General features: G+C 47.6%; 3 protein-coding genes across 9 annotated transcripts; 1 reads left to right on the top strand and 2 right to left on the bottom strand.

Moving 5' to 3' along the window:
• Positions 1–711: 711 nt before the first annotated feature.
• etv2 (ETS variant transcription factor 2) lies at positions 712–6,737 on the bottom strand. Of its 3 annotated transcripts, none has more exons than XM_031904812.1 (7): positions 6,562–6,737; positions 4,515–4,587; positions 4,085–4,270; positions 2,927–3,298; positions 2,630–2,767; positions 2,182–2,303; positions 712–1,468 (listed from the first exon to the last, which is right to left on the bottom strand). In XM_031904812.1, the coding sequence occupies exons 1-7, from the start codon at positions 6,712–6,714 to the stop codon at positions 1,253–1,255; spliced, it is 1,260 nt and encodes a 419-aa protein (XP_031760672.1). In that variant the 5' UTR covers positions 6,715–6,737; the 3' UTR covers positions 712–1,252.
• Positions 6,738–45,329: 38,592 nt separating this feature from the next.
• Positions 45,330–87,694, top strand: LOC100495385 (Friend leukemia integration 1 transcription factor-like). 4 transcript variants are annotated; one of them, XM_031906090.1, is made up of 9 exons: positions 45,330–45,489; positions 66,671–66,855; positions 70,518–70,678; positions 70,765–70,968; positions 71,189–71,266; positions 72,580–72,642; positions 75,880–75,939; positions 76,022–76,069; positions 86,201–87,694. In XM_031906090.1, the coding sequence occupies exons 1-9, from the start codon at positions 45,472–45,474 to the stop codon at positions 86,704–86,706; spliced, it is 1,323 nt and encodes a 440-aa protein (XP_031761950.1). In that variant the 5' UTR covers positions 45,330–45,471; the 3' UTR covers positions 86,707–87,694. The 4 variants fall into 4 exon arrangements, with proteins under 4 accessions (XP_031761950.1, XP_031761952.1, XP_031761951.1 ...); XM_031906089.1 differs by lacking the exon at positions 45,330–45,489 and adding an exon at positions 45,634–45,879; XM_031906092.1 differs by lacking the exons at positions 45,330–45,489; positions 72,580–72,642 and adding an exon at positions 45,631–45,879.
• Positions 87,695–89,871: 2,177 nt separating this feature from the next.
• On the bottom strand, positions 89,872–102,408 carry rbm42 (RNA binding motif protein 42). Of its 2 annotated transcripts, none has more exons than XM_012966458.3 (10): positions 101,598–102,408; positions 99,550–99,667; positions 99,323–99,410; positions 98,428–98,559; positions 96,212–96,336; positions 95,386–95,511; positions 95,195–95,302; positions 94,990–95,110; positions 90,539–90,733; positions 89,872–90,404 (listed from the first exon to the last, which is right to left on the bottom strand). In XM_012966458.3, exons 1-10 carry the CDS (start codon positions 101,651–101,653, stop codon positions 90,292–90,294), a joined length of 1,182 nt encoding a protein of 393 aa, XP_012821912.1. In that variant the 5' UTR covers positions 101,654–102,408; the 3' UTR covers positions 89,872–90,291. The 2 variants fall into 2 exon arrangements, with proteins under 2 accessions (XP_012821912.1, NP_001007900.1); NM_001007899.1 differs by having other exon boundaries at positions 89,894–90,404; positions 98,428–98,556; positions 101,598–101,706.
• Positions 102,409–106,102: the final 3,694 nt, after the last annotated feature.

Raw genomic sequence — 106,102 nt, 5'->3', positions numbered from 1 at the left:
ACTTATAATATCCCTATATGTTACAATAGGGGGTACTTTATTCACTATATATTATAAGCAACTCCTCTGGGGCTTATAATATCCCTATATGTTACAATAGGGGGCACTTTATTCACTATATATTATAAGGAACTCCTCGGGGACTTATAATATCCCTATATGTTACAATAGGGGGCACTTTATTCACTATATATTATAAGGAACTCCTCGGGGGCTTATAATATCCCTATATGTTACAATAGGGGGCACTTTATTCACTATATATTATAAGGAACTCCTCGGGGACTTATAATATCCCTATATGTTACAATAGGGGGTACTTTATTCACTATATATTATAAGGAACTCCTCGGGGGCTTATAATATCCCTATATGTTACAATAGGGGGCACTTTATTCACTATATATTATAAGGAACTCCTCGGGGGCTTATAATATCCCTATATGTTACAATAGGGGGCACTTTATTCACTATATATTATAAGGAACTCCTTGGGGGCTTATAATATCCCTATATGTTACAATAGGGGGCACTTTATTCACTATGTACAGAAACACCTTTTTATTTCCCATCATCCTTCACATCTTACCATTTTTACCCCCTGTTTTAAAACATAAGGATATTAGAAATCACCTCGGAATTCCGTGAACTGTATAAAATACGGAGGTTCTGAGCTTTTTTTCCCCCTTTATCATAATAAAGACTTGGACATTTCTCAGTAAATAAAAATATTTATTAATAGGAAAATACAAATATAAGAATACATCTGTCTATTTACAAAACACAAAATCACCGGGTAGATTTGTACCTGAGAAAGAGCATCTTATAAAGACAAGGCGGGGGCTGTAACGGGCTCTTCGGCCAGTGTGCCCCACCCACTTCCTTAGGGCTGGACCAATGGGCGGGCACAGAACCTAGAAAAGGAAGCCAATCACTATGTTTCTACTCAGTGCTTTATCAGGCAGCCTCCAGTTGTTGCTGAATTCTAACCCCCTGTTCTCATTGATGCTGGAGAATATACAAGGGGCTCAATAGTGTCCAACTGCTGTAGAGTGGGCGGGGCCTATTGCGGTCAGTCTGCTTGTACCCCTGTCCCCAGTAGTCTAAGGCTATAGTTCAGCAGCAGATATTCCCATATAGTGCATAACTGATTTAAGACTCCATTTACCCCCCATATATTGTGCAGAGCCCTGGGCTCCATTTACAGAAGTCCATAATGGGGCATTAGCCCGGCTGCAGGTCCGTTGCACGGTTATTGGATCCTCGCTCTGTGGGTTTTGCTGGGCGGCTGTGATGCCTGTGTGGGTCGGGAAAGCAGGTCCTGCAAGTCGCACACGAATCTGTACACGTATCGCTGCCCTCCAGTCTTATGTATGATGTTCTTGTGGTAATAGTAGCGCAGCCCCCGGCTCAGCTTCTCGTAGTTCATCCGCGGCTTGTTCTTCCGTCTGCCCCATCGCCTGGCCACCTGCCCAAACCAAAGGGACACAAACTTAGGGGGCTGTTCCTGCTGAATTGCACTTAGTACAGGGGAATCCCTATGCTGCCATAGTTTTATGGTATCTCTCTGTACAGGCTATGAGCAAACTTAGGGGGCTGTTCCTGCTGAATTGTGCTTAGTACAGGGGAATCCCTATGTGCCATAGTTTTATGGTATCTCTCTGTACAGGCTATGAGCAAACTTAGGGGGCTGTTCCTGCTGAATTGTGCTTAGTACAGGGGAATCCCTATGTGCCATAGTTTTATGGTATCTCTCTGTACAGGCTATGGGCAAACTTAGGGGGCTGTTCCTGCTGAATTGTGCTTAGTACAGGGGAATCCCTATGTGCCATAGTTTTATGGTATCTCTCTGTACAGGCTATGAGCAAACTTAGGGGGCTGTTCCTGCTGAATTGTGCTTAGTACAGGGGAATCCCTATGTGCCATAGTTTTATGGTATCTCTCTGTACAGGCTATGGGCAAACTTAGGGGGCTGTTCCTGCTGAATTGTGCTTAGTACAGGGGAATCCCTATGTGCCATAGTTTTATGGTATCTCTCTGTACAGGCTATGGGCAAACTTAGGGGGCTGTTCCTGCTGAATTGTGCTTAGTACAGGGGAATCCCTTTGTGCCATAGTTTTATGGTATCTCTCTGTTTGTTTGCCCCTCGGTGGGGTTCAGAGAAATAAGGATTTTCCTTACCTCGTTGGGGTCAGATAGTTTAAACTCCCAGCCGTTCCCCGTCCAACTGATAAGCTTCTGACAGGAGGAATCTTGCAGTAATTCCAGGAGGAACTGCCAGAGTTGAATCGGGCCAGAACTTGCTGTTGGGCAGAAATGAAACAAACAACAGGATTAGTGAGGGTGAGATAATGGGACGAGACCTCATTGGGCGCCCCCTTATGTTTCATTAGAATTCCTTGCATTTATAGAGGTGGCAGGGAGCTGCCATACTGGTGGTCATTTATCAACAGTGGACAAAGTTGCCCATGGGCAGTAACCTATGGCAGCCAATCAAATTGTTGCATTCATTGTTCTACCTGCAGCTGGCTGAAAAAAGCAAATCACCAATTGGTTGCTATGGGTTACTGCCCGGGGCAAATTTGCCCCGTGTTGATAAATGGTGCAGAGAAACCCCTCCCTGACTCACCTGTTGGGGGTGGCTTCTTGTCCTTATTCCGGGCAGGGCTCTGACTGTAGGGGTGATGGTATCTTTCATTTTCTGTACCGGATCGGTGACGGCCCAGGCTGAGGGCTTCGTAGTGAGTAGAGTCATTTAGGGGAAAAGCTGCAAGAAAAAGGCAAAGTCAGACATAGGCTTCCACAGGCAGCAGTGCTGTAACCATAAAGCACCCTATGAGAGAGAGTAGAACTAGAATTACTGCCGTAAAGCAAAGCAAGGCTGCTGGAATTTGCCAGAAAAGGAAGGAAGGAGGGGATTACTGACCTGCAGGGGGAGCTCTGTTTGCGGCGGAACATTGGCTTCCTGGATTCACATTGGAGGAGGGGGGAACCGGGGTCTCAAAGGAGTTGCAGCCCATCCAGGCAGCTTCGTCCCAGCTGTGCCATTCCTGCGATGCCCACGAGAAACTCTGGTCGCCGACCGTGCCGGCACCCGCGCCCTGCGAGTAGCTTTCTTCCATTGCCTCAAAGGGAGAGGGGTGCTGGGTGTGGTACAGCAAGTCCCCAGTAGGGGGCGTCATGTCCTGCTGCCCTGGCTGGCTCTGCATTTGCTCTGTGAGCGCCGGGAGCAACGTCTGGAAAGAGGGCAGGTATTCACAGGGCAGGGAGTTCCCGGGAGTCGGCAGGCCGCTTGCACCTTGAGAGGGAAAAAATGGCAATTATTAAAAATCTTTCTGCTTTATTTCAGGTACCTCCCAACTGTTGTTGCTACGGAAAGTCTGTCAGGTTATATTCACTGCTGGCTCTGACTCCTGAGGCAATGTAGTAATAACAGAAGAGGAGAGCTGACTTCTGCTACATTGTGTCATGAGTCGGAACCAGAGGAACACAAAAGGGACACACAGACGCTGCTTTTAGTCGAACTGTTTTGATGCAATTGCTACAAAAAGTCTGTCAGGTTATATCCATTGCACTGCTGGCTCTGACTCCTGAAGCAATGTAGTAGAAGCTGATTAACAGACCAGAAGGAGAGCCAAATTCTGCTACATTGTGTCAGGAGTCGGAACCAGAGGAACAGAAAAGGGACCAGCAGACACTGCTTTTAGTCCAACTGTTTTGATGCAATGGCTATGGAAAGTCAGGTTATATTCGCTGCACTGCTGGCTCTGACTCCTGAAGCAATGTAGTAGAAGCTGATCAACAGACCAGGAGGAGAGCCAACTTCTGCTACATTGTGTCAGAAGTCGGAACCAGAGGAACAGAAAAGGGACACACATATATGCTGCTTTTAGTCCAACTGTTTAGATGCATTTGCTATGGAAAGTTAGTCAGGTTATATTCATTGCACGGCTGGCTCTGACTCCTGAAGCAATATAGTAGAAGCCAGCTGATTAACAGACCTGGAGAAGAGCTGACTTCCGCTACATTGTGTCAGGAGTCGGAACCAGAGGAACAGTAAAGGGACAGGCAGAGAGGCCCCTACCTGTGGCGTAGTGCTCCCAGTAATACAGAGATGGTTCTGGGAAGGGCTCGGAGGAGGGGGTGCTGCTGTTCGGACCCCCGGCGGGTCTCAGGCTCTCTGGGTTGGGGTACAGTCCCTTCCCTGCACTCAGCTGAAAGCCACTCAGGTCAGAGTCAGGGAGAAAGCCAGTGTCGTCATACAATAAATCTGCAAAAAAACAGCCTGGTTATCCTTAATGCACCCCCTCCTCCTGCCCGGGGTACCCCCTAATGCCCCTCATCTCCCTGGGATACTCTGTATCACTCTATAGCGCAAAGGAATGTAGGGTAACTTCCAACAGAATTGTAAGTTTACTTCCCCTTTAATATATCCTCTTATAACACTACAGGTTGCAGTCAGGTGACCCCCCCCCCCCCATATGGGGTACGGCAAGCAGGAGAGAGACAATTACCTTCTGATCTCCCCTCCAGGCTTGGGACCTCCTGCGGGGCAAGCTCTGGGCAGTAGTAGATGCTGGGATCCATCTGCAGGGGGGGGGGAGACAGGAAGATAAACATTGTCATCTGGCACTTTGCACATTCAGCACTCACTTCACTTATCATTCAGCCCCTCTACTGGCTTATCTGCCCCTCCGTCTGGGGCGGGGGGGGGGGGGGGGGTCAGGCACACAGCACTTTGCTTTGACATATACAAACTGCCCCCCCATAATAGTCTGTTGCCTACATGTGTTCTGCCACCTCCAGGGCAGATCAATCCCCCCCACCTGTGCAAATGAGAATCTCTATGGCAACACTGTAAAATGATTTTCCCCACTTAGATTGTAAGCTCTGCAGGCACTAACAGGGCTGGGAGTGAATAGATTGCTATAGGAATGGGTATATAGGTGCTGGGCAGTTAGAGAGGGGGGTAGTTATTTACTTGGGGGGCGGGGTCTGAATAGAGTATAAAGATATAGGGGATACTCCCTTGAATCTAAGTGGGGTATAAGGATCCTGGGCTTAGTTAATCAGGCCTGGCTGGGGTTTTAGGTTATCTGGGAAGGGTATAAGTATGGGGTGGTTAGTTAATGGGGTCTGGTTAGGCTTTTAGGGTATCTGGGAAGGGTATAAGTATGGGGTGGTTAGTTAATGGGGTCTGGTTAGGCTTTTAGAGTATCTGGGAAGGGTATAAGTATGGGGTGGGTAGTTAATGGGGTCTGGTTAGGCTTTTAGAGTATCTGGGAAGGGTATAAGTATGGGGTGGGTAGTTAATGGGGTCTGGTTAGGCTTTTAGGGTATCTGGGAAGGGTATAAGTATGGGGTGGGTAGTTAATGGGGTCTGGTTGGGGTTTTAGGGTATCTGGGAAGGGTATAAGTATGGGGTGGGTAGTTAATGGGGTCTGGTTAGGCTTTTAGGGTATCTGGGAAGGGTATAAGTATGGGGTGGGTAGTTAATGGGGTCTGGTTAGGCTTTTAGAGTATCTGGGAAGGGTATAAGTATGGGGTGGGTAGTTAATGGGGTCTGGTTAGGCTTTTAGGGTATCTGGGAAGGGTATAAGTATGGGGTGGGTAGTTAATGGGGTCTGGTTGGGGTTTTAGGGTATCTGGGAAGGGTATAAGTATGGGGTGGGTAGGTAATGGGGTCTGGTTAGGCTTTTAGGGTATCTGGGAAGGGTATAAGTATGGGGTGGGTAGTTAATGGGGTCTGGTTGGGGTTTTAGGGTATCTGGGAAGGGTATAAGTATGGGGTGGTTAGTTAATGGGGTCTGGTTAGGCTTTTAGGGTATCTGGGATGGGTATAAGTATGGGGTGGGTAGTTAATGGGATCTGGTTGGGGTTTTAGGGTATTTGGGAAGGGTGTAAGTATGGGGTGGGTAGTTAATGGGATCTGGTTGGGGTTTTAGGGTATCTGGGAAGGGTATAAGTATGGGGTGGGTAGTTAATGGGGTCTGGTTGGGGTTTATAGGTGCTAATTGTAGTTTTAGTGGGGTGTAAGGACAATGGGTGTAGCCAAGAGGAATGGGGAGTAGTGGGGTTTAGTCAGATTTAGTACTGGGCTTATAGGGGTAGGTAGGTATTGGGGGGTTAGCTGGGGGCAGTTATATTGAGGTTACTGGGTAGTAAAGGGGTTGAAATTAACTTTTAGCATGATGTAGACATTGAAAATCTGAGACAATTTGCAATTGGTCTTTCAGTTCTATGGTCTGTGGGTTTGCAGTTATTTAGCATTTTGTTCAGCAGCTCTCTAGTTGCTAGGGTCTTGTTTACACTAGCAACAAGGCAGTGATTTGAATGAGAGACAGCAATATGAATAGAAGAGGGACAAAATAAAAAAGATATAGGATAAAAAGTAACAATAAAAATAAAATTGTAGCATCAAAGGGAATATTATTTTTCGCTGCTGGGGTCAGTGACCCCCATTTGAAAAGCTGAAAAAGAAGGCAAATAAATCAAAAACTATAAATAATGAAGACAAATTGCAAAGTTGCTAGGAGTAGCCTTGGGGAATGGGTGACTTACCTCACTGAATGCTGGGGCACCAAATCTCAGATCTCTTCTCCCTTTAGGTGCCTGTGAATCCCTACACAGAACAATCTGATTGCTGCTCCATCCCAATCCCCTGCCCCTTATATACACACAGCTCCCGCCTGATTGGCTGCCGGCCTGTGACATCCTTAGGGACTCAGGGGAGTGAGTTTCCGTGACATCACACAGGGGGGGGTCAAATCAGAGCAGCCCACTGCAGCAGCCACCTGGGGGGGGCAAACGGCTTGAAATCCATCACTCAGGAGGGAGGAAGAAGGGATCAGGGACAAAAATAGCCCCCGACCCTCATTACCGGCTAAAAATATCACTTGTGAGATTCCATTTCTAAATATTTATGGTAAAACTGATAGTGGGGTTATTAGCCAGGTACCTGCCCCCCCCCCCCCCCCCCCCACCATAAATCCCTGTTCTGTTTGTATCACTGTGCCCCCCCAAGCCTAAACTCACATACAGTAGTGTGTATAGCTTTATATATATATATATAATATATATACAGTATATATACTCAGGGCTCTCAGTATCACTAATAGTGCAGATAGGGGGAACTGACAGTGCAGCCAGGAAACTATTCAATGTTTCGGAACCAGCATCAGCGATTGGGTTCCAAGGAGCATTGTCACTGTGTCCCCAGGTATCAGGCTGTCTGTCCCTTTCCCTTCCCTGCACTGCTGGTTCTGACTCCTGATACAACTCCCCAATATCCATTCATTCCTCATTCTCACTGGGTTTATAGTTATGTGTAACTGTCACTGTGTCTGTCCCTTTCCCTTCCCTGCACTGCTGGTTCTGACTCCTGATACAACTCCCCAATATCCATTCATCCCTCATTCTCACTGGGTTTATAGTTATGTGTAACTGTCACTGTCTGTCCCTTTCCCTTCCCTGCACTGCTGGTTCTGACTCCTGATACAACTCCCCAATATCCATTCATCCCTCATTCTCACTGGGTTTATAGTTATGTGTAACTGTCACTGTGTCTGTCCCTTTCCCTTCCCTGCACTGCTGGTTCTGACTCCTGATACAACTCCCCAATACCCATTCATTCCTCATTCTCACTGGGTTTATAGTTATGTGTAACTGTCACTGTGTCTGTCCCTTTCCCTTCCCTGCACTGCTGGTTCTGACTCCTGATACACCTCCCCAATACCCATTCATTCCTCATTCTCACTGGGTTTATAGTTATGTGTAACTGTCACTGTGTCTGTCCCTTTCCCTTCTCTGCACTGCTGGTTCTGACTCCTGATACAACTCCCCAATATCCATTCATCCCTCATTCTCACTGGGTTTATAGTTATGTGTAACTGTCACTGTGTCTGTCCCTTTTCCTTCCCTGCACTGCTGGTTCTGACTCCTGATACAACTCCCCAATATCCATTCATTCCTCATTCTCACTGGGTTTATAGTTATGTGTAACTGTCACTGTGTCTGTCCCTTTCCCTTCTCTGCACTGCTGGTTCTGACTCCTGATACAACTCCCCAATATCCATTCATTCCTCATTCTCACTGGGTTTATAGTTATGTGTAACTGTCACTGTGTCTGTCCCTTTCCCTTCTCTGCACTGCTGGTTCTGACTCCTGATACAACTCCCCAATATCCATTCATTCCTCATTCTCACTGGGTTTATAGTTATGTGTAACTGTCACTGTGTCTGTCCCTTTCCCTTCCCTGCACTGCTGGTTCTGACAGTAATTTTGGGTGGAGTTCCCCTTAGAGTGCAGAAGCTTGGAGGACAGATTGCAAGCAGTGCAGCCAAAGCCCAGTGGCCAATAAGCAGGCAGGTGGGGAGAACTTGGCCGGGGAATCTCTTCCCTGAGTAGCGGAATGAGATTAAAGGCAGTTAAATCTGTCCCTTATCAGCGAGTCTCCTGGGCTCAGACATGATGAAGATCCAATTAGCAGAGATAAGAAAGTGCTGATCCCATCCCTGGCCGGGCAGATAAGCTACTGGAGTCTATGGGGATCTCTCCGGGGTAGGAGGGAGGCAATTTAACTGCCCCAGATTGAATAAATCTCAATTCCTCCAGTCTGAGGCCCATACACCCCATTATGTATTTACACTGCAACTGCAGCAGGGCTACAAATTGAATTTATTGTGTTCTATGGTACCAGCCAAACAGAGCGCAGGGATGGGAGCCACTGTCCTATTATATGGTATATACTGTATATATATATATATATATATATATATATATATATATATATATATAGCCCAGTATATGCGTTGGACCTGCCAGTGTCACGCACCACTGAACCCCACAATCTGCTCCCCCCAATTAGCTGTGTAACGGAGCTGCCTGTTACCCCACCCTGGAAAGTTTGGGGATTTTGTCAGTGATTATATTAGAGGTAATTCGTGTACATAGTGATTATTTCTTGGCATCAAATAGCAATGCCAATATGGCTTCAGCCCCCGACACAGGGGCCCTGGGGGCCACACATCCCCAGGCAGCAAAGTCTCAATGCCCTGCTGTGATTGGCCCAATACCCGCCCAGCCTGAGCTAATACAAGGGCAATTGATTTGCTGTGTGGCCCCTAAGCAGTCTTAAAGGGGCGGTTCACCTTTCAGCTAACTTATAGTATGGGCAATTCTAAGCAACATTTCAATTGGTCTTCATTATTTATTTTGTATGTTTTTTAAATGATTTGCCTTCATCTTCTGACTCTTTGCAGCTTTCAAATGGGGGTCACTGACCCCGGCAGCCAAAACCTATTGCTCTGTGAGGCTCCAGTTTTATTGTTATTGTCACTTTTTATTACTTATCTTTCTGTTCTCCTATATATATATATATATATATATATACAGTATATATACAGTATATATATATATATATATATATATATCAGCCTCTCATTCAAACCAATGCCTGGTCCCTAAGGTCATTTGGACCCTAGCAACCAGATAATGGCTGAAATTCCAAACTGGAGAGTTGCTGAACAAAAAGTGAAATAACTACAAAACTACAAAAAGACCAATTGCAAATTGTCTCAGAATATTACTCTCTACATCATACTAATAGTTAACTCCAAGTAACCAAGTTAACCCCTTCAAACCTGGTGCACAGTCTCAGGGGGATGCAGCACCCTGTATTTATTGTGTCCCAAGGTTAATCCTTATTGGTTGCATCGTTACACAGCAGTGCTCCGCCTTTGGGTGCCTGCACCCTGATGACACCCACATATTGAGAGAAGTGCTGCTCGGCGGCACCCACGCCCTAACAATCTGCAAACCACATCTATATGAAAAGCAGAAAACACTCCCTGGGGGCCCCTGAGGCGCTCGCTAGTTCTACCTGTCCTGGGTCCCTGCCTTTCTCACTATCAGTGGGGCCGAAATGTGTCATTTTTTCAACCTTAGCTACTACCCTATTCTCTATTGCTACATATAAATGTATATACTGTATTAACACTGTTTTGTTTTGTTTTTTTAGGTGAAGTTCCCCTTTACCCCCTGCCAGTACCTTGTGTGTGCGGATGTGCAGCCCACCGTAAGGCCACCTGGGACCCATTGTGGTGTCACTAAATCTCTCAGCAGCCCCCCTGGCACACGTTCGGGCCCCCTCCCTCTCCCCGCCCCATCTGACCCCGCAACCCCAGGAACTGCTGCTAAAAGGACCTGTGTTTAGATAAGGTTTTTCCACCATTTAGTGCAGTAAAAGAGCAGTTTTGATGGATATTTCCAGCCGACGCGAGACTGATGTTTTATTTTGGAACATTTCTCCCTGACTAATGATGTGGAAGTGGTTTCAAGTGATGCTACTAAGTTACATGGGGGGGGGTGCCACTGGTTAATCAGTGAAAGTTACCCCCCCCCACTCCCCCAGGGATTAAATTTCAACACATTTTATTTGATTTAAATTAACGTTACACAGGCCATCCATTAGCATATTTAATTATTTGCCATAGTTTTATGGTATCTCTCTGTACAGGCTATGGGCAACCTTAGGGGGCTGTTCCTGCTGAATTGTGCTTAGTACAGGGGAATCCCTATGTGCCATAGTTTTATAGTATCTCTCTGTACAGGCTATGGGCAAACTTAGGGGGCTGTTCCTGCTGAATTGTTCTTAGTACAGGGGAATCCCTATGTGCCATAGTTTTATTGTACAGGCTATGAGCAAACTTAGGGGGCTGTTCCTGCTGAATTGTGCTTAGTACAGGGGAATCCCTATGTGCCATAGTTTTATGGTATCTCTCTGTACAGGCTATGGGCAAACTTAGGGGGCTGTTCCTGCTGAATTGTGCTTAGTACAGGGGAATCCCTATGTGCCATAGTTTTATTGTACAGGCTATGAGCAAACTTAGGGGGCTGTTCCTGCTGAATTGTGCTTAGTACAGGGGAATCCCTATGTGCCATAGTTTTATGGTATCTCTCTGTACAGGCTATGAGCAAACTTAGGGGGCTGTTCCTGCTGAATTGTGCGTAGTACAGGGGAATCCCTATGTGCCATAGTTTTATGGTATCTCTCTGTACAGGCTATGAGCAAACTTAGGGGGCTGTTCCTGCTGAATTGTGCTTAGTACAGGGGAATCCTTATGCTGCCATATTTTATGCTGTTTCTCGAAGGCCTCACCCTGCCTTTTGGGTGAGGAACACCCAAAGCAAGATGGTAATTATATACCCACTTCATAATATTATTATTTACCATCAGACAAATAATCATGGAGCTCATAATGGCTCTTGAAACCACACAGAGCTGTTTATATCATAGGGCCGGCAGTAGTGACTGTCAAAGCAAATGGGATATATAAATCATAATTGAGTCTGTCGGACTTGCTAGGGCTCCCATGGGAGTCAGGCCCGGACTGGCAATCTGGGTTCTGGCCAATGCCAGGGGGGCTGCTGTAAGATGCCATAGACAGTCACTATTTATTGGTTTGCTGGGGGGCTGTTTATGCCTCTGGGTACTCTCCCCTATACAAGCGAGCCATATGGCAGCTCCTCTCATCATGTAAAAGGCTGCCTGATGCATTGCACTGCTACTGTACAGCTTCCTATATGAGCCGCTTCCCTGTAATCTGGCAGTTAGTACAGAGATTCTGCAGAAGCCGCCAGTGGGTAAGAACTGCTCTCTCTTATACGCTACTGATATTTTAGCACAAAGGGGGTGCATTAATAAATATCAGGGCACCAATCATATAAGAACCTAAATGGGGAAGTGATATCACAATCAGTGTTCTAAGAATTCTTCTGTACGGTAATTTTTAATTAAAAACGCGTCACTTATTATGAAGAAAATTACAGAATTAATCAATTTTGTCATTATATGTATAAATACAAATATAAAGAGAAGGAATGTTCTGGGCACACAATAAGCTGTACCCCCATACTGTACTGTCTAAGGGAAACACTATGGCACCCCCTACCCATATATATAAATACAAATATACAGAGAAGGAATGTTCTGGGCACACAATAATCTGTACCCCCATACTGTACTGTCTAAGGGAAACACTATGGCACCTCCTACCCATATGTATAAATACAAATATACAGAGAAGGAATGTTCTGGGCACACAATAAGCTGTACCCCCATACTGTACTGTCTAAGGGAAACACTATGGCACCCCCTACCCATATGTATAAATACAAATATACAGAGAGGGAATGTTCTGGGCACACAATAAGCTGTACCCCCATACTGTACTGTCTATGGGAAACACTATGGCACCCCCTACCCATATGTATAAATACAAATATAAAGAGAAGGAATGTTCTGGGCACACAATAAGCTGTACCCCCATACTGTACTGTCTAAGGGAAACACTATGGCACCCCCTACCCATATGTATAAATACAAATATACAGAGAAGGAATGTTCTGGGCACACAATAAGCTGTACCCCCATACTGTACTGTCTAAGGGAAACACTATGGCACCCCCTACCCATATGTATAAATACAAATATACAGAGAGGGAATGTTCTGGGCACACAATAAGCTGTACCCCCATACTGTACTGTCTAAGGGAAACACTATGGCACCCCCTACCCATATGTATAAATACAAATATACAGAGAGGGAATGTTCTGGGCACACAATAAGCTGTACCCCCATACTGTACTGTCTAAGGGAAACACTATGGCACCCCCTACCCATATGTATTAATACAAATATACAGAGAGGGAATGTTCTGGGCACACAATAAGCTGTACCCCCATACTGTACTGTCTAAGGGAAACACTATGGCACCCCCTACCCATATGTATAAATACAAATATACAGAGAAGGAATGTTCTGGGCACACAATAAGCTGTACCCTCATACTGTACTGTCTAAGGGAAACACTATGGCACCCCCTACCCATATGTATAAATACAAATATACAGAGAAGGAATGTTCTGGGCACACAATAAGCTGTACCCCCATACTGTACTGTCTAAGGGAAACACTATGGCACCCCCTACCCATATGTATAAATACAAATATACAGAGAAGGAATGTTCTGGGCACACAATAAGCTGTACCCTCATACTGTACTGTCTAAGGGAAACACTATGGCACCCCCTACCCATATGTATAAATACAAATATACAGAGAGGGAATGTTCTGTGGCCCATAATATACTTAGCGTTTCACCCTTGATGTTGTTTCCATGCAGGGCACCCTAGAGACACCCAGACTGCCCTTTCACTGCTGCAGCCCCAGTTCTCTCAGTAGGACGTCATTAACTAGATCAGCCGCAGACACAACAGCCAAATAGGCTTTTATCTTGGGAGACTGCCGCCCTGTGAGGCTGTATCAGGGGGGAGACTGCCATGGACCTATTCATTAGCACATTCCCTATTAGTGAAATCCACAGTGCAACGCTGGTAGCCAAAAAGGCCACAGACCTGGTCAAGCTCGTAGCCCCCTGGTGAGTTTGGGAGACAAAACAACTTAGGAAAGCCTATACCCCAGGATCCTGACACAGTGTAATAGTGACCGGGCACCATTATTTATATATACCTGAACCATTCCCATCTCTGCCTGGGGTTCTGCACCTTATCCCAATGGACACCTGGCCCCATTGCCCCCCTATTGAACAGGACACAGGCAGTGTCGCTACACTCCAATGGCTGAATTAAGCAACAGGAAACATAACGATAACATAATAACAGCTAAACTCAAAGGCTGCCTTTCCTTCTCCCTCACACACTCCTCCATTTTGTTTCATCCCTAATCTTTTCCTCACAGCATTATGCTCCGCCCCCTACAGGGAAGCCATGTGAATTTAATGCAGGAATCACCACAGAGTAAAGGCCCAGATCTGTGGTTAAATTAGGGGTGTTTTGTTGTCTAAATTGGGGCTAATGTTGTGGAAGTTCAGCCCCCCGGCCTTCAATAGAATCTGCCAATTTCATATCTGCCTCAGTGGCTTCATTTGGGAGGGAAACAGCTCTCACAGTGCTTCCTGGTTCTGTGGCCCTATGTTTCTCCCAGGTTAGTGCCTAAAGGGACTAGTTGGTGGCAATTTACTCCTGGTTGAAAAAAATACAATTTAAGGTAAAAAAAAATATCACAGCAATCTGAGGAGTGTATTTATTAACATTGGAAATTGATATCACCGGTGATATTGCCCATAGCAACCAGATCTGATTGGTTGTTTTGGGCAACATCGCCGGTGTTGTATGTCTCCAATGTTAATAAATACACCCTTTAGTCTTTGTGTGCCTCTGGCCTGGGACCTGAGCCATAAATCTGCACTGACGGGCACCACAACAGAAGGGAAGGTTGGGGTTTAGCCCCTCAAAACAAAGATATCCCACCTCCGCCCATAGTATGCCATGAATAGTCCCTGCCAGGCAGCAAAATGACCTGTGGGTCATAGTTACTGCCTATTCCAATTATAATATATTTACACACTCAGAATTATATAAAGTCTTCAGCAGGGTAAAATCAAGTTGCCCCCACACAGTACAATGTGGTTGTGCCATCCCCAATTGAAGTGGATTAGAGCCAGGTGTAGAGGAATCAGACTGGGCCAGTAGTGGCCAAACCTGCTTGCCCGGCTCAGTGCAAATTGGCCACTCTCATCCAATCACGGGAATAGCAGCCAGTGTGGGAAAATGGGTTTTCATGTCAACGTTGTGAGAAAAAAACCCTTGCATCTGATTAAACTGTGGTGATTTACCCTTTAAACAAACTGTACATTTTAGAGGATAAGGGACACCACGATGACTTCCATTTTCAAGCAATAATCCCCGGGCAGTGCCATTCTAGCCACAGAAGCCAGGAAATATTACTGTAAAAGTGGAAACCCTCTAATATCCTTCCTTCCCTTCAATTCTGACTGGGGTGGGGGGGTGATGGGAAAAGTTATTTATCACTTTTATAACCACAGAGGCAGATGAAAGGGATTCCTATAGGGGAATCCTCTTCTGTTATTTATCACTGTGTAACCTAATATACATGCATGTTAGATATAATGAGAGATAGATAGATGATAGATAGATGATAGGCAGATAGATAGATAGATTAGATGATAGGCAGATAGATAGATAGATTAGATCAGGGGTAGGGAACCTATGGCTCGGGAGCCAGATGTGGCTCTTTTGATGGCTGCATCTGGCTCGCTGCCAAATCTTTAAAAAAAAAAAATAAGGGGGGGGGGCGTGGTCTGCGCTCCACGGATAGCAGACATGTTCTAAGCCTTAGAACACGTTTTCTATTCGCTGAGCGCAGGCCACGCCTTCCTCCGCATCGCATCTGGCATTCTTGGGACCCACCCTACCTTGCCCCTGCGCTCGGCGGATAGAAGACGTGTTCTAAGCGCAGGCCACGCCCTCCTCTGCATCGCATCTCACGGAATTACATTTTAAAATATGTGGTGTTTATGGCTCTCTCAGCCAAAAAGGTTCCCGACCCCTGGATTAGATGATAGGTAGATAGATGATAGGTAGATAGATAGATGATAGATAGATAGATAGATGATAGATAGATAGATAGACAGACAGATAGATTAGATGGTAGGTAGATAGATAGATAGATAGATAGATGATAGGTAGATAGATAGATAGATGATAGCTAGCTAGATAGATGATGGATAGATGGATAGATGGATAGATAGATGGATAGATAGATAGATAGATAGATAGATGGATTAGATGATTGACAGATAGATAGATCCGACCACTAACAAAAATATAGGCAAAAGCAAAAAGTACAGCACCTGTAGAATAATCCACTGGAAATTTAGGAAATTTCTCTCATTATTCTTTCATACTAAACACAAAATGATCCCAGTCACAAAGACCAATCACAATCATTGGGTTTATCCCCAAGGTGGCTCTGTAGTTGTTATGGATACCCCATTGTCTAACAGCAAATTACTAACAGGAACTACACTTTATTTCAGAGATATTGGAGATTTTATAAAGGGTACAGCCATGGGTTCCAATATTGCCCTTTTTTATGCAAACATCACCTGGGGCACATCTATGGGGCAAATTAAGAGAAAATTAAGTTTGAAAGGAAAAAAAGGTGAATGCCAAAGAAATGCAGTAGCACACTGATTCATTACTGTGATTTATTGGTTCTATTAGTAGGCACCAATTCTGGCAAGGTTTAGGGCCACTCTGGGACCTTTATTAAGCTTGAAGAGGTTTGCCCAGAAACATTGCCCGAAACGTTGCCAGAATGGAGGCTTGATAAAGGGCTCAGAGTGGCCCGAAACGTTGCCAGAATTGAGGCTTGATAAAGGGCTCAGAGTGACCTGAAACGTTGCCAGAATTGAGGCTTGATAAAGGGCCTAGAGTGGCCTGAAACGTTGCCAGAATTGAGGCTTGATAAAGGTCTTAGAGTGTCCCGAAACGTTGCCAGAATTGAGGCTTGATAAAGGTCTTAGAGTGTCCCGAAACGTTGCCAGAATTGAGGCTTGATAAAGGGCTCAGAGTGACCCGAAACGTTGCCAGAATTGAGGCTTGATAAAGGGCTCAGAGTGGGCCGAAACGTTGCCAGAATTGAGGCTTGATAAAGGGCCTAGAGTGGCCCGAAATGTTGCCAGAATGGAGGCTTGATAAAGGGCCTAGAGTGGCCCGAAACGTTGCCAGAATTGAGGCTTGATAAAGGGCTCAGAGTGGGCCGAAACGTTGCCAGAATTGAGGCTTGATAAAGGGCCTAGAGTGGCCCGAAATGTTGCCAGAATGGAGGCTTGATAAAGGGCCTAGAGTGGCCCGAAACGTTGCCAGAATTGAGGCTTGATAAAGGGCCTAGAGTGGCCCGAAACGTTGCCAGAATTGAGGCTTGATAAAGGGCCTAGAGTGGCCCGAAACGTTGCCAGAATTGAGGCTTGATAAAGGGCCTAGAGTGGCCCGAAACGTTGCCAGAATTGAGGCTTGATAAAGGGCCTAGAGTGGCCCGAAACGTTGCCAGAATTGAGGCTTGATAAAGGGCTTAGAGTGGCCCGAAACGTTGCCAGAATGGAGGCTTGATAAAGGGCCTAGAGTGGCCCAAAACGTTGCCAGAATTGAGGCTTGATAAAGGGCTCAGAGTGGCCCAAAATGTTGCCAGAATTTGTGGCTACAAATTGAGCCAATAAATCACTTTATGCAATCACAGTAACGAATCAGTGTGCTACCGCAGGGGTGGGTTTACCTTTATGTTAACTTTTAGTATGGTATAGAATGGCCTATTCAGCCCCTCTCCTTTAAACATTCCAGTGCTTGGTTGCTAGGGTAAATAAAAAGAGACCATAGCAACCAGATAGCTGCAGAAATACCAAACTGCATAACCCCTCACAACCAGCAGTGCCTTTTCTGCCTTAGGGGTACATATAATAAATATTTCATTTATTTCACAAGTTCAATCAGCGACTCTTCTACATTTAATGCTGAAGCATTGGCGCAGGTTACCTAAGCCCCACCATATTAAAGGGGCAGTCACCCTGTTAAAGGTGTAGTTCACCTTTATATTAACTTGAAATATAATGTAGAAAATAATGAGACAATTTGAAATTGTTTTTTTATCTTTATATATTTTTTTTTCAATTTGCTTTTTGTTCAGCAGCAGCTATCTGGTTGCTAGGGTCTTGTTTACCTGGCAACCTGGCAGTGGTTAAAATAAATAGGAGAGGGCCTGAATAGAAAGATAAGGAATAAACAGTTATAATAAAATTGTACGCTCACAGAGCAATAGGTTTATAGCGGACGGGGTCAGTCAAAGCTGGAAACATGTAGGCAAATAATTCAAAAACTATAAAAAGAATAAATAATGAAGACCAATTGCAAAGTTGCTAAGAGTAGGGCATGCTATGACATATGAACCACCCCTTTAACCAGGGCACTTGACTTGACTGGGACAATGTGTTTATGTGTTTCACACTCAAAGTACTTGCTGCCCAACTTTGCTGCATAATATTCCTTCATGCCCCCTCTTAGTACCTATAAACCAGCAGTGTACCCATAAAACTGGGCCCCCTAGGGCTCTGTTTCTTTAAGAGATGGTGTTGTTGCCCATATCCATAAACTGACATGACTGGGCCCATATCAGCAAATCATTGCCCTGGCACAGAGTAAGATTTAATGGAAGAGGCAGTGCCGTTGGCATTGGGCAGAGATGGGCCAAGAGCCATTAAAACAGAACAACAAGAAACAAGTGGATGGGGGTCCCGGGGGTAGAGCACCAGGAAATGCTATTAAGTTGCAGGGAAAGACAACAAAGTCGGGTAAAGATGATCCTTTTATTGGCTGAGGAACGAGCCAGGGCTGCCATGCCGGAAAAGCCCATAAACAGCACCGGGGCCCATAAAGCTTCTCTTATAATATCAGCTTGTAAAGAAATAAGTAGTGGGGCAGCGAGGGGGGCAGCAGGGGGTGATGTTTATGGGCACTGAGCAGTCTGTTTATGGAGAGGAGCTCTTGTTTGTTCTAGGCGATCCCCTTGTTCCTGGGGTCATTCAGCAACAGTTTCCTGACTGGCCGACCCGTGTCAGCACTCTCGGCCGAGACTGCATCGGGGGGGACACTAAGCTTATATATATATATATATATAGCTTTCATTATATCAGCTTCCCAATGTACATTCATTTTCACTGGTTGTACAGTTATGCTGGAATGTCACTGTGTTTGCATTGCTGGTTCTGACTCCTGAAACAACATAGCAAAAGCCGGCTGATTAACAGACCTGGGGGAGAACTGACGTCTGTTCATTTCAAGACTCAGAACCAGGGAACAGAAAGGGACAGATAGACAATTTTTAATTGGTCAATGACCCACCCATATATTTGGCAAACTTTTTCAGGGTCCCACGTACACCGACCTCCATTCAGCCGAAAAGGAATGGGACGGAGTGAGAAATCTGTGCGTGTGTGGCCCAAGCCAGAGATTTGACTGGGATACGGGGATAAACATGAAAGATCTATAAATGATAGGGCCGGTCTGTCGGAGAGAATTGTGAAATAATGAGTTATCAGTGCAGCCCAGTCCCTCAGGCCCTTATCAATATCACACACAGTGCTGAGCTAAGGCTTTCATGGGGCAGATAAACCGGGGCCCTGTCTCTCTGCCTGATTGGAGCTCTTAGCCCAGATCCCACCTATGCATTGGGGTATTTGGAGATTGTCTCTCTGCTGCAGGCAGTCATAGAAAAAGATGAACGGGTTGGGGGTAATTAGGAATAAAAGTACTGGGCTACTGACCTCTAAAAGACAAAAGGTGTCATTTCCCTACAGAAATAGGGGTTGGTAGCACTAGGTAGGTACCTAATATATAGGGGCAGAGACAGGGGAAAGTGTTGGAAGGGTTACTGCCTGCCCTGCTCTCATTTCCCTACAGAAATAGGGGCAAGTCAGGAATTCAAAAATAACTCCCTGGTTTGGGGATATTGAGAGCAACATCCAAGGGGTCGGGGATCACTGATCTAGAGGAGAGGCCCAATCTTTGTTGTTTTCTTATTCCAGATGTGCTGAGCCTGTGCTGAGAAGGAAGGGTTAAACAAGGCCACTGTAGAAGTTAATGCCCCCCTGCGGGGCTGGTAGCTGTAATGTTACATCTTGTTTAACAAGTTAGGGATCCAGTTACTGAGGGGCAGTGGGGACAGGTCTGTAGTCACATCAATCAGCGTTACTTTATAGAATAACAGCAAAGTGAAGGGATTTAACCTGTTTCCTCCGCCCCCCCCCTTGGACCATCCGTCTGTGGCTATTTTAGGCCCGGCTGTTTGAACTTCCAGACCCCAGAGGCCGGGCCCAGAGGCCAGAGTGTGGCTGCCGCTCGCAGATAAGGGACTCTGATTTGGAAACTTTCGGCTGAAATAACAAAAAGCCAAGAGGCTGGAAAATCAGCCATAAAGCCGCCCCCTCCTCCTCCATCACTTGTACAGACACCTTATACCCCATCACTAATAGTGCCCCCCTAACTGTGACCCCCCCAACTGCGACCCCCCTCACCCCTCACCTCCCTCCTATGGCCTCTCATGGTGTCTGTGAGGGACAAGCGTGATGTGAGGAGGCCAAACAAACTGCTGAAGGGGAAAATTATTCCGGGGGGAGAGAGAAGGGTGACAGCGGGGAGAGACTGGGGCTCTGGGGGCTTTAAGGGCTCTGGCACACGGGGAGATTAGTCGCCCGCGACAAAACTCCCTGTTCGCGGGCGACTAATCTCCCCAAGTTGCCTTCACCCGCCATCCCACCGGCGACAATGTAAGTCGCCGGTGAGATGGCACACGCGGCGGCGCGGTTTCGCGCAAATCGCCGAAAAAGCCTTTGCGAGTCTTTTTTGGCGATTTCCCGAAATCGCGCCGCTGCATGTGCCATCTCACCGGCGACTTACATTGTCGCCGGTGGGATGGCAGGTGAAGGCAACTCGGGGAGATTAGTCGCCCGCGAACAGGGAGTTTTGTCGCGGGCGACTAATCTCCCCATGTGCCAGAGCCCTAATGGGTAAATGGAATAAATGTGCAAAAATCACTGCCATATTGTCTCCTCTCTATGGTGTCGCCTATTTCCCTGCCATATTGTCTCCTCTCTATGATGTTGCCTATTTCCCTGCCATATTGTCTCCTCTCTATGGTGTCGCCTATTTCCCTGCCATATTGTCTCCTCTCTATGATGTTGCCTATTTCACTGCCATATTGTCTCCTCTCTATGGTGTCGCCTATTTCCCTGCCATATTGTCTCCTCTCTATGGTGTCGCCTATTTCCCTGCCATTTTGTCTCCTCTCTATGATGTTGCCTATTTCCCTGCCATATTGTCTCCTCTCTATGATGTTGCCTATTTCCCTGCCATTTTGTCTCCTCTCTATGATGTTGCCTATTTCCCTGCCATATTGTCTCCTCTCTATGGTGTCGCCTATTTCCCTGCAATATTGTCTCCTCTCTATGGTGTCGCCTATTTCCCTGCCATATTGTCTCCTCTCTATGGTGTCGCCTATTTCCCTGCCATTTTGTCTCCTCTCTATGATGTTGCCTATTTCCCTGCTATATTGTCTCCTCTCTATGATGTTGCCTATTTCCCTGCCATATTGTCTCCTCTCTATGGTGTTGCCTATTTCCCTGCCATATTGTCTCCTCTCTATGGTGTCGCCTATTTCCCTGCCATTTTGTCTCCTCTCTATAGTGTCGCCTATTTCCCTGCCATATTATCTCCTCTCTATGGTGTCGCCTATTTCCCTGTCATATTGTCTCCTCTCTATGGTGTCGCCTGTTTCCCTGCCATATTATCTCCTCTCTATGGTGTCGCCTATTTCCCTGTCATATTGTCTCCTCTCTATGGTGTCGCCTGTTTCCCTGCTATATTATCTCCTCTCTATGGTGTCACCTATTTCCCTGCCATATTATCTCCTCTCTATGGTGTCGCCTGTTTCCCTGCCATATTGTCTCCTCTCTATGGTGTCGCCTATTTCCCTGTCATATTATCTCCTCTCTATGGTGTCGCCTATTTCCCTGCCATATTGTCTCCTCTCTATAGTGTCGCCTATTTCCCTGCCATATTGTCTCCTCTCTATGGTGTCGCCTATTTCCCTTCCATATTGTCTCCTCTCTATGGTGTCGCCTATTTCCCTGCCATATTATCTCCTCTCTATGGTGTCGCCTATTTCCCTGCCATATTATCTCCTCTCTATGGTGTCGCCTATTTCCCTGTTATATTATCTCCTCTCTATGGTGTCGCCTATTTCCCTGCCATATTGTCTCCTCTCTATGGTGTCGCCTATTTCCCTGCCATATTGTCTCCTCTCTATAGTGCCGCCTATTTCCCTGCCATATTGTCTCCTCTCTATAGTGTCGCCTATTTCCCTGCCATATTGTCTCCTCTCTATGGTGTCGCCTATTTCCCTGCCATATTGTCTCCTCTCTATAGTGTCGCCTATTTCCCTGCCATATTGTCTCCTCTCTATAGTGTCGCCTATTTCCCTGCCATATTGTCTCCTCTCTATAGTGTCGCCTATTTCCCTGCCATATTGTCCCCTCTCTATGGTGTGGCTATTTCCCTGCCATATTGTCTCCTCTCTATGGTGTCGCCTATTTCCCTGTCATATTGTCTCCTCTCTATAGTGTCGCCTATTTCCCTGCCATATTGTCTCCTCTCTATAGTGTCGCCTATTTCCCTGCCATATTGTCTCCTCTCTATAGTGTCGCCTATTTCCCTGCCATATTGTCTCCTCTCTATGGTGTGGCTATTTCCCTGCCATATTGTCTCCTCTCTATGGTGTCGCCTATTTCCCTGTCATATTGTCTCCTCTCTATAGTGTCGCCTATTTCCCTGCCATATTGTCTCCTCTCTATAGTGTCGCCTATTTCCCTGTCATATTGTCTCCTCTCTATGGTGTCGCCTATTTCCCTGCCATATTGTCTCCTCTCTATGGTGTCGCCTATTTCCCTGCCATATTGTCTCCTCTCTATGGTGTCGCCTATTTCCCTGCCATATTGTCTCCTCTCTATAGTGTCGCCTATTTCCCTGCCATATTGTCTCCTCTCTATAGTGTCGCCTATTTCCCTGTCATTTTGTCTCCTCTCTATGGTGTGGCTATTTCCCTGCCATATTGTCTCCTCTCTATAGTGTCGCCTATTTCCCTGTCATATTGTCTCCTCTCTATGGTGTGGCTATTTCCCTGCCATATTGTCTCCTCTCTATGGTGTCGCCTATTTCCCTGTCATATTGTCTCCTCTCTATAGTGTCGCCTATTTCCCTGCCATATTGTCTCCTCTCTATAGTGTCGCCTATTTCCCTGCCATATTGTCTCCTCTCTATAGTGTCGCCTATTTCCCTGTCATATTGTCTCCTCTCTATGGTGTCGCCTATTTCCCTGCCATATTGTCTCCTCTCTATAGTGTCGCCTATTTCCCTGCCATATTGTCTCCTCTCTATAGTGTCGCCTATTTCCCTGCCATATTGTCTCCTCTCTATAGTGTCGCCTATTTCCCTGTCATATTGTCTCCTCTCTATGGTGTGGCTATTTCCCTGCCATATTGTCTCCTCTCTATAGTGTCGCCTATTTCCCTGCCATATTATCTCCTCTCTATGGTGTCGCCTATTTCCCTGCCATATTGTCTCCTCTCTATAGTGTCGCCTATTTCCCTGCCATATTGTCTCCTCTCTATAGTGTTGCCTATTTCCCTGCTATATTGTCTCCTCTCTATAGTGTCGCCTATTTCCCTGCCATATTGTCTCCTCTCTATAGTGTCGCCTATTTCCCTGCCATATTGTCTCCTCTCTATAGTGTTGCCTATTTCCCTGCTATATTGTCTCCTCTCTATGGTGTCGCCTATTTCCCTGCCATATTGTCTCCTCTCTATAGTGTCGCCTATTTCCCTGCCATATTGTCTCCTCTCTATGGTGTCGCCTATTTCCCTGCCATATTGTCCCCTCTCTATAGTGTCGCCTATTTCCCTGCCATATTGTCTCCTCTCTATAGTGTCGCCTATTTCCCTGTCATATTGTCTCCTCTCTATAGTGTCGCCTATTTCCCTGTCATATTGTCTCCTCTCTATGGTGTGGCTATTTCCCTGCCATATTGTCTCCTCTCTATAGTGTCGCCTATTTCCCTGCCATATTATCTCCTCTCTATGGTGTCGCCTATTTCCCTGCCATATTGTCCCCTCTCTATAGTGTCGCCTATTTCCCTGCCATATTGTCTCCTCTCTATGGTGTCGCCTATTTCCCTGCCATATTGTCCCCTCTCTATAGTGTCGCCTATTTCCCTGCCATATTGTCTCCTCTCTATGGTGTCGCCTATTTCCCTGCCATATTGTCTCCTCTCTATGGTGTCGCCTATTTCCCTGCCATATTGTCTCCTTTCTATAGTGTCACCTATTTCACTGCCATATGTCCTATATAAATACATTTTATAATATATATGTTATTTTTTTTCTCTTTTGTTTTTATTGAGGCCTCACCAGTTCTATGCAAGCAGTATTCCAGCAGTGGAGATGGTCATGGAGTCTCGCCAAGCAGTAGCTATACGGGAAGCGGCCATGGACCTCCCTCTGTTCTGTATGGTACTTCCTTTATAAGTAATTTCAGATTAAGCTTTTGGAATCTTTGGAATATTTTAGAAATCATTACTTGCAGTACCACTTTTCACCAGCGCCATTAGCAGTATTTCCCAAAGGGCTGCATTAGAACAGCGCCACCCTCTGATCTGTGCTGCCGATCAAAGACTCAAGTTTGAATCTGAGTAATTTAATGTATAGGGGCTTTAATAATTAAATGCATTTTAAATGTAATAAATGTACAAAAAATTTGGGATTTTTTTGCTTATGAGCTATTTACTTTTTTCTGTTATTCCCCTCTCCATTTTTCAAACTGTAAATGCCAGTTTGTATATATATATATATTTTACTTCCTTTACTACCCTCCAGGGTATCATTTATAAAATAATTCAGATAAGAAAAGACCAATTCTAATGACTTTGATTAATCTGAGTTCCAATAATCTGTATATCATTTATATTATCATTTATATTAGGAAATGCTCTGATTCCTACCACTGGGATGTGGCACCATATTACACAATTGATCGTTTTGTACAATCAAATATAGCAAGTTATAACCATCTCCAAGTAAGAAGACTAATACAGGTATAGGACCCATTATCCGGAACACTCGGGACCTGGGGTATTTAGTATAGGTATTCCGTAATTTTGACCTCCACACCTTACGTCTGCTAAAAAATCATTTAAAGGTTAAATAAACCCAATAGGATTGCTTTGCCCCCAATAAGGGGTAATTATATCTTAGTTGGGATCAAGTACAGGTACTGTTTTATTATTACAGAGAAAAAGGAATCATTTAACCATTAAATAAACCCAATAGGGCTGTTCTGCCCCAATAAGGGGTAATTATATCTTAGTTGGGATCAAGTACAGGTACTGTTTTATTATTACAGAGAAAAGGGAATCATTTAACCATTAAATAAACCCAATAGGGCTGTTCTGCCCCAATAAGGGGTAATTATATCTTAGTTGGGATCAAGTACAGGTACTGTTTTATTATTACAGAGAAAAGGGAATCATTTAACCATTAAATAAACCCAATAGGGCTGTTCTGCCCCCAATAAGGGGTAATTATATCTTAGTTGGGATCAAGTACAGGTACTGTTTTATTATTACAGAGAAAAGGGAATCATTTAACCATTAAATAAACCCAATAGGGCTGTTCTGCCCCAATAAGGGGTAATTATATCTTAGTTGGGATCAAGTACAGGTACTGTTTTATTATTACAGAGAAAAGGGAATCATTTAACCATTAACCCTTTAAGTGCCAAGGGACGTAGATTCTACGTCCCAGGTACCAAGGGACCAAAGTGCCATGGGACGTAGAATCTACGTCCAATGGCACTGTCGGGTTTACAAGCGCTGCGCTCGCTTTTAAAGCAGCGCAGCGCTTGTAAACCCCTCAGATCCCCCTAGGCAACGAGCAGAGTAAGACATACTCACCGATCCGGGTCCCCGAGCCGCACCGATCGCGTCGCCAGCCAATGACAGCAGTGGACACGCGTTGATGACGTGTCCACTGCTGTCCCTTTAAATAGCGCCGCCTACTGTCGGCTCCCTCACTCCTGCTGCGCACTTCGGACGAGATGGAGCTCCCCTGCTGCCTTCCTGCTGGATTGATCGCCCCTGATCGCCCCTGATCGTCTGCCTGCCTTGGGTAAGCTGAACTACAACTCTCTAACCACTGTTTATTTTGCTTATTTCTATCTCAACTGTCTAAAAAATTTTTTTTTTTTTTTTTTGCATTTTTTCTTCTATCTTTGTCATTATTACACTTTTGTACACATACACACTGATTTACAACTTTCCCAAGCACACACAGACACTTACACACACACTTACACTTACACTTTTTTTTTTTTTTTTTTTTTTTTTTTCTTTCTTTCTTTTCTTTTCTTTCTGTCTTTGCTTTCTTTGGCAGTCTTTTTTTTTACTAAAACTTTATTTCTGATCTTGCTCTATAATTATCTGATTTATTTGGTTGCATTTTAGTGTTTTTTTGGCATTTTCATAATTGATTTCTGTTTTTGAATTATTCTATTGCACTGTAACTTTTTGTATTGCTATTGGGTGCTGAATTTGCAGTGACGTTGGTGGATCCAGGGCTCTGACCACCGATTTCATTGCAATTATTGTTCTTCTGTTGGTTTAGGTGGTTTTATTGGATTTTACGGTGTTTTATCTTTGCATTGTTCTTTATTGTGTGTTTAGTGCCCCCAAAAAGGTTGCTTTTGCAGTGACATTGGTGGATCCAGGGCTCTTACCGATTTCATTGCAACTATTGTTCTTTGATTGCTTTTAGTGGTTTTATTCCATTTGATTTCAGTTGTTCTAGAAAGGTCCAGAGGTGCTAAGATTGTTCTGGTAGTTTCTATTGCCAAGGGTTAGGCTGATGCCACACGAGGCGTAGGGCTGATTTTTTCAGCAAGTGGAAAAAAGCTTGCCGAAAATTCAGCCCTACGCCTGCTACTTGTTCCTGCACCCGAATGAATGGGATACGCTCGGGTGCAGGCACGTGTAGCCGATATACGCATGAAAACGCGAGACTTTGCATTCTCACGCGTTTTCATGCGTATATCGGCTACATGTGCCTGCACCCGAGCGTATCCCATTCATTCGGGTGCAGGCAAAAAAAAAGGGGTGCATAGAGTGCAGCCCCAATATTATGCATTTTCAGGTTTGGCGGCCATGTACTTATGTGCAACCAGACATAGGTATCGTTTTATTCAGGGGAACTTGCAGATTGATGGTTAGTAAGTTTTTGGTAGTTGCCATGGAGATTTTGGGGAGAAATCTAGGTTTTTATCTGGTTTTTCCTTGATTTCTGACCAAAATCTAGGTTTGTATCTGGTTTTTCCTTGATTTCTGACCAAAGCACTGACTTCTGCAAGGGACTGCGGCCACAATTTTCCATGTAGAAAGAGAAGAGTGGCGTCTCTGAATAGCTGAAGGTGTGCACTTTTCGTAAATATATAGATTGTGGGGGTTATCTCACAGGTAGGGGGGGTTAACAGTGAAAAACTGCAGGTAGTGCACATAGAGCGCAGCCCCCAAAATTTCAACTGAAATTGCCCTTATGCATTGCCCCTGTTTTGGGGCATTTGGTGGCCACGTCTTTATGTGCACCCATACATATGGGGTATCGTTTTATTCAGGGGAACTTGCAGATTGATGGTTAGTAAGTTTTTGGTAGTTGCCATGGAGATTTTGGGGAGAAATCTAGGTTTGTATCTGGTTTTTCCTTGATTTCTGACCAAAGCGCTAACTTCTGCAAGGGACTGCGGCCACAATTTTCCATGTAGAAAGAGGAGAGTGGCGTCTCTGAATAGCTGAAGGTGTGCACTTTTCAGAAATATATAGTTTGCGGGGGTTATTTCACAGGTATGGGGGTGTTTAGACTAAATAACTGCAGATAGAGCACAGCCCCCCCTTATGCATTGCCCCTGTTTGGGGGCATTTGGTGGCCACGTCTTTATGTGCACCCATACATATGGGGTATCGTTTTATTCAGGGGAACTTGCAAATTGAGGTTTAGTAAGTTTTTGGTAGTTGCCATGGAGATTTTGGGGAGAAATCTAGGTTTTTATCTGGTTTTTCCTTGATTTCTGACCAAAATCTAGGGTTGTATCTGGTTTTTCCTTGATTTCTGACCAAAGCGCTGACTTCTGCAAGGGACTGCGGCCACAATTTTCCATGTAGAAAGAGAAGAGTGGTGTCTCTGAATAGCTGAAGGTGTGCACTTTTCGTAAATATATAGATTGTGGGGGGTATCTCACAGGTAGGGGGGGTTATCACTGAAAAACTGCAGGTAGTGCACATAGAGCGCAGCCCCCAAAATTTCAACTGAAATTGCCCTTATGCATTGCCCCTGTTTTGGGGCATTTGGTGGCCACGTCTTTATGTGCACCCATACATATGGGGTATCGTTTTATTCAGGGGAACTTGCAGATTGATGGTTAGTAAGTTTTTGGTAGTTGCCATGGAGATTTTGGGGAGAAATCTAGGTTTGTATCTGGTTTTTCCTTGATTTCTGACCAAAGCGCTAACTTCTGCAAGGGACTGCGGCCACAATTTTCCATGTAGAAAGAGGAGAGTGGCGTCTCTGAATAGCTGAAGGTGTGCACTTTTCAGAAATATATAGTTTGCGGGGGTTATTTCACAGGTATGGGGGTGTTTAGACTAAATAACTGCAGATAGAGCACAGCCCCCCCTTATGCATTGCCCCTGTTTGGGGGCATTTGGTGGCCACGTCTTTATGTGCACCCATACATATGGGGTATCGTTTTATTCAGGGGAACTTGCAAATTGAGGTTTAGTAAGTTTTTGGTAGTTGCCATGGAGATTTTGGGGAGAAATCTAGGTTTTTATCTGGTTTTTCCTTGATTTCTGACCAAAATCTAGTGTTGTATCTGGTTTTTCCTTGATTTCTGACCAAAGCGCTGACTTCTGCAAGGGACTGCGGCCACAATTTTCCATGTAGAAAGAGAAGAGTGGTGTCTCTGAATAGCTGAAGGTGTGCACTTTTCGTAAATATATAGATTGTGGGGGTATCTCACAGGTAGGGGGGGTTATCACTGAAAAACTGCAGGTAGTGCACATAGAGCACAGCCCCCAAAATTTCAACTGAAATTGCCCTTATGCATTGCCCCTGTTTTGGGGCATTTGGTGGCCACGTCTTTATGTGCACCCATACATATGGGGTATCGTTTTATTCAGGGGAACTTGCAGATTGATGGTTAGTAAGTTTTTGGTAGTTGCCATGGAGATTTTGGGGAGAAATCTAGGTTTGTATCTGGTTTTTCCTTGATTTCTGACCAAAGCGCTGACTTCTGCAAGGGACTGCGGCCACAATTTTCCATGTAGAAAGAGAAGAGTGGTGTCTCTGAATAGCTGAAGGTTTGCACTTTTCGTAAATATATAGATTGTGGGGGTTATCTCACAGGTAGGGGGGGTTAACACTGAAAAACTGCAGGTAGTGCACATAGAGCGCAGCCCCCAAAATTTCAACTGAAATTGCCCTTATGCATTGCCCCTGTTTTGGGGCATTTGGTGGCCACGTCTTTATGTGCACCCATACATATGGGGTATCGTTTTATTCAGGGGAACTTGCAGATTGATGGTTAGTAAGTTTTTGGTAGTTGCCATGGAGATTTTGGGGAGAAATCTAGGTTTTTTATCTGGTTTTTCCTTGATTTCTGACCAAAATCTAGTGTTGTATCTGGTTTTTCCTTGATTTCTGACCAAAGCGCTGACTTCTGCAAGGGACTGCGGCCACAATTTTCCATGTAGAAAGAGAAGAGTGGTGTCTCTGAATAGCTGAAGGTGTGCACTTTTCGTAAATATATAGATTGTGGGGGTATCTCACAGGTAGGGGGGTTAACACTGAAAAACTGCAGGTAGTGCACATAGAGCGCAGCCCCCAAAATTTCAACTGAAATTGCCCTTATGCATTGCCCCTGTTTTGGGGCATTTGGTGGCCACGTCTTTATGTGCACCCATACATATGGGGTATCGTTTATTCAGGGGAACTTGCAGATTGATGGTTAGTAAGTTTTTGGTAGTTGCCATGGAGATTTTGGGGAGAAATCTAGGTTTTTTATCTGGTTTTTCCTTGATTTCTGACCAAAGCGCTGACTTCTGCAAGGGACTGCGGCCTCAATTTTCCATGTAGAAAGAAAAGAGTGGTGTCTCTGAATAGCTGAAGGTGTGCACTTTTCAGAAATATATAGTTTGTGGGGGTTATTTCACAGGTAGGGGGGTTAACACTGAAAAACTGCAGGAAGTGCACATAGAGCGCAGCCCCCACATTTTTAGCTGTAATTGCCCTTGTGCATTGCCCCTGCTTTGGAGTGTTTGGTGCCCATGTCTTTATGTGCACCCATACATATGGGGCATCATTTTATTCAGGAGAAGTTTGTCTTTCAAATATGCCTTTGTTAGAAAATTTTTATGAGATTTTTTTTTGTCAAATCCACATTTGATCATGCGTCCAAGTTTACGTTTTAGAAAAAAAAAAAAAATGTCATAAAAAGTTCCAAATTTCACAATGCACTGACAAAAGGTATTTGGCTTTTGAGTGAAAACTACATTGCACCTAGAAACCTGAAGGTCTGTAGTTTCTAAAGATACCAAACATGAGGGGATATTTTAGATTTACATATAAGTTATGCTGCATTAACTGTTACAAGCGCTTTTCTGCTTTGTTCTGGTGTGATATTGTACTAAGTATTGCCTTAGTTTGGGGGTTACTTCTGGACAGGAACTGTGGGGTACCACCACATATTTGGTATCGTTGGACTTGGGAGTATCAGGGCTTTTACAAACAATAAAAAAAAGTGAGTAAAATTAACTTTTCTATGGAAAAAAACCTCAAAATATACAGAAATTTTTCATAATTTTATTTTTTTTTTACATATTTCACCCAAAATACACATCATATCTCCAGAAAAGTTATAAAATTTGGTATGTATGTCGAAGCCCAATTAGTGACGAAAAAAACGATATATAATTTCCCTAGTTTCGTGGAGGTTTTCCTACCAAAAAACATTGTTAAAGTGAATGAGTACAAAATGCTTAAAAAACGTCTGGCACTGGGGGGAACCGAAATGACGAATTCGGCTGGCACTTAAAGGGTTAAATAAACCCAATAGGGCTGTTCTGCCCCCAATAAGGGGTAATTATATCTTAGTTGGGATCAAGTACAGGTACTGTTTTATTATTACAGAGAAAAGGGAATCATTTAACCATGAAATAAACCCAATAGGGCTGTTCTGCCCCAATAAGGGGTAATTATATCTTAGTTGGGATCAAGTACAGGTACTGTTTTATTATTACAGAGAAAAGGGAATCATTTAACCATGAAATAAACCCAATAGGGCTGTTCTGCCCCCAATAAGGGGTAATTATATCTTAGTTGGGATGAAAATCAATGGGTTTCTGACTCTTTCAGATTATATTTATTTGTAATTAAATCCCAAGGCTACAAATCACCTGTATCTAGGTCTATGATGTATTTATTCTCGGATATGCCTTGATTTTTTGATTTTTTTTGCCTTGATTATGTTATAGTATGGTCTTTTCTTAGCAAGTTTTCAATTGGTCTTCATTATTTATTTGTTAAAGTTTTTAAATTATTTGCCTTCTTCTAAATCTTTGCAGCTTTCAAATGGGGGTCACTGACCCCGGCAGCCAAACCCTATTGCTCTGTGAGGCTCCAGTTTTATTGTTATTGTTACTTTTTATTTCTTATGTTTCTCTTTAGGTCCTCCTCTGTTTATATTCCTGTCTCTCTTTCAAACCACTGCCTAGTTGCTAGGTTAAATGTGGACCCTAGTAACCAAACAGCTGCTGAAATTCCAAAATGGAGAGCTTTTGAGCAAAAACCTAAATGATTGAAGAACCGCAAATAATAAAAATGAAGACCAATTGCAAATTGTCTCAGAATAGCACTGTCTGCATCATACTAAAAGGTGAACAACCCCTTTAAAAGGGGAAGAAATGGTGATGTCTGAAGAAGTGGTTTCATTTGTTTTGCATAATACTTTTCAAGTAATGATCATATCTCTATATACAGGATTTCTTTTAATGTCTGCGGATTGTTTTGCCCATTTTCTATGTAGAAGGAATAAAAGATGGTTCCGAAAATCAATGAATTGATTTAGGATTTTGTTTTTTTTTTTTTAAAAAAGTTGCAGAGAAAAAAAAGCATTTTTTTAGTAAATATTAGACATTCGGAAGTTTAATCAAATGTAAAAATGAAAAAAATGATAAATAAGTTCTTGTAAATCTGCCCCTTAGACGTACTATTCTGATTCCAGATGGCACAATAATAACAGTTATGCTATGTATATTCATATATACTGTATATAAAGCCAAGAACTATCAGTAATAGAAAACTGGAGAGAATTTCTCATATCTAAAATTGCAAATTGGGGGCTCCATTGTTTCAAAATTTATCTACAAGAGCAAGTAGTATAAATTTGTCCTAAATGCTCCCAACATAATATAGATATTTTTCATTCTTTATGGTCGACTCCAAAAATACAAAAGATGTTGGCGAATCGGAAAAATTTAGACAAATATTAAACCCTGAATTTGTAATTTTAGATTGAATTAGAAATTCTCTCCAGTTTTCTATTCCTGATATTTCTCTCTCTCTCTCTCTCTCTCTCTCTCTCTATATATATATATATATATATATATATATGAATACACATAGCTCAACTTTTATTATTCTGCCCTATAATCTGAAATGGAATGGGAATATTATGTCTAAATGTTACACTGTGGGATAAGTTGCTGTTTATTTTGGAAAGGAATAAAAACATTTGTTGACACTTATGTATGTGAGTGGCATGACCGGCGGGCAGTGCATAACAAGGGGGGGTACTTTGTTTGTACAAAGGGCAAGTAGGAGATAAACAGCCCGACTAATAGGGTTATCCCTGGTGGGACGAGGGACGCACATTTTTGGGAGTTAATGAGGCCTGACATTGTCACTTTGTCAAGAGTTCAGTTGCTCGGAACTGAGAGACACACAAGTGCCATGTTATAAGGGCAAGTAAAGGCTGTGCCAGGCTCACCCATTGGTGCAGCATTGTATCCTTAGGGCTATGGATCAAGAGGCGTAATTATAGGGGAGCAAACCATGTGATTGGGGGGGTGGATATTGTTCATAGGTGTTGATGGGACCCTTGGGTGTTGTTGACAGGAGGGGCCCAGAAATCCCAAGTCTTGCCCCGCGCCAGGGCCATCATCAAATGGGTACAGGAAGTACTCCAGTCAGGGGCCCCTGTTTTGTGGGTAAAGGGGTAATGTTTGCAGGGAGTAGGTGGGATTGGGTGGGTCGTGGGCAGGGTTTAGTCATAATTTGGGTGACCAGGGCAGATTGGGGGAGATCATGCTTATTTGTTTTCCATTGGGGACCCATTCTACTTGTTGAAAGGGCCCACTGGCCAGGGGACCTGGGTGGCCCAATTGACCAATGCATTGAGTAACGAGGAGGGCCCTGCTGATTAATTAGTATGGGGTCCCCATGATTACTGACCCTAACACTCAAAATCCATGCCCGTAAATGCAACATGACCAGGGGCAAACAATGCCATTGCCATTTTCATTGCCCCCATAAGGAGAGGGGATCAGAGCGGCTTGTGTGCGAGTCCTTAGGGCAGAATAGATCAATCTCCCAGGGTGCTGAATTAGCAGTAGCTCTGCCCAAAGCACCCAAGCAAATGCCCTGAAATTAGAAGAAAGGAGACTATGGAATTCTCCATTGGCAAATTGTGGGGGGGGGGGGGGGGGGTTGGTCTGCCCATTTGAACATAGCAACCAATCAGCCAACAGCATTTCCTGATCCCCTGTTTGCAAACAAAGACACGATAAGGGTAATGGAATAGTCCCTGGTTCTAGTAACCCATAGCAACCAATCAGCCAACAGCATTTCCTGATCCCCAGTTTACAAACAAAGATCTGATTGGTTACTATGGGTTACTAGACCTGGAGCTAACTTTACAACTTTTATTATATAAAGACTTTAGCACATTGGTCCCCCTCAGCTCTGTTCATTCTGTTGTTTTGGTTGCCAGGGTCTGTGACCCCCCCAAATATCGGACAGCATGTTTAGTTACATGTTTAGTTCCCCTTTAATGTTTTATTTTTTAATTGCAATAAACCCCACTGGGCTTTACAAAACTTTGCCATCAATTCTTCAGAAAGCAGAAGCGCCGAGCGTCTTTTACCTTTTTGATAAAAAAAGCAGAAGAATTTGATTCCGGAGAATAAAAGATAAAAATATAAAGTGTCAAATAAAGGCAACAGAATACTTATTTATAGCGCTGGTTACAATGGGCCTTATGGGAATATTGACATTATATAGTTATTATATATATATACACTGATCAATACACTGGAGCTTGGCAATAAGGCTTCATCGTGGGCGGAGTTTGTATGTGGGGGTGGGGCACCTGCTCACATGAGTGATGTCACAAGTGTAAGTGGTGATGTCACAGTTACAAAGTGACTGAAATTAACCCTTACTACAAAGCTTATTTCCAGCTTCAGGTGGTGGGGTTGGCCTTTCTTCGGACTAACTAGCAGTTGCAGGTTTGACTTGGGCCAAAAGGTTGACCCTGATGGAATTGTGTCTTTCTTCAATCCCACTTACTATGTTACTATCATAAAAAGGTGTGTATATACAGTGGTGTGAAAAACTATTTGCCCCCTTCCTGATTTCTTATTCTTTTGCATGTTTGTCACACAAAATGTTTCTGATCATCAAACACATTTAACTATTAGTCAAAGATAACACAAGTAAACACAAAATGCAGTTTTTAAATGAGGGTTTTTATTATTTAGGGAGAAAAAAAATCCAAACCTACATGGCCCTGTGTGAAAAAGTAATTGCCCCCTGAACCTAATAACTGGTTGGGCCACCCTTAGCAGCAATAACTGCAATCAAGCGTTTGCGATAACTTGCAACGAGTCTTTTACAGCGCTCTGGAGGAATTTTGACCCACTCATCTTTGCAGATTTGTTGTAATTCAGCTTTATTTGAGGGTTTTCTAGCATGAACCGCCTTTTTAAGGTCATGCCACAACATCTCAATAGGATTCAGGTCAGGACTTTGACTAGGCCACTCCAAAGTCTTCATTTTGTTTTTCTTCAGCCATTCAGAGGTGGATTTGCTGGTTTGTTTTGGGTCATTGTCCTGCTGCAGCACCCAAGATCGCTTCAGCTTGAGTTGACGAACAGATGGCCGGACATTCTCCTTCAGGATTTTTTGGTAGACAGTAGAATTCATGGTTCCATCTATCACAGCAAGCCTTCCAGGTCCTGAAGCAGCAAAACAACCCCAGACCATCACACTACCACCACCATATTTTACTGTTGGTATGATGTTCTTTTTTCTGAAATGCTGTGTTACTTTTACGCCAGATGTAACGGGACACGCACCTTCCAAAAAGTTCAACTTTTGTCTCGTCGGTCCACAAGGTATTTTCCCAAAAGTCTTGGCAATCCTTGAGATGTTTTTTAGCAAAATTGAGATGAGCCATAATGTTCTTTTTGCTTAAAAGTGGTTTGCGCCTTGGAAATCTGCCATGCAGGCCGTTTTTGCCCAGTCTCTTTCTTATGGTGGAGTCGTGAACACTGACCTTAATTGAGGCAAGTGAGGCCTGCAGTTCTTTAGATGTTGTCCTGGGGTCTTTTGTGGCCTCTCGGATGAGTTGTCTCTGCGCTCTTGGGGTAATTTTGGTCGGCCGGCCACTCCTGGGAAGGTTCACCACTGTTCCATGTTTTTGCCATTTGTGGATAATGGCTCTCACTGTGGTTCGCTGGAGTCCCAAAGCTTTAGAGATGGCTTTATAACCTTTACCAGACTGATAGATCTCAATTACTTTTGTTCTCATTTGTTCCTGAATTTCTTTGGATCTTGGCATGATGTCTAGCTTTTGAGGTGCTTTTGGGCTACTTCTCTGTGTCAGGTAGCTCCTATTTAAGTGATTTCTTGATTGAAACAGGTGTGGCAGTAATCAGGCCTGGGGGTGACTACAGAAATTGATATTGAAATTGAAAATTGAAATTGATAAACCACAGTTAAGTTATTTTTTAACAAGGGGGGCAATCACTTTTTCACACAGGGCCATGTAGATTTGGAGTTTTTTTTCTCCCTTAATAACGTAAACCTTCATTTAAAAACTGCATTTTGTGTTCAATTATGTTATCTTTGACTAACAGTTAACGGTTTTTGATGAGCAGAAACATTTAAGTGTGACAAACATGCAAAAGAATAAGAAATCAGGAAGGGGGCAAATAGTTTTTCACACCACTGTATTTATACAAAGAGAATTTGGCTAAATCTGTAAATACGTGGAACATAGCAGTCCCTGAATGGCACTAAGGAGCTGGGGGAATGCGGGGATCATGTCACTGTCACCTGGGGAGGAAGTGGAAGGCAGAATCCTGCAGAGATTTAATGGCCTGACAGGATGGGGGACACAATCTCTAATAATTAGATAGGGAGAGTGTTCAAACAAAGCTGGAACATTGAGCTGATCTCTCAGGCCGCTGCCCCATTGTGTGAGGGCAGCCATTTGAAGGCAGGACGTGGGGGCAGGGGGCAAGCAGGAAGTTGGCCTCACAGGGCCGTGTTATGACAGAGAGGAGGAAGTGGTGATGCCACTTTAAAGATTGTGAGATTAGGCAGCTCTGAGCCCAACTCTGTGACCCCCTGTTCCCCTAAGCACGGGGGGTGCTACATAGCAATGTTATGCTCAATGGCTTCATATCATGGAGGAACAGAGATGTTTTCATGGGGTGTAAACAGGGGGAATCTGCAGAGTATCCACTATAGGTAGGAAGATTGGGATTTATTAGGGTAAAATGGAGACAGTGGGGCAAGATGGAGACAGTAGGGCAAGATGGAGACAGTAGGGCAAGATGGAGACAGTAGGACAAGATGGAGACAGTAGGGCAAGATGGAGTCAGTAGGACAAGATGGAGACAGTAGGGCAAGATGGTGACAGTAGGGCAAGATGGAGTCAGTAGGACATGATGAAGACAGTAGGGCAAGATGGAGACAGTAGGGCAAGATGGAGTCAGTAGGACATGATGAAGACAGTAGGGCAAGATGGAGACAGTAGGACAAGATGGAGACAGTAGGGCAAGATGGTGACAGTGGGGCAAGAAGGAGAAAGTAGGGCAAGATGGTGACAGTAGGGCAAGATGGAGACAGTAGGACAAGATGGTGACAGTAGGGCAAGATGGAGTCAGTAGGACATGATGAAGACAGTAGGGCAAGATGGAGACAGTAGGACAAGATGGAGACAGTAGGGCAAGATGGTGACAGTGGGGCAAGAAGGAGAAAGTAGGGCAAGATGGTGACAGTAGGGCAAGATGGTGACAGTGGGGCAAGAAGGAGAAAGTAGGGCAAGATGGTGACAGTAGGGCAAGATGGAGACAGTAGGACAAGATGGTGACAGTAGGGCAAGATGGAGTCAGTAGGACATGATGAAGACAGTAGGGCAAGATGGAGACAGTAGGACAAGATGGAGACAGTAGGGCAAGATGGTGACAGTGGGGCAAGAAGGAGAAAAGTAGGGCAAGATGGTGACAGTAGGGCAAGATGGAGACAGTAGGGCAAGATGGAGACAGTAGGGCAAGATGCAGACAGTAAGGCAAGATGGAGACAGTAGGGCAAGATGGAGGAAGCAGGGCAAGATGGAGACAGTAGGGCAAGATGGAGACAGTAGGGCAAGATGCAGACAGTAGGGCAAGATGGTGACAGTAGGGCAAGATGGAGACAGTAAGACAAGATGGCGACAGTAGGGCAAGATGGAGACAGTAGGGCAAGATGGAGAAAGTAGGGCAAGATGGATACAGTAGGGCAAGATGGATACAGTAGGGCAAGATGGAGTCAGTACGGCAAGATGGAGACAGTAGGACAAGATGGAGACAGTAGGGCAAGATGCAGGAAGCAGGGCAAGATGGAGACAGTAGGGCAAGATGGAGACAGTAGGGCAAGATGGAGACAGTAGGGCAAGATGGAGACAGTAGGGCAAGATGCAGACAGTAGGCCAAGATGGTGACAGTAGGGCAAGATGGAGACAGTAAGACAAGATGGTGACTGTAGGGCAAGATGGAGTCAGTAGGACATGATGAAGACAGTAGGGCAAGATGGAGACAGTAGGGCAAGATGGTGACAGTGGGGCAAGAAGGAGAAAGTAGGGCAAGATGGTGACAGTAGGGCAAGATGGTGACAGTAGGGCAAGATGGAGACAGTAGGGCAAGATGGAGACAGTAGGGCAAGATGGAGACAGTAGGGCAAGATGGATACAGTAGGGCAAGATGCAGACAGTAAGACAAGATGGTGACAGTAGGGCAAGATGGAGACAGTAGGGCAAGATGGAGACAGTAGGGCAAGATGCAGAAAGTAGGGCAAGATGGTGACAGTAGGGCAAGATGGAGACAGTAAGACAAGATGGTGACAGTAGGGCAAGATGGAGACAGTGGGGCAAGATGTAGGAAGCAGGGCAAGATGGAGACAGTAGGGCAAGATGGAGACAGTAGGGCAAGATGGATACAGTAGGGCAAGATGGAGTCAGTAGGGCAAGATGGAGACAGTAGGGCAAGATGGAGACAGTAGGGCAAGATGGAGGAAGCAGGGCAAGATGGAGACAGTAGGGCAAGATGGAGACAGTAGGGCAAGATGGAGACAGTAGGGCAAGATGGAGACAGTAGGGCAAGATGCAGACAGTAGGCCAAGATGGTGACAGTAGGGCAAGATGGAGACAGTAAGACAAGATGGTGACAGTAGGGCAAGATGGAGACAGTAGGGCAAGATGGAGGAAACAGGGCAAGATGGAGAAAGTAGGGCAAGATGGAGACAGTAGGGCAAAATGGAGACAGTAGGGCAAGAAGGAGAAAGTAGGGCAAGATGGTGACAGTAGGGCAAGATGGAGACAGTAGGGCAAGATGGAGGAAGCAAGGCAAGATGGAGACAGTAGGGCAAGATGGAGACAGTAGGGCAAGATGGAGAACAGTAGGGCAAGATGGAGTCAGTAGGGCAAGATGGAGACAGTAGGGCAAGATGGAGACAGTAGGGCAAGATGCAGACAGTAGGGCAAGATGGAGACAGTAAGACAAGATGGAGACAGTAAGACAAGATGGTGACAGTAGGGCAAGATGGAGACAGTAGGGCAAGATGGAGACAGTAAGACAAGATGGAGACAGTAGGGCAAGATGGTGACAGTAGGGCAAGATGGAGACAGTAAGACAAGATGGTGACAGTAGGGCAAGATGGAGACAGTAGGGCAAGATGGAGGAAGCAGGGCAAGATGGAGACAGTAGAGCAAGATGGAGACAGTAGGGCAAGAAGGAGAAAGTAGGGCAAGATGGTGACAGTAGGGCAAGATGGAGACAGTAGGGCAAGATGGAGTCAGTAGGGCAAGATGGAGACAGTAGGGCAAGATGGAGACAGTAGGGCAAGATGGAGTCAGTAGGGCAAGATGGAGACAGTAGGGCAAGATGGAGACAGTAGGACAAGATGGAGACAGTAGGGCAAGATGGAGACAGTGGGGCAAGATGGAGACCGTAGGGCAAGATGGAGACAGTAGGGCAAGATGGAGACAGTAGGGCAAGATGGAGACCGTAGGGCAAGATGGAGACAGTAGGACAAGATGGAGACAGTAGGGCAAGATGGAGACCGTAGGGCAAGATGGAGACAGTAGGGCAAGATGGAGACAGTAGAACAAGAGGGAGACAGTAGGGCAAGATGGTAAGACAGTAGGACAAGATGGAGACAGTAGGGCAAGATGGAGACAGTAGAACAAGATGGAGACAGTAGGGCAAGATGGAGACAGTAGGGCAAGATGGAGACAGTAGGGCAAGATGGAGACAGTAGGGCAAGATGGAGACAGTAGGGCAAGATGGAGACAGTAGGGCAAGATGGAGACAGTAGGGCAAGATGGAGACCGTAGGGCAAGATGGGGACAGTAAGGCAAGATGGAGACAGTAGGACAAGATGGAGACAGTAGGGCAAGATGGAGACCGTAGGGCAAGATGGAGACAGTAGGGCAAGATGGAGACAGTAGAACAAGAGGGAGACAGTAGGGCAAGATGGTAAGACAGTAGGGCAAGATGGAGACAGTAGGGCAAGATGGAGACAGTAGGGCAAGATGGAGACAGTAGGGCAAGATGGAGGCCGTAGGGCAAGATGGAGACAGTAGGGCAAGATGGAGACCGTAGGGCAAGATGGAGACCGTAGGGCAAGATGGAGACAGTAGAACAAGAGGGAGACAGTAGGGCAAGATGGTAAGACAGTAGGGCAAGATGGAGACAGTAGGGCAAGATGGAGACAGTAGGGCAAGATGGAGACAGTAGAACAAGAGGGAGACAGTAGGGCAAGATGGTAAGACAGTAGGACAAGATGGTAAGACAGTAGGACAAGATGGAGACAGTAGGGCAAGATGGAGACAGTAGAACAAGATGGAAACAGTAGGGCAAGATGGAGACAGTAGGGCAAGATGGAGACAGTAGGGCAAGATGGAGACAGTAGGGCAAGATGGAGACAGTAGGGCAAGATGGAGACAGTAGGACAAGATGGAGACAGTAGGACAAGATGGAGACAGTAGGGCAAGATGGAGACCGTAGGGCAAGATGGAGACAGTAGGGCAAGATGGAGACAGTAGAACAAGAGGGAGACAGTAGGGCAAGATGGTAAGACAGTAGGGCAAGATGGAGACAGTAGGGCAAGATGGAGACAGTAGGGCAAGATGGAGACAGTAGGGCAAGATGGAGACCATAGGGCAAGATGGAGACAGTAGGGCAAGATGGAGACAGTAGGGCAAGATGGAGACAGTAGAACAAGAGGGAGACAGTAGGGCAAGATGGTAAGACAGTAGGGCAAGATGGAGACAGTAGGGCAAGATGGAGACAGTAGGGCAAGATGGAGACAGTAGGGCAAGATGGTAAGACAGTAGGGTAAGATGGAGACAGTAGGGCAAGATGGAGACAGTAGGGCAAGATGGAGACAGTAGAACAAGAGGGAGACAGTAGGGCAAGATGGAGACAGTAGGGCAAGATGGAGACAGTAGAACAAGAGGAAGACAGTACGGCAAGATGGTAAGACAGTAGGGCAAGATGGAGACAGTAGGACAAGATGGAGACAGTAGGGCAAGATGGAGACAGTAGGGCAAGATGGAGACAGTAGAACAAGAGGGAGACAGTAGGGCAAGATGGAGACAGTAGAACAAGAGGGAGACAGTAGGGCAAGATGGTAAGACAGTAGGGCAAGATGGAGACAGTAGAACAAGAGGGAGACAGTAGGACAAGATGGAGACAGTAGGACAAGATGGTAAGACAGTACTGCCATTTAGTTCCCAGAATGTGATATATGTTTATTATCTAGAATTATTATTAATTTACACTGGAATCTTAATTTCCCTTCTGAATCTGAGGACTCCAAGAAAATGCCTTTTCTGCCATTTCTGTGAGATCTGAATGAATAAAAAACAATGTTTTTGTGTACTGGGAATGCCAGGGCCTATTTTGTGCTTCATTCCAGACCCAGGGGCCCTTACTATAACCCCCAGCACCCCAATTATTAATAGCGACACAATAGGGTGCACTTTGTACGCCTACTTTCCCCTATGAAACCCCCTGAAGCTGAGGGCCCAGGGTCCTGCTTTATTTCTTAGCAAATGAGTGAACAGGCAGCCATTTTGTTGGTCTGTCTGCACCTGAGAGTATTCCTATTGTTGCCTAGCAACAGCCAGAAAGCTGCAGGTTGGAACACAAGGTGCCATGTTTTAACCCACAATGCTTTGCAAAATGTTGCTGCCCAGTAGTAGCTGCAGGGCTGGCATGACTAGGGCCGGGGGCCCTAAAATGATCGCCCCCCCCCCCTCGGCTGGGACACAGATGTGCGCGGTTTCCTCTGCGGCTACACGGGGTCACTTATTAATCAAAACAACAACATTCAGCGCCAGGGCCAACAGCTGCACTGCCAAGGGTTAACCACAAACAAGGGCCACACCCGCCCCCCCCACCGCGCCTGATAACATCCCTGCCTTCTGGTAAAGTCAAGTGACTGACTGCCTAATCACTCTGCCCTGACAGGAGCCGTTTCTTGTTTCTAGGGTCGGTCTTCCTAGCAACCAGATTCCAAATTGGTGGAAGAGGTAAAATAAACACAGACCAACTGCAGATTGTCCCAGAATAACACGATCTACATGTTACTAAAAGCGCATTTTCCTGCACCAACCGCATGCATTTATGGGGGCCCCCCAGCTGCAGGGTCTGTTCCCCCCGTACCACTAACTCATCAGAAATTCTGTTAGTTCTAAGGCTGACAGTAGACAGGCCCATGGTTCTGGGGTCACAACTAACCCTTGGATTCACCCACCAAAAATCATTGGGTGCAGTCCATTAAAATTAGCCACAGGGCCAGTCATTTTAATACACTAAATGGCCAGGTATCCAGACATGTCAACCCATTTTGGGCACTTTTGCCCATACCCCAATCCTTCTCACACCCCAATGGGCACAGATCCCCTAGGGCTTTAATGTTATGGTATTCTCTTGTACTAAGCACAATTCAGCAGGAACAGCCCCCTAAGTTTGCTCATAGCCTGTACAGAGAGATACCATAACACTATGGCACATAGGGATTCCCCTGTACTAAGCACAATTCAGCAGGAACAGCCCCCTAAGTTTGCTCATAGCCTGTACAGAGAGATACCATAAAACTATGACAGCATAGAGATACCCCTGTACTAAGCACAATTCAGCAGGAACAGCCCCCTAAGTTTGCTCATAGCCTGTACAGAGAGATACCATAACACTATGGCACATAGGGATTCCCCTGTACTAAGCACAATTCAGCAGGAACAGCCCCCTAAGTTTGCTCATAGCCTGTACAGAGAGATACCATAAAACTATGGCACATAGGGATTCCCCTGTACTAAGCACAATTCAGCAGGAACAGCCCCCTAAGTTTGCTCATAGCCTGTACAGAGAGATACCATAAAACTATGGCACATAGGGATTCCCCTGTACTAAGCACAATTCAGCAGGAACAGCCCCCTAAGTTTGCTCATAGCCTGTACAGAGAGATCCCATAATACTATGGCACATAGGGATTCCCCTGTACTAAGCACAATTCAGCAGGAACAGCCCCCTAAGTTTGCTCATAGCCTGTACAGAGAGATACCATAAAACTATGGCACATAGGGATTCCCTTGTACTAAGCCCAATTCAGCAGGAACAGCCCCCTAAGTTTGCTCATAGCCTGTACAGAGAGATCCCATAAAACTATGGCACATAGGGATTCCCCTGTACTAAGCACAATTCAGCAGGAACAGCCCCCTAAGTTTGCTCATAGCCTGTACAGAGAGATACCATAAAACTATGGCACATAGGGATTCCCCTGTACTAAGCACAATTCAGCAGGAACAGCCCCCTAAGTTTGCTCATAGCCTGTACAGAGAGATACCAGAGAGATACACTGGGAGAGGAGCAGGGGAGGGTGCAAGCTTGTGGGTGGCAGAGCTGGGTGCAGATGCAGATAAGGGAGGTAGGGAAAGCAGTGCCGGTATCTCTGTAACTCGGCAACCAATAGTCACTTGATGGACCAAATCCAGTAACGGTACCTAAACCAACACTGCGGGGGCAATTTCTGTGGGGGTCTTTACTAATTGTGCCCTTTCCTATGTGTGGCACTTATCTACTTATTTTTATGGTTTATTTTAAACCAACGAGTGGCAACGAGAAGAAACAATGCAACGAGCATAAAACAACATGAGATCAGAGGGCCCTGCCCCAGGAGCTTACAATCTAGAGGGTTTTTGAAGGTTATTAGGCCATACAGAAAGGTTATACTAGGGAAGAAGCAGACCGTGCGAGTGCTGGGGGGGCCCGGGGAGTGCAGCCCAGTGGGGCATTACTTATTATAATTTACTATAGCTTATTAAAGTGACCCCCAAGCCTGGTGAAAGGCATCCGTTCACTCCCATTACCCAATAGGCTCTTAGGTACGTTTTATTCCTAAAGGGGTTAGTTCCCCTTTAAAAAAAACTTTGCTATAACTAGACATTGATATTCTGGGACAATTTGCTATTGGTTATCATTTGTTTTCATTATTTAAAAACAAAAATATCATGCGGTTACTAGGGTCTTATTTACCGTAGCAACCAGGCAGTGGATGAATGAAAGACAGGAAAGATGAATGGGAGAGGGGCTAAATAGAAAGATAAATGATAAAAAGTAACAATAACAATGAAACGGAAGCCTCACGGAGCAATAGGGTTTGAGTGGGTCAGTGACCCCCATTTTTAAAGATGGAAAGAGAGAAAAAAATAATGAAGACCAACAGCAACATTGCTAGGAATAGGACTTCCTATATCACACTAAAGGGTAACTTAAGGTGAAGGATTTTTTAATCACTGCTATTTTCTATGGCACCTCCGTCCCTCATCGTATTTACTCAGAATGCCGGGGCAGTACCTATTTGTATAGGGGAGAAGGGGCTATACCCCCCCCCCGGACCCCTGCCAGCCCCCACTCTGACCCCTATGCTATTATTATTATTATTATTAATCCAACTGCTCAACAACAGCTTGTGTACTGCAGCCCCTTCCACAAGAAGCCCAGGGGATCTGCCCCTTTGTGGCCCCTCCCAGCCCCAGAGGTAGGACTGCCCCTTTCACAATTACAGAGTTGGGAAACAGTGCATCCAAGAAACACCTGCTTTTCTTATCTAACTTGGATTAGACTGATTAAAGCTATCTGCTGGTTGGTCAGTGGGTTACTGCCCTGGTGCCGGGTAGTTGTTAAATAAATAAATACCCCCCATGTCCCATTTTACTACTTTTCCCACCCAGTGAAGCCCCTGCTACCCAGTCAGTCCCAATGCCCTCCAGACTAGGGACCCATGAAAAACCCTATGCCCCATATGTACCAAAAGGTGCTAAGTTTGCCCCATAGTAACCCATATCCAGTAATTTGGTGACCAGTAAATTCTACCTGCTGATTGGTTGCTATGGGTTACTGCTGCTGAGCAAACAGTGCCCTTTTATTACATAACCCCCTAAGTCTTCAATCAAGACTTACTGTGGCTTCTTTAAATAAAGGGGAACTAACCCCACATATATAAATGTTCATAGTAAAGGAATTCTATGCACAATGTTACATTTGAGGTTAGTATCCCTTTGATACAATCCTCTGCATACCCCACACCCCCTCTTCAGCTGCACTCCCTCTTTACCTGCACCCCCTCTTCACCTGCACCCCCTCTTTACCTGCACCCCCTCTTGCAGCAGAGCAGGCAGAGCCAAAAGGAGAAGAGCTGAGCTGAAGTTTCATTTGCCCTTTGATCCAACCCCCCTAATTCCCTGCCCACCCCACACCCCCTCTTTACCTGCACCCCCTCTTTACCTGCACCCCCTCTTGCAGCAGAGCAGGCAGAGCCAAAGGGAGAAGAGCTGAGCTGAAGTTTCATTTGCCCTTTGATCCAACCCCCCTAATTCCCTGCCCACCCCACACCCCCTCTTTACCTGCACCCCCTCTTTACCTGCACCCCCTCTTGCAGCAGAGCAGGCAGAGCCAAAGGGAGAAGAGCTGAGCTGAAGTTTCATTTGCCCTTTGATCCAATCCCCCCTAATTCCCTGCCCACCCCACACCCCCTCTTTACCTGCACCCCCTCTTTACCTGCACCCCCTCTTGCAGCAGAGCAGGCAGAGCCAAAGAGAGAAGAGCTGAGCTGAAGTTTCATTTGCAACATCTGTCACCAAAGGAAACCAAGCTGTGACCTCACTTCCCAAAACTAGAGGGGCCACACACTGACACACACTCACACACAGTGATACACACTCACACACACACACTAACACACACACTCGCTGCCTCTCATCCGGCCCCATTCTCTGCACTCTGAGCTGCACCTTTATCATGGCATAGGGAAGCCCCTACACAGGAGCCAGGTACCATGGATTGTACAATCAAGGTAAGGCCTGTGGCCCCTGCACCCCTGTGCCCCTGGGATGCTGTTGGATCAGGATCCCCCCCCCCTCCCCTCTCACACTCAGGCTTGGGGCGGTAATCCGGGCCCCCACTCTTTCCTTCTGGTACCAAATTTCCTCTTCCTTCCCCTTGGTGGTTCATGTCTGAGCTTAAATAACACTCGAAACCGCCAGAAAAAGAGCTCAGACTGGGGGAGTCCTGACTAAGCCTGGGAGACGGGACCCTGAGCCCACAATGGGGGACTGCAGGCCGGTTAGGGGGTCCTCCCCTCTGGGGGGTCCTCAGGGACCACCTGCTGACAGAGGAGGAGGAGGAGATGATGGAGGAGGAGGAAGGTACCAGCCCCTGGCTCAGGCAGGCAGGGGACCTACAGGTGGGTGCTGGGGAGGAATTGGCCAGTGAGAAAGGGGGGAGTTGGGGGGGTGATGGGGGGGGGTCAGTCCTTTCCCTAAAATCAACTCTCTGTAGGACTTATGTGTTGTGTGAGCACAGGCACCCCCAAATATCAGCCTGTATGGGGGGGGAGAATTGTCGCAAACTCTGACCTCCCTTTCCCGCCCCCCCACCCTTACAATGAAGATCATGGGGGGAATATATACCCATATATATCATATATTATATATATATATATATATATATAAATATATACACTCAAATATATATACTCAAATATATATATATATATATATAAACATATTTTTATATAGATACACACACACACACATATATATATATATATATAAATCCCATTATTCTAAACTCACAGACAAATGATTTCGTTACCTGTATTCGTTTGGAGAGAAGAATCTTTAAATTTATTACTATATATAAATTTATAGTTGTTTCTTTATGTTTAAATGGGGGCACTATAATTTAACTCTGGGATAGGGGTGGTTGCAACAGTTGCACCCCTCAGCAATAGCCCCCCAAATCCAAGGAGTTCACAATTGACCCCAAAATCGTAGTCCCAGCTACCGCCTCTCAACATCTTTCTCTCTCTGTCTCTTTCTCTCTCTCTGTCTCTGTCTCTTCCCCCCTCCCTCTCTCAGATTGTGGGTTCTTTGTTTTTTTGTGTTGCAACCTAGAACTGGAACATCTAAACCACAAAATAACCGATAATTTGTAACAAAATAACAACTTGGGATCCCAGGCTGGCTCCTACTCCTCTAGGGGTACAGAAGCCCCTCTGGGAGGAACAGGGACCCCTATTCTCTCACTTTGTATCTGAAACGTTACTATAGAACCAATGGAGCCGGTCACACTGTATTCGATCGGCCCAGTCCCAAGTACAAAGCCGGTTATTTAAACCTCTTCCATCCACCCCTTTATTTCTTTCCCCAGTCCCATCGTTACAACCGTATATTTTCCGACAAACCGGCCTACACATTTTTTAATTAAAATCGATATACGATTTAAGATTTATTTTTATAACAAAAATATAAAAACTTTAACCGACTTTGCGCATTGGTAAATATAGAAATGTATCTTTCCCTTTCTAGAGTTTTACCCCCATACAGATATTCTATAACCGTTTGAAAAAGAAACCATAATCGCATCGAAAGTTTTCTCCAAATATAAATGATTGTTGATAAATCAAAACTTGATTTATCGGAGTTTATGATACGGGAGAATTTCAATTCTAAAATGGCGTGAATTTCCGAAATGACTGTAATTGTGTAACTCAAGGATTCATATGAAAAGTTAAATATATAAACATATAAAAAAGCGCATAGAAACAAAAAAAGACATTTTTAGCCGCGTTTTTTAGGTAAATAAGTGCGTATTTACTTTGTGTTGTTGTTTAAATCATATCTCAGTAATTATTCGTGTAATTATAAACGAACAATTGTACATTCATAACACGATTTGTTTTAAACATCACTAGAACCGTTAATAATCATCTGTTCTCTGAAGTCGCAAATTTGGCGCAACCTTTGGTGAACAATAAAGGGAAAGTTTAGCGCAGTTTCCGTTAGAACGGTAGTTTTCGATTACGAACAATTAATAGAAGGTATTTGCCGCGGTTTCCCTACGAATATCTCAAAGTTTAAATAAGTTACAGCAATACATTTTGAACAAAACTAAATCTATATTTATATTTCCGCTTAATAATGGAGGGAAGGGCGGGGGCTTGCGTTATGGAAGCATAAATAAGACGCAAATGATTGACGCACCAAAATTAAATGTGGCGCCAGAGCTTTGCTGAGTGTGAATAGGATCTGCCGGCAGGTAACATTGTTACTAATTAATTGTGTTTGTTCCCACTGTACTTTGTATCTCAAATACAATTTTCAATATATATATACTGTTTTCAATTGGTCTTCATTATGCATTTTTTTATAGTTTATGAACTATTTCCCTTCTTCTTCTGACTCTTTGCAGCTTTCAAATGGGGGGTCACTGACCCCGGCAGCCAAACCCTATTGCTCTGTGAGGCTCCAGTTTTATTGTTATTATTACTTTTTATTCCTTATCCTATTCAGCCCCTCTCCTATTCATTTTTTAGTCTCTCATTTAAATCACTCCCTGGTTACTAAGGTAATTCAGGCCTTAGCAACCAGATAGCTGCTAAAACTCCAAACAGAAAAGCTGCTGAAGGAAAAGTAAAACAACCCAAAAAATTACTTATTTTTTATTACTTTCTATTCAGCCCCTCCCCTATTCATATTTTAGTTTCTCATTCAAACCACTGCCTGGTTGCTAAGGTAATTTACACCCTAGCAACCTTCTAAAACACCAAACTGGAGAGCTGCTGAACAAAAATAAAAATAATGAAAAAACTATAAATAATAAAAAATGAAGACTAATTGCAAATTGTCTCAGTATATCACTCTCTACATTATACTAACTCAAAAGTAAACAACCCCTTAAATACATAAAAACTCACCCACGTTCTGTTCATTCGTATGGGATTTTTAGAAGAATATTTATAAAATGGTGAGTTCTAACTTTCACCAGAGCGTAATATTCTGAGACAATTTGCAATTGGTCTTCATTTTTGTATTATTTTTAGTTATTTTACTTTTTGTTCAGCAGCTTTCCAGTTTGGCGTTTTAGCAGGTTGCTATGGTGTAAATTACCTTAGCAACCAGGGAGTGGGTTGAATGAGAAACTAAAATATGAATAGGGGAGGGCCTAAATAGAAAGATAAGGAATAAAAAGTAACAATAACAATAAAACTGGAGCCTCACAGAGCAATAGTGTTTGGCTGCCGGGGTCAGTGACCCCCATTTGAAAGCTGAAAAGAGACAGAAGTACAAGGAAAATCATTTAAAAACTATACAAAATAACTCTTGTGTGACATGGCTACCCTATCACTGTGCAGCAGCCCATAGCAACCAATCAGAATTTAGCTACTGCAGGTAGAATAATAAAATGAAATCCCTGATTGGTTGCTATGGGGTTGCACCCTGGTGCAGATACAGTGGAGGAAATAATGATTTGACCCCTCACTGATTTTGTAAGTTTGTCCAATGACAAAGAAATGAAAAGTCTCAGAACAGTATCATTTCAATGGTAGGTTTAACAGTGGCAGATAGCACATCAAAAGGAAAATGGAAAAAATAACTTTAAATAAAAGATAGCAACTGATTTGCATTTCATTGAGTGAAATAAGTTTTTGAACCCTCTAACAAAAAAAGACTTAATACTTAGTGGAAAACCCTTGTTTGCAAGCACAGAGGCCAAACGTTTCTTGTAATTGATGAGCAAGTTTGCGCCCATTTTAGGAGGAATGTTGGTCCCACTCCTCTTTGCAGATCATCTCTAAATCCCTAAGGTTTCTGTCTCTGTGCAACTCTGAGCTTGAGCTCCCTCCATAGGTTTTCTATTGGATTAAGGTCCGGAGACTGACTAGGCCACTCCATGACCTTAATGTGCTTCTTCTTGAGCCACTCCTTTGTTGCCTTTGCTGTATGTTTTGGGTCATTGTCGTGCTGGAACACCCATCCACGACCCATTTTCAGTTTCCTGGCAGAGGGAAGGAGGTTGTCATTCAGGATTTCACGATACATGGCTCCGTCCATTTTCCCGTTAATGCGAATAAGTTGTCCTGTGCCCTTAGCAGAAAAACACCCCCAAAGCAAAATGTTTCCACCCCCATGCCTGACGGTGGGGACGGTGTTTTGGGGGTCATAGGCAGCATTTTTCTTCCTCCAAACACAGCGAGTTGAGTTAATGCCAAAGAGCTCTATTTTGGTCTCATCAGACCACAGCACCTTCTCCCAGTCACTCACAGAATCATTCAGGTGTTCATTGGCAAACTTCAGGCCTGCACATGTGCCTTCTTGAGCAGGGGGACCTTGCGAGCCCTGCAGGATTTTAATCCATTGCGGTGTAATGTGTTTCCAATGGTTTTCTTGGTGACTGTGGTCCCTGCTAATTTGAGGTCAGTAACTAACTCCTCCCGTGTAGTTCTAGGATGCTTTTTCACCTTTCTCAGAATCATTGACACCCCACGAGGTGAGATCTTGCGTGGAGCCCCAGAGCGAGGTCGATTGATGGTCATTTTGTGCTCCTTCCATTTTCCAACAATCGCACCAACAGTTGTCACCTTCTCTCCCAGCTTCTTGCTAATGGTTTTGTAGCCCATTCCAGCCTTGTGCAGGTCTACAATTTTGTCTCTGACATCCTTGGACAGCTCTTTGGTCTTTCCCATGTTGGAGAGTTTGGAGTCTGCTTGATTGATTGATTCTGTGGACAGGTGTCTTTTATACAGGTGACTAGTTAAGACAGGGGTCCTTAATGAGGTTGACTAATTGAGTAGAAGTGTCTAACCACTCTGTGGGAGCCAGAACTCTTAATGGTTGGTAGGGGTTCAAAAACTTATTTCACTCAATGAAATGCAAATCAGTTGCTATCTTTTATTTAAAGTTATTTTTTCCATTTTCCTTTTGATGTGCTATCTGCCACTGTTACACCTACCATTGAAATGATACTGTTCTGAGACTTTTCATTTCTTTGTCATTGGACAAACTTACAAAATCAGTGAGGGGTCAAATAATTATTTCCTCCACTGTATGTCTTGTGTTAGCAAATAAGCCCCATAACCCTATATAAATAAGAACAAATATTATATATATATATATGAGCCTGCAGGCATATCTATACATGTGTGTGTGTAAGCGCTTGTGCATTTGCACCATTCTTGTGAAACTCACTTTCACGCCCACTCCCCCCCCCCCAGCTCTGCGGTTGGCGACCCATGAGGCTTTGCAGCTATTTACCAGCGACTGCTTTCATAAGTGCAGTAACCCTTGGCATGCTGGGCTGGGCATGCTGGGTGATATTAACCCTCTCACTCCCAGTCCAACACGCCAGTGAGGAAGGTGCAGCGATTGGGGATAGGGAAGCTGGGCTGGGCATGCTGGGTGATATTAACCCTCTCATTCCCAGTCCAACACACCAGTGAGGAAGGTGCAGCGATTGGGGGTAGGGAAGCTCCCCCGGCAGTGCGTGGGTTAAAGCCGTAGAACTAACTAAGGGCAGAAGAAGTTTCTTATCAACTCTGGGTAGGTGGTGCCACCCTATAGGCCCGGGGCGAGGGCAGTGCCCACTCATACATGGGCACGGGGAAGGGGTTAATAGGGTAAATAAATGGGTTTCTTGGTGTGTTTAACCAGTTCTATCCCCCTGCCTTGCCTTTAGCATTTCAGTCCATGTCCCCCAGCTTTCAAATGGGGGTCACTGACCCCGGCAGCCAAACCCTATTGCTCTGTGAGGCTCCTGTTTTATTGTTATTGTTACTTTTTATTCCTTATCTTTCTATTCAGCCCCTCCCCTATTCATATACCAGCCTCTCATTCAAACCACTCCCTGGTTGCTAAGGTAATTTGGACCCTAGCAACTCTTTGCAGCTTTCAAATGGGGGTCACTGACCCCGGCAGCCAAACCCTATTGCTCTGTGAGGCTCCAGTTTTATTGTTATTGTTACTTTTTATTCCTTATCTTTCTATTCAGTCCCTCTCCTATTCATATACCAGCCTCTCATCCCTGGTTGCTAAGGTAATTTGGACCCTAGCAACTCTTTGTAGCTTTCAAATGGGGGTCACTGACCCCGGCAGCAAAAACCTTTTACTCTGTGAGGCTCCAGTTTTATTGTTATTGTTACTTTTTATTCCTTATCTTTCTATTCAGCCCCCCCCCCCCCATTAATACTTTAGTTACTAGTCGTACTGCTTACACTGCGGGTGATAATGTCGGGTATTTTTAGCCTTAACTGAAAGAGGAACAAAGAAACAGAAATCAACTCAAAAATGAAAGTGCTGCTGCTTTTTGTGCCAGTGAGTATCTGCGTAGTAGTGTTCTGTGCATAGGAACCCAACAGCTTGCACTGGGGAGTGAGGGTCTCACTGATATATAGGGATCTACTAACTGCGCTGGATTTATGCACTGACTGGATTCTGGCAAATGCCATAGGCAGTCACTATTTATTGGGCTACTGGGGGGCTGTTTGGGCATCTGGGTACTGGGAATGTGGGGCCTATTGTGTATCCCAGTCCAACAAGTTACTGTGCAATTTTGCTATGATATAACTATTTTGTCCCATTATCCCCCCACTGCTACTATAGGCACCATCTCTCCCTACTATACCTGCTATCCCACAGCCCCAGTCCCTTCCCAGAGGCTATTATCCCCCCACTGCTACTATAGGCACCATCTCTCCCTACTATACCTGCTATCCCACAGCCCCAGTCCCTTCCCAGAGGCTATTATCCCCCCACTGCTACTATAGGCACCATCTCTCCCTACTATACCTGCTATCCCACAGCCCCAGTCCCTTCCCAGAGGCTATTATCCCCCACTGCTACTATAGGCACCATCTCTCCCTACTATACCTGCTATCCCACAGCCCCAGTCCCTTCCCAGAGGCTATTATCCCCCCACTGCTACTATAGGCACCATCTCTCCCTACTATACCTGCTATCCCACAGCCCTAGTCCCTTCCCAGAGGCTATTATCCCCCCACTGCTACTATAGGCACCATCTCTCCCTACTATACCTGCTATCCCACAGCCCCAGTCCCTTCCCAGAGGCTATTATCCCCCCACTGTTACTATAGGCACCATCTCTCCCTACTATACCTGCTATCCCACAGCCCCAGTCCCTTCCCAGAGGCTATTATCCCCCCACTGCTACTATAGGCACCATCTCTCCCTACTATACCTGCTATCCCACAGCCCCAGTCCCTTCCCAGAGGCTATTATCCCCCCACTGCTACTATAGGCACCATCTCTCCCTACTATACCTGCTATTCCACAGCCCCAGTCCCTTCCCAGAGGCTATTATCCCCCCACTGCTACTATAGGCACCATCTCTCCCTACTATACCTGCTATCCCACAGCCCCAGTCCCTTCCCAGAGGCTATTATCCCCCCCACTGCTACTATAGGCACCATCTCTCCCTACTATACCTGCTATCCCCACAGCCCCAGTCCCTTCCCAGAGGCTATTATCCCCCCACTGCTACTATAGGCACCATCTCTCCCTACTATACCTGCTATCCCACAGCCCCAGTCCCTTCCCAGAGGCTATTATCCCCCCACTGCTACTATAAGCACCATCTCTCCCTACTATACCTGCTATCCCACAGCCCCAGTCCCTTCCCAGAGGCTATTACCCCCCCGCTGCTACTATAGGCACCATCTCTCCCTACTATACCTGCTATCCCACAGCCCCAGTCCCTTCCCAGAGGCTATTATCCCCCCACTGCTACTATAGGCACCATCTCTCCCTACTATACCTGCTATCCCACAGCCCCAGTCCCTTCCCAGAGGCTATTATCCCCCCACTGCTACTATAGGCACCATCTCTCCCTACTATAGCTGCTATCCCATGGTCACAGTGATACTCTGGGTGCTGTTTACATAGTAAAGAGGTGACTTTGTGCTGTTATGGAACATTTCTGCAGATACAGGGAAGCTTGCTGTGCGGTACAGAAAGGGTTAATACTACCCCCTCTCCCCAGTAAGTGTAAGATCGGCTGCAGGAGGTTTCAGGTTGGAAGGTGCAGCCGTTGGGGTGAAACCACTGGCAGGAATCCCTAGGAGGCCGCACAGTGCGGTTTATACATCTCGGGGGTCTCAGCTAAACCGTTACCAGAGCGGCTGGGGGGGCAGTAACACAACCAAACAGCAGCTCAGGCCCCGCAGGGAAAGGCTGGGGATAAACAGCACCAGATTAACCCTAACGTTTCCCCTCAGCGGCTCAGCTTGATGCTCCTGAAAGAGGCTTTAAAGCAACTTGTTTATTTGCTCCCCAAATGGAAAGAAAACATTGGGTTCTGAGTTCAACTCCCTGTTTGTAAATAACCAGCAGCCACTTTATTGGGGTCTGTCAGAAATATTCAGTAAGTGTCGGAACCGGAACTGGGAGTTGGGTCTATGCGGGTCATAGAATAGCAAAGGCGCCCTATGTATCCCCATTTGTATAATATGGGATGAACCTGCTTGGCACTCTGTTTGGCACTCTGTTTGGCACTCTGTTTGGCACTCTGCTTGGCACTCTGGCACTCTGTTTGGCACTCTGCTTGGCACTCTGGCACTCTGCTTGGCACTCTGTTTGGCACTCTGCTTGCACTCTGGCACTCTGTTTGGCACTCTGTTTGGCACTCTGGCACTCTGGCACTCTGCTTGGCTCTCTTCTTGGCACTCTGTTTGGCACTCTGTTTGGCACTCTGTTTGGCACTCTGCTTGGCACTCTGCTTGGCACTCTGTTTGGCACTCTGCTTGGCACTCTGGCACTCTGCTTGGCTCTCTTCTTGGCACTCTGTTTGGCACTCTGTTTGGCACTCTGCTTGGCTCTCTTCTTGGCACTCTGTTTGGCACTCTGTTTGGCACTCTGCTTGGCACTCTGCTTGGCACTCTGTTTGGCACTCTGCTTGGCACTCTGTTTGGCACTCTGCTTGGCACTCTGCTTGGCACTCTGTTTGGCACTCTGCTTGGCTCTCTTCTTGGCACTCTGTTTGGCACTCTGTTTGGCACTCTGCTTGGCACTCTGCTTGGCACTCTGTTTGGCACTCTGTTTGGCACTCTGCTTGGCACTCTGCTTGGCGCTCTGCTTGGCACTCTGTTTGGCACTCTGTTTGGCACTCTGTTTGGCACTCTGCTTGGCGCTCTGCTTGGCGCTCTGCTTGGCACTCTGTTTGGCACTCTGTTTGGCACTCTGCTTGGCACTCTGCTTGGCACTCTGTTTGGCGCTCTGCTTGGCGCTCTGCTTGGCACTCTGTTTGGCACTCTGTTTGGCACTCTGTTTGGCACTCTGCTTGGCGCTCTGCTTGGCACTCTGTTTGGCACTCTGTTTGGCACTCTGTTTGGCACTCTGCTTGGCACTCTGCTTGGCGCTCTGTTTGGCGCTCTGCTTGGCAGGGAATTGGGCCCAATATCAGAGGCAGATTTGCCCCATGTTATTCAGGTTGGTTGGGTGCTGCTTGTGCACCTCGAATTGGGCCACAGTTGGGGTGGTGTCGGGCCTGTGATTGGGCCATAGTAGGATTCACCTTTTGACTTGTGATTGGGCCATTGTGCTGCTGAGAGATCAGTCTCTCCTTGGATTCCGTGTGCCGTAACCTAAAACATTCCCTAGCCCCCGGCCATTCCTACCTCTGTTATTAGAAGGTGCCCAGACCCTGCTGATCATGGCAGGCCCACAGCATGACGCTGCTATCAGGTATGGGCCAACCTTACCTGCAATACTCAGGCTTAAATGGGAGCAGGGCCCGACTGGGCCAGGAGAAGATCCTTGTTAGCCCCACCAACCCATAGGATTCATTCATTCGGCCCCAGGGAGGAATCAAACCGTTATCGGGCACCTCAGGGTGGGCATATCAGGAAAGCTCCGCTAGAGGCCTGGGCAGATGGGCTTAGGGTAGCCACCGGCTCAGACAGGGGAACCGTAACTAATGGCTCCAATTCCCACTTGCAGCAGTAAAAGCCAATGGACACTTCCCTGTGAGTATTTTGGAGCTTAATAAAAAGACCCCTGGGGCTGGGGGGGCAATAAAATCACTTCCAAGTCTCGGTGGGGCGGAGCTACTAAAGGCAAACTGCCGCAAGGGTCAACCAATCAGTTGGTTGGAAAATTCAACTTCATTATGGGGTGGGGGGGGGGGGGGTCTGTGTATATTTATATCCCAGCAACGTCGCGCAGCACTGGAACTGAAATCATCTAATTCATCAAAAGATATCGATTAGCTTTAAATGTGTGTCACTGAGGGGCCTGGGCGCTCCATGGCTGAACCTCACTATATATGTCTGTCTCTGTGGTGCCCTACTGAGTCTGCTGTCTCTCTCACTCCTCCAACTCAGAGCTTTCTATGCAGGTAGCACTGTATATGCTGTCTATTTGCCTCTATTCTCATACGGAGCAGCAGGGGGTGATGCACTTAAGTTTCTGCGCGTCCGGTCCCCATTGCTCTGTATGCGGCAAATTCCAGTGCGGCTGGGGGGCATGTCACCCCTATATTTCTGCCGCCCTAGGCCCGAGCCTTTGTAGCCTCATCACAAATCCAGTCCTATTTCTAAGTACATCTAATCTGCCCTACTGTCTCCATCTTGCCCTACTGTCTCCATCTTGCCCTACTGTCTCCATCTTGCCCTACTGTCTCCATCTTGCCCTACTGTCTCCATCTTGCCCTACTGTCCCCATCTTGCCCTACTGTCTCCATCTTGCCCTACTGTCTCCATCTTGCCCTACTGTCTCCATCTTGCCCTACTGTCTCCATCTTGTCCTACTGTCTCCATCTTGCCCTACTGTCTCCATCTTGCCCTACTGTCTCCATCTTGCCCTACTGTCTCCACCTTGTCCTACTGTCTCCATCTTGTCCTACTGTCTCCATCTTGCCCTACTGTCTCCATCTTGCCCTACTGTCTCCATCTTGTCCTACTGTCTCCATCTTGTCCTACTGTCTCCATCTTGCCCTACTGTCTCTCTCTTGCCCTACTGTCTCCATCTTGCCCTACTGTCTCCATCTTGCCCTACTGTCTCCATCTTGCCCTACTGTCCCCATCTTGCCCTACTGTCCCCATCTTGTCCTACTGTCTCCATCTTGCCCTACTGTCCCCATCTTGCCCTACTGTCTCTATCTTGCCCTACTGTCTCCATCTTGCCCTACTGTCCCCATCTTGCCCTACTGTCTCCATCTTGTCCTACTGTCTCCATCTTGCCTTACTGTCTCCATCTTGCCCTACTGTCTCCATCTTGCCCTACTGTCTCCATCTTGCCCTACTGTCCCCATCTTGCCCTACTGTCTCCATCTTGCCCTACTGTCTCCATCTTGCCTTACTGTCTCCATCTTGCCCTACTGTCTCCATCTTGCCCTACTGTCTCCATCTTGCCCTACTGTCTCTCTCTTGCCCTACTGTCTCCATCTTGCCCTACTGTCTCCATCTTGCCTTACTGTCTCCATCTTGCCTTACTGTCTCCATCTTGCCCTACTGTCTCCATCTTGCCCTACTGTCTCTCTCTTGCCCTACTGTCTCTCTCTTGCCCTACTGTCTCCATCTTGCCCTACTGTCTCCATCTTGCCCTACTGTCTCCATCTTGCCCTACTGTCTCTCTCTTGCCCTACTGTCTCTCTCTTGCCCTACTGTCTCCATCTTGCCCTACTGTCTCCATCTTGCCCTACTGTCTCTCTCTTGCCCTACTGTCTCTCTCTTGCCCTACTGTCTCTCTCTTGCCCTACTGTCTCTCTCTTGCCCTACTATGCCTGCTCTCTCCCTTACTCTCTGACAGTAGCTGTTTCCTAGTGGGGGCCATTGCTACACACAGTACCTATCCCCCCCCAGGGCTGGAGGTTGTTTCTCAGATGCAGATGGAGTTTTGCATAAGGAAACCACAAGAATTTGGTTTATTTTCAAGCTCCTAATGAGCAGATGGGCCCTTACAGTCCGAACAATTGCAGGAAATGTCTTTGTAAAAACAAAATCTCTAGCAATCTGTTGATGTGGCAGTTTGGGCTCAGCGTTACCCTCTCTTTCTGCCCCAGGGAGTCTGTGTTTAGTGATAATTCTGTTTTCTGCAATGGGACTGAATCTTGTGCAGCAGAAATACATGTTATATTATATTTATATATGAATTTTATGGTCACAGAGCCCCTCAGTGACTGCTAATATCCTTATCATTTACAGTAGGGGGTACATTATCCCTTATAATACACAAGTGATACTCAGAGTTCCCTGTATAACTCAGCCTGCAGCCTTGTGCCTTTATATGGGGGGCACAGAACCCCTCAGTGACTGCTAATATCCTTATCATTTACAGTAGGGGGTACATTACCCCTTATAATACATGAGTGATACTCAGAGTTCCCTGTATAACTCAGCCTGCAGCCTTGTGCCTTTATATGGGGGGCACAGAACCCCTCAGTGACTGCTAATATCCTTATCATTTACAGTAGGGGGTACATTATCCCTTATAATACATGAGTGATACTCAGAGTTCCCTGTATAACTCAGCCTGCAGCCTTGTGCCTTTATATGGGGGCACAGAACCCCTCAGTGACTGCTAATATCCTTATCATTTACAGTAGGGGGTACATTATCCCTTAATAATACATGAGTGATACTCAGAGTTCCCTGTATAACTCAGCCTGCAGCCTTGTGCCTTTATATGGGGGGCACAGAACCCCTCAGTGACTGCTAATATCCTTATCATTTACAGTAGGGGGTACATTATCCCTTATAATACATGAGTTATGTATAACTGTATAACTTGTGCCTTTATATGGCCACAGAAGTCTGTCCCACAGAGCTTACTCTTTCCTGCTTTATTTCCTATCTGTAAAAAGGGGAATTTGGTTCCCAAGGTTGTACCCCTCCCTGGTCCCCTGGAATCCTGGGAAAGAAAGTTTATATTAATGATTATCTCCTTATATTCTATACAGGCAGAGCCCCCCTCCCCGCCGCCCCCAGCACAGGAAGCAGTAGGGTCACAGTGATTAGCTGAGCTTATCAGGAGCACCAGAAGACCTGAAACTTCCGGCTCAGCATCCTGAGTCTCTCAGCCAGGCCCCCCCCCTCCCTGCCCCAGGCCCCCCCTCCCTGCCCCAGACACCCCCCTCCCTGCCCCAGACACCCCCCCCCTCCTTTGTGCTCCAAGCCCCCCACTGGCCCTGTACTGTGTATAGGAAATCAGCGCCCTGCTTCTATTTATTATGACATTTCTATAAAGCACCAATATAATCTGCAGGCTGGCAGACTTGGGCCCCCATCTGGTGGGGCGGGGAATCGCTGCTGAGCTAAGGATGCTGGGAACTGAGGGCCCAGAGGTGTAGGGGGCCCAATAAGACCCTAATATATATATATATATAGAGAGAGAGCAATTTCAGTATATGTTGAAAGACATATTCCTTTGTGGTTTTTTGTGCTTTAAAGGGAATATAAACCCAAAAGATGTAACTCTGAGCAACCTGCCTATAGAGTCTCACTGTTTGAATGGGGGTTTCTATCCCCTGCACTGCTGCTTCCGACTCCTGAACCCCTGCAACAGAAGCCAGTCGAGGATGTACACAAGGCCGACTCCAGTGTTTCTAGAGGCAGAACCAGCAGTGCAGAAAGGGCAGAAGGACAGGGTGATGGCACATTGCTGGGGGTTATTGCTGGGGGGGCGGAATTGGGAGCCGACACCGTTGAAGAAATAGTAACAGACAGAGGAAGTTGGTTGGGGCAGAGAAGGGCCCCGGGGCCCCCGCGCAGCACCCAAAGGTGTTTCCACACTCACTGTAGCAGCAGCGCTTATGGGTGTGGGGCAATATATATATATATCACTAGGAGCCACTGTGGGTGCAGCAGGTGTAAGTACAGTAAGGGAGGAGCCACTGTGGGTGCAGCAGGTGTAAGTACAGTAAGGGAGGAGCCACTGTGGGTGCAGCAGGTGTAAGTACAGTAAGGGAGGAGCCACTGTGGGTGCAGCAGGTGTAAGTACAGTAAGGGAGGAGCCACTGTGGGTGCAGCAGGTGTAAGTACAGTTGGGGAGGAGCCACTGTGGGTGCAGCAGGTGTAAGTGCAGTTGGGGAGGAGCCACTGTGGGTGCAGCAGGTGTAAGTGCAGTTGGGGAGGAGCCACTGTGGGTGCAGCAGGTGTAAGTGCAGTTGGGGAGGAGCCACTGTGGGTGCAGCAGGTGTAAGTACAGTAAGGGAGGAGCCACTGTGGGTGCAGCAGGTGTAAGTGCAGTTGGGGAGGAGCCACTGTGGGTGCAGCAGGTGTAAGTACAGTAAGGGAGGAGCCACTGTGGGTGCAGCAGGTGTAAGTACAGTAAGGGAGGAGCCACTGTGGGTGCAGCAGGTGTAAGTACAGTAAGGGAGGAGCCACTGTGGGTGCAGCAGGTGTAAGTACAGTAAGGGAGGAGCCACTGTGGGTGCAGCAGGTGTAAGTACAGTAAGGGAGGAGCCACTGTGGGTGCAGCAGGTGTAAGTACAGTAAGGGAGGAGCCACTGTGGGTGCAGCAGGTGTAAGTACAGTAAGGGAGGAGCCACTGTGGGTGCAGCAGGTGTAAGTACAGTAAGGGAGGAGCCACTGTGGGTGCAGCAGGTGTAAGTGCAGTTGGGGAGGAGCCACTGTGGGTGCAGTAGGTGTAAGTGCAGTTGGGGAGGAGCCACTGTGGGTGCAGCAGGTGTAAGTGCAGCTGGGGAGGAGCCACTGTGGGTGCAGTAGGTGTAAGTGCAGTTGGGGAGGAGCCACTGTGGGTGCAGCAGGTGTAAGTGCAGCTGGGGAGGAGCCACTGTGGGTGCAGCAGGTGTAAGTGCAGTTGGGGAGGAGCCACTGTGGGTGCAGCAGGTGTAAGTGCAGCTGGGGAGGAGCCACTGTGTGCCCCTGCCCTTATCTTATATGTATAGTGATTTAATCCCTGCCCCAGGGGGGCATTAGGCAAAGCACTGGGTGGTGATGGAGCCTCCTGATAGGGGCCCTGTGAGCATATTCAGTGCATCCACTCTTACTAACTGTAATATATATATATGTGTCACCAAATGGCTTGATATAATGGACGATATTCCCTTTGCAAAAATACAGTTTTTTAGGCTGAGTTGCCCTTTAAAGGGGTAGTACCTTTTGCTACAATGTACAGAATGCCATTCTGAGACAATTTGCAATTGGTCTTCATTTTCTATGATTTGCGGTTTTTGAATTATTTAGCTTTTCTTTTTCAGCAGCTCTCCAGTCTGGGTTTTCAGCGGCTGTCTGGTTGCTAGGGTCCAATTTAACCTAGCAAAAAGGGAATGGTTTGAAAGTGAGACGGGAATATGAATAGGGGAGGGGCTGAATAGAAAGATAAGGAATAAAAAGTAACAATAACAATAAAACTGGAGCCTCACAGAGCAATAGGGTTTGGCTGCCGGGGTCAGTGACCCCCATTTGAAAGCTGCAAGCAGCACAAAAATGCTAAAAATAAAAAGTGAAGACGAATTGAAAAGCTGCTAAGAATAGGCCATTCTAGAAGTTACCCTAAAGGCTAACCACCCCTTTAACAAGTGGAAGTAGTGGGGTATTATGGCCTCATCCTCCTCTCTAGTTACCTGCCATATCATTGGATTTCATTCATTTATGCATTGATTCTATTGGCTGATTTTCCTTATGATTTCCCTCTCCCTAGTTAATCAGGCGACAGGCTTCTCCAGGCAGCAGTGCTGCGATGTAGGGGACGTGCTCCATGCTGGGGGGGCTCGAAAGCTTTCGGAGTGGTTGATGTGTAAGGGGGGAGAGGCACAGACAGTAGTGGGCATTCTGATCCCTGATTGGCTGCAATGGGTAACTGCCCTGTGCCATTTAGCACCCAGGTTGGATTTTCCCACAGGGGTAAGTGCCCCCCATGCCCACGTCAGTGCCCGGTATCTCATTGTGATTATTTCCCCTGCACCCACTGTGCTATCAGCAGCAGCCAGAGGCAGACAGATTTGAGGGTGGGGTGCATGGGTGGGACGGTGCTTGTGGTTACCCAGATTTCAGTAGTCGCGACAGGCCGGTGTGAGCCCTGCCCAGTCATTGGCCTCTCATTGGGGCTCTGGGGCAGAACTGGGGGGCCGATACAATAAACAGTAATGTTTGCTTTGGGGGATACAGATATATAGGGTGGTCCGGGCACATTAATTGGTTAAAAAAGGGAAAGAAATGGCAAAGTGGAAAAGTGCAATTACTGTGCCGCTCTCGGCCCATAGGGGAGAGGTTACGGGAAAAGCTGCTCTGTACATTTCCCCAAGCGATAAAGGCAAAGCAAACGCTGCACTTTCTGTCTGACACACTCTGGCCTCGGGCGCTTCTATTGGCCGGTTTGGGTGGGGCCATCAGGAGTCAGAACCAGCAGTGCAGGGAAGGGAAAGGGACAGACACAGTGACAGTTACACATAACTATAAACCCAGTGAGAATGAGGAATGAATGGATATTGGGGAGTTGTATCAGGAGTCAGAACCAGCAGTGCAGGGAAGGGAAAGGGACAGACACAGTGACAGTTACACATAACTATAAACCCAGTGAGAATGAGGAATGAATGGATATTGGGGAGTTGTATCAGGAGTCAGAACCAGCAGTGCAGGGAAGGGAAAGGGACAGACACAGTGACAGTTACACATAACTATAAACCCAGTGAGAATGAGGAATGAATGGGTATTGGGGAGTTGTATCAGGAGTCAGAACCAGCAGTGCAGGGAAGGGAAAGGGACAGACACAGTGACAGTTACACATAACTATAAACCCAGTGAGAATGAGGGATGAATGGGTATTGGGGAGTTGTATCAGGAGTCAGAACCAGCAGTGCAGGGAAGGGAAAGGGACAGACACAGTGACAGTTACACATACAGTGGCTTGCAAAAGTATTCGGCCCCCTTGAACTTTCCCACATTTTGTCACATTACAGCCACAAACATGAATCAATTTTATTGGAATTCCACGTGAAAGACCAATACAAAGTGGGGTACACGTGAGAAGTGGAAGGAAAATCAGACATGATTCCAAACATTTTTTACAAATAAATAAGTGCAAAGTGGGGTGTGCGTAATTATTCAGCCCCCTGAGTCAATACTTTGTAGAACCCCCTTTTGCTGCAATTCCAGCTGCCAGGCTTTAGGGTATGTCTCTACCAGCTTTGCCCATCTACACACTGAAATCCTTGCCCATTCTTCATTGCAAAACAGCTCCAGCTCAGTCACATTAGATGGTCAGCCTTTGGGAACAGCAGTTTTCAGATCTTGCCACAGATTCTCCATTGGATTTAGATCTGGGCTGTGATTGGGCCAGTCTAACACATGGATATGTTTGGGTTTAACCCATTGTTGCCCTGGCTTTATGTTTAGGGTCATTGTCCTGCTGGAAGGGGAACCTCCGCCCCAGTCTCAAGTCTTTTGCAGACTCCAAGAGGTTTTCTTCCAAGATTGCCCTGTATTTGGCTCCATCCATCTTCCCATCAACTCTGAGCAGCTTCCCTGTCCCTGCTGAAGCCCCCCCAGAGCATGATGCTGCCCCCCCATATGTGACAGTGGGGATGGTGGGTTCAGAGTGATGTGCAGTGTTAGTTTTCCGCCAAACATAACGTTTTGCATTTTGGCCAAAAAGTTCCATTTTGGTCTCATCTGACCAGAGCCCCTTCTCCCACATGTTTGCTGCCCCCCCCCCACATGGCTTGTGGCAAACTGCAAACGGGACTTCTTATGGTTTTCTGTTAACAATGGCTTTCTTCTTGCCACTCTTCCATAAAGGCCAACTTTGTGCAGTGCCCGACTAATAGTTGCCTATGGACAGATTCCCCCCCCCTGAGCTGTAGATCTCTGCAGCCCCCCCAGAGTCACCATGGGCCTCTTGGCTGCATTTCTGATCAGTGCTTGTTGGGCCTGTGAGTTTAGGGGGGCGGCCGTGCCTTGGTAGGGTTACAGTTGTGCCATACTCCTTCCATTTCTGAATGATCGGTGGAACAGGGCTCCGTGGGATGTTCAAGGCTTTGGGAATCTGTTTGTAGCCTAAGCCTGCTTTATATTTCTCAATAACTTTATCCCTGACCTGTCTGGTGTGTTCTTTGGGCTTCATGGTGTTGTTGCTCCCAATATTCCCTTAGCAACCTCTGAGGCCGTCACAGAGCAGCTGTATTTGTACTGACATTAGATTACACACATGTGCACTCTATTTAGTCATTAGCACTCATCAGGCAATGTCTATGGGCAACTGACTGCACTCAGACCAAAGAGGGCTGAATAATTACGCACACCCCACTTTGCACTTATTTATTTGTAAAAAATGTTTGGAATCATGTCTGATTTTCCTTCCACTTCTCACGTGTACCCCACTTTGTATTGGGCTTTCCCGTGGAATTCCAATAAAATTGATTCATGTTTGTGGCTGTAATGTGACAAAATGTGGGAAAGTTCAAGGGGGCCGAATACTTTTGCAAGCCACTGTATATATAAATCCAGTGAGAATGAGGGATGAATGGGTATTGGGGAGTTGTATCAGGAGTCAGAACCAGCAGTGCAGGGAAGGGAAAGGGACAGACACAGTGACAGTTACACATAACTATAAACCCAGTGAGAATGAATGGATATTGGGGAGTTGTATCAGGAGTCAGAACCAGCAGTGCAGGGAAGGGAAAGGGACAGACACAGTGACAGTTACACATAACTATAAACCCAGTGAGAATGAGGGATGAATGGATATTGGGGAGTTGTATCAGGAGTCAGAACCAGCAGTGCAGGGAAGGGAAAGGGACAGACACAGTGACAGTTACACATAACTATAAACCCAGTGAGAATGAGGGATGAATGGATATTGGGGAGTTGTATCAGGAGTCAGAACCAGCAGTGCAGAGAAGGGAAAGGGACAGACACAGTGACAGTTACACATAACTATAAACCCAGTGAGAATGAGGGATGAATGGGTATTGGGGAGTTGTATCAGGAGTCAGAACCAGCAGTGCAGGGAAGGGAAAGGGACAGACACAGTGACAGTTACACATAACTATAAACCCAGTGAGAATGAGGAATGAATGGGTATTGGGGAGTTGTATCAGGAGTCAGAACCAGCAGTGCAGGGAAGGGAAAGGGACAGACACAGTGACAGTTACACATAACTATAAACCCAGTGAGAATGAGGAATGAATGGGTATTGGGGAGTTGTATCAGGAGTCAGAACCAGCAGTGTAGGGAAGGGAAAGGGACAGACACAGTGACAGTTACACATAACTATAAACCCAGTGAGAATGAGGAATGAATGGATATTGGGGAGTTGTATCAGGAGTCAGAACCAGCAGTGTAGGGAAGGGAAAGGGACAGACACAGTGACAGTTACACATAACTATAAACCCAGTGAGAATGAGGGATGAATGGGTATTGGGGAGTTGTATCAGGAGTCAGAACCAGCAGTGCAGGGAAGGGAAAGGGACAGACACAGTGACAGTTACACATAACTATAAACCCAGTGAGAATGAGGGATGAATGGGTATTGGGGAGTTGTATCAGGAGTCAGAACCAGCAGTGCAGAGAAGGGAAAGGGACAGACACAGTGACAGTTACACATAACTATAAACCCAGTGAGAATGAGGAATGAATGGATATTGGGGAGTTGTATCAGGAGTCAGAACCAGCAGTGCAGGGAAGGGAAAGGGACAGACAGACCCCAGAGCGGAGGGGGGGGGGGGGGGCAGCCATAACAGTCAGGAAGTGACCCGGGCAGGTTGGCACAACAGAAGAGTTGAGAGAAGCCAAACAATGGGACAGGGGGCAGGAAGTAGCGTTGGACCCAGAGGTATAGGGGGGTCGGTGCAGCTGTCGGCTCTTCCTGTTTATTGGGGTTTCCCTCCAGCCCATATATCAACACAGGGGCTGCACTGACACCGCAGGGCTATTTCTGGCTGATAAAATGCAAGAAATGGTTAAACTTAAAACCCCAGAACTGCCTGCGACTCACTGATACCTTCTTCTCTAGGGGCGGGAATAATAAGGGGAAGTCATTCTCAGCCAATCATCTGTGTCCCCTCCCCTCATTATATATTCCTCTCATTTGCTTAACGAGACTCTAATTCCCCAATATCTGTGTCTGTCCCTTTCCCTTCCCTGCACTGCTGGTTCTGACTCCTGATACAACTCCCCAATATCCATTCATTCCTTATTCTCACTGGGTTTATAGTTATGTGTAACTGTCACTGTGTCTGTCCCTTTCCCTTCCCTGCACTGCTGGTTCTGACTCCTGATACAACTCCCCAATATCCATTCATTCCTCATTCTCACTGGGTTTATAGTTATGTGTAACTGTCACTGTGTCTGTCCCTTTCCCTTCCCTGCACTGCTGGTTCTGACTCCTGATACAACTCCCCAATATCCATTCATTCCTCATTCTCACTGGGTTTATAGTTATGTGTAACTGTCACTGTGTCTGTCCCTTTCCCTTCCCTGCACTGCTGGTTCTGACTCCTGATACAACTCCCCAATATCCATTCATTCCTCATTCTCACTGGGTTTATAGTTATGTGTAACTGTCACTGTGTCTGTCCCTTTCCCTTCCCTGCACTGCTGGTTCTGACTCCTGATACAACTCCCCAATATCCATTCATTCCTCATTCTCACTGGGTTTATAGTTATGTGTAACTGTCACTGTGTCTGTCCCTTTCCCTTCCCTGCACTGCTGGTTCTGACTCCTGATACAACTCCCCAATATCCATTCATTCCTCATTCTCACTGGGTCAGTATATTTGCTCATAGCCTGTACAGAGAGATACCATAAAACTATGGCACATAGGGATTCCCCTGTACTAAGCACAATTCAGCAGGAACAGCCCCCTAAGTTTGCTCATAGCCTGTACAGAGAGATACCATAAAACTATGGCACATAGGGATTCCCCTGTACTAAGCACAATTCAGCAGGAACAGCCCCCTAAGTTTGCCCATAGCCTGTACAGAGAGATACCATAAAACTATGGCACATAGGGATTCCCCTGTACTAAGCGCAATTCAGCAGGAACAGCCCCCTAAGTTTGCTCATAGCCTGTACAGAGAGATACCATAAAACTATGGCACATAGGGATTCCCCTGTACTAAGCACAATTCAGCAGGAACAGCCCCCTAAGTTTGCTCATAGCCTGTACAGGAGGTATTGCCCTGGGGTAGTAAATGAATGTTGCCCCCCAGCAGAACAAGTTCTGACCCCACTGAGGGGTAAGTGGCCGCGGGTTCCTGTAACGCTGACTCTCTCACACAGGAGGCGCTGTCGGTGGTCAGTGAGGATCACACAATGTTTTCTCCGCCGACGCTCAAGACGGAGATGCCAGATGATTACTCGCCTCGCATTAAGGAGCGGGGGGCTGTACCGGAGCACCCCTGGGGGTCACCCACAGAGCGGCATCATGGCATCAAGCAGGAGGCAGAGGAGATACCTGGGAGCAGGTGAGTCAGTGTGAGAGGGTAGGTTCCGTATAGCAATGAGGCTGCTGTACAGCCGCTCCCTGTGCTACACTCAATAGGCCAACCCTTAGTAACATCTTCCAGTCAGAAAAGAGTAGAGCGGTGATTCCCAACCAGCAGCCACAGACCTACATCTTCCAGTGACCACTAAAGGCTATAGGCTGAAGCCAGTGTGATTTTACTGGCATGTCTGGGGTTAAAGCAATGATGTAACTCAGTTTTCTGCAGTGAGTTTAGTAGCATGACTAGGGTTAATGCAACGCTCTGAATCCATTTTCTAAACTGATCTTACTGGCGTATCTGGGGTTAAAGCACTGATTTAACTCAGTTTTCTGCAGTGAGTTTGGTAGCATGACTGGGGTTAACGCAACACTCTGAATCCATTATTTTAAACTGATTTTACTGGCATGTCTGGGGTTAAAGCACTGATCTAACTCAGTTTTCTGCAGTGAGTTTAGTAGCATGACTGGGGTTAATGCAACGTTCTGAATCCATTATTTTAAACTGCTCTTACTGGCATGTCTGGGGTTAAAGCAATGATCTAACTCAGTGTTCTGCAGTGAGTTTAGTAGCATGACTGGGGATAATGCAACGCTCTGAATTCATTATTTTCAACTGATCTTACTGGCATATCTGGGGTTAAACCATTGATCTTACTTAGTTTTTCTGCAGTGAGTTTAGTAGCATGACTGGGGTTAAGGCAACGCTCTGAATCCATTATTTTAAACTGATCTTACTGGCATGTCTGGGGTTAATGCAATGATCTAACTCAGTTTTCTGAAGTGAGTTTAGTAACATGTCTGGGGTTAAAGCAACACTCTGGATCCTTTTTCTAAACTGATCTTACTGGCACGTCTGGGGTTAAAGCACTGAGCTAACTCAGTTTTCTGCAATGAGTTTATTAGCATGACTGGGGTAAATGCAACGCTCTGAACTTATTATTTTAATCTGATCTTACTGGCATGTCTGTGGTTAATGCAATGATCTAACTCAGTTTTCTGCATGTCTGGGGTTAATGCAATGCTCTGAATCCATTATAATAACTGATCTTACTGGCATATCTGGGGTTAATGCAATGATCTAACTCAGTTTTCTGCAGTGAGTTTAGAAGCATGACTGGGGTTAATGCAACACTCTGGATCCATTATTTTAAACTGATCTTACTGGCATATCTGGGGTTAAACCATTGATCTTACTTAGTTTTTCTGCAGTGAGTTTAGTAGCATGACTGGGGTTAAGGCAACGCTCTGAATCCATTATTTTAAACTGATCTTACTGGCATGTCTGGGGTTAATACAATGATCTAACTCAGTTTTCTGAAGTGAGTTTAGTAACATGTCTGGGGTTAAAGCAACACTCTGGATCCTTTTTCTAAACTGATCTTACTGGCACGTCTGTGGTTAAAGCACTGATCTAACTCAGTTTTCTGCAGTGAGTTTATTAGCATGACTGGGGTAAATGCAACGCTCTGAACTTATTATTTTAATCTGATCTTACTGGCATGTCTGTGGTTAATGCAATGATCTAACTCAGTTTTCTGCATGTCTGGGGTTAATGCAATGCTCTGAATCCATTATTTTAAACTGATTTTACTGGCATGTCTGGGGTTAAACCATTGATCTTACTCAGTTTTCTGCAGTGAGTTTGGTAGCATGACTGGGGTTAATGCAACACTCTGAATCCATTTTCTAAACTGCTCTTACTGGCATATCTGGGGTTAAAGCACTGATCTAACTCAGTTTTCTGCAGTGAGTTTAGTAGCATTACTGGGGTTAATGCAACGTTCTGAATCCATTATTTTAAACTGCTCTTACTGGCATATCTGGGGTTAAAGCACTGATCTAACTCAGTTTTCTGCAGTGAGTTTAGTAGCATTACTGGGGTTAATGCAACGTTCTGAATCCATTATTTTAAACTGCTCTTACTGGCATGTCTGGGGTTAAAGCAATGATCTAACTCAGTTTTCTGCAGTGAGTTTAGTAGCATGACTGGGGTTAATGCAACACTCTGAATCCATTATTTTAAACTGATTTTACTGGCATGTCTGGGGTTAAACCATTGATCTTACTCAGTTTTCTGCAGTGAGTTTGGTAGCATGACTGGGGTTAATGCAACACTCTGAATCCATTATTTTAAACTGATTTTACTGGCATGTCTGGGGTTAAACCATTGATCTTACTTAGTTTTTCTGCAGTGAGTTTAGTAGCATGACTGGGGTTAAGGCAACGCTCTGAATCCATTATTTTAAACTGATCTTACTGGCATGTCTGGGGTTAATACAATGATCTAACTCAGTTTTCTGAAGTGAGTTTAGTAACATGTCTGGGGTTAAAGCAACACTCTGGATCCTTTTTCTAAACTGATCTTACTGGCACGTCTGGGGTTAAAGCACTGATCTAACTCAGTTTTCTGCAGTGAGTTTATTAGCATGACTGGGGTAAATGCAACGCTCTGAACTTATTATTTTAATCTGATCTTACTGGCATGTCTGTGGTTAATGCAATGATCTAACTCAGTTTTCTGCATGTCTGGGGTTAATGCAATGCTCTGAATCCATTATTTTAAACTGATTTTACTGGCATGTCTGGGGTTAAACCATTGATCTTACTCAGTTTTCTGCAGTGAGTTTGGTAGCATGACTGGGGTTAATGCAACACTCTGAATCCATTTTCTAAACTGCTCTTACTGGCATATCTGGGGTTAAAGCACTGATCTAACTCAGTTTTCTGCAGTGAGTTTAGTAGCATTACTGGGGTTAATGCAACGTTCTGAATCCATTATTTTAAACTGCTCTTACTGGCATGTCTGGGGTTAAAGCAATGATCTAACTCAGTTTTCTGCAGTGAGTTTAGTAGCATGACTGGGGTTAATGCAACACTCTGAATCCATTATTTTAAACTGATTTTACTGGCATGTCTGGGGTTAAACCATTGATCTTACTCAGTTTTCTGCAGTGAGTTTGGTAGCATGACTGGGGTTAATGCAACACTCTGAATCCATTATTTTAAACTGATTTTACTGGCATGTCTGGGGTTAAACCATTGATCTTACTTAGTTTTTCTGCAGTGAGTTTAGTAGCATGACTGGGGTTAAGGCAACGCTCTGAATCCATTATTTTAAACTGATCTTACTGGCATGTCTGGGGTTAATATAATGATCTAACTCAGTTTTCTGAAGTGAGTTTAGTAACATGTCTGGGGTTAAAGCAACACTCTGGATCCTTTTTCTAAACTGATCTTACTGGCACGTCTGGGGTTAAAGCACTGATCTAACTCAGTTTTCTGCAGTGAGTTTATTAGCATGACTGGGGTAAATGCAACGCTCTGAACTTATTATTTTAATCTGATCTTACTGGCATGTCTGTGGTTAATGCAATGATCTAACTCAGTTTTCTGCATGTCTGGGGTTAATGCAATGCTCTGAATCCATTATTATAACTGATCTTACTGGCATATCTGGGGTTAATGCAATGATCTAACTCAGTTTTCTGCAGTGAGTTTAGAAGCATGACTGGGGTTAATGCAACACTCTGAATCCATTTTCTGAAGTGATCTGCTGGATCCGACCCTTACTAACCTTATGTCTCCCAATCGTGGGCGCCTATATCTCACAGTCCTGCTGTCTCTTTCCCCCCCTCCCCCCAGGGTACCTGTAGTGGGGGTGCTACGAGTGGATAAAACAGAGGGGGTCGGTGACAACACAGTGCACCCCGCCTACCACCATTACTCCGACATCCCGGCCAATGGCCCCGCGGTGCCCCCCCATGCCAACGGGGACGAAGAGAAGAGAGTCATAGTGCCGGCGGGTAAGAGGATTGGGGGACCTATGATTGGTCAGGGGGGCAGTTAAGAGCCAATGGCTACTAATGGTGTATCCTTTTCCAACTCCCAGACCCGCTGGTGTGGAGCCAGGAGCATGTGGCCCAGTGGCTGGACTGGGCAGTGAAAGAGTACGGACTCTGTGATGTAAATACCTCTCTGATGCAGGGCGTGGATGGCAAGGAGCTGTGCCGGATGGCGCGGGAGGATTTCCTACGAATGGCCTCGTCTTACAGCACCGAGATGCTCATGTCTCACCTGGCCTACCTGCGCCAGAGTACGTACAGGGGGGAACCGTGCAGTAACCGTAGCAACCGCTCAGCCTTGGGCATCTAGGCAGCTCAGTCTTGGCATAGGGAGGCTTTGCAGCAATGCCATATTCCAAGGGTTTAGCTTCTCCCCTGCTTCTTCTCAATGGAAGCGCCACCTACTGGCAGAATATGTTATTAAATATATTTGGGTTCATATTCTTATTGTGATCCCTTTGTCATTTACAGACAGCCCAACGTTTACCTACTCGGTAGTACCGGCTGTACCCGCACACCAGGTGGCACCGCGGCATCCGGTGAAAACAGGTAAGTGATCTACTGTGGGATTTGTAAGAGCTTGTTGGAGATCTGTTATACAAGGGTAACCCTTGGCAGCATAGGGATTCCCCTGTACTAAGCACAATTCAGCAGGAACAGCCCCCTAAGTTTGCCCATAGCCTGTACAGAGAGATACCATAAAACTATGGCACATAGGGATTCCCCTGTACTAAGCACAATTCAGCAGGAACAGCCCCCTAAGTTTGCTCATAGCCTGTACAGAGAGATACCATAAAACTATAGCACATAGGGATTCCCCTGTACTAAGCACAATTCAGCAGGAACAGCCCCCTAAGTTTGCCCATAGCCTGTACAGAGAGATACCATAAAACTATGGCACATAGGGATTCCCCTGTACTAAGCACAATTCAGCAGGAACAGCCCCCTAAGTTTTCCCATAGCCTGTACAGAGAGATACCATAAAACTATGGCACATAGGGATTCCCCTGTACTAAGCACAATTCAGCAGGAACAGCCCCCTAAGTTTGCCCATAGCCTGTACAGAGAGATACCATAAAACTATGGCACATAGGGATTCCCCTGTACTAAGCTCAATTCAGCAGGAACAGCCCCCTAAGTTTGCCCATAGCCTGTACAGAGAGATACCAAAAAACTATGGCACATAGGGATTCCCCTGTACTAAGCACAATTCAGCAGGAACAGCCCCCTAAGTTTGCCCATAGCCTGTACAGAGAGATACCATAAAACTATGGCACATAGGGATTCCCCTGTACTAAGCACAATTCAGCAGGAACAGCCCCCTAAGTTTGCCCATAGCCTGTACAGAGAGATACCATAAAACTATAGCACATGGGGATTCCCCTGTACTAAGCACAATTCAGCAGGAACAGCCCCCTAAGTTTGCTCATAGCCTGTACAGAGAGATACCATAAAACTATGGCACATAGGGATTCCCCTGTACTAAGCACAATTCAGCAGGAACAGCCCCCTAAGTTTGCTCATAGCCTGTACAGAGAGATACCATAAAACTATGGCACATAGGGATTCCCCTGTACTAAGCACAATTCAGCAGGAACAGCCCCCTAAGTTTGCCCATAGTCTGTACAGAGAGATACCATAAAACTATGGCACATAGGGATTCCCCTGTACTAAGAACAATTCAGCAGGAACAGCCCCCTAAGTTTGCCCATAGCCTGTACAGAGAGATACCATAAAACTATGGCACATAGGGATTCCCCTGTACTAAGCACAATTCAGCAGGAACAGCCCCCTAAGTTTGCCCATAGCCTGTACAGAGAGATACCATGTTGCCCGTTAATGACTCAGTGTGTTGGTTACAGAGCCCCTGTATGAGGACGTGAGGAGACAGAGTTGGAGCTCGTCGGGTGGAACAATACACAGAGGTGAGATGTCGGACTGTACCTATTTACTAATCAAGCCTTTTCCTTATGGGAATGATCCCTATACAGAGGCTTTATAGTTACATATATATATATATAGGGATATACTGAGAGCCGAATGGCTGCCTCTCTCTGTTCTGACTCTTGAAACAATGTAGGAAATCAGTTCTCCTCCAGGTCTGAATCTGCTGCATTGGGTGGGATTGTGATTAAAGGGGAAGTATACACAACATATACATTTGTATCTCTTTAATTATTATAGATTGAATTTCTGTTAAACCTGCCCGACTGCCCAATGTCTGCCCAAGGTTTTGCACTTAATAAATACAAGACATTGGAGTTTTCTTAGCACAACATAACTCATATACACACAGCAGGAATGTGTCTAACCCCCAGCTAGCGTTATCCTTACTCACCCTGTACAAACAGTATTTACTCATATCCTTAATCCTAAACACAAGGAAACACACAGGCCCTGGTCCTACTTGTCTTTTTAATGGCAAAATTAGGTTCCTGCTGAATTGTGCTTAGTACAGGGGAATCCCTATGTGCCATAGTTTATGGTATCTCTCTGTACAGGCTATGAGCAAACTTAGGGGGCTGTTCCTGCTGAATTGTGCTTAGTACAGGGGAATCCCTATGTGCCATAGTTTTATGGTATCTCTCTGTACAGGCTATGGGCAAACTTAGGGGACTGTTCCTGCTGAATTATGCTTAGTACAGGGGAATCCCTATGTGCCATAGTTTATGGTATCTCTCTGTACAGGCTATGAGCAAACTTAGGGGGCTGTTCCTGCTGAATTGTGCTTAGTACAGGGGAATCCCTATGTGCCATAGTTTTATGGTATCTCTCTGTACAGGCTATGAGCAAACTTAGGGGGCTGTTCCTGCTGAATTGTGCTTAGTACAGGGGAATCCCTATGTGCCATAGTTTTATGGTATCTCTCTGTACAGGCTATGAGCAAACTTAGGGGGCTGTTCCTGCTGAATTGTGCTTAGTACAGGGGAATCCCTATGTGCCATAGTTTTATGGTATCTCTCTGTACAGGCTATGAGCAAACTTAGGGGGCTGTTCCTGCTGAATTGTGCTTAGTACAGGGGAATCCCTATGTGCCATAGTTTTATGGTATCTCTCTGTACAGGCTATGAGCAAACTTAGGGGGCTGTTCCTGCTGAATTGTGCTTAGTACAGGGGAATCCCTATGTGCCATAGTTTTATGGTATCTCTCTGTACAGGCCTATGAGCAAACTTAGGGGGCTGTTCCTGCTGAATTGTGCTTAGTACAGGGGAATCCCTATGTGCCATAGTTTTTATGGTATCTCTCTGTACAGGCTATGAGCAAACTTAGGGGGCTGTTCCTGCTGAATTGTGCTTAGTACAGGGGAATCCCCTATGTGCCATAGTTTTATGGTATCTCTCTGTACAGGCTATGAGCAAACTTAGGGGGCTGTTCCTGCTGAATAGTGCTTAGTACAGGGGAATCCCTATGTGCCATAGTTTTATGGTATCTCTCTGTACAGGCTATGAGCAAACTTAGGGGGCTGTTCCTGCTGAATTGTGCTTAGTACAGGGGAATCCCTATGTGCCATAGTTTTATGGTATCTCTCTGTACAGGCTATGAGCAAACTTAGGGGGCTGTTCCTGCTGAATTGTGCTTAGTACAGGGGAATCCCTATGTGCCATAGTTTTATGGTATCTCTCTGTACAGGCTATGAGCAAACTTAGGGGGCTGTTCCTGCTGAATTGTGCTTAGTACAGGGGAATCCCTATGTGCCATAGTTTTATGGTATCTCTCTGTACAGGCTATGAGCAAACTTAGGGGGCTGTTCCTGCTGAATTGTGCTTAGTACAGGGGAATCCCTATGTGCCATAGTTTTATGGTATCTCTCTGTACAGGCTATGAGCAAACTTAGGGGGCTGTTCCTGCTGAATTGTGCTTAGTACAGGGGAATCCCTATGTGCCATAGTTTTATGGTATCTCTCTGTACAGGCTATGAGCAACTTAGGGGGCTGTTCCTGCTGAATAGTGCTTAGTACAGGGGAATCCCTATGTGCCATAGTTTTATGGTATCTCTCTGTACAGGCTATGAGCAAACTTAGGGGGCTGTTCCTGCTGAATTGTGCTTAGTACAGGGGAATCCCTATGTGCCATAGTTTTATGGTATCTCTCTGTACAGGCTATGAGCAAACTTAGGGGGCTGTTCCTGCTGAATTGTGCTTAGTACAGGGGAATCCCTATGTGCCATAGTTTTATGGTATCTCTCTGTACAGGCTATGAGCAAACTTAGGGGGCTGTTCCTGCTGAATTGTGCTTAGTACAGGGGAATCCCTATGTGCCATAGTTTTATGGTATCTCTCTGTACAGGCTATGAGCAAACTTAGGGGGCTGTTCCTGCTGAATTGTGCTTAGTAGAGGGGAATCCCTATGTGCCATAGTTTTATGGTATCTCTCTGTACAGGCTATGAGCAAACTTAGGGGGGCTGTTCCTGCTGAATTGTGCTTAGTACAGGGGAATCCCTATGTGCCATAGTTTTTATGGTATCTCTCTGTACAGGCTATGAGCAAACTTAGGGGGCTGTTCCTGCTGAATTGTGCTTAGTACAGGGGAATCCCTATGTGCCATAGTTTTATGGTATCTCTCTGTACAGGCTATGAGCAAACTTAGGGGGCTGTTCCTGCTGAATTGTGCTTAGTACAGGGGAATCCCTATGTGCCATAGTTTTATGGTATCTCTCTGTACAGGCTATGAGCAAACTTAGGGGGCTGTTCCTGCTGAATTGTGCTTAGTACAGGGGAATCCCTATGTGCCATAGTTTTATGGTATCTCTCTGTACAGACTATGAGCAAACTTAGGGGACTGTTCCTGCTGAATAGTGCTTAGTACAGGGGAATCCCTATGTGCCATAGTTTTATGGTATTTCTCTGTACAGGCTATGAGCAAACTTAGGGGGCTGTTCCTGCTGAATTGTGCTTAGTACAGGGGAATCCCTATGTGCCATAGTTTTATGGTATCTCTCTGTACAGGCTATGGGCAAACTTAGGGGGCTGTTCCTGCTGAATTGTGCTTAGTAGAGGGGAATCCCTATGTGCCATAGTTTTATGGTATCTCTCTGTACAGGCTATGAGCAAACTTAGGGGGCTGTTCCTGCTGAATTGTGCTTAGTACAGGGGAATCCCTATGCTGTATATATAATATTGATGTTGCTGAGTTCCTTAGGGGAATGTGTTTCTCCCGCAGTTTCCCCCCCACTGACCCCGGGAAGCACAAGCAGCACCGGCGCCGCGCGTAGCACCCAAGGTGAGTATTGGGTTTAATAAGAACCAGCACCTTATTCATTGCTGTCGGTATTGAGCCCAACCCGTTCCTCTCTCTCCCACAGATCCCTACCAGGTTTTGGGGCCCACGAGCAGTCGCCTCTCTAACCCAGGTGGGTAACAATCCAGTTCAGGCTTTCTGCCCCTTTATTGGTCACTTCTGTAACGGGGCAAGTGGGGAGGCAGGAAGCGGCCCCTGGTGGCATTAAGGGTTAATGTCCAGCTTTCGGAGGGCAATTGTGAGATGATGCTCGTGGCATTGGTTCTGCCCCATTAGGGGCAACAATGTGCAACACTGGGGTTGTTTTCCCATGGCCCTAGGTGCTTGGGGGCCCCAGGTGTTAAAGGGGTGGTTTACCTTTACGCTAATTATTAGTTTGATCTATTCCAAGCAACTTTTCAATTGGTCTTCTTTATTTATTTGTTATAGTTTCTGAATTATTTGCCTTCTTCTTGTAACTCTGCAGCTTTCAAATGGGGGTCACTGACCCCGGCAGCCAAACCCTATTGCTCTGTGAGGCTCCAGTTTTATTGTTATTGTTACTTTTTATTCCTTATCTTTCTATTCAGCCCCTCCCCTATTCATATACCAGTCCCTCATCCAAACCACTGCCTGGTTACTAAGGTAATTTGGACCCTAGCAATACTTTCCAGCTTTCAAATGGGGGTCACTGACCCCGGCAGCCAAAACCTATTGCTCTGTGAGGCTCCAGTTTTATTGTTACTTCTTTTTATATAACTTATTTCTCTATTCAGCGCCTCCCCTATTCCCTGGTTGCTAAGGTAACTTGGACCCTAGCAACCAAATAAACCCCTGAAAATGAAATAACTAAAAAATAATAAAAAAACGAAGACCAATTGCAAATTATCTGAGAATATTACTCTCTACATTATACTAAGAGTTAACTCAAAGGTGAACAGCCCCATTAATGGAACCCAGCACTGTTACGGGCTGCATCTCCCCCAGGGTGGGGTATTAAGGGGCCCCCGTGTCCCGGCATTAGCCAATAGCCTCTGTATAAACAAACAGCAGTGTAATCCCCATTAGCCCCATTGCTTAATTATCTCCCTATTTCCTCCCCACTCAGGTTTCTGCCCCCCCCCCAATATGTAGAACAAATGTGTTAGTCTGCCCCCCCCGGGGTGTTATTCGTTGCCCCCACCTGCATGAAGGGCCCAGCAGGCAGCGAGTGGCTAAATGCCGCTCCACGTGGGGCGTCTGGCCCTTTAATTGGCTGGATTTAGGGGACAAATGTTTTAATTAGAGCAGCAAAGCCACTTAGCGACCATGTGACAAGATCTTGTTAAATGAACGACTCGCGGGGAGGCAACAATTTGTAAACTTTAATGGGAGGATTGTAAGGGGGCAATAAACCCCCCCCCCCCCCCCCCCCCCCCCCGCTGATAGATGCACCGAGACAGGCCTTAAAGGGCAACTAACTTATATACAGGGATATAATAGTTTATTTACAATTCGCTCTGTTCCTGCCCCAGACTGGCTCCCTATTGCCCCTAACCCCCTGTCTCTCTGTTCCTGCCCCAGACTGGCTCCCTATTGCCCCTAACCCCCTGTCTCTCTGTTCCTGCCCCAGACTGGCTCCCTATTGCCCCTAACCCCCTGTCTCTCTGTTCCTGCCCCAGACTGGCTCCCTATTGCCCCTAACCCCCTGTCTCTCTGTTCCTGCCCCAGACTGGCTCCCTTTTGCCCCTAACCCCCTGTCTCTCTGTTCCTGCCCCAGACTGGCTCCCTATTGCCCCTAACCCCCTGTCTCTCTGTTCCTGCCCCAGACTGGCTCCCTTTTGCCCCTAACCCCCTGTCTCTCTGTTCCTGCCCCAGACTGGCTCTCTTTTGCCCCTAACCCCCTGTCTCTCTGTTCCTGCCCCAGACTGGCTCCCTTTTGCCCCTAACCCCCTGTCTCTCTGTTCCTGCCCCAGACTGGCTCCCTATTGCCCCTAACCCCCTGTCTCTCTGTTCCTGCCCCAGACTGGGTCTTTTTTGCCCCTAACCCCCTGTCTCTCTGTTCCTGCCCCAGACTGGCTCCCTATTGCCCCTAACCCCCTGTCTCTCTGTTCCTGCCCCAGACTGGCTCCCTATTGCCCCTAACCCCCTGTCTCTCTGTTCCTGCCCCAGACTGGGTCTTTTTTGCCCCTAACCCCCTGTCTCTCTGTTCCTGCCCCAGACTGGCTCCCTATTGCCCCTAACCCCCTGTCTCTCTGTTCCTGCCCCAGACTGGCTCCCTATTGCCCCTAACCCCCTGTCTCTCTGTTCCTGCCCCAGACTGGCTCCCTATTGCCCCTAACCCCCTGTCTCTCTGTTCCTGCCCCAGACTGGGTCTTTTTTGCCCCTAACCCCCTGTCTCTCTGTTCCTGCCCCAGACTGGCTCCCTATTGCCCCTATCCCCCTGTCTCTCTGTTCCTGCCCCAGACTGGCTCCCTATTGCCCCTATCTCTCTGTTCCTGCCCCAGACTGGCTCCCTATTGCCCCTAACCCCCTGTCTCTCTGTTCCTGCCCCAGATTGGCTCCCTTTTGCCCCTAACCCCCTGTCTCTCTGTTCCTGCCCCAGACTGGCTCCCTTTTGCCCCTAACCCCCTGTCTCTCTGTTCCTGCCCCAGACTGGCTCCCTTTTGCCCCTAACCCCCTGTCTCTCTGTTCCTGCCCCAGACTGGCTCCCTTTTGCCCCTAACCCCTGTCTCTCTGTTCCTGCCCCAGACTGGCTCCCTTTTGCCCCTAACCCCCTGTCTCTCTGTTCCTGCCCCAGACTGGGTCTCTTTTGCCCCTAACCCCCTGTCTCTCTGTTCCTGCCCCAGACTGGCTCCCTTTTGCCCCTAACCCCCTGTCTCTCTGTTCCTGCCCCAGACTGGCTCCCTATTGCCCCTAACCCCCTGTCTCTCTGTTCCTGCCCCAGACTGGGTCCCTTTTGCCCCTAACCCCCTGTCTCTCTGTTCCTGCCCCAGACTGGCTCCCTTTTGCCCCTAACCCCCTGTCTCTCTGTTCCTGCCCCAGACTGGCTCCCTATTGCCCCTAACCCCCTGTCTCTCTGTTCCTGCCCCAGACTGGGTCTCTTTTGCCCCTAACCCCCTGTCTCTCTGTTCCTGCCCCAGACTGGCTCCCTATTGCCCCTAACCCCCTGTCTCTCTGTTCCTGCCCCAGACTGGCTCCCTTTTGCCCCTAACCCCCTGTCTCTCTGTTCCTGCCCCAGACTGGGTCTTTTTTGCCCCTAACCCCCTGTCTCTCTGTTCCTGCCCCAGACTGGCTCCCTATTGCCCCTATCCCCCTGTCTCTCTGTTCCTGCCCCAGACTGGCTCCCTATTGCCCCTATCTCTCTGTTCCTGCCCCAGACTGGCTCCCTATTGCCCCTAACCCCCTGTCTCTCTGTTCCTGCCCCAGATTGGCTCCCTTTTGCCCCTAACCCCCTGTCTCTCTGTTCCTGCCCCAGACTGGCTCCCTTTTGCCCCTAACCCCCTGTCTCTCTGTTCCTGCCCCAGACTGGCTCCCTTTTGCCCCTAACCCCCTGTCTCTCTGTTCCTGCCCCAGACTGGCTCCCTATTGCCCCTAACCCCTGTCTCTCTGTTCCTGCCCCAGACTGGCTCCCTTTTGCCCCTAACCCCCTGTCTCTCTGTTCCTGCCCCAGACTGGGTCTTTTTTGCCCCTAACCCCCTGTCTCTCTGTTCCTGCCCCAGACTGGCTCCCTATTGCCACTATCTCTCTGTTCCTGCCCCAGACTGGCTCCCTATTGCCCCTAACCCCCTGTCTCTCTGTTCCTGCCCCAGATTGGCTCCCTTTTGCCCCTAACCCCCTGTCTCTCTGTTCCTGCCCCAGACTGGCTCCCTTTTGCCCCTAACCCCCTGTCTCTCTGTTCCTGCCCCAGACTGGCTCCCTTTTGCCCCTAACCCCCTGTCTCTCTGTTCCTGCCCCAGACTGGCTCCCTATTGCCCCTAACCCCCTGTCTCTCTGTTCCTGCCCCAGACTGGCTCCCTTTTGCCCCTAACCCCCTGTCTCTCTGTTCCTGCCCCAGACTGGGTCTTTTTTGCCCCTAACCCCCTGTCTCTCTGTTCCTGCCCCAGACTGGCTCCCTATTGCCCCTATCCCCTGTCTCTCTGTTCCTGCCCCAGACTGGCTCCCTATTGCCCCTATCTCTCTGTTCCTGCCCCAGACTGGCTCCCTATTGCCCCTAACCCCCTGTCTCTCTGTTCCTGCCCCAGATTGGCTCCCTTTTGCCCCTAACCCCCTGTCTCTCTGTTCCTGCCCCAGACTGGCTCCCTTTTGCCCCTAACCCCCTGTCTCTCTGTTCCTGCCCCAGACTGGCTCCCTTTTGCCCCTAACCCCCTGTCTCTCTGTTCCTGCCCCAGACTGGCTCCCTTTTGCCCCTAACCCCCTGTCTCTCTGTTCCTGCCCCAGACTGGCTCCCTTTTGCCCCTAACCCCCTGTCTCTCTGTTCCTGCCCCAGACTGGGTCTCTTTTGCCCCTAACCCCCTGTCTCTCTGTTCCTGCCCCAGACTGGCTCCCTTTTGCCCCTAACCCCCTGTCTCTCTGTTCCTGCCCCAGACTGGCTCCCTTTTGCCCCTAACCCCCTGTCTCTCTGTTCCTGCCCCAGACTGGCTCCCTATTGCCCCTAACCCCCTGTCTCTCTGTTCCTGCCCCAGACTGGCTCCCTATTGCCCCTAACCCCCTGTCTCTCTGTTCCTGCCCCAGACTGGCTCCCTATTGCCCCTAACCCCCTGTCTCTCTGTTCCTGCCCCAGACTGGCTCCCTTTTGCCCCTAACCCCCTGTCTCTCTGTTCCTGCCCCAGACTGGCTCCCTTTTGCCCCTAACCCCCTGTCTCTCTGTTCCTGCCCCAGACTGGCTCCCTTTTGCCCCTAACCCCCTGTCTCTCTGTTCCTGCCCCAGACTGGCTCCCTTTTGCCCCTAACCCCCTGTCTCTCTGTTCCTGCCCCAGACTGGCTCCCTTTTGCCCCTAACCCCCTGTCTCTCTGTTCCTGCCCCAGACTGGCTCTCTTTTGCCCCTAACCCCCTGTCTCTCTGTTCCTGCCCCAGACTGGCTCCCTTTTGCCCCCTAACCCCCTGTCTCTCTGTTCCTGCCCCAGACTGGCTCCCTATTGCCCCTAACCCCCTGTCTCTCTGTTCCTGCCCCAGACTGGGTCTTTTTTGCCCCTAACCCCCTGTCTCTCTGTTCCTGCCCCAGACTGGCTCCCTATTGCCCCTAACCCCCTGTCTCTCTGTTCCTGCCCCAGACTGGCTCCCTATTGCCCCTAACCCCCTGTCTCTCTGTTCCTGCCCCAGACTGGGTCTTTTTTGCCCCTAACCCCCTGTCTCTCTGTTCCTGCCCCAGACTGGCTCCCTATTGCCCCTATCCCCCTGTCTCTCTGTTCCTGCCCCAGACTGGCTCCCTATTGCCCCTATCTCTCTGTTCCTGCCCCAGACTGGCTCCCTATTGCCCCTAACCCCCTGTCTCTCTGTTCCTGCCCCAGACTGGCTCCCTTTTGCCCCTAACCCCCTGTCTCTCTGTTCCTGCCCCAGACTGGGTCCCTTTTGCCCCTAACCCCCTGTCTCTCTGTTCCTGCCCCAGACTGGCTCCCTTTTGCCCCTAACCCCCTGTCTCTCTGTTCCTGCCCCAGACTGGTCCCTTTTGCCCCTAACCCCCTGTCTCTCTGTTCCTGCCCCAGATTGGCTCCCTTTTGCCCCTAACCCCCTGTCTCTCTGTTCCTGCCCCAGATTGGCTCCCTATTGCCCCTAACCCCCTGTCTCTCTGTTCCTGCCCCAGATTGGCTCCCTTTTGCCCCTAACCCCCTGTCTCTCTGTTCCTGCCCCAGACTGGCTCCCTTTTGCCCCTAACCCCCTGTCTCTCTGTTCCTGCCCCAGACTGGCTCCCTTTTGCCCCTAACCCCCTGTCTCTCTGTTCCTGCCCCAGACTGGCTCCCTTTTGCCCCTAACCCCCTGTCTCTCTGTTCCTGCCCCAGACTGGCTCCCTTTTGCCCCTAACCCCCTGTCTCTCTGTTCCTGCCCCAGACTGGGTCTCTTTTGCCCCTAACCCCCTGTCTCTCTGTTCCTGCCCCAGACTGGCTCCCTTTTGCCCCTAACCCCCTGTCTCTCTGTTCCTGCCCCAGACTGGGTCCCTTTTGCCCCTAACCCCCTGTCTCTCTGTTCCTGCCCCAGACTGGCTCCCTTTTGCCCCTAACCCCCTGTCTCTCTGTTCCTGCCCCAGACTGGCTCCCTATTGCCCCTAACCCCCTGTCTCTCTGTTCCTGCCCCAGACTGGCTCCCTATTGCCCCTAACCCCCTGTCTCTCTGTTCCTGCCCCAGACTGGCTCCCTTTTGCCCCTAACCCCCTGTCTCTCTGTTCCTGCCCCAGACTGGGTCTTTTTTGCCCCTAACCCCCTGTCTCTCTGTTCCTGCCCCAGACTGGCTCCCTATTGCCCCTAACCCCCTGTCTCTCTGTTCCTGCCCCAGACTGGGTCTTTTTTGCCCCTAACCCCCTGTCTCTCTGTTCCTGCCCCAGACTGGCTCCCTATTGCCCCTATCCCCCTGTCTCTCTGTTCCTGCCCCAGACTGGCTCCCTATTGCCCCTATCTCTCTGTTCCTGCCCCAGACTGGCTCCCTATTGCCCCTAACCCCCTGTCTCTCTGTTCCTGCCCCAGATTGGCTCCCTTTTGCCCCTAACCCCCTGTCTCTCTGTTCCTGCCCCAGACTGGCTCCCTTTTGCCCCTAACCCCCTGTCTCTCTGTTCCTGCCCCAGACTGGCTCCCTTTTGCCCCTAACCCCCTGTCTCTCTGTTCCTGCCCCAGACTGGCTCCCTTTTGCCCCTAACCCCCTGTCTCTCTGTTCCTGCCCCAGACTGGCTCCCTTTTGCCCCTAACCCCCTGTCTCTCTGTTCCTGCCCCAGACTGGGTCTCTTTTGCCCCTAACCCCCTGTCTCTCTGTTCCTGCCCCAGACTGGCTCCCTTTTGCCCCTAACCCCCTGTCTCTCTGTTCCTGCCCCAGACTGGGTCCCTTTTGCCCCTAACCCCCTGTCTCTCTGTTCCTGCCCCAGACTGGCTCCCTTTTGCCCCTAACCCCCTGTCTCTCTGTTCCTGCCCCAGACTGGGTCTCTTTTGCCCCTAACCCCCTGTCTCTCTGTTCCTGCCCCAGACTGGCTCCCTTTTGCCCCTAACCCCCTGTCTCTCTGTTCCTGCCCCAGACTGGCTCCCTATTGCCCCTAACCCCCTGTCTCTCTGTTCCTGCCCCAGACTGGCTCCCTTTTGCCCCTAACCCCCTGTCTCTCTGTTCCTGCCCCAGACTGGCTCCCTTTTGCCCCTAACCCCCTGTCTCTCTGTTCCTGCCCCAGACTGGCTCCCTTTTGCCCCTAACCCCCTGTCTCTCTGTTCCTGCCCCAGACTGGCTCCCTTTTGCCCCTAACCCCCTATCTCTCTGTTCCTGCCCCAGACTGGTCCCTTTGCCCCTAACCCCCTGTCTCTCTGTTCCTGCCCCAGACTGGCTCCCTTTTGCCCCTAACCCCCTGTCTCTCTGTTCCTGCCCCAGACTGGGTCTTTTTTGCCCCTAACCCCCTGTCTCTCTGTTCCTGCCCCAGACTGGGTCCCTTTTGCCCCTAACCCCCTGTCTCTCTGTTCCTGCCCCAGACTGGCTCCCTATTGCCCCTAACCCCCTGTCTCTCTGTTCCTGCCCCAGACTGGCTCCCTATTGCCCCTAACCCCCTGTCTCTCTGTTCCTGCCCCAGACTGGGTCTCTTTTGCCCCTAACCCCCTGTCTCTCTGTTCCTGCCCCAGACTGGCTCCCTTTTGCCCCTAACCCCCTGTCTCTCTGTTCCTGCCCCAGACTGGCTCCCTTTTGCCCCTAACCCCCTGTCTCTCTGTTCCTGCCCCAGACTGGCTCCCTATTGCCCCTAACCCCTGTCTCTCTGTTCCTGCCCCAGACTGGCTCCCTTTTGCCCCTAACCCCCTGTCTCTCTGTTCCTGCCCCAGACTGGCTCCCTTTTGCCCCTAACCCCCTATCTCTCTGTTCCTGCCCCAGACTGGTCCCTTTGCCCCTAACCCCCTGTCTCTCTGTTCCTGCCCCAGACTGGCTCCCTTTTGCCCCTAACCCCCTGTCTCTCTGTTCCTGCCCCAGACTGGGTCTTTTTTGCCCCTAACCCCCTGTCTCTCTGTTCCTGCCCCAGACTGGGTCCCTTTTGCCCCTAACCCCCTGTCTCTCTGTTCCTGCCCCAGACTGGCTCCCTATTGCCCCTAACCCCCTGTCTCTCTGTTCCTGCCCCAGACTGGCTCCCTATTGCCCCTAACCCCCTGTCTCTCTGTTCCTGCCCCAGACTGGCTCCCTATTGCCCCTATCCCCCTGTCTCTCTGTTCCTGCCCCAGACTGGCTCCCTATTGCCCCTAACCCCCTGTCTCTCTGTTCCTGCCCCAGACTGGCTCCCTATTGCCCCTAACCCCCTGTCTCTCTGTTCCTGCCCCAGACTGGCTCCCTTTTGCCCCTAACCCCCTGTCTCTCTGTTCCTGCCCCAGACTGGCTCCCTATTGCCCCTATCTCTCTGTTCCTGCCCCAGACTGGCTCCCTTTTGCCCCTAACCCCCTGTCTCTCTGTTCCTGCCCCAGACTGGGTCTCTTTTGCCCCTAACCCCCTGTCTCTCTGTTCCTGCCCCAGACTGGGTCCCTTTTGCCCCTAACCCCCTGTCTCTCTGTTCCTGCCCCAGACTGGCTCCCTTTTGCCCCTAACCCCCTGTCTCTCTGTTCCTGCCCCAGACTGGCTCCCTTTTGCCCCTAACCCCCTGTCTCTCTGTTCCTGCCCCAGACTGGCTCCCTATTGCCCCTAACCCCCTGTCTCTCTGTTCCTGCCCCAGACTGGCTCCCTTTTGCCCCTAACCCCCTGTCTCTCTGTTCCTGCCCCAGACTGGGTCTCTTTTGCCCCTAACCCCCTGTCTCTCTGTTCCTGCCCCAGACTGGGTCTCTTTTGCCCCTAACCCCCTGTCTCTCTGTTCCTGCCCCAGACTGGGTCTCTTTTGCCCCTAACCCCCTGTCTCTCTGTTCCTGCCCCAGACTGGGTCTCTTTTGCCCCTAACCCCCTATCTCTCTGTTCCTGCCCCAGACTGGCTCCCTATTGCCCCTAACCCCCTGTCTCTCTGTTCCTGCCCCAGACTGGCTCCCTATTGCCCCTAACCCCCTGTCTCTCTGTTCCTGCCCCAGACTGGCTCCCTATTGCCCCTAACCCCCTGTCTCTCTGTTCCTGCCCCAGACTGGGTCTCTTTTGCCCCTAACCCCTGTCTCTCTGTTCCTGCCCCAGACTGGCTCCCTATTGCCCCTAACCCCCTGTCTCTCTGTTCCTGCCCCAGACTGGGTCTCTTTTGCCCCTAACCCCCTGTCTCTCTGTTCCTGCCCCAGACTGGCTCCCTATTGCCCCTAACCCCCTGTCTCTCTGTTCCTGCCCCAGACTGGCTCCCTTTTGCCCCTAACCCCCTGTCTCTCTGTTCCTGCCCCAGACTGGGTCTCTTTTGCCCCTAACCCCCTGTCTCTCTGTTCCTGCCCCAGACTGGGTCTCCTTTGCCCCTAACCCCCTGTCTCTCTGTTCCTGCCCCAGACTGGGTCTCTTTTGCCCCTAACCCCCTGTCTCTCTGTTCCTGCCCCAGACTGGCTCCCTATTGCCCCTAACCCCCTGTCTCTCTGTTCCTGCCCCAGACTGGCTCCCTATTGCCCCTAACCCCCTGTCTCTCTGTTCCTGCCCCAGACTGGCTCCCTATTGCCCCTAACCCCCTGTCTCTCTGTTCCTGCCCCAGACTGGGTCTCTTTTGCCCCTAACCCCTGTCTCTCTGTTCCTGCCCCAGACTGGCTCCCTATTGCCCCTAACCCCCTGTCTCTCTGTTCCTGCCCCAGACTGGCTCCCTATTGCCCCTAACCCCCTGTCTCTCTGTTCCTGCCCCAGACTGGCTCCCTATTGCCCCTAACCCCCTGTCTCTCTGTTCCTGCCCCAGACTGGCTCCCTATTGCCCCTAACCCCCTGTCTCTCTGTTCCTGCCCCAGACTGGCTCCCTATTGCCCCTAACCCCCCGTCTCTCTGTTCCTGCCCCAGACTGGGTCCCTTTTGCCCCTAACCCCTGTCTCTCTGTTCCTGCCCCAGACTGGCTCCCTATTGCCCCTAACCCCCTGTCTCTCTGTTCCTGCCCCAGACTGGCTCCCTATTGCCCCTAACCCCCTGTCTCTCTGTTCCTGCCCCAGACTGGCTCCCTATTGCCCCTAACCCCCTGTCTCTCTGTTCCTGCAGGCAGTGGGCAGATCCAGCTGTGGCAGTTCCTGCTGGAACTTCTCTCCGACAGTGGCAATTCGGGCTGCATTGCCTGGGAAGGGCTGAACGGGGAGTTCAAGATGACGGACCCGGATGAGGTTGCCCGGCGCTGGGGGGAGCGGAAGAGCAAACCCAATATGAACTATGACAAGCTGAGCCGGGCGCTGCGCTACTACTACGACAAGAACATCATGAGCAAAGTGCACGGCAAGCGCTACGCCTACAGGTTCGACTTCCAGGGCATCCAGGTGGTGCAACAGGCGCACAGCAGCGACCCCGCCGCCTCCAAATACCCCGAAGGGAACTATTACTCGCCCCAAGCCAAGCCCGCCGTGCCCACCCACCACCCCCAGTCTCCCACCCTTCCCACCATCATACCGGTGCAGTACTTCAGCTCAGCACCCACCGGGGGACTGTACCCCGGCCAGGGCATCACAAGGCAACACGGGGGGCAACTAGGAACCCACCTGGGCACCTACTACTGAGCAGGACTGGCCCAAGACCAGTTTGGGTGGGATTTGGGCTTATTTGCTGCCCTAGACATTCATCTACTGTACCTTCTCCTGCCCCGGGGCAAGAGCTTCCAGTGCCAATGGGGTCAAATTGTGTAATGAGGGGGGAGCGGAGTGTGGGACCCCCAAACGACTGATCTGGACGGAACCAACAGGACTGGGCATTGGCCGCTTTGGCTTCCTCCCAGGAACACAGAACCTGCTGAGATCCAACCCCTAAACCAAAGCTCCGCCCCCCACTTGTGGCACAGGAAACTGCCGATGGACATGGTTCTACTTCCTGTCTGTATCTCTCATTAAAGGGGAAGTAAACCTTAAGTTTTTCCTAATGAGAGAAGATGTAATTCCCAATATCCATTCATTCCTCATTCTCATTGGGCCTGAGACCCTTCCCCCGCCCTTACAGTTCCCTCCGCTTCCCACAATGCCTAGGGGGAACTGAGCTTTGCACGGCATTGTGGGAAAGAGCTGATTTCTGATACATTCTGTCTGTAGTCGGGAAAGCAGAGAAGAGAATGGGGCAGATACAATAACAAATGGGCTGAATGGGCAATGAATGTATTTGGGAAGTGTAATTGTGTTTATTGCCCCCCCCCCCCCCCATTCCCCGCTGCTCATATAGTTACCCCCAAGGGGCCCCTGATTATCATCTTCATCCTGGGGGCCACACAGCATTAATTCTAGCAGATGCCGACCCCTTGGGCACATGGCTGCCCCCCTGAGCCAGGCCACGCCCCCAGCTATGGTGGCCCCCAAAGTGCAACATTACGGGGCCCCATGTACAGATGTGTTTTTCCTGTTTCCAAAGGCAAAATAAACCCAAACAAAATTGGGGGGGGGGTTCTCCTCCTGTGTGTGGGGTTCGGGGTGCCCCCTTTATGTCAATGTTGATCTCATTGCTGTTTTGAACTGTAAAAAAACAACTTTTGCATTAACCTTGAATAAAACCAGTTTATATTTATCCTCGTTCCTCCCCCCCCCCCCCCCATAATAATGAGCCCCCGGGGGGCTGAGGGGTAATTAGAATTTATCTCTCTGATTCAGTCACTGCTTTCCCTATTAAGAATAACTAACTGCTTCCTGGAATATTATCACTTACCCCCCCCCCCCCGCTCTGTCGGCCAATCAGGATCTCTCACTGCTGAGCCTGACAGAAGACAGATTCTCTGGCAATCATTAGCCCTGCCATATAACAAACCCCCTACCTGACTGAGCCAATGCCATTAACTTGGGGCCACTAACGCTGATAGCCCCGTGCCAACCACTAATAGCCCCACTGCCCAGGAGAATAAGAAGGGGCACTTTCCTACACACTTTAAAGGGAAACTAAAGCTCTGAGTTATAAGAATTAAAGTAACAAATACCTGGGGTGTCCATTTATAAGGTCTGGGCTGGGATACAAAATAGCCCCCGGCCTTCCCAGTACCCACAGGTTGCCAGTCCGGGCCCGAGAGCTTTAGGGATGGACCCAAGGTACTCTCCCTGTCCTCCCAGTTGCCCCCTTGGGGTGGGAGAATGTACAGAACTTAGTTAACTATTAGTATGTTATAGAATGGCCAATTCTAAGCAACTTTCCAGTTGGTCTTCATTATTTGTTTTCCATAGTTTTTGAATTATTTGGCATCTTTTAACTCTTTGCAGCTTTCAAATGGGGGTCACTGACCCCGGCAGCCAAACCCTATTGCTCTGTGAGGCTCCAGTTTTATTGTTATTGTTACTTTTTATTCCTTATCTTTCTATTCAGCCCCTCCCCTATTCATATTCCAGTATCTTATTTGAACCACTCTCATGTTGATAAGGTAATTTGCACCCTAGCAACCAGATAGCTGCTGAAATTCCAAACTGGGGCGCAAAAATGAAGACCAACTGCAAATTGCCTCAGAATATTACTCTGTGAACAACCCCTTTAATAAAGGCTAAGACCAACCGGATAGTGAGCCTACCTGCAGCGCACAGAGTGGCCACAAGGTGTCACTGCTAACATTTAAAATGAGTTGCTGTTACCAGGAACAGGCTGATTGCGTTCTACATAAGGAGGTTTTGTACTGCCCCATTTAACTGCCCCTCCACCCAAACAGCTCCAATCCAATTCCCTCAATAACCAGCTCACTCGGTGCCACATATAATGCACTGTCATTGCCTGATGTTACTGTTCCTTTAAGGAAACCCAATAGACCCCTTGGATAGATGGAGAAGGGACTTGTTTCACAGGTCACATGACAAGCTTGAACCATAATTTTAAGGGTAAATAAAAATTACGAACCCAACTGGCTTTTACATAGTGAATAAAGTACCCCCTATTGTAACATATAGGGATATTATAAGCCCCCGAGGAGTTCCTTATAATATATAGTGAATAAAGTACCCCCTATTGTAACATATAGGGATATTATAAGCCCCCGAGCAGTTCCTTATAATATATAGTGAATAAAGTGCCCCCTATTGTAACATATAGGGATATTATAAGTCCCCGAGGAGTTCCTTATAATATATAGTGAATAAAGTGCCCCCTATTGTAACATATAGGGATATTATAAGTCCCCGAGGAGTTCCTTATAATATATAGTGAATAAAGTACCCCCTATTGTAACATATAGGGATATTATAAGCCCCCGAGGAGTTCCATGACCATATAAAGGGATGAGGCTGAAGGCCGAGGGCTTTTATACAGGTTATGGAACTCCCAGGTGACATCTAATAGTTATAAACTATAAGATATAAATAATGAAGACCAACTGCAAAGTTGCTTAGAAAAGGCAATGCCATAACATGCTTAAAGTTATCTTAAAGGTGAACCACCCCTTTACGCAGCTCAGATAGGAAGAGACCATCCCCTAGGAAGAAGTGTCCCCTGTCCGTGCCTGGGGGCCCCCTCACTTCCTGTGGAACCACGACGTGCCCCGGCATTCATCCTGAATGGAACATCGGCACAGAAATTTGGGGCTAACTTACCCTTTATGTTCAACTCATCATTCACTCCAATGGCTGCTGCGGCCGTGATGTTGGGCTTAGAAGGAGGGGGGCAATGTAGCAGCCTATCAGGTCTTTGCCTTGCCCCCCAAGCCTGAAGTGACAGCTGCAGCCGGCATGTAGTGAGGGTAAGAAACAAGCGCTGGGGGGGTAACGGGGTGTCAAGGATTTTAGTTTTAAAAACAATAAAACTTTATTTTCTTAATCGAATAAAGTGAATTGTCATCAACTTGGGCAGAGAATTTAACAACAACAGCAGACGCCGGCCCTTTAAGGTTTAATTAGCAGATCCAGTGCAGGCGGAGCCAGCGTCGGTTTGTCATTAAATTAAAAGTAACGAGGAGGAAATATAAAATACAACGTAACTGTTTGTCCTGGGTAAGCGCATAGAATACAAACCAAACACTCCCCGGAGTGGAGACCCTTTATTGGCCACTCAGGGCCCAGCAACCTGGATAGGTGTAAATGTCTGTGGCCCTCCAGCCGTTACATGGGGTGCTTGCTTGTGTGTAACAGCTGGAGGGACGGAGCACCCCCACTCACACAGAAACGGGGGACAATATGGAGTCCATGCCTGTGGTTCTGTCTCTATCTCAGGCCGAGCTTCTTCTTCTCCCTCTGCTTCTTGCGCACCACGTCCATATTGCGATCTTTCCATTGGCTCTTGCGCAGCTTTATGGGCCGAGAGCCCACGTATTTGCCTGCGAGAGAGACGCACCAGTCTCACACAACTGCTTCCTATAGGACAAGCTAACCCCTATGGGGTTAAACCCCGCCCCCACCACCCAGGCCCCTCCCCAGAGACTAGGAGGCCCCGCCCACCGCGCAGCCTTACCGTTCATTTCGCGCATGGCCCTCACGTAGTCGTTGGGATCCTTGAAGCTCACGAACCCGTAGCCTTTAGTCTTCCCCGTGCGTTTATCCCGGATGACTTTGGCCCTCAGGAAGGAGGGGTAACGGCTGAAAGCGCGAGCCAGGATGTCGTCGTTCACCTCGTTTCCCAGATCCCCGCAGAATATCCGGAAGTCATCTGAAGGAACAAAGGGAATCTGCTCAGTAAACGATATAAGCAGTTGGTTAGTTACTTCCAGATCAAGTTGGGATATTATTGGCCTGTGTATAGGGCCCTCCTGGCAGATATTTGGCTGAAAACCAAGCAGTCTACGGCCACACTATGGGGCACATTCACCAAAGTACGATCATTTCCAAATAAATATTTTTTCTAGGTTTTCGTACTGTGCGTATTTTTTGTGACTTTTTCGTTAATTTGATCGACTTTTTCGTACTTAATAAAAAATCGTATTTGTCACAACGAGTAGGAAAGTTTGGGATCCATTCAAGCTTGGGTATGGTGACTTTCCTTGGGCCGGGTTGGAGCTGCAGAGTGCCATTGAGCCCTATGGGAGACTTTCCTTGGGCCGGGTTGGAGCTGCAGAGTGCCATTGAGCCCTATGGGAGACTTTCCTTGGGCCGGGTTGGAGCTGCAGAGTGCCATTGAGTCCTATGGGAGACTTTCCTTGGGCCGGGTTGGAGCTGCAGAGTGCCACTGAGCCCTATGGGAGACTTTCCTTGGGCCGGGTTGGAGCTGCAGAGTGCCATTGAGCCCTATGGGAGACTTCCCTTGGGCCGGGTTGGAGCTGCAGAGTGCCATTGAGCCCTATGGGAGGCTTTCCTTGGGCCAGGTTGGAGCTGCAGAGTGCCATTGAGCCCTATGGGAGGCTTTCCTTGGGCCAGGTTGGAGCTGCAGAGTGCCATTTAGCCCTATGGGAGACTTTCCTTGGGCCGGGTTGGAGCTGCAGAGTGCCATTGAGCCCTATGGGAGACTTTCCTTGGGCCGGGTTGGAGCTGCAGAGTGCCATTGAGCCCTATGGGAGACTTTCCTTGGGCCGGGTTGGAGCTGCAGAGTGCCATTGAGCCCTATGGGAGACTTTCCTTGGGCCGGGTTGGAGCTGCAGAGTGCCATTGAGCCCTATGGGAGGCTTTCCTTGGCCGGGTTGGAGCTGCAGAGTGCCATTGAGCCCTATGGGAGACTTTCCTTGGGCCGGGTTGGAGCTGCAGAGTGCCATTGAGCCCTATGGGAGACTTTCCTTGGGCCGGGTTGGAGCTGCAGAGTGCCATTGAGCCCTATGGGAGACTTCCCTTGGGCCGGGTTGGAGCTGCAGAGTGCCATTGAGCCCTATGGGAGACTTTCCTTGGGCCGGGTTGGAGCTGCAGAGTGCCATTGAGCCCTATGGGAAGCTTTCCTTGGGCCGGGTTGGAGCGGCAGAGTGCCATTGAGCCCTATGGGAGACTTTCCTTGGGCCGGGTTGGAGCTGCAGAGTGCCATTGAGCCCTATGGGAAGCTTTCCTTGGGCCGGGTTGGAGCGGCAGAGTGCCATTGAGCCCTATGGGAGACTTTCCTTGGGCCGGGTTGGAGCTGCAGAGTGCCATTGAGCCCTATGGGAGACTTTCCTTGGGCCGGGTTGGAGCTGCAGAGTGCCATTGAGCCCTATGGGAGACTTTCCTTGGGCCGGGTTGGAGCTGCAGAGTGCCATTGAGCCCTATGGGAGACTTTCCTTGGGCCGGGTGTGAGCTGCAGAGTGCCATTGAGCCCTATGGGAGGCTTCCCTTGGGCCGGGTGTGAGCTGCAGAGTGCCATTGAGCCCTATGGGAGACTTTCCTTGGGCCGGGTTGGAGCTGCAGAGTGCCATTGAGCCCTATGGGAGACTTCCCTTGGGCCGGGTGTGAGCTGCAGAGTGCCATTGAGCCCTATGGGAGACTTTCCTTGGGCCGGGTTGGAGCTGCAGAGTGCCATTGAGCCCTATGGGAGACTTTCCTTGGGCCGGGTTGGAGCTGCAGAGTGCCATTGAGCCCTATGGGAGACTTCCCTTGGGCCGGGTTGGAGCTGCAGAGTGCCATTGAGCCCTATGGGAGACTTCCCTTGGGCCGGGTGTGAGCTGCAGAGTGCCATTGAGCCCTATGGGAGACTTTCCTTGGGCCGGGTTGGAGCTGCAGAGTGCCATTGAGCCCTATGGGAGACTTTCCTTGGGCCGGGTTGGAGCTGCAGAGTGCCATTGAGCCCTATGGGAGACTTTCCTTGGGCCGGGTTGGAGCTGCAGAGTGCCATTGAGCCCTATGGGAGGCTTTCCTTGGGCCGGGTTGGAGCTGCAGAGTGCCATTGAGCCCTATGGGAGACTTTCCTTGGGCCAGGTTGGAGCTGCAGAGTGCCATTGAGCCCTATGGGAGGCTTTCCTTGGGCCGGGTTGGAGCTGCAGAGTGCCATTGAGCCCTATGGGAGGCTTCCCTTGGGCCGGGTTGGAGCTGCAGAGTGCCATTGAGCCCTATGGGAGACTTTCCTTGGGCCAGGTTGGAGCTGCAGAGTGCCATTGAGCCCTATGGGAGACTTCCCTTGGGCCGGGTTGGAGCTGCAGAGTGCCATTGAGCCCTATGGGAGACTTCCCTTGGGCCGGGTTGGAGCTGCAGAGTGCCATTGAGCCCTATGGGAGACTTTCCTTGGGCCGGGTTGGAGCTGCAGAGTGCCATTGAGCCCTATGGGAGACTTCCCTTGGGCCGGGTTGGAGCTGCAGAGTGCCATTGAGCCCTATGGGAGACTTTCCTTGGGCCGGGTTGGAGCTGCAGAGTGCCATTGAGCCCTATGGGAAGCTTTCCTTGGGCCGGGTTGGAGCGGCAGAGTGCCATTGAGCCCTATGGGAGACTTTCCTTGGGCCGGGTTGGAGCTGCAGAGTGCCATTGAGCCCTATGGGAGACTTTCCTTGGGCCGGGTTGGAGCTGCAGAGTGCCATTGAGCCCTATGGGAGGCTTTCCTTGGGCCGGGTTGGAGCTGCAGAGTGCCATTGAGCCCTATGGGAGACTTTCCTTGGGCCAGGTTGGAGATGCAGAGTGCCATTGAGCCCTATGGGAAGCTTTCCTTGGGCCGGGTTGGAGCGGCAGAGTGCCATTGAGCCCTATGGGAGACTTCCCTTGGGCCGGGTGTGAGCTGCAGAGTGCCATTGAGCCCTATGGGAGACTTTCCTTGGGCCGGGTTGGAGCTGCAGAGTGCCATTGAGCCCTATGGGAGACTTCCCTTGGGCCGGGTGTGAGCTGCAGAGTGCCATTGAGCCCTATGGGAGACTTTCCTTGGGCCGGGTTGGAGCTGCAGAGTGCCATTGAACCCTATGGGAGACTTTCCTTGGGCCGGGTTGGAGCTGCAGAGTGCCATTGAGCCCTATGGGAGACTTTCCTTGGGCCGGGTTGGAGCTGCAGAGTGCCATTGAGCCCTATGGGAGACTTTCCTTGGGCCGGGTTGGAGCTGCAGAGTGCCATTGAGCCCTATGGGAGACTTTCCTTGGGCCGGGTTGGAGCTGCAGAGTGCCATTGAGCCCTATGGGAGACTTTCCTTGGGCCGGGTTGGAGCGGCAGAGTGCCATTGAGCCCTATGGGAGACTTCCCTTAGGCCGGGTTGGAGCTGCAGAGTGCCATTGAGCCCTATGGGAGACTTCCCTTGGGCCGGGTTGGAGCTGCAGAGCTGGCACTCTGCATACAATATGTTTGGCTGCGGGGCAAGGTAGGGTGGGTGCCAAGGATGCCGGATGTGATGCGGAGGTGGGCGTGGCCTGCGCTCGGCAGATAGAAGATGCGTTTTAAGGCTTAGAACACGTGTTCTATCCGCTGGGCGCAGGGGCAAGGTAGGATGCCGGATGCGGAGAAGGGCGTAGCCTGCGCTCAGCGGATAGAAGACGTGTTCTAAGGCATAGAACACGTCATCTATCCGCCAAGCGCAGGCCACGCCCCCCATTATTTTTTTTTATTAAAGATTTGGCAGAGAGCCAGATGCAGCCATCAAAAGAGCCACATCTGGCTCCCGAGCCATAGGTTCCCTACCCCTGCTTTAGAATAATCCGGCTCCTTATCTGCCCGTGTATGGGCACGACTCACAAACCTCACCATGAAATCGGGCAGATCTCAATCGGGCAGGTTTAATTTTCCCTTGGAGCAGGGGCTGCATTATACCCCCTATACCCGCTGTTTTCAATCGATCATTTTGCCCTAGGGCCAAACGACCGAATTAGCCCAATATCGCCCACCCGTAGGTTGGCAAATCGGGAGAAGATCCGCTCGCTTGGCAACCTTGCCTTACCTTAAGGCAGCCCTATTTTGATTGGATTCCATATGCCCCCGGGATGATCCCATTAGTGGCCTGGGAGCCAAATGATTGGAGCAGCCAGATTTGGGCCGGCACACAGATGACCAAGTCGGGCACAGAGCTGCTAATATGGCAACTGAAGGGACCATGAAAATGAGCCTCACCTGACTCCCATTCCAATAAGCTCTGATCTTCCCAGGATGTTCCGGCCGCAGTGCGAATGCACCGTTTTAATTTCTCCGGCTTTGTTTTCTTTTTATCCTCCTGTACCGGTTCCAGTACCACCTACAGAACAGAACCAGTAAGGGTTTTAGACACCAGAACACAATACAGCGCTCCCTGCTCCCAATCCCAGCGCCAGGGTCCCACCTCGGGCTGCACCGGTTCCATTTCCGGCATACTGGGGCCAATAACGGCTTCTTCAAAGCTGAGAGTTTCCTTCTCATCCGGTAATATTGGCGGCTCCACAATTTCCTCCTGAAAGACAGAAATATCTTATAATCGCAGACCGGGCAGCATCGTCCTTGTATCGCTATTATGGGATGTAACTGGTCTCTTACCTCTGGCTTCCTTACTGGGGGTGCAGTATAGACAGTGGGGGCAGCTTGGATAACGGTAGGGTTCATCTTTGGAGCAGACGGTACCACAGGGCGGGGCGGGGGAGGCAGAGGTCCCACAGGTGCAGGCTGTAAATACAGGAATAAGGATTAAAGGGGATATAAACCCAACCATAACGCTGTCCCACGGCGCCCCCTAGTGTTGCTATAGAAGGTGTCGAAAAACCGTAATTCTAGATGCAAGGAAATTCCCCAATGAGAATTCAACTGAGCAACAATGTGAGTGTAAGTGCAAGAGAAGTGACCAATGAGAATGCTGATTCCCTGTGTCAGGCCCCTTGCTGGTACCTTACATATAGAGATAATGATGGCATTTTCCCCTCATTATATGGCACAGGAATCAGACATGGGGATAAAGGGACAGACTTGTTCAGTGCTGGGAAACTGTGCTTATTGCTCCCAACTCCAATTGCAGGAACAGAGAACAGGGAGCCGGATTTACTCACATCAGCTGGGATTCTCATTGGGGGATTTCTTGCATTTTAATGCAGTTTTATTGGGCAATATTGCTTTAAGAATACAGCCCTGATGTTGCTGGACTACAGCTCCCAGCATGCCTCACCCTTCATTATATGTTACATTATTCTGGGATTTGTAGTCCAGCAACAGCTGAGTAACATTTGGGTTTAGTTACCCTTTAAAGCTACATCCTGACAATCACATGATCTGTAACCAAACTCCATATAACAAAGCGTCTTTACGTGTTTTAAATCCCCAGTACAGGTAGGTTACACACAGAGAACAAGGAATGTACCAATACAGCACTCACCGGGGGGCCAGCACGCATGCCAAGCGGAGGAGGCGGGATGTGTCTCATCAGTGGTGGAGGCGGGCCATGCATGTGATGGGCCATTAAAGGCTGTGGGGGAGGCATCCCTGGGTGTCGGGGGCCAACTGAAAACAAAGAGTAGAGAAAGTTAAGGCTGGCATTGCCCAGACTGCCAGGACATTAAAGGGGAGGTTCACCTTCAGGTTAAATTTTAGTACGTTATAGAATGGCCTATTCTTAGCAACTTTTCAATTGGTCTTCAATTTTTTTTTTTTTTTTTTTAATTATTTGCCTTTTTCTTCTAATTCTGTGTAGCTTTCAAAGGGGGTCACTGACCCCGGCAGCCAAACCCTATTGCTCTGTGAGGCTCCAGTTTTATTGTTATTGTTACTTTTTATTCCTTATCTTTCTATTCAGCCCCTCCCCTATTCATATACCAGTCTCTCATCCCTGGTTGCTAAGGTAATTTGGACCCTAGCAACTCCTTCCAGCTTTCAAATGGGGGTCACTGACCCCGGCAGCCAAACCCTATTGCTCTGTGAGGCTCCAGTTTTATTGTTATTGTTACTTTTTATTCCTTATCTTTCTATTCAGCCCCTCCCCTATTCATATATCAGTCTCTCTTTCAAACTACCTGGTTGCTAGATCAAATTGGACCCTAGCGACCAGATAGCTGCCAAAATTACAAACTGGAGAGCTGCTGAACAAAAAGCTAAACAAATCAAAAACCATAAATAATAAAAAATGAAGACCAACAGCAAATTGTCTCAGAATAGCATTCTCTACATCGTACTAAAGGTTCATTTAAACTATATAACAAAAAAGCCTTGTCCCCCTGCTACACCCATATAGCCTGGCATCCACCCTCCCATATTAAAGCTGTGGTTTCTGTCTCTCATTCAAAACAATGCCTAAACACCCTAGCAACCAGATAGCTGCTGAAATTTCAAACTAGACAGCTGCTGTACCCCCATACTGTACTGTCTAAGGGAAACACTATGGCACCTCCTACCCATATGTATAAATACAAATATACAGAGAAGGAATGTTCTGGGCACACAATAAGCTGTACCCCCATACTGTACTGTCTAAGGGAAACACTATGGCACCCCCTACCCATATGTATAAATACAAATATACAGAGAAGGAATGTTCTGGGCACACAATAAGCTGTACCCCCATACTGTACTGTCTAAGGGAAACACTATGGCACCTCCTACCCATATGTATAAATACAAATGTACAGAGAAGGAATGTTCTGGGCACACAATAAGCTGTACCCCCATACTGTACTGTCTAAGGGAAACACTATGGCACCCCCTACCCATATGTATAAATACAAATATACAGAGAAGGAATGTTCTGGGCACACAATAAGCTGTACCCCCATACTGTACTGTCTAAGGGAAACACTATGGCACCCCCTACCCATATGTATAAATACAAATATACAGAGAAGGAATGTTCTGGGCACACAATAAGCTGTACCCCCATACTGTACTGTCTAAGGGAAACACTATGGCACCCCCTACCCATATGTATAAATACAAATATACAGAGAAGGAATGTTCTGGGCACACAATAAGCTGTACCCCCATACTGTACTGTCTAAGGGAAACACTATGGCACCCCCTACCCATATGTATAAATACAAATATACAGAGAAGGAATGTTCTGGGCACACAATAAGCTGTACCCCCATACTGTACTGTCTAAGGGAAACACTATGGCACCCCCTACCCATATGTATAAATACAAATATACAGAGAAGGAATGTTCTGGGCACACAATAAGCTGTACCCCCATACTGTACTGTCTAAGGGAAACACTATGGCACCCCCTACCCATATGTATAAATACAAATATACAGAGAAGGAATGTTCTGGGCACACAATAAGCTGTACCCCCATACTGTACTGTCTAAGGGAAACACTATGGCACCCCCTACCCATATGTATAAATACAAATATACAGAGAAGGAATGTTCTGGGCACACAATAAGCTGTACCCCCATACTGTACTGTCTAAGGGAAACACTATGGCACCCCCTACCCATATGTATAAATACAAATATACAGAGAAGGAATGTTCTGGGCACACAATAAGCTGTACCCCCATACTGTACTGTCTAAGGGAAACACTATGGCACCCCCTACCCATATGTATAAACAGACTGATAATAATTTGACTTCTTCACCCTAAAAGCAGCCACTTACCAGCTCTTTGCTGCAAGACATGAGGAATGAAGGAAGGGCGGGGCATTGCTCCGTGAGGCTCGGCTGGTCGCTGCAGAGCATGGGGGATGAAACTGGGCCTCATAACTGGTGGTCTAGGTGGTGGGATGGCTGCTTCCAGACAGAGGAAGGAAATAACAATAACATTACATCAGCAAATCAAGCAACAGATTATTTATAAATATAAATATATACACACACGCGCATACATATTGCAGCACCATATTGTTACAAAGGTGTAAACAGAGTAATATAAGGCTACACAGAAGTGTGCTAATATTGATTTATTTGAGCAATTACCAATGCCTAATTAAGTCTGACGATAAACTTCTGAATTCTTTTAGGGCGCTGGTTGAGATATAAAATATATGAATGTGTTTAACCCAATAGAGATTTTGTTTTCCATCTATATTAGTGGTTAAAGGGATAGTTCACCTTTGAGTTAATTTTTAAAATGATGTAGAGAGTAATTTTCTAAAACATTTTGCAATTGGTCATAATTTTTTAATTATTTCATTTTCAGTTCAGCAGCTCTGCAGTTTGGAGTTTTAGAAGCTATTTGGTTGCTAGGGTCCAAATTACCTTAGCAACCAGGGAGTGGTTTAGATGAGAGACTGATATATGAATAGGAGAGGGGCTGAATAATAATAATAAAAAAGTAACAATAACAATAAAACTGGAGCCTCACAGAGAAATAGGTTTTGGCTGCCGGGGTCAGTGACCCCCATTTGAGAGCTGCAGAGACAGAAGTAAAAGGAAAATAATAATGAAGACCAATTGAAAAGTTGCTTAGAACTGACCACATACTAAAAGTTAACTGAAAGGTGAACAAGTCCAGTTTGCTATGGCAGAATATATAAGATTATTGCAGCTATACCTGGGCCAACAAATGGCACCGGTGGAACAATCATGGGCCCCACGACACTGGCCGCAGCGGCTGCCCTCGCCTCTAGACTCTGCTGCACCTGTGAGTAAGGAGAAGCAACAAATACACATAAATATATATATATATAATATCATTCAATATGGGGGCACCGTCTGCACAGGGCAATACCCACACTAGGGTGCCCCAGGGTCATTACCCCACTACCCCCTATACATTACCTGGCTATAGGTGTTAGTGGCAATAATCGCCCGTATAACAGGCACAGCTGGGATGGGCAAGGGCACGGGATCCACTGGAGGCAGCGCCACGGGAGCTCCCAGTACTTCCTGCTCAAACCTGCAGAATGAAGAAACATGACAGGGAAGGGTGAGACAAACAGTGAGCCTTGTAGTTCTACTACACCCTTTGCTGCAGAGTCCTATGACTTGTTATGCTCTATTCTGCATAGTAGGACACCCCAATCATTTATTCACTAGAGACTGGAATGGGATATAAATCCCAAAATGCACTGGGACGTTTATTAGAGTGTTTGGGTTTATATGCCCTTTACATAGTGTAGGGCAGTGATCCCCAACCAGTGGCTCGGGGGGAACATGCTGCTCCCCAACCCCTTGGATGTTGCTCCCAGTGCCCCCAAACCAGGGAGTTATTTTTGAATTCCTGACTTGGGGGCAAGTTTTGGTTGAATAAAAACAAGATTTCCTACCAAATAAAGCCCCCTGTAAGCTGATAGGGTGCATAGAGGCCCCTAATAGCCAATCACAGCCCTTATTTGGCTCCTCCATGAACTTTTATGGTGCTTGTGGTGCTCCCCCAACCCCTTGGGCGCTGCTCCCCCAACCCCTTGGGCGCTGCTCCCCCAACCCCTTGGGCGCTGCTCCCCCAACCCCTTGGGCGCTGCTCCCCCAACCCCTTGGGCGCTGCTCCCCCAACCCCTTGGGCGCTGCTCCCCCAACCCCTTGGGCGCTGCTCCCCCAACCCCTTGGGCGCTGCTCCCCCAACCCCTTGGGCGCTGCTCCCAGTGCCCCCAAACCAGGGAGTTATTTTTGAATTCCTGACTTGGGGGCAAGTTTTGGTTGAATAAAAACAAGATTTCCTACCAAATAAAGCCCCTGTAAGCTGATAGGGTGCATAGAGGCCCCTAATAGCCAATCACAGCCCTTATTTGGCTCCTCCATGAACTTTTATGGTGCTTGTGTTGCTCCCCAACCCCTTGGGCGCTGCTCCCCCAACCCCTTGGGCGCTGCTCCCCCAACCCCTTGGGCGCTGCTCCCCCAACCCCTTGGGCGCTGCTCCCCCAACCCCTTGGGCGCTGCTCCCCCAACCCCTTGGGCGCTGCTCCCCCAACCCCTTGGGCGCTGCTCCCCCAACCCCTTGGGCGCTGCTCCCCCAACCCCTTGGGCGCTGCTCCCCCAACCCCTTGGGCGCTGCTCCCCCAACCCCTTGGGCGCTGCTCCCCCAACCCCTTGGGCGCTGCTCCCCCAACCCCTTGGGCGCTGCTCCCCCAACCCCTTGGGCGTTGCTCTCCGTGCCCCCAAACCAGGGAGTTATTTTTGAATTCCTGACTTGGGGGCAAGTTTTGGTTGAATAAAAACAAGATTTCCTACCAAATAAAGCCCCTGTAAGCTGATTGGCTATTAGGGGCCTCTATGCACCCTATCACAGCCCTTATTTGGCTCCTCCATGAACTTTTATGGTGCTTGTGTTGCTCCCCAAGTCTTTTTACATTTGACTGTGGCTCCCGAGTAAGAAAGGTTGGGGTTCCTTGGTGTAGGGGGATCAGAGAACTCTTTCCCCTGTTTCTCAGTCAAACTGTGTGTGATTATTCCTAGTGGAAATCCCCTTGAGGTGTGCTCCTCAGTGTCCACTAGGGGGAGGCACTGCGCTAAAATCCCCTTTTATCTGCAAAGGGAGCCAAATCTCCTGCCTAAGCCAGTAATACAGCCCACAATACAGGAGTGCCAAGAAGGGGTTACACTTGTTACGCTCTATTCACCCCAGTCATTTATGCACTAGAGACTGCAATGAAGTGAACTGGGACGTTTATTAGAGTGTTTGGGTTTATATGCCCTTTACATAGTATAGAGCTATATTGAAAGAGCCCCATGAGTGGCAACAGGTTAACCCCTGACACTACAGCCAGCAGGTCTGTATCACCCTAAGGAGCCAGTCAGTATGAAAGTTAACTTGCCCTTTACCATTTTAACCACAACAAACTCTCACTATACAGCTTGGCAGCTCCCTACACAGCATAGAGGATACTCACAGCGCCATCTCCGCCTCCATCGCCTTCATCTTCTCCTCCCCGCTCTTCCCCGCCATCCTGACGCTTCACAGAACGCAACCCGTTAGCCGCAAAGGTTCTAACTATCCGCCGGCGCACGGATAAGCGCGTCACCACCGCTTCCGGTCGCTCACACTGGGCGGATGACTGAACTGGAGGCGTGGAACGCAAGATCTTAGTCGTTTCATCCGCCATTTTGGTGTTTTTATATAGAAGCGCGTCACTTCCGCTTCGGGTCGCTCACACTGGGGGAATCACTGAGCTGGAGGCGTGGAACGCAAGATCTTAGTTCTTTCAACCGCCATCTTGGTGTATTTATATAGAACGGGTTTTAGCAAATAGAGTTAAATTCGCGTCTTTGTATGACACAGTTTGAAATATTTTCTAGGAATGATTGTGAAATAAAGAGTTACTCTGGAAATGTATAAGTTACATCAAATCAGGTGGTTATAGTAAATAAACTAAGGTTGATGAAGGAAATACGTAAACTTGCTTCCTTTTTACAGGCTGCCCTTTGTAGGGGACTTCATAAAAGTCTCTAATTAGGAGAAAAGCATTGAGAAGCAATGTGCCACCCCCTTGACACATAGTAACATAGTAACATAGTAAGTTAGGTTGAAAAAAGACATACGTCTATCATGTTCAACCATAATGCCTATATATAACCTGCCTAACTGCTAGTTGCCCCAGAGGAAAGCAAAAAACCCCATCTGAAGCCTCTCTAATTTGCCCCAGAGGGGAAAAACATCCCTTCCTGACTCCAAGATGGTCCCTGGGGCAACACAACCGCTAATTCATACCTCCCAACATTTTGAAAATGGAAAGAGGGACAAAAACAAATGGTGCACGCAGTGTGGCAAGTTTTTTTAACCACGCCCATTTTTTCAACCACACCCCCTAAATACCACTCCCATTTGACTAAATTTGGCAGGTTATTGAAAGTTTGAACACATTTCTGGGGGGTTTATGTGTTAATACAGTTTTGCTAATGAAGGTGAAGTTGCCCTTTAAGCTGTGAGTCTCAGTTCCCCCAAGAGACCTGTTTAGCTTATTAGTTACACTTGTATCTCAGTGCAGGGGGGGCTTTTTACCTTCTGGGCTCTCTGCCGAAAGCTACTTATTTAATTAAATGTGAGAAACAATGTATCTAAGTGCAGGTGACGCTCGTTAAGATTTCTGGGCTCTTAATTCAATTTGTATCTTTTTTAGCTTCAGTGCAAAGGGAAATGAGAGACTTTTCAGTAAGAATCCGGGACTGCAGGTTGAGCTGTCTAACAAGGGACTGTCCCGCGAAAATCGGCCCAGTTGGGAGGTATGTCGTTGTATTATTATATTGTAAGTATAATTATTATAGGGACACTGGACCTTGGTAATGACAGTTTGAAGACTGGGGCCTCTGCAAAAAGGTTTTTGCAACCAACCCTCATGTCATGAGGGAGATAATGATCCCGTCATGTTTTAAGGCCTGAATTCCTTATCACACTAAGGGGCTGATTTACTAACCCACGAATCCGACCCGAATTGGAAAAGTTCCGACTTGAAAATGAACATTTTGCGACTTTTTCGTATGTTTTGCTGGCAGGTCAGATACCTCTAAGACTCTCTGTCCTGGACCCCGGGCAGGGGTATTACTTATTCTAATTGGCATGTCCCAGGAGGAGCTCTTAACGAGCTTCACTTGCACTTAAAAACATTGTTTCTCACATTTAATTAAATAAGGAGCTTTTGGCAGAGAGCCCAGAAATCTTAACACGTTTCACCTGCACTTAGATACATTTACGAATTTTTAGTTACCAATACGATTTTTGCGTAAAAACGCGAGTTTTTCGTAGCCTTTACGAAAGTTGCGTAAAATCTTGCGATTTTTCCGTAGCGTTAAAACTTACGCGAAAAGTTGCGCCTTTTTCGTAGCGTTAAAACTTAAAAGGTGCGAAGTTTCGCGTAAGTTTTAACGCTACGAAAAAAGCACAACTTTTTGCGCAAGTTTTAACGCTACGAAAAATCGCAAGATTTTACGCAACTTTCGTAATGGCTACGAAAAACTCGTGTTTTTACGCAAACATTGTATTGGTAACGAAAAATTCATAAAGACGCCGAAAAAATCGCAAAAAATACGAAAAAATCGCAAAATACCGATCTTTACGAAAAAAACGCAATCGGACTCATTTCGACCCATTCGTGGGTTAGTAAATCAGGCCCTAAGACATACCTCCCAACTGGGCCGATTTTCGTGGGACAGCCCCTCTTTTGGCAGCTCAACCCGCAGTCCCAGATTCTTACTGAAAAGTCCCTCGTTTCCCTTTGATCTCCTGCACTAAAGCTAAACAAGATACAAATTTAATTAAAAGTAGCTTTTGGCAGAGCCCAGAAATCTTAAGGAGCACCACCGCCACTTAGATACAGTGTTTCTCACATTTAATTAAATAAGGGGGCTTTTGGCAGAGCCCAGAAATCTTAGCGAGCATCACTTTCACTTAGATACAATGTTTCTCACATTTAATAAAATAAGGGGGCTTTTGGCAGAGAGCCCAGAAAGGTAAAAAGCCCCCCCTGCTCTGAGATACAACTGTAACTAATAAGCTAAACAGGTCTCTTGGGGGAACTGAGACTCACAGCTCAAAGGGCAATTTCACCTTTTTTTTTAACAAAGCTGTAATAGAACATAAAACAAAACCCCCAGAAATGTGTTCAAACTTTAAATAACTTGCCAAATTTAGTCAAATGGGAGTGGTATTTAAGGGGTGTGGTCACAAAAATGGGCGCGGCCCCAAAAATTTGCTGCACTCCGCACGGCATTTATTTTTGTCCCCCTTTCCGTTTTCAAAATGTTGGGAGTTATGCACTAAGGGGCCCATTTACTAAACAATTTTGAGATAATTTCCTATTTTTTCTAACTTATAGAACATTATGTCCCTCGTTATACAAACACGACCGCTAATTGCATCAGATTTTGCCTGCAAGAGATGTGATTCCCAACCCTGTTGCTATGCTGGCAGGTCAGATACCTCTAAGACTCTCTGTCCTGGACCCCGGGCAGGGGTATTACTTATTCTAATTGGCATGTCCCAGGAGGAGCTCTTAACGAGCTTCACCTGCACTTAGATACATTGTTTCTCACATTTAATTAAATAAGGAGCTTTTGGCAGAGAGCCCAGAAATCTTAACACGTTTCACCTGCACTTAGATACATTGTTTCTCACATTTAATTAAATAAGTGGACTTTTGGCAGAGAGCCCAGAAATCTTAACACGTTTCACCTGCACTTAGATACATTGTTTCTCACATTTAATTAAATAAGTGGGCTTTTGGCAGAGAGCCCAGAAATCCTAACACGTTTCACCTGCACTTAGATACATTGTTTCTCACATTTAATTAAATAAGTGGGCTTTTGGCAGAGAGCCCAGAAATCCTAACACGTTTCACCTGCACTTAGATACATTGTTTCTCACATTTAATTAAATAAGTGGGCTTTTGGCAGAGAGCTCAGAAAGTGAACAAGCTACAACTGCACTGAGATACAAGTGTAACTAATCAGCCAAACAGGTCTCTTGGGGGAACTGAGACTCGCAGCTTAAAGGGCAACTTCACCTTTTTTTAACAAAACTGTAATAGAACATAAAACAGGACCACAAAACCCCCCGAAATGTGTTCAAACTTTAAATAACCTGCCAAATTTAGTCAAATGGGAGTGGTATTTAGGGGGTGTGGTTGGGAAATGGGCGTGGTCAAATTTTTTTACTGCATTTCTTTTTCTCCCTTTTTCAAAATGTTGGGAGGTATCAAATTAGAGCTGAACTAGAAAATGGTAATAGTAACCCAAGGCCGAGGACAGGGAGGCCCCTCTTTCCATGAGACTTGTTATCTTTCCCATCGGTCCCTGCCCCAGTGAGCTTACAATCTAAGGTCCCTATCACATTCCCATCAGCCCCTGCCCCAGTGAGCTTACAATCTAAGGTCCCTATCACATTCCCATCAGCCCCTGCCCCAGTGAGCTTACAATCTAAGGTCCCTATCCCATTCCCATCAGTCCCTGCCCCAGTGAGCTTACAATCTAAGGTCCCTATCACATTCCCATCAGCCCCTGCCCCAGTGAGCTTACAATCTAAGTCCCTATCACATTCCCATCAGTCCCTGCCCCAGTGAGCTTACAATCTAAGGTCCCTATCACATTCCCATCAGTCCCTGCCCCAGTGAGCTTACAATCTAAGGCCCCTATCCCATTCCCATCAGTCCCTGCCCCAGTGAGCTTACAATCTAAGGCCCCTATCCCATTCCCATCAGTCCCTGCCCCAGTGAGCTTACAATCCAAGGTCCCTATCCCATTCCCATCAGTCCCTGCCCCAGTGAGCTTACAATCTAATGTCCCTATCACATTCCCATCAGCCCCTGCCCCAGTGATCTTACAATCTAAGGTCCCTATCCCATTCCCATCAGTCCCTGCCCCAGTGAGCTTATAATCTAAGGTTCCTATCCCATTCCCATCAGTC

This window comes from Xenopus tropicalis, chromosome 7 (genome assembly GCF_000004195.4).
Source record: "Xenopus tropicalis strain Nigerian chromosome 7, UCB_Xtro_10.0, whole genome shotgun sequence".
Taxonomy (NCBI): domain Eukaryota; kingdom Metazoa; phylum Chordata; class Amphibia; order Anura; family Pipidae; genus Xenopus; species Xenopus tropicalis.
This window is presented reverse-complemented; position numbering and strand designations above follow the sequence as displayed.

Bases quoted from the DNA above. Each gene is read 5' to 3' on its own strand.
- etv2 (XM_031904812.1), bottom strand. From the start codon at position 6,714: ATGTCACAGGCCGGCAGCCAATCAGGCGGGAGCTGTGTGTATATAAGG. The intron at 4,588-6,561 runs GTAAGTCACCCA...CCCCCCCTGCAG, and splicing joins GTGCCCCAGCATTCAGTGAG to ATGGATCCCAGCATCTACTA. The intron at 3,299-4,084 runs GTAGGGGCCTCT...TTCCCTCTCAAG, and splicing joins CTGGGAGCACTACGCCACAG to GTGCAAGCGGCCTGCCGACT.
- LOC100495385 (XM_031906089.1), top strand. From the start codon at position 45,823: ATGATGGAGGAGGAGGAAGGTACCAGCCCCTGGCTCAGGCAGGCAGGG. The intron at 72,643-75,879 runs GTGAGATGTCGG...TTTCTCCCGCAG, and splicing joins GGGTGGAACAATACACAGAG to TTTCCCCCCCACTGACCCCG. The intron at 75,940-76,021 runs GTGAGTATTGGG...TCTCTCCCACAG, and splicing joins CGCCGCGCGTAGCACCCAAG to ATCCCTACCAGGTTTTGGGG.
- rbm42 (XM_012966458.3), bottom strand. From the start codon at position 101,653: ATGGCGGGGAAGAGCGGGGAGGAGAAGATGAAGGCGATGGAGGCGGAG. The intron at 96,337-98,427 runs GTAAGTGGCTGC...CTTTGTTTTCAG, and splicing joins TGTCTTGCAGCAAAGAGCTG to TTGGCCCCCGACACCCAGGG. The intron at 90,734-94,989 runs GTGAGGCTCATT...TTGTTCCTTCAG, and splicing joins CTTATTGGAATGGGAGTCAG to ATGACTTCCGGATATTCTGC.